Source organism: Lissotriton vulgaris, chromosome 1_1 (assembly GCF_964263255.1).
Source record: "Lissotriton vulgaris chromosome 1_1, aLisVul1.2, whole genome shotgun sequence".
NCBI lineage: Eukaryota > Metazoa > Chordata > Amphibia > Caudata > Salamandridae > Lissotriton > Lissotriton vulgaris.
This window is the reverse complement of record NC_141685.1, coordinates 291,999,449-292,142,832: the sequence shown is the minus strand read 5'-3', so window position 1 is coordinate 292,142,832 and position 143,384 is coordinate 291,999,449. Positions and strand designations below refer to the sequence as shown.

At 45.7% G+C, this 143,384-nt stretch overlaps 1 protein-coding gene and 2 pseudogenes across 1 annotated transcript; 1 reads left to right on the top strand and 2 right to left on the bottom strand.

The window, feature by feature from the left end:
- Window positions 1-10,582: 10,582 nt before the first annotated feature.
- On the bottom strand, window positions 10,583-11,160 carry LOC147747069 (cerberus-like; annotated as a pseudogene).
- Window positions 11,161-17,019: 5,859 nt separating this feature from the next.
- LOC147747068 (DNA-directed RNA polymerase III subunit RPC10-like) lies at window positions 17,020-18,205 on the top strand (annotated as a pseudogene).
- A 7,060-nt stretch (window positions 18,206-25,265) lies between these two features.
- On the bottom strand, window positions 25,266-99,012 carry LOC147747067 (von Willebrand factor C domain-containing protein 2-like). Its single transcript, XM_086936134.1, has 5 exons — window positions 97,665-99,012; window positions 95,182-95,521; window positions 30,178-30,307; window positions 25,911-26,472; window positions 25,266-25,527 (listed from the first exon to the last, which is right to left on the bottom strand). The coding sequence occupies exons 2-4, from the start codon at window positions 95,512-95,514 to the stop codon at window positions 26,285-26,287; spliced, it is 651 nt and encodes a 216-aa protein (XP_086792260.1). The 5' UTR covers window positions 95,515-95,521; window positions 97,665-99,012; the 3' UTR covers window positions 25,266-25,527; window positions 25,911-26,284.
- Between the last annotated feature and the right edge of the window lie 44,372 nt (window positions 99,013-143,384).

The window sequence follows — 143,384 nt, the reverse complement described above, 5'->3', positions numbered from 1 at the left end:
TTTTGTTTTAAGTTTGTCTTAAGTCTGTCTTAAATCTGTCTTAAGTTTGTCTTAAGACAAACTTAAGACAAAATCCTAACTTCTGTGAATACCAAAAGTAGTAAGTTCATTCTGTGAATGCCAAAAGTAGTAAGTGCATTCTGTGAATGCCAAAAGTAGTAAGTGCATTCTGTGAATACCAAAATAGTAGTAAGTTTAGGATTGAGTCCTAAGTTCATTCTGTGAATCAGGCCCTTTGTTACCAGAAACTTTTGCTAACCCTCAATTCAAAGAGGCTTTTGCTTACCCCAACCCCCAGCCCCCCACCCCCTAAGCGTCACCTCCCCTAACAGCTTTTACTCTAATATCTGGACTAAAGTGTGTACGGTCAGCAGCAGAAAGAGAGCTGAAGGGTGTTGTTTGGGTTTAGGGCTGCAGATAAGGGCTCGCTGCTCCCAGACTTCATGGGGCCGATTCACAGAACTAACTTAAGACAAAATCCTAAACTTACTACTTTTGGTATTCACAGAAGTTAGGATTTTGTCTTACGTTTATCTAAAGACAGATTTAAGTTAGGATTTTGTCTTAAGTCTGTCTTAAGACAAACTTAAGACAAAATCCTAACTTCTGTGAATACCAAAAGTAGTAAGTTTAAGATTTTGTCTTAAGTTAGTTCTGTGAATCGGGCCCCATCTCTCCATCGCCTGCCTGATCCCTCATGCATTTAGAATCAACTCAAAAACATATTAAGACTTTTTGGATATCAAATGAGAAGAAATGCATGTAATAGCAGTTTATGAATTCAAGATAAGTAAAATAAGGTACTGACAGGTTCAAACAGTGCTGTGTAACACAAGAGGGCACATACCCAGATGCTGTTACTGCTTCTATGAGTGTGAAACAGAGGTGTGGGAACCAGAGGGACTCACCTGTGTGTGCATGCTAAGAACGGAGTAAAATAATAATTGAACTTGGAAAGCCTGATTGCATTTAGAGTGGGAAAATATTGACTATCACCTTAGAGGGTTCTAAATTCAAAAGTACACTGCTTCCACCTTACTATAAGCAGCCTACTCACCATAAGACCTCAGCTAATAGCAGCCCACCTCCTGCAGCGCTAGTGATGATCCATTAAACACCTTCAATCAATCAATCAGGGATTTGTAGATTGCACTACTCACCCATAAGGGTCTCAAGGTGCTGGGGGGGGGGGGGAATGTGGGCAGCTTCAGTCATCCGAAAAGCCAGGTCTTGAGACTCTTCCTAAATGCTTGCAGTGTGGGGCTTCTTCTGATACTGAGGGGGAGTTCATTCCAGGTCTTGACCTCGATGTAGTAGAAGTGTCAGTATGTGTCTTAGGGAGAACACAACTCAAAATGTCCGGTTTTTGTATGTCCTTGTTTCGAACCCAATACTTTCAAGTCATCATGGGGCTGATTCACAGAACTAACTTAAGACAAAATCCTAAACTTGCTATTTTTGCTATTCACAGAAGTTAGGATTTTGTCTTAAGACAGACTTAAGACTGAATCCTAACTTAAGACAAACTTAAGACAGACTTGAGACAGACTTAAGACAAACTTAAGACAGACTTGTCTTAAGTCTGTCTTAAGTTTGTCTTAAGACAAACTTAAGACAAAATCCTATCTTCTGTGAATACCATAAGTAGTATGTTTAGGATTTTGTCTTAAGTTAGTTCTGTGAATCGGGCCCGTAGTTCCTGCAGGAGTACTTGCAGAGAGTGCAACCAATGAAAATATCCAGGTGTTACAGAACATTGTTAGTAGGCTGCTCCATATAATGTGTGACACCTCCACTGGTAGAAGAAAGTGAAACTATATACCCCAGAATAGCATTCGCTGTTGGTTAAAAAACACAGACTTATAGAATCTGACCAATCAGTGTCTCTTGACAGCACTTTATGGTAAGAGTGTTGATTATCCTTCCGAGAACTTCAATGTTAACAGCTTAAAGAAACTCACATGCTGTGTTTTGCCCATTGTTCAATCATATATTTTACCCAGTATAATCACTGTTCCTTAGGAAATGGGGATTTAAAAAGGCAAAGAGATTCCCATCTCTAGCACAGGGCTGGTGTGTAAGTACACTGCAAGGTTTTGGGATTAATACACACCTGTTCTGTTAAGTCGTTCTAATTGTGCTCTTCATCTCAGTGCAGGGGGACCTCTCCCATCCCCCCTTTGCACTACAAAGTCTGCACAAATGATGGACAGGCCGCTGGACAAAAGTAGGCCTGGGCGGAAGTGACCCAAAAACTTAGACTAGCTACGCGGAGTTCCGCAAGCGGTGGAGTGCGTTACGTCTCACCGTTCGTGCTGATTTTTAGCACTGGATGTTTGTCCTGCGCTGTAAAATCAGCACAAACTGCATCACAAGCAGCAAGAAGGCGCTGCTTCTTTCTGTTCGAGTAGATTTTCTACTCGAGCGGCAGCTTCTTCAACGTGAACCGAAGGTTTCTCAATGCGAGCGGTAGCGACAATCCGCAACCTCCCTTGTTGAGAAATCTCACTGGGAGGTGGTGTTGGAGTAAAATTTTCCTTGCTGAAGCTCACCAACTTAACGTTGGTGAGCTGGAGCAAGAAAAAAACGTCACTCCGCTGAGTTTTTCGGAACTCTGCGCTCTAGATGGAGTGTGAAAATCTGCGAGTGGACCGGAATTTCACGCCTAGGACGAGACAAAACAGAACCCTCTCAATGTTGCCCATCAAGAAGTAAGTGCGACCTCTGCAGATCAAAGAAGCATCATCCGAGGCAAAACCTTTCTGTCATGACCAAAGTCTGGATGGGGCAGGAGGAGGCATGAAGCATGCTGTGCCGACCCAGGCTGGGCCACTGTTGTTCTGTATGTGATAATGGGTTGTATGAAAGTCTGTGCTAGCTTTGGAAGGACCTACTGTGGCTTCTCTAGGATAGATGAGCAGTGGCAGCCGACCCTGCCCTTGCAAAAGAATGGGGAAAAAAATAGCCCACATCTGGATTCAGCCACCGGGCCTCTGGCACCTGCCAAATGCCCATCTTCCCAATCCAACCCTGTTTGTAGAGCGTGGACTGGTGCACTCTGGGGGAGCTCCTCTTTTCCTGCATCTCTTATGAACAGCATTGGGATGGCTCATAAAATGTCCCAAGGGAAGAACACAATACTTTGGGCAGCGTTAACCCTAATAAGGAGCATCTCTTGTTCTGAGTAAGCGGTGCGATAATCTGTGTTACTATAAAGAGAGAGACTAACTTGTTCCCACATGGGTGGTGCTGACATAACATGTGTATTTGTAAAAAGCATGTTCACCCAGAAGGGTATATTGGTGGTACATAACAGATGTTTATTGTTACCCAACCCAATGTTTCGCATTTTATCGACCTCAGAAGGATGAAAGGCTGATTGGACCTGCCAAGATTTGAACCTTTGACCATGAGATCGAACCCAGGCCCCTACAATGGACTTATTTGTCCACTAAGCCTCTTGCATTCTGAAACTTGGAGTTTGCATTTTCTCGGTCTTGACACATTGGTTGAAAGCACAAGAAATTAAAACAAATACAAGCAAGCATTGGAAAAGCCAAAAGATCTCATCTATATGAAATCTTCTGGTTTTGTCAATTTTGTTTTTTTACCCATGTTGTACAGCAGTGCATCAGGGAAAAACATGAAGGGGTGTTCCCTTGCTAAACAGAAATCAAAATTCAACTCACATCAGCAGCTCACCCACACGCAATAATACAGATAAATTTATTCAAAAAAGTTTTTAATTTTCATTTTTTATACATATAGATATCAACATACTTTTCTTAGATAAATAATTCCATTTGGACAGTAAAAAGCATAAGAAAAAATTGACATAATCATGAATGAACAGAGACAGTCTAAAAACTAGGACACGCAATAACAATTCAAAAAAAGGCACCAAATACATCCATTCATACATTCAAACATCACTTTTATACAGTCAGTTTCACACACAAGCATTCACATCCATATCACTACACACAAGGACAAGAAAAGCGCCTCTTCTGTGCAGCATGGCTAAAAGTAAACAAAAGGTGGTATGATGCAGTCACTGCTGGTCACTGTATAGTACTTTTTGGATTTTGCCTGCACAGCACTTGCACTGTGCTTGGGAAATTTCTTTTATTTATTATATCTTAAAAGGAGGCTCTTATCAGTTCCCAGTGCTGATGTATTGTGTTAATTCACTTTTGTGAGGAACTTTGTTTTGTTAATTTCTCCTCGCTGCAAGCATTTACGATACTTCTACTAAAGCAGTTCACACTGTTTAAGCCCCATTCTCTGTCAAGATAAGATCTCTTACCACGGAAAAGGCAGACAGCTTCTAACAGTATGCTGGCATGCTTGCTTTTTATTACACTGTTGTGTAAAGCAGATGCTTTACTCTTAGATCGTTTGTGGCATTTTCTATTCATGCCCCAGTACCTTTCTTTGCACTTTGTAGGCATTATTGGATTGAATTTTTTCAACTTAATCTATTAGGTCATCATGATCTAATTCTACATTTTGTGATAAACATTGCACATTTAAAATAAAATTAATATACAAGAGCTATGCTATATTTTACTACTAAACAGGCAGCTTGGCGCAGTTACCTTGCAGACAACAGGGTCATGATTTGAAAGGTGCAGCAAGTGTAAAAGCACCTGGCCCAAACGTTGTCAGAACTCCCCCAAACACATAGGGCCTTATTTATGAAGGCCTTGCGTCAGTTTTGCGCCGCAGGTGCGTCACTTTTTGTGACGCACCAGCGGTGTAAAAAAGGCGCCTCGTTGCGCCATATTAAAAAAGTGACGCATCTAGGTAGATGCGTCACTTTTTAAACCCCTGCGCCACATTATACCTGCGTCGGGTATAATGTATGCAGAGGGGGCGTTCCACCGCAAAAGCCTCGTAATAGTGACGCAGTGAAATCTATGAGATTTCGCTGCGTCACTTTTAGGACGCTGTTGCGTCAAAATCTTGCACCTGCCTCACAGCAGGCGTAAGACCGACGCAAGCCCTTTCACATGGGGCTTTCCCCACGTGAAAGGACGCATTGCTGGAGTTGCGTCACTTTTGTGACACACTCCAACAATGCGTCACTTTTGCGCTTACAGATACGTCAGACATACTGACGTATCTGTAACTCCTTGCGACATGATGCGTCATACATTAAATATGACGCATCAGGAATGTCGTAAGGAGTGCGCAGTGAAAAGTAACGCATCGCTGTTTTCACGCAGCGATGCGTCACTTTTCATAAATGAGGCCCATAATATTGCTCTATTTAACTACTAGACAGGCAGTCACAATTTCAGTTACCTTACAGTTGAAAGGGGCTTGATTTAATGTGTAGCAGGTGCAGTGACACTGGGTCAAAAGTTGTCATAACTCCACTAAACACCAAAAACTGCTATCTTTTGCTACTAAACAGGCAGTCACAAGTGCAGTTAGCTTGCAGATACAGGGTCATTATTTGAATGGTGCAGCAGGTGCAGTGGCACCGTGCCAACGTGTTATCAGAACTCCTCTAAACACTTAGGGGCAGATTTGCAAGCCCCTTGCGCCACTTTTGCGTCACTTTTCCCATGTTAAAAGTGTCGCAAAAGTTGCACAAGGGGCTTGTATATCTGCCCCTTAATATTGCTATATTTTACAACGAAAAAGGCAGTCACAAGCACAGTTATCTAGCAAGAGATAAGGTCATTATTTCAATAGTGCAGCAGGTGAAATGGCACTGAGACCAAAAACTTCAGGCACCCCACTGAACACCTAACATGGCTACATTTAACAACTAAACAGGTAGTCACAAGTGCAGCTATCTTTCAGGCAAGGGGCAGAAGGTGCAGTGGAACCAGGCACCAAAAGTAGTCAGAACTCCTCTAGACAGAATATGCCTCCTTATCCCGCAGTCTTTTTGTCCGCAGGGAATTATACGTTGTTGTTACAACGACTGCGTTGTGATTCCGCATACCATTACCACGCAAGTCGTAACAACGACTTGCAGAGGGGGCGCTGGATGTTGGAATAGTATAATTTACTATTCCAACTCCAGTCTGTGAGGACAGAAGGGAAGGTGTTGTATTTTAAATCCAACACCTCCCCCCTCCCCTCTGTGAGCTGTTGTTCCGAATTGCAGAGTAATGGTATGCAAAATCACAACGCGGTCGTTGTAACGACCGCATTGTGATTCCCTGCGGACAAAAAGTTTTGTCATAAACGCTGTTTACCGTACCCTCTAAACATAATATTGCTATATTTGACTACTAAACAGGCAGTCACAATTGCAGTTATCTTATTTACAAGACCCTTGCTCTGCCAGTGCATCACTTTTGATATGGGAAAAAGTGACATACCGGTGGCGCAAGGGGCTTGCAAATAAACCCCATAGCATTGATATTACATCAATCAATTCTATTATTTATCTCTTTCATTTAATTTTTCAAAATGTTGCTGTTGTGGAGGATGAAATAGGTCTCAGGGGTGAATATATCTCGTGTCTCGGTGACAGAAGATCACAGTCAACTTGAAATTCCACCAGTCACATTTCAAAACCTGAAATGTGCTTTAGACAAATTAATGCCCTTCCTTCACATCTGTATTTAAATTCATTTCATTTAGTTTTGACAGAATTCTTCAACATGTCCACACGGTGGCGGCATTGTCACACATTGTAAGTGAGTGTTTTATATAGGACTGAGAGAACGATCGTATTAAATTATCCTCTGATGAACAGTGGCAAAATAATGCCCCCCCGAAGTGTAATTCACACAAGAGGTGCCTCCTTCGAAGCGATCATCATTACAATGTTGTGGTGATTCTTCCGCCAGAGAATCGGGCAGTAGAAAGTCGAATTGTACTAATAATAATAACGTGTTAGATATAGCGCTTCATGCCACATTTCTACTTTTTCAAAGATCTATAACTAACGGATGTTACCAGGGCACAAGTCGGTGATGTAACGAACCTTGAGGGGGCTCCAATGCAAACTATATGGAGGGGGGAGAGGGGGCACACGCGGAACACAGTCAGCCTCCCCCCTGCCCCCGGGCTCGGTGCCCCCCTCCACCACTAGGATTGCGGGGGCTATTGTTATGTCACTCACACAAGTCCTAAACAAGCATTTACAATGCAATGGTCTCGGCATTATTAAAGGTAGAGCTATTGGCATTGCTCATGAAATTTTATTTTTTTAACCCCTTCGATGCTTGTGACGGAATCAGCTGTGCTGATGACAGAATGGTTCTGTCACGACCACACCCAGTTATGGAATGTCCAGCACCAGGGGGGGGGGGGAGGGGGGGGGGGGAGTGGGGAATCGGGGAAGCAAATGGCATTGTTATTTACATTGCCAATAGCTTAATCCTTAAATAAATGGCATTGTCATTTACAATGCCAATAGCTTAATCGCTCACAAATGCATGACCTATTGCATTTACACCCACACAGAGCCACATACACACATACAGAGCCACCCACACAGAGTCATTCACATAGAGCCACCCACACACACAGAGCCACCTACACAGAGCCACCTTCACACAGACAGAGCCACCCACACATAGAGCCACCTACAAAAAAAGCTATCCACACAGAGCCACACACACACAGCATATGTAGAAACCATGGGCCTCATTTATGAGGCTGTGCGTCACTTTTACGCCGCCGGTGCGTCACTTTTTGTGACGCACCAGTGGCGTAAAAAATGCACCTTGTTGTGCCATATTTACAAAGTGACGCATCTAGGTAGATGCGTCACTTTGTAAACCCCTGCGCCACATTATACCTGCGCCAGGTATAATGTATGCAAGGGGGGCGAATTGACGCAAGGAAGGGTCGTAGAAGTCATGCAGTGAAATCTATGGGATTTCACTGCGTCACTTTTAGGACGCCGTTGTGTCAAAATCCTGCGCCTGCCTCACAGCAGGCGTAAGACTGACGCAGGCCCTTTCACATGGCCCCATGTGAAAGGATGTGAATTTAGAGAAAGAGGAAATTCTACTTGCAAGTGGGGGTGTGCACATTTATACTTGGACCTGCACGGTCTTAATCCAACTCATTTCAGTTCAAAGAATGAATCTTTCAAAATTCAACTTGATTTCAAACGAAAATTTATTTGTTTCATTATATTCAGTTCTTCATAAATGCAAATCTATTATCTGTGGCGACTTCAAACTTTTACATTCAGCATCTACCCAATGCATTTCGGGTCCTATTAGACCCTTCCTCGGGGGTCTGTGCAGGAAAAACAAGGAAATACAATGAGCCACTCAGCTAATGTTCAAACATCTGTCATAGCTATTACAATATTTACTTAACAAGGCTGTATCGTTCTGTGTTCTAGTAATTCAATATACACTATCCAACTAAACATCCCAAGATTGACATATTCTCTACCAAATTCCATCATGGCGTTTCGACTTTTTCATGTCTAAACGGAAAACTAGTTGTGTTTAAAATTAAAAAAGTTCCTCAAGCATCAAACTGTGCTCCATTGCAACACAATACACCATGGCCTCACAAACAAACGGAGCCCGTTTTGTTAAATAAACTTTGTTCAAGCACGCATAATCTCATATTTGAATGCCTCCTTACAAATGTTTTACCAAACCGTTGTAAACCACATAATTAGCAGATTCCTAGAGTATTAACATATTTAAAAGCTGCCCTGTTAGTAAATAAACCTAAAAACAAAATAGTAAAGTGTTTGTTATTAACTAAAGCTGCGATAATGGCCTTGATAATATGCTCTATGAATTCCAATCGAAGCCCATGTTAGATGTGTTTTTATCGGCAGCTTCCTGCCGATAAAAGCGGTGATAATGTATCGCCTGTCCTTGATAATATGCCCCTTAGTTTTTGTCCCAATCCGACCCCTGGCTATTTCCAGGGAGAGGCCAAATATACTGTGCATTGCCCCATGCACACAAACCGCAGCAGGCCTCATAAAGTCAAATAGACATTAGTTAAGCGTCTTAGCCCAACCTGCTGAAAACATTTCAGTACAATCAGTCCTACATAACATGTATGAAGCGCACGTCCACCCAAATGTATCTTGGCGCTGAATAACAGATGTTTATTGTTAGCCAACTCAATGGTACTCATTTTATTGACCTCGGAAGGATGAACGGCTGAGTGGACTCACCGGGATTTAACCTGTGACCTACACACACTTCCAATCAACTGCTGAGCAACTACCCCTCAGAAAACGAATTGCTTTACACAATTCTGAGGTTTAAGAGTTGCCTTGATATGCAATTACATAAGTGCAAATTCAATTTTTGCTGGTGCTAATATTTGGAAAATCTTGCCTCGCGTCTGTCAGTAACGGGCAGTAAGTAACCATAGCTTGTAGTGTGCACTTTGGAGAAACACGCGGTAACTGTATTTAGTGTTCTTGAAAAGAGCCCACACTGCCCTGTGCCTGCTTCACGGCTCTGGTAACACAGGAGGATTTACAGATGGCGCGAATGAAAAGCAAGGCATTGACGTGGCTGTAGTCCCCCGTTCGGTCAGTACTAGCCGGGCCCGTAATTTGAACACATGCCTCTGACAGGTCGTGTTTTGAAGTTGCACCTTTCTTGTTTTCAGAAGGAGGCGGGTTATGGCAAAAGTGTGTATCTGAAGAACTCGAATACGTTAAATGTCTTTGATCCTGCTGTTTCAAATAGAAGGTTAGATTCCACGTAAAAATTTGAAAGCAACATTATAAGGATATGAACTTTTTGTAGCAATCAGGCCACTTTGATAGAGCCGCCTTAATGGATCCCTTTGTTTACGTCATAAACATGTCATGTATGGGTTAGTCTGATGCTGAATGGAATTGCGTGCTATGTATGCTACTCTGCACCATAAAGTGCCAAGGGCCTCATTTATGAAAAGTGACGCATTGCTGCATGAAAACAGCGATGCGTCACTTTTCACTGCGCACTCCTTACGACATTCCTGATGCGTCATATTTAATGTATGACACATCATGTCGCAAGGAGTTACAGATACGTCAGTATTTCTGACGTATCTGTAAGCGCAAAAGTGACGCATTGCTGGAGTGTGTCACAAAAGTGACGCAACTCCAGCAACGCGTCCTTTCACATGGGGAAAGCCCCGTGTGAAAGGGCTTACGCCTGCTGTGAGGCAGGCGCAAGATTTTGACGCAACAGCGTCCTAAAAGTGACGCAGTGAAATCTCATAGATTTCACTGCGTCACTATTATGAGGCTTTTTGCGGGGGAACGCCCCCTCTGCATACATTATACCTGACACAGGTATAATGTGGCGCAGGGGTTTAAAAAGTGACGCATCTACCTAGATGCGTCACTTTTTAAATATGGCGCAACGAGGCGCATTTTTTACACCGCTGGTGGGTCACAAAAAGTGACGCACCGGCGGCGCAAAACTGACGCAAGGCCTCATAAATAAGGGCCCAAGTGTTTCTGTGTGTTATGTGGCTCTGTTCTGCTTTTGTATCATGTTATAATATATTATTGTGCTGTGGTACCATTGTTGATTTATAGATTGCTACGGGCAGTTAGAAGTCTGCTTCAGTGCACTAAGACGCCAGGGAGAGAAGTGGTAAAGGAAGGTTATACATACAGCCATCACCAGTAGATGCCTCTTACCTGGGAGAAGGGCAGCGTGCGGCAGTTTTCCTGCTGCATCCCCTCAGTCTTCATGGGCAGAGCCAGCTCCTCCGAGGCCGAGTTTCTCCTAAGCAGGAAGAGGTTCCAAAACTTCTTGGTGTTCTTCATGCCTGTGGGCTCCTTGTTTCTACTCTCGGGGGGAGGCGGCGGGAAAGCATGGCTCAGAGACTCTAGCGGAATGTTCTCGGTGTCTGGCAGCCCCCATGTTCCCATGCTGCCTCCCAAATGAAGCTCGATGGGGGTAGGCTCAGCCGGGCCTGCTTCCTCTCTCCCGCCATCTTGCTTCCTGCTGGGTGTAAGGCCTCGACAAGGTCTGGGTCAGCAGCTGGGCCAGGCCCACCGGGCCTGCGTATGTCTTTGAAGGCGTTGGGCTCGACCTCCAACATCTCCACGCCTTGGGCCTCGCTCCCGAGTCCGACCTGGTCTTGGTAGGACAGCAGTCGCGCTTGCCGCCTATTTTTGTTCTGCTGCCCTCTCGCTAGCCTGCCCTCTGTGAGACAGGTCATCACCAAAAGCTGAAACAGCAACAGAAGCATCCTGGTTCTCCTCTGTCTCTTCAAGTCCTCGGCCTATGTGTACAGAGGTGCCCTCGGGCCCTGTCTCTTTATACCGGAAGCAGCGTCATGGCTGACTCAGGGGGTCTCTAGGGCAGCAGCTTTGACACATTTACACAGGGCAGAAATGGCTGCCGCAAAGCTCTGAAATTTTCGGAATCGGGGGCGTGTTTTTGGGTGAGTGACGGATGGCATCACAGATAGAAAGAACCTAAAAAACACGCCCCCAAATCCAAAAAAAGACAGAGCTTAAAGGGAGTGAAGCCCCTCTCCTCCAATGGCTGGCCAGCATTTACGAGGCCAGCCAATGGAGAAGAGGGGCGGGGTCAAGCCCCCTACATTAAGAAACATAAAATCTCGGAGCTCTGCCCACTGCTTATGCAGTGCGACAGAGTCCTCGACCTAAAAAAGAAGTAGGAGGACTAACCAAGTTAGGCAGTATGCAAGTGACATCACAGGAAGTGGCATCATTGCCCATGACCGCACAGGAAGTGACATCACAAAAAGTGGCATCAGATCTTAAGACCTCACACATATGTTTAGCAGGTCTAGCATGAGTACATTGGAGCACATTACAATATTTAACTAATGAGATTTTGAATTGGGTTGTTTAAAAAAAGTAACAACCAAGACGCAAAATCTGGGCCTCAACTTATAATTTTTTTTTTTAACCTCTTTCACATGTAAATAAGCAGCAAGGAGAAACATAGCAGAAAATCTGTTCTGCTTAATTGGTTGCAAAGTCTGCAGTGTAAAATATCTTATGAGGTTAAGGCACCTGCTGCATTGATCTTTGCCAGAGATAAATAACAAGTCACTGAATTCAGTGCAGCAGCCAAACATTCTGTGCTGCGTTGCGTGACAGCGAGGTAGAAGGAGAGTGACATATCTACTGAGTTATGGCTGTCTCCTCCCTTCTCTGTAGTGCTGGCACTGTTTTCAGCTGCTTTGCGCCAGGCACACACCTTAGCGCCAGAGTATGTGCCTGAGTATACCATAGGGTTTGTACCGGAAGAGTACCCTTCCATTACAAAATACTATAGATAGACACAATTTAAAACTTTTCCTACTTTGCATGTGTGCTGCACAGTTATTAGCATACATGCAAAATCAGAAAAGAAGGAAGAAGTAAAAACATTTCTCCTCTTAACACCTCCTTTTATCACCATGGCTGCTTGAGACATTCATCTGCTGTGCTGGGCCATAATAGAAATGGGTGTGCTCGTCATGAGCACATGAGAGGTGTACCGCATGACGAGCTGAGCTTGTCATGAGCACCGAAGGGGTTAAATAGCGCTAACGTTTGTTGCTAAACCCTGTCTATTATTGTTTTTAGTTAGGGTTTTGCATCAAAAGGCATGGGTGGTACCATGAGAACACACATGTACCACCCATCTAGCACCCCCTCGCTGCTAAGTAATGCAAAACAGGGCTTTGCGCTGCTTTGCGTTACTTTCATGGTACTTTCACTTTCCAGCGGAAAACAGGTTGTGCACTGGAAAGTAAATCAGGAAAAACACATTTTGTGCTGGTTGGTGTCACTTTTTTATAAACCTAGTGCAAATTGTTAGTAAATCTGCCCCTTACGGTGATCAGCAAATCTCAGGGAATAATAATAATGGTAAGTTAACTCTGGCGGTTAATGCACTTGATGGAGAGATCTGTGTTTTATCTAGTCACAGTTTTGAATCACAGTAGCAGGGAGGGTTAATATGTCTCCTGCAGAGCACATTATGTAACAGGCAGATGACTGATTTTTATTTTATGTAGATGGGTAAGTGGGTTAGTGCTTTTAACACAGAGATCCTTTTGTTACCTGTAGTTCATACATTTTAATTCTTCTAATATATCACAGTGAGCTATGAAGGACATGTGAGTCCAACACCTTGTAACACCCACTGGCTTGCAGTAGCGGCTTCTCCAATATGGCAGAGGAGCTTCGGCCCACTGCTTTCAAGCAGTGGGAGAAGAGAAAGCATAAAATTATAATAACTTTTAGTTATTATCATTTTGTGTTTGTGCTGCTTTGCAGGTGGGTGGGTGGGCGGGAGGGGCTGCTCTGCTCTTGGAGCAGGGCAGGGAAGGAGTGGTTTGCCCACTCCTAAATGCGCAATGACTGTTTGGTCGGCCCTCTGGGGCCGCCAAAAACAAGTCACACGCACTTTCCCCATTCTCCATGCAGGCTGCATTACAGGATGCCTGGAGAACATGACAAGGCACCCATTCCCTAATTGAGCGCTGAACCAGGACGCTCAAAACCAATCACAACGCTGCATTGCAGCTTAGTGATTGGCCAGAGGAGCCTGGGTGCCTACCATTCACACTGCTGCATTGCAATGCTGGGATTAGTCAGTGAGTCTTGCTGTTCCTCGAGGAGAGCAGGAGCACAGACATAGGACCTGACATAGGACCTGGCGGGAAAATAAGTTAATTTGAAAAAAACAATTATTATGTGCATCCTCGCCCCACCCTGCGCCACCTCGCCACCCATGAGCCAGGCTGGCCGCCACTGCTGTCTTATGTAACGTTTGGTACATTGATTTGGCACACATATGATTTATTGTCATCGTGTACGTGTGATGTAAAGCTCTCCACAACGCTAGATTGGGAGGAGTAGTGCTATAAAATAAATAAAACAAAAAAAGTGGTATTTAAATTGTCATTTGTGTAAAAATGGGACAGAACAACACATCTGACATTCTTACAAGGTATGCATATCTCCTATATAGAGGAATTGAAAAAAGTCAAAAGCATGCCTCCCTTCAGTACCCGTAATTAAATATCAGGCAGTGTGCCTTTGTTTCCCCTCCATTGCATGTGCAGGTAGGTGTGAGGATCCGGATAGCTCCCAGCCTTCGTACTCCAACAAAACGAAACCTGATGGCCCCATAACGACGGCCTTTGTTTTGGGCCCAGTTGGAATTCAAAATAACAAAGCCGCCTCGCTTGCACGTTGCTGTTTGGAACAAAAGCAGGAATGTAGACAACGTGCAAACGCTGTTGAATGCGTCCCAGTGTTTGACAATTACACTGGGATGAGTTTAGCATATTTCTGTGGGGCCCAGATTCCTGGCAGTGTGAATGGTGAGAAAAGAGTGGATAGATGCAGTCTACCCGCGTCTACCCTCGACTTGTGCCTTGGATGTCACCACCCTTTTCTAAATCAGACCTTAGGAATATCACTGGTTACTAAGGTTTTAAAGATCACACCAATTAGCAGCCACACTTTAATGTGAGCCTTACTGTCTTAGTCGGGAGCTGGCCTCTATTACTGCAGCGCTGTTTTGATTCTAGCAGTAACTCCTAATATGATAGGGCCCGATTCATAGAACTAACTTAAGACAAAATCTTAAACTTACTACTTTGGTATTCACAGAAGTTAGGATTTTGTCTTAAGTTTGCCTTAAGACAAACTTAAGACAAACTTAAGACAAACTTAAGACAGACTTGTCTTAAGTCTGTCTTAAGTTTGTCTTAAGACAAACTTTAGACAAAATCTTAACTTCTGTGAATACCATAAGTAGTAAGTTAGTAAGTTTAGGATTTTGTCTTAAGTTAATTCTGTGAATCGGGCCCCTACACACTACATACACTGTTGGAGGCTAACCAAACAAGCATTAGCCTAGCATGTAGTTCTAGCTTCAATGTGCTGCCGTAGGCAAAGAAAGTCACACGTAAATGTGCATGGACTCTCTGTGCTGAATATAGCATGCTACAATGCATGCAATTATATAGCGTTCTGTAACAACGTGATGCCATTACTACGCAAGTCATTACATCGACTTGCAGTAGATGGCGCTGTAACATTAGGAATGTATAATTTACTATTCCAACTCCAGCCTATGCAACAGTAGGGAAGGTGTTGGAATAGTAAATTACAATATTCCTTATGTTAGAGCGCCATCTACTGCAAGTCGATGTAATGACTTGTGTAGTAATGGCATTGCATTGTAACAATGTGGTTGTTGTAACCACCTCGTTGTAAAGGCATCACGGTCTAATGACTGCGATGTAAAGGTTGCTTCCCATCTGTGCTATGTCATTGTATAACCTGCTGCAAGCAGGACTTGAGCTGTACTTCAATGATGAGGCTCAAGTAGGCGTTGTTGCTTGCGCTCCCATTTAAATGGAAGGTCAGGCTGGACAGCCCTAATGGAGTTAGACTAAATCTAATTTAAATGTGGTTGGTCCCTGTCTGTGGTGACACAGTGAAAACAATCCTTTTTAGGTCTCGCTGAGCTAGCGCATGCGCTGCTCTGGGAGAAATTTAGTGTATGGGTTTTCAAAGTGCTGCCACAGGCTTTTGGTGGCCTACCGCTTGCGTTCACGCGAGCAGCCGCCATCTGCCTTCCTTCCAGCATGATTACTGCAGCACGCGCACCACTCGCGTGCTTCACACAGAGCGCGTCCTCGCGATCACTTTCGCCACAATCACTATTGCTTTCATGGCCGAGCGGCCGTTACTTTTATGGCAGCGCTGTCAATGCGGCACACAGCTATTAACTTCCATGAGGCTAGATTAAGAGCCCTTCAGAGTGAGTGCTAGCGCTATGGCAGGGTGAAATCCAGCCACGTTGGTGCTGCACTTATTGAAAGTACGGATTGGCAGTATTAATGTTTGGCTCCTTTAATTAGCTGCCATTTTAGTTAAGTCCGTGTTAGTACAGCAGCAGCAAACGCTGTGTAATCTCATATATTAGGGCACAATTTGAGATCCCCAGCAAGGCGACATAGATTTGAAGCGCTTTCTATCTGAATTAGCGCAATTGCAGGTTATATAAACGACGCATTGGTAACCTTCATTTACACCGTCAATGGACAACTGCCCTTTCATAAGGCAAACAATGACGCTTTGTGGCGGCGAACAGTTAAGGCTACTTGTGGAAGGTTCCGCTTAAGCTCCAGTTGGATATCTCTCACTAATCTGACTGCTGCTGCACCTCGCACGTACAACAAAATTTAAATATTGAGCAATAACAGTGATTTTAATTGTTACATTTCCAATTTCGTTTGTCAAAATTTTTTAAAATACACCAGAACTGCCGACTTCTAACTGTGGAACCAGATTGCAGACTCCGCGTTGGCTTAACATCCTGTGAATCTGGGAAAAATACCGAATCCCCCTGTGCATAAAATAGATAATTAAATGTGTCCTTGAGTATTGTAACTAGTGCTCAAGCAAAGCACTCCAATACTTTCAGGGCTAGTTTGCACTATATAAAACAGCAACGGCTTCCAAGTGAAGGACGTGCAGGATGGTAGCATAGCAGGCAACCGCGCTCTGCGTTCCTTGTGCTTCAAGTCCCGCTCTCTCCAAGCACCAAGCACGGAGGGGTGGTTGAAAACCTGAGAGCCAGAGAGCCTTTGACGGCAGCCAGCCACCATCTGCCAAAAGTGTTCATATGGTAACGAGGAGCGCTGCAGAGCCCGTGACAGCAGCCAGAAACCAGCAGTAAGCATATGGCAATGAGGAGTAGCCGAGAGCCGGAGAGCCATAGCAGCTTGCAGACAGCAGCAATTGCAAGGCTGGCTAGCTCTTCAAAGGAAGGTGGGATGTTCTTTCTTTGACACTTCTAAGTCCCTACGGATGCCAACAACTGCTTAATTCACGCGGCTTGGTGTATTGTGTACATTTTCTGCATTTCTCTGTGAGCAAGCTATCCTATCCAATATGACTACCGATTTTGCACATAGTATTTCTCTGTACACATAAATGTACTTATCTCTGGCTTGAATTGTTAGCTTCTTCTCAGCAGTTTTAACTGCGTATGTTGACCAAGAAACGTGTAGCCGCAAATAAAAGCCTCACCCCTTCCCTGTCACTTTTGGGGAGCCGTAAGCATGCTGCTGTTTTGTCCCACTTGTGGAAGCGTGTTGATCGTAGAGGAGGGGCAGAAGTGGTATTGATTCACTTGCAACACTTGCCCTTATGTACACAACGTCATTCGGAAGGTCACCAGTAGAAAAATATCCAAAACTTAAAGAGGTCGATGATGTGTTGGGAGGAGCTGCAGCCTGGGAGAATGCAAGGCCCGATTCACAGAATGAACTTAAGACTCAATCCTAAACTTACTACTATTTTGGTATTCACAGAATGCACTTACTACTTTTGGCATTCAGTGGGCCCGATTCACAGAATGAACTTAAGACTCAATCCTAAACGTACTACTATTTTGGTATTCACAGAATGCACTTACTACTTTTGGCATTCACAGAAGTTAGGATTTTGTCTTAAGTTTGTCTTAAGACAAACTTAAGACAGACTTAAGACAGACTTAAGACAAACTTAAGACAGACTTAAGACAGAATCCTAACTTAAGTCTGTCTAAAGTCTGTCATAAGTCTGTCTTAAGACAAACTTAAGACAAAATCCTAACTTCTGTGAATACCAAAAGTAGTAAGTGCATTCTGTGAATACCAAAATAGTAGTACAGGTAGGATTGAGTCTTAAGTTCATTCTGTGAATGCCAAAAGTAGTAAGTGCATTCTGTGAATACCAAAATAGTAGTAAGTTTAGAATTGAGTCTTAAGTTCATTCAGTGAATCAGGCCCACAGAAGTTAGGATTTTGTCTTAAGTTTGTCTTAAGACAAACTTAAGACAGACGTAAGACAAAATCCTAACTTAAGTCTGTCTTAAGTTTGTCTTAAGTCTGTCTTAAGTTTGCCTTAAGTCTGTCTTAAGTCTGTCTTAAGTTTGTCTTAAGACAAACTTAAGACAAAATCCTAACTTTTGTGAATGCCAAAATTAGTAAGTTCATTCTGTGAATACCAAAATTAGTAAGTGCATTCTGTGAATGCCAAAAGTATTAAATGCATTCTGTGAATACCAAAATAGTAGTAAGTTTAGGATTGAGTCTTAAGTTCATTCTCTGAATCGGGCCCATTGATTCCACTGCAGAGACCTGTCCTAAATGTGAGCACCCACAAGCCTATTTTATGCAGCTTCAGACCCGATCAGCAGATGAACCCATGACAACATTCTATAAGTGCTGCAATGCACAATGTGGACACCAGTGGAAAGACTGAAATTACTTGACGTCTGCAATGAGATAGTTAAGTCAAGCTGTTCATAGTTTCTTCTTGACATGCCAAATCATTTAATAAAAATTGTGTAGTTTGTGCCTCTCATTGATAATTGTCTGTATATTGAGATCATTGGCTCTCGAAGTTTTGTTGTCCAGGACAAATGGTACGAATGCCCGATGTGAGAAGCCGCTGTATGGTTAGTGTCTTTCTCTTGTTTTCCTATCTTAGTTATAACTCTAGGTCATAAGGGGTGAGGTGATCTTTCCTCGACTGTGAGCTCAGGGCTTAGGGAGGTGCGATTCCCCTCCTATAGCTAAGCCGCGCCCTATGATCACGGAGGAATTCCTTTGATCTATTTCTATGTCTCTAAACTCCATTAGCGAGAAAATTCAAAGGCAGAGAGTAGGTGGCAAAAGATATATGAAACAGAAGTTTGCCCAATAAGCAATAAAAAGCAGCACAAGACAGAAGACTGGTGGTTCGTATGCAGTAGTCATATTAGATCGTGCCTTTCTCTCCTCCAATTTAAAACGGTTGTCAATTGCTAAGCCGATATGATAGGCAGGCACCCAAAACCGAATTAAGAATGACGTTTGTGACAGGTATATAGGGGCATATTATCAAGGGGGTTTATCTCCGCTTTTTTAGCTTTAAAAGCCAAGAAAGCGGAGATAAAATTATCTCCCTATTACCTAGCTGTCGCTAACACGAGTTAGCGACAGCTAGTAGGAGATAGCGACCATCTTGAACCCCGCTTTGCATGTCAGTGATATTTATCACTAATGACATGCAAAGTGGGCGTGCCAAGATGTTAGCGACTGGAAACAGTCGCTAACATCGCTATCTCCTATTACCAACTTTTGGAGATATTCGCGCTAAGCGCGAATATCTCCAAAAGCTAACACCTGCCCCTGAGCAGTTCTTAGCCATGTTATCCAATGGGAGGTGGATAACATGGCTAAGAGCATTAGCTCGGTAATGCATGAATATCGCTGACTTTTCACCGATATTCATGCATTTTGGCCGATTTTTATCGCTTAGGAGATAAACCTTGATAATAGCAAGGTTCCTAAGCGATAAAAATCGCCGCAGCTCGGCGATAAAAATATTGCCGCTAAACCAACATAGCGATAATTATCGCTAGTTGTTGGTAATATGCCCCATAGTGTTTACATATCTTCGGAAGTGATCTCGTATTTTGTATTAAAAAATGATCCAAAGCCTGGGGTACGACCTTAACCACTTTTTTGCGTAAATTCATATCTGTGAAAAAGGTTTCAAAATGTGTCCATTGATTTGCGTATTCAAACAAAACCTTAGACCATAGCAACTTCAGCATCGGGCATTGGATAAATGGTGTCACTTTAGCTCCCTTTCGATAACCATGAGTTATGACGGGGAAGCAAATGGATTCTCCTTCGCAGAGCACCAGTGGCTTCATCTAGGTAGTAATCTCTTGCGACCTCAATTTTCAGACGGGAAGCGCAGTGTTAGCACCTGTCAAGGCTCGGCAAGCTCACATCAGCTGTTCTCGTTTCCTTTCTGTTTAAGCTGTGCATGGGCGTGCATGTCTTTTAAGCCGTCTCCCTGGTGTATTTGTCTCTCTCACTCAGGGCTTGATTCACAGAACGAATGTAAGACAAAATCCTAGGGCCCGATTCATAGAATGAATTTAAGACTCAATCCTACTATTTTGGTATTCACAGAATGCACTTACTACTTTTGGCATTCACAGAATGCACTTACTACTTTTGTCGTTCACAGAATGAACTTACTACTTTTGGTATTCACAGAAGTAAGAATTTTGTCTTAAGTCTGTCTTAAGTCTGTCTTAGGTCTGTCTTAAGTCTGTCTTAAGTTTGTCTTAAGTCTGTCTTAAGTTTGTCTTAAAACAAACTTAAGACAAAATCCTAACTTCTTGAATACCAAAAGTAGTAAATTCATTCTGTGAATGCCAAAAGTAGTAAGTGCATTCCGTGAATACCAAAATAGTAGTAAGTTTAGGATTGAGTCTTAAGTTCATTCTGTGAATCGGGCCCCTAAACTTACTTCCATTTCGGTATTCACAGAAGGCACTTACTCATTTTGGTACTCACAAAAGGCACTTACTCATTTCGGTATTCACAGAAGTTAAGAGTCCTACCTTTAGGACTCCTAAATGCCTTCTGTGAATACCAAAAGTCTTAAAATTAGTGGTGTATAAGAAACAATTCCCAACAGGTATCAATTTAAGGCAGTTCAATGATGTCTGGAGTCAGCATTACATAAGAAAGAAACAAGGAGACTCGTGTGGTTTAAGAGCTTGTAATTCAACTGTTCTTAAGGGGCGTTCCACATGGAAATACAGTTAAGCAGCACTGTACAGAGGGAATCATGCGACAACCCAAAGGCACTTGGTCAATAGTGATATATACAGTTGGTGAAAGTTGATGATGCAAGTGCTGAACGTGAACAGTGTGAACGGCGCAAAGTGAAAGAGATATATACAGTGTTGGCTCAGCAGGAATTAGTTTTAGTCACTTTAGTCATAATTTCCACATTTTTCAGGAGCCAAAAAACGTTAGATGCGCCATAGAGTTGCGCTGTAATGTCGACGGCGTTTCGATCCCCGTGAGTCGGGATCGTCTTCAGGACAGGGTTGTCGGGTAGAGGTGGTGCTGTGTGGAGAGAGGGTCAGGTTAGCGAGGGTAGGGAGGGGCGCGGGGGGGGCTGGGGCAGCGGTCTAGCAGGGTAGCAGGTAGGTGTAGCCTGAGTCTAGCATGCATCCATGCCGGGAGTGAAGTGGCATGTAGGAAGTGCCATTAGAGACAGGGGGAACATGCTCCGGTAAGTGTGAAGCTGGTGAGTGGCGGGCCAGGAGGCCAGGAGTCCACATAATGGGTGTCAGCGTTTACTATCAAGCAATCAGTCGGTGAGCTTGTGGAAGACATGCAATCTGGGTCTCCAGCGGGGATGTGAACACGTGGGCGCATGGTGAGCCGGGCAGGGCTGGTAAGGCTGTGGCGCGGGGGGCTGTGACAGAGGCCTGAGAGTCGTGGCGCGTTGTGGATGCGGAGGTCACTATATTCGCTCGCGCCTGTGTCAATTGGAATTCCATAGATTATATTATCAAGCCCATTATCGCCGTTTTAGCAGCAGTTTTCTGCTGCTAAAGCGGCAATAATTTTATCGCCTGTCTTGATAATATGCCCCCTCGTGCTTACAGAGTAAACAAGACATCCCGTGTAACATCCGAAGTAAAAGGGCCAGTTTGAGATTCCTGGTTGACTGGTGAAAGGTCACACATTGGTCGAGGTACGTGGGTCCTTCATTGTATAGCGTCTTGTATACGTAAGTGAGTAGCTTCGACTGGCATCTTGTCATGACTGGAAGCCAGTGGAGTTTTTGAAGCCCCATCTGTCACAATTGCTGCCATGTCTGACGCTACTCATTTGGAAAATTACGCCTGTTCATGTTGTCACCCCTTTCCTTTATTGTCTCTAATCTCCCCTTCCTCATTTCTCTACCTATGATCTTTCACATGATCCCACTTCACACTCTTATAATTCATGCATACACACATGTACAAAAGCACAGACATGGCAAGTTTTAAAAGAATGTCTTTATTTTTTATAGTTTTCTATAACTTCCCCCCAGAAATGATGCATGTTTCTCTCTGGTAGAGCTCACAAGACCTTTAGTGGTACAGGCAGTCCTTTCAGCAGGAGGATTGCTACGCCATCTTCTAATGTGCCTGGACCATGTGCTATATTTGAAATGGCAAACTCTGTGGCACGTGATCATGTTCTCTCAATAAACAACCCGCATGAAATTAACTAGACATACTGGTTACGATTGACTAATTTATTTATTGGCTGCGTCTAATAAAGAAACAAGGGGCATATTAGCAAAGGCGATATCGCCGCTTTAGCGGGATCTTTTCCCGCTGAAGCGGCGATATTTTTGTTGCCCTATTAGCAAGCTGTCGCTAACAGCAGTTAACAACAGTTTGTAGGCGATAGCTACAGGTTTGGGGCCCTCTTTGCATGTCAGCGATATTTATCGCTAATGACATGCAAAGTGGGCGTACCCAACCTGTTAACGACTGAAAGCAGTCGCTAACCCAGCTATTAACAAGGCAGGCGAAGCGATAAAAAAAATTGCGCTAAACTAGATTATCGCTAGAACCTAACGCCTGCTCAGACCATGAATTAATCTGTATGTGCAATGGGAGGTGGATATTCAGGTTAAGTCCCTTTTAGCCTTAATGCCTGAATATCGCTGGATTTCCAGCGATATTCACACATTAAGCCGCTATCGCCGGATATTTTATCGCTTTAGAGATAAACGTTGTTAATAGTACGTTATCTCTGCGATAATATCCGGCGATAGGTAGCGATAAAAAAATGCGCTAAGGGCATTTAGCGATAATTATCACTATTTGTTGCTAATATGCCCCCAAATTTTTACAGGCATTCTATACAGGAACAATGAATCCCTGACATCAGAAATGGACTGATATAGACGTGTCTACGATCAACTAGAGAACCCAGATAAATGCCTTTATATAAATCAGTGTTAGCAGAACAGAGGTAAAGGGAACCAAAGATCATGTTAATGAGAACAGTCAGTCATGTCCAGGTGAAGATGTCCCTCAACATGAGTTCAAGAACAGGATGCTTCCTGGCTGATCTCATCACTGCAGGAATGAGATGCTCTTTCCTTGTACAGGAGCCTCTTTTTCTGAAGAACATCAACAGAACTGTTGGTATGTTTGCATCCCTCATGAAGTGGTACATGGTGCATCTTTTTTTAAATCCGCTCCTGATTCACCGGTATAGCTTTTAAGTACCATCCTCAACAATAAGTCATGGACCATATCTTGACTCCTATATCTAAAGCTCTTACCTTTAGTATGTTGGCCTTTCTGAGACAGGATGTCTTGCAAACCTTGGTGGAACAGAGATGCTTAATAAGGGACTCTTTCAATAGTAATTCCAATATTTTCGGAAAGATTCAGGAATAAACTCAGAGAGAAAACATGCCTCCCCTTTCTGCATCTCTGTGCATCCTGACCCTTACCCTGGAAGTGATTCCACCTACTACAGTGCATCCCAGATAAGAGGTTCCTCGTCCAATAGCACAAACTCTGTGATACAACTCCTGCTCTCAAAAGACACCAATGATTGGGTCTTCTCTTTGACTGAAAACAGGTACTCTTAACCTAGAAATACAAAGCCAAAATTGTTTAGGGTTACCATCAATGCTGTGAGAAAGGAGGCTTCTCTCACAGAATAGCTGGACTACAAATACTTACAAAAGATGCTCCAGCCTTCCTGTTTCTTCTAGAATCAGAGAGTTGAAGTAGCCACATGTGCAATCCATCCCACTTAAGATTTTTGGTCATATGGCTCACTAACTCAACAATGTTTTGAGATGGGGTTCTAAGAAGTACAGTTGTTTTCTGTAAAGTAAGATGTCCCATGGCCCTGTTGCTGACCAGGCAAACAGGTTACCTGAGTGTTAATCTTAGCTACCTCACTTGAGCAAATTGTGTGAAAAATCTACAGTGCAAAGGAACATGCTAAATGTCATTATTAAAATATATAAAATGTGTACATTCTGTTACAGCTCTGTCATATTAGTTGAATGGACTAATGTGTGCGCAGGTTTGTGGTGGATACATAGAGGAATGTTACTAGGTAGATCTTACACAGTTAACAACATTTGGGATAAGTGTGATGGAGGGTGCCCTAGAGAGGCCAGGTGCTGCAGCCAGTGTGATACGGAGAGAACCAGAAAGACTAAGCTCTGCAGCCAGAGGGATGACAAGAGATCAAGGACCCGATTCACAGAATGAACTTAAGACTCACTCCTAAACTTACTACTTTTGGTATTCACAGAATGAACTTACTGCTTTTGGCATTCACTGAACGCACTTACAACTTTTGGTATTCACAGAATGAACTTACTACTTTTGGTATTCACAGAAGTTAGGATTTTGTCTTAAGACAGACTTAAGACAGACTTAAGTTAGGATTTTGTCTTAAGTCTGTCTTAAGACAAACTTAAGACAAAATCCTAACTTCTGTGAAAACCAAAAGTAGTAAATTCATTCTGTGAATACCAAAAGTAGTAAGTTCATTCTGTGAATACCAAAATAGTAGTACGTTTAGGATTGAGTCTTAAGTTCATTCTGTGAATCGGGCCCTATGTGAGGTCATGTCCAGCAGTCAGAATGACGAGGAGAGATCCAGAGGGACAGGCTCTGCTGCAAGTGTGATGAGAGGGATCCAGCAAACTAGACTATGCAGTCAGTGTGGTATATTTACAATGCCCCAGAAGCACTTTTATGCTGCCGGAGCATCACTTTTGTGATGCTGCGGAGCCGCAGTGTGCTGGCCCATATTTACAAGGCCACGCAAAGCCACCCTGCCTTGCTTTTCCTGGCGTTCAAAATATGGAGTAAGGCAGTTTCACACTCTGTGTAAAAGCGGTGTTCCATGGGTGTTGCTGTGGGTGTCCCCAAACAAAACATATGGTTTTGACAATGTGCCATATTTACAACATAGTATAAATCTGGGGCAGTGCCAACACTAATGCATTACTAAAGCTGACATAACAAATAGAAATGTTTAATTGAAGGTGTCCTTCCTGCACAAAAACAATCATGTCAACAACACAGACAACCTTGCACCACAGTGCCTGCATTGGTGCTTGGCTGCAGTTTGTGTACCAGAGTTGGCATAAAGGACAGGAATGCACGCAACTTGTAGATACAGTGCATTCCTGTCCTTTTCTTTTGACATTGGGCAGCAGAACTAGAAGGCTTGCGGTGCTGCCCTATGCCAAAATATTGTAAATATGCACCAGGCTCTGCAACCAGTGTGACAGAGAAAGTCCCAGAAAAGGCAGGATCTGCATCCACTGTGATAGCGGTAAGACCTATCGAGGTAGGACCTTGCTGACAGTATAAATAGTTAGAAAGGCAGATGGGCCAGTCCTCTGCACTTTGTGTCATGAACGAAAATTGAGCGAACAGGATCCCTTTTTTTGGAGATGTGGAGGAAATAAGACAACATTTTGGTATTTAACATTTTGTTTAACAATAAAAAACAGAGAGAAAAACAGTTACAAGGGCAATGAGAAATCATAGAAACATAAACAAAAATGAGCCACAGGGCATTCCATTTAGCTGCAAACAAATTTACACAGAAGACAACATTTCCCGATTGGGATTCATGTGGTATAATACATGAAATCTGGGACTTCAACCTATTTCTATACCCACACTATTTTGTTAGAGACACTATTCTACAAGACTCTGGGCCAGATTCACAGAACTAACTTAAGACAAAATCCTAAACTTACTACCATTTTGGTATTCACAGAAGGCACTTACTCATTTCGGTATTCACAGAAGTTTGGACTCCTAACTTTAGGACTCCTAAATACAGTCTGTGAATACCGAAAGTCTTAAAATTAGGATTTTTCTCAGTTTAGGAGTCCTAAAGTTAGGAGTCCTAACTTTACTACTACTAAATTGAGAAAAATCCTGATTTTAAGACTTTCGGTATTCACAGAAGGCATTTAGGAGTCCTAAAGTTAGGACTCCTAACTTCTGTGAATACTGAAATGAGTAAGTGCTTTCTGTGAATATCAAAATGGTAGTAAGTTTAGGATTTTGTCTTAAGTTAGTTCTGTGAATCTGGCCCTCTGCAGCCACATTTCCATTCTCCGACTTATCTTATAAGTACAAAGTTAAAAGGATTTCTGGTCACTACATACATGGAACTACCAGAACAGCAGTTGTACCATCAGCTTCCACCTCACACTTCAAAACTCTCACTAGAAGGCACACTAATAGGAGAGTAACAGATCAAAAAAAGTAAAGTCCAATAATCAAAGTCTTGGCCACGGACAGGGATAAAACTTTGGAAGAAAAATATATATAGTAGAGCAAGGCAGAAAGAACATGTCCTCTAGTGGTAATGTTGTCCTAAGTCTCCTCTGCTCAGACCTTCCTTTGTGTTTCTTGCTTCCATATACATCCCAGTCCTCCGGGCCAGTTGCCAGTGGCAGCGGAGAGCTAACCTCCTCCTACGAGTTGTGCCCTCCCTGGTCAACTTGGCAGTTCCGCATCCGCTCACACTTGGCCACGCGGTTTCCTTCCCAGTAGCCAACATCCTGCCCATCGTGACAACGACACTTGGTGCAAGAATCCACCCAAACGTACTCTCCGCCGGGAATGACCTGGGCCTGGGAGGCATCGGCGTAGCAGTTGGGACCTAGGTGAAGTGTGAAAGAAAGAGAAAAAAGTCAGCAAGTGAAATATTTTCAGACACCTTTTTTCCTAGGTAAGATAATTCCACTTGTATTGGCTAGATAATATGGTTTGAAGAGGTTTGCACTGTTTCTATGGTTGTGTCTAGGTTCATTACTGTTAAATGGGCTTTGAGAGTGGGGATGGGATCTTAAAATGCAATTACAGAGAAGATGGAGCAGAGGGGCTGAAGACTTTAAGTAAAACATCCCCAAAAACATATACAATATAAAGTTTTGTTAATTACTTGAATTTGAACGTACATTTTCTACAATGTCTTCAGGATACAAATGGAAGTTGGGATTGTAGGGAATGGAGAAGCACCAATATTTCAGAGAACCTACTTCAGATTAACTGTTGTTGACTGGGCAGTCCCTCTACAGAACTTATACTACAGCACTAAGGGGCAGATTTACGAGCCCCGGCGCCACTTTCGTGCCGCCGTTGCATCACTTCTGTGACGTAGTGGCGGTGTAAACCATGCGCCACATTGCGCCCTATTTACAACGTGACGCATCTATGGAGATGCGTCACATTGTAAAAACCTGCGTCAGGTTTCATGTGGGCATTCTGGCGCCGTGGGGGGGGGGGGGGCATTCCAACACAGGAACGCCTCGGAAAAGTGCCTGAGTGAAATCTACAAGATTTTACTCAGTCACTTTTCCAACGCTGTGTCAAAACCTTGCGCCTGCTTGAAGCAGGCGTAAGGTGTAATGCACCATGTTGAGGATTGGCCAGGTTGGAACAGTGCTGGAGTTGCGTTGCGCCTGAGACACAACTCCAGCACTGCGCCAACCTTAAGCCGGCAGATGTGACACGCATCTGTTTATCCTTGCACCATGATGTGCCGCATTGTAAATGCGGTGCATCTGTGGTGGCGCAAGGGTAAACTTGTGTCACGCATCTTTCCTGGCGCACACCTGCTGATTTGCGGGGATATGCCGGGAAACGTAAATCTGCACCCCTGTGTCTTTCTTGGAGACAACTCATCTCTTTCTTTCTGGGACAATAGCTGTGTGTTTGTACCTGGGAGAGATCGATCTTCTTACTTGTAAACTAGGAAACACCTTGACTCACCCGTCACAGAGACTCTCTCAATATGTTTTACATACTGCCTTTGAGACACCTTGGGGCATAATATCAAGGGCATTATCGCTGCTTTAGCGGGACTTTTTCCCGCTAAAGCGGCAATAATTTTATCGCCCTATTAGCAAGCTGTCGCTAAAAGCAGTTAGCGACAGCTTGTAGGCGATAGCGGCCGGTTTGGGGCCTGCTTTGCATGTCAGCAATATTTATTGCTTATGACATGCAAAGTGGGAGTACCCAACCTGTTAGCGACTGAAAGCAGTCGCTAACATCGCTATCGCCTATTATCAACGCAGGCGAAGCGATAAAAAAAATTGCACTAAGCGTGAATATCGCCAAACCCTAACGCCTGCTCAGACCACTTCTTAGCCTGTATATCCAATGGGAGGTGGATATTCAGGTTACGACCCTATTGGCGATGTTGCCTGAATATCGCTGGATTTCCAGCGATATTCAGGCATTGAGCCGCTATCGCCGGATATTTTATCCCATTTGAGATAAACATTGCTAATAGCATGTTATCTCAGCAATAAAATCCGGCGATGCGCAGCGATAAAAAAATAATCGCTAAGCTCATTTAGGGATAATTATCGCTATTTGTTGCTAATATGCCGCTGTCACTTTTCCTTCTAAGGAAAAACATAACCATAGAAACCTGAGGCGGGAGAGCCAATCAACCTATTCATCTCTTCAACACTGACTTCGTCCCTCCTTTAAGTTTGGGTTATATCTGTTCTATCAACAAAATTCACTTAGGCATGGAACATAAAATATTTTTATGAACTGTCTTAGGACCTCATAGTGTCTCCGAACAGAAACCCATCTGATTTCTGTAGGAAATTTTCAATCTGAAGCAAAATGTTGTGCTATCCTCAAAATGGAAAAAAAGTCCATTACCATCCAGTTTTATCTCAGAACGTTAGTATTTCCTAGTGATCATCACCTCAGTATTCCATACACAAGATCCAAAGAGGGTAATCATGCACTGAGAAATTAAGGAAGCAAAAACCATAGGGATACATGATCCTAAAAGTCAAGAACTGAGACAGTTTGTGAAGGGCCTCAGATAAGCTGTTCCACAAGATAGCTACATTGCAGAGTTTCTTCTTAACCACATAATAGCTACACATAGATACCAGACTCATGGGGAAGAATGTGTACATGGAGCAAAGACATCTGATAAAATGGGATCTTACATGTTAGGTATCGTAGAGTATTTTCATATTCCGACTGAGAAAGCACCTTGTATTCATTTACCAAAGACAATGGGCCTGATTCACAGAACTAACTTAAGACAAAATCCTAAACGTACTACTTTTGGTATTCACAGAATCTAGGATTTTGTCTTAAGTTTGTCTTAAGCCAAACTTAAGACAGACTAAAGACAGACTTAAGTTAGGATTTTGTCTTAAGTCTGTCTTAAGTTTGTCTTAAGACAAACTTAAGACAAAATTCTAACTTATGTGAATACCAAAAGTAGTAAGTTTAGGATTTTGTCTTAAGCTAGTTCTGTGAATCGGCCCCATACACTCCCTGCATCCTTTCTAAAGAACCACTCCTCCGTTCACCACTAGCAGGCTGATTCCGGGTGAGTCGGTATTCCTGTTCACAGTGGAAACCTATTCTTGCAATATAAAAGGGATTACAAGTGCCCCAATAATTCCAGGCACATTTTCATGAGCTAGGAGCAGATGGAAATATGCCTGGACGCTACTAACAAACTGAGGGAGATTAGATAGCTTTGATTCCTTTTGGCAAGGTTCACTCTATACGAAAACCATAAACATACATATATACATACATGAAGAATTGTTGTGGTCTTAAATACTATCCTCCAGCCTCCAACACTTGGGAAGGACTTCCATGGGCGTTGGGTGGGTGTTTCCATGCAACTCCCATGGATTTTTTACACATTCCAGATTTACCAAAACTGGTAGACCTGTGAATGCTCCAAAAAGATACACCTTCTCAGGTGATGAGTAACAAGGAGAAATATCTTTATTTCTTCTTGTTACTTCCTCTTTCTGTATATATACCCTGCATTCTGCAGCACACATAGAAAGAGGAATATGCCTCAGGGGATTGTTTATGTTGAGGAAGGTGCCCCTTCCTGCACAAAAACAGCAAAGCATACAATGCAGGCACTCTTGCACCATGGTGCAAAGCTGCCAATGGGGCGCCAGCGCAAGGCAAAAGGCAGGAATTCCCAGTTTTGCCTTACATATGGCACATTCCTGCCATTTTCCTGTCAAGCAGTGAAGCTCAGCAACTCACCTTGCTGCCCTGCACTGATTGACATTCTGGTAAACAGGCCCGCAAGCTTCTCACCTAGTTTGAATCCCAATAAACTGGGATATTTAATCTTTGCTCCATTTTACACATCTCACCTTTTTCAGCGAATCGGGCTGTTTGCGACTGAAAAAAAAAGCATCTTACATCTGGCCCCACAAGAAGAACCATTAACCCACATCAAAGGCGAGCCTACTGCATATTTCTTCAACCTACTCACAGTTGCATAATACATGCAGATATGATAAAGCTGCTATGCTGCTCAGGAGAGGGGACCAGGTCCATGTGCACTCACCATCCTTGCACTTGGGGCAGCATTCTCCCTTCTCGTACACTGGATTCACGCACGGTGGTGGGGCGCAGTCGGCAACGAGGCACCGCGCAATTCCATCCAGGTCACAGGAACACTGCTCGCACTCGGACGGCTGAAAAGGTAAGCAGAATGGTGAGCAGGAGGGGAGTGTTCAACAACTAGCACAAGAGCACTCACTTTTCTGGGTAAGGATCAAGAAAATCTGTCTTACAACAAAAAATATAAATCAACCTAGGAGATTGTGTGATGTACAACAGGCTCATGAATGAAGCAGTAGAAGCAGGTAACGTCTGAGGTCATTCGCTCTTTAATATGCTCTCCTTATAAGTCTTTAAATCTTAAAAATACTGATATTAATAAAATGTATTTATTGGTTATTGTACATATAATCTATGCTTCAAATGACACACTGTTGCACGTGTCTGCAAAAAACATGTAGTTTCGTTTGTTCTCCATTTTCCTGCAAATTTAACAAGTGCCAGGAAAAAGTACATATGAAAAGAACAAACAACTGCCTGGATTTATTGTTAACATAAAATTGAAAATTCTAAAAACTAAACTTATTTTCCCCAGGAGGTTAAGTAAATCTCAAAAGAGAGGTGACCAGAGAGACATAAGGACAGATAAAAACATTTTATTGTGAAGATCTTGCCTGGTCCTCAATACATATCCTGTTGAAAGTCTAGTCTTTTGAACAAAGGTCCAAACGTGGATATGCCCCACCTGGTTCAAGGACAATAAATTAAATCAATGAGTTGTTGTATCTCATCCTATGGCCACATTTTGTACACAAAATATGAGGATTGTGTATGCCTTATTTCTATCATCATCCATACTAATATAATAAAGAGAGAGCCCAAACCTTTGAGGCGGGTAATCTCCGGAACCACAGCACCAATCACAACACCCAGTACAGCGTTGGAAAGGGCAGTTGCAGCAGAAGGACATAGGCTATGCAGACGCCCACCATATATATTTAAAAGGTAAAAGAAACGTGCCAGCAAAGTAGTCCCTTGTGGGCGTGTCTGCGTTGTGCTGTGGGCGTGCCGAACGCTGGGGGCGTGTGGTACGTTCCGCCCTTCGTGCCATGTCTCATATCGTGTGCTAATCCGACCCTGCTCCCTTTAAATACCCCTGCACCCCATAATCATAACGCACCCTTACTCCTTAAAATACCCCAACACCCTTAAACACTAACCCATCTTAACCCTATAAATATACCCTGTACCCCAAAACCCAAACCTATCCCTAAACCCTAAAAATACCCCTGGACCCCAAAACCCAAACCTAGCCCTGAACCCTATAAATACCCCTGTACCTCAAAACCCAAACCTATCCCTGAACCCTAAAAATACCACTGTACCCCAAAACCCAAACCTACCCCTGAACCCTAAAATACCCCTGTACCCCAAAACCAAAACCTAGCCCTGAACCCTTAAAATACCCCTCTACCCCAAACCCAAACCTACCCCTGAACCCTAAAAATACCCCTGTACCCCAAAACCCAAACCTAGCCCTTAACCCTAAAAATAACCCTGTACCCCAAAACCCAAACCTACCCCTGAACCCTAAAATACCCCTGTACCCCAAAACCCAAACCTAACCCTGAACCCTAAAAATACCCCGATACCCCAAAACCCAAACCTAGCCCTGAACCCTAAAAATACCCCTGTACCCCAAAACCCATACCTATCCCTAAACCCTAAAACGACCCCTGTACCCCATAACCCAAAACTATATCTGAACCCTTAAAATACCCAAACACCCCAAAACATATACCTCAGTACCCCAAAACATATACCCCTACACCAATACTTACCTTATCCAAACATTTTAAAAAAACATGCTTTTACGAATTTTGTTGTAAATGTATGCGTGGTAAAAGCATATAAAATGTAATGCCATGCGTTATAATGGCATTGCGGAGGGATGTATGTCGTTACTACGCATGCTTTTACAACGCATGCCTTTACCACGCAACTTTTACAACGCAAGTCGTTACAACGACTTGCGTTAGGGGGCGCTGGATAGTGAATAGTTTAATTTACTATTCCAACTCCAGTCCCCGTGGATAGTAGGGAAGGTTTTGGATAGTAAATTAAACCATTCCCTATCCTACAGCGCCCCTCAGCGCAAGTCGTTGTAACGACTTGCGCTGTAAAAGTTGTGTGGTAAAGGTAGTGCGTGGTAAAAGTTGCGTTGTAAACGCTGTTCCCCATTGCGAAGTCATGGTACTTTCGTAATGAAAGTATGCAGAGTCATGGTATGCGGAAAGAAAGTTGCGGAATAATGGGTGTTTACCCTCTCCCGGTAAGTACATTGGCGGCACGGCGGCCCACATCTCCAGCAACATATTCATATTTTTTCACCACCCATTTGAAAAATGCACAGGTCTCTCTCATTGATGGCCAGCACCCACATACACTTTTAGACACACCTCCCGCCACAAGTTCTAGAATTGCGAACTTTAGAGCTGGGGAGCTACGTTCGAATCTCAGCATCAGCTCAACATCCTGTGATTCCAGGCAAATCGCTTTGTCTCCCCCATGCCTACCACAAATTAATGTGATCTTCTGTAATGTAAATTGTGCTCATGCCATGTTGTCGAGTTCGCGCTATATAATATTGCAAGGAAAAATAAAGTTGCATCGCAAGCGCGACACAGCTCCAGCAAGGCTCGGGGGTGCCCTATCTCTAACATGCTTCGTCAATCCTTACGCCTGCTTCAAGCAGGTGCAGGATTTTGACGCAGCATGGACCTAAAAGTGACTAAGTGAAATCTTGTAGATTTCACTCAGCCCCTTTTAGGAGGCGTTCCTGCACCGGAAGGCCCCCCCCCCCCTGCGCCGGAACGCCTTCTTGTGGCGCAGGGCTTTACTACGTGACGCATCTCCCAGATGCGTCACGTTGTGAGTACCTTGCACCATGGCGCTGGATATGCGCCGCCGCTGCGTCACAACGACGGCGTTAAGGAGGCGCAAGGGGCTTGTAAATCTGCCCCCCCAGTATTTAGGAAAGCAAAAATTAAGCATATTTTGTAATTTTGAAGTGAGATGAAAACAAAGATTTTAATAGTATCAAAACAAATTAAGACACTTAAATTGGTGGCAAACAAATGATAAATGATTACTGAAACTCGATTTCTACACATCATTTTTGTGCAAAATAGTTTTATCAGTAAAACTGAATGTATGCTTTGTTTACACTGAAAAATGTCTCCCACCTCATTTTCATTAAAGCCACGTGGGTCGCAAAAATTGGGTTGTGGTTCTAAAACGTTTGAAAACGACTGAACTAAAGAATAAAAAACGTCAATGATGGAATGCTTGAATTGATCTGAGCCACTGGAAATTACTTTGGGCCGTATCTCTGTCCATCATCATTTTGCTCACCATGCTAACTCGGGGCCTCATTAGGATGGCGGTGAATCCGCGTCCTCCGGAAGCCACCGCCGGCCCAGAGGATGCGGATTCACCGCCGCGGTCACAGCACCCTCTGCAATGTAAAAAATGCAGGGTTTGCATTTTCCTGCACTACGTGGCGGGCACCATGTGGTGCCTGTCACCTGCTGTGGGGAAATGGAGGGGGGGCACCATAAAACGAAAGTGCCCCAAAACAGTGGGGGCCCGCAACGTGCTCCCGAAGTCAATCCCCGCCAGCCTTTAAATGGCGGGGGAACAGCCATGGAAAGACTGGCGAGAATTCAACATCCAAATCTTGCGGGCGGTGCCTGCTAGGCACCACCACCATTCTGTGGATGCGGGCGGGTCCGACAGCCAATCGTAATGGTTGCCTCTTTTGAACCCGTGGCGGATGGACTTCATCTGCCAGGCACACCTCCCGACATCCTGATGTGTTAGGCAGAAAAAGGCCTTACAATGGCGGTGAACCCACCACCACCAGCCTGCCGGTGGCGGGTTTAACACCATCGTAATCAGCCCCTGAGTTCTTTTTCTCAGCCTGTCTGCTGCCTTAGCACTGGTATATAGAGAGATAATTTCTAATGTGCCCACTTCTGTGACCCAATTAGGCATAACAATTCATTAACTAATCAGAGTTTATTTAAAAAGTAACTCTATTGTTTCAAGACCGTCGCGTCTGACTTCAATATGGTAGCGTCCCATGGTACTTGAACAGCCATGTTACTACATTGTCTAGGTAAAATAGAGCCCAGAAGTGTATCCCGTTACTAGGCGACGTCAGGGAGCAGCACCAACACCATGGAGCATAAAAAATGCTGCAGCAAATGTAGACATATGGATTCTGCTTGTGAGGAAGATGCCCTGCAGCTCTCTATAACAAAATCAGAGTAGACCTCCTGTAGAACTATTGCCAGCAGTGATAAGTTAAGAAGTGGGAGCTGCCTTCCAAGCCAGAGGGGGTCTACAACACCGAAGAGAGTAGGCAAGATTCTCACCCTGACCCGGGCATAGACACCTGTGAGAAAGAAGTAGAACAAAGGGGGAGGTATGTGCAAGGAACTGAGCATGAAGTGGTACATCATCTGTGAAACACTTTAGGCATCATTGTTTCACCGGTACAAGAGGAAAAGTGTGATTTCCTATTACAATATCCAAGGAAAGAACCTGGATCTTTGCCCATGCATGAAGTGATTAAGAAAGTTCTTTCTAGGGAAATAGAGGGTGACATGCTGCTACCCCTTTGTTAGTTCCTTGGGTGTATCTTAACCTATATGCCTTAGTGAACCATCTGTTGTCTCTGTGGGGCCCAAAGTCAGAGAACTATGGTCCGGGGGTGGTTAGATCCGGCTCGTGTATTCTGGGTGGTTCTCCGGCTCTTAGGGCCCGATTCACAGAACTAACTTAAGACTAAATCCTAAACTTACTACTTTTGGTATTCACAGAATGGATTTACGACTACTAAGTTTACGTCAGCACCCGGGCTGTAAATTCCGGCCCATGGGCGGAGCTTCAGGGTCGGAGGCGGAGCTCCCGGCCCAGAGGTGGAGATTTCAGCCATGGCTAAATCCCAACCTCCGTGCCAGAAGCTCCGCCTCCAAGCCGTAAGCTCCGTCTCCGGGCCGCAAGCTCTGCCACCGAGCCAGAAACTCCACCCCCGGGCTGGAATTTACGGCCCGAGTGCGGACGTAAAGTTAGTAGTCGTAAATCCACTCTGTGAATACCAAAAGTAGTAAGGGCATTCTGTGAATACCAAAAGTAGTAAGTTTAGGATTTTGTCTTAAGTGAATTCTGTGAATCGGGCCCCTAGTCAACATCTGGTCCTGAAGACCGATGCCAGATACAAAGGGTGGAGAGTCACTCTAGGGAAACAGATGGTTGAGGGTCACTGCACAAGGAAAGTGTGGCAGTTACAAAGCTCTTCCGTCATTTGCTGCTCAGATACCCAAACCAAGCTCTGTGGATCATGTCTCTTGCAACAATATAAACCAATAAACTATCTGCGAAGTTCCAGAATTCTGAGATCAGGCCATCTGGAGAAGTTGACAGGGACTTGGGCAGAACAGAATCGCCTTTCTTTATCAGCGGTCTATCTTACGGGGATAGAGAATGGGTATGTAGCCAGTTTGAGTTGAATGTTCCTGTGGTCATTGTCTCTGTGTCTTTGCCCATGTTTGTCTGAAGCAATTTAAGAGAAGTTCAGAACACCATGGCTTGACCTCTTTGCCTTCCTCCAGAATTCTCGTCTGCCCAGTCTCTGCTCTCGCCTTTCATCTTCAGAAGCTTGGGGGAAAATGTGATGAGTATTTAGTGGTCTGGGGGCTGCTATGTGCATTTTCTCATCTGCAAAGTTATTTGAAAAATCAGAGAAAATCATTTGGACAACTTGATGATTGCTCCAATGTAGGGTCAAAGACCACAGTTCCCACTCCTTTACAAGTGGCGGCTCAAACGCCTTGAATTTTTCCAGTTTGCCCATTTCTTCTCAGGTCCCCAAAACTGTCAGAGACACCTCACTGAGAAGTAGCTCTGTGGGTCTGGAAATTGAATGGTTAAGTTAGTCTCTAGGTTGTTCTGCAGAAGTGGCACGTCCCATATAAAAGTCCAAGAGAAAGAATACTTTCGAATTGTATGTGAGGCACGGAAACATTTTGGTTGTGTTTGTGTTTCCAGCGTGTTTCGGGCCATTTCTTTGGTTGTGGATAAGATTCTGTTTTAAAGAGATGGTTTTCTTTTGGGTCTCGCGGTTTCGATTTTACGAGCCAGTGGGCAGCCATCAGATTTAATAGATAGTATAATCTTTCTTTTTATGATGCTTTGGCTTTCCATCTTTTGAAAACTTTTCCCCCAAGATGTCCAGTATTGCGTACCCTAGTTCCTTCTTCTGCCATTCCAATGAGTCTTAACATCCTTCAGGAAGACACCTTGAAACCTTTGCAGTCTAATTCTTTGAGACTGCTGATCTTAAAGGTTGTCTTTTTAGTGGCCACCACCTTCAGGTGATAGGTCGGGGGAGATCGGTGACTTGTTCTCATGGTCCTTTTAGAAGAATGTTTCCTGACAGATTGGTTTTGAGACCAGAAGCCTCCTTACTGTCCATGGACGCTTCTTCTTTCTGAAGATCTTGCGTTTCAGTCTATCCTTCTCTGGCAGAGCTGGACGCTCTACGGCATACCCTTGACCTCCATGGGGCATTGTCCATATACCTGGATAGGACTTCTTCATGTTGCCACATAGATTAGCTTTTAATTTGGCCATGAAGAGCTATTGCTCTCCTAGGGCTACTTTAAGTAGACGGATTAGGTGGTCTTAAGCCTTGGTTTATGAGACGACAGGAGTGCCGCTTACATCCCTAGACAATAGTCATGTTATTCAGTGTCTCCTCTTCCTGGGCTGTTAGAAAAGCGTCCATTATAGACATTTGCATGGCAGTCACTTGGGCGTCCCCTCATACAGTCATCTCTCATTATAGGTGGCGCATGGAGGGAATAGCAATATCATCCTTTGGCTCTTCCGTGTGGTCCTCTGTACAATGATGTTGGACAAGCTGTCAATGTATGTCAATGCATTCATCGCTAGGTGTTGTATAGTGTCCTGTCGTGTCATTTTCTTTTTGCATATTTGCATGAATTTTGCTTGCATCTTGGGTATGGTCTTGTGACGTAAGGACTGGGAATGAGGAAGACGGATGAGGAAGTATATCTTGGTTTACTCACCAAGAACTCTTCAGTACAGTGAGTCCTAGTCTTTATTGTCATAGCCATATCACAAGGGAAGATGAATCCTGCCAGGTATGGCGCCAAAGTAAAATTGCCTAAGTTAACGATTTCTTATTGCTTCTTGGCTATCAGGAAGATGTACGGCAAACCCCCACTCCCCCCCTTATTAGAACAAGATAGAGAGGTTATAGAGGTTCAGCCCTGTTGGATTGGGTGTTTAAGTTTGTATAGTATAGGTGAAAGCGGTACCCCTGTCGGGACAGAGCTCATGACAGAAGGACGGTGTCGAGGAAGACTAGGACCTGAAGTAACACAGGTTACTGGTTAGCAATCTGTGCAATCTCCATTACAAATAAGATATAGGACGCCCTTGGAACTGGATTGGCACTTAGTACTGTGGTCGGCAAAATAAGGCTGTCGTACTGTTTAGGACTTAAACAAGCAAAAGCAGGGACTTTACTCTACCACTTAAAGGAAGACCTTGGAAATCCGGGAAACATTGTTTATGGTGCAACTTTTACCACGCAGTGCCTTTACAATGCAGGTTTTTCAACGCAAGTCATTACAACGAATTGCGCTGGGGGGCGCTCTCGGATAGGTAATAGTTTAATTTACTATCCAACATCTTCCCTATTATCCACGGGGACTGGAGTTGGAATAGTAAATTAAACTATTCACTATCCAGCACACCTCAACGCAAGTCGTTGTAACAACTTGCGTTGAAAAACCAACGTTGTAAAAGCATGCCTGGTAAAAGCATGCGTTGTAACAACGTACATCCAAAAATCCCAGTGGTCTTGCATACGCACGAGGTTCATATAAACATAGGTCCATATTTATGAAGCCTTTGCGTTGTCCTTGTGTCATACAAGGAGATGCAGGAACAAAGTAAAGCCTTCAGTAATATAAGGCCTTCTAAGCGTGGTCTTGTGTGGCTTAGTAAATAAATGTAGCGCAGGGCAGCTGCTTGCGCTTCAGTATATTACATTTGAACTTGGGCGGCGTTCCATGGGTGGAGCATGGGCCTTTCCAAGCACCCACCCACGGATTTTGGTGCGTTCCCAGATTTACAAAGATTTATAAATCTGAGAATGTATCAAAATACTACGCTTTTCCAAGTAAAGCGTAATGAGAAGAAATATAATTATTTCTCCTCGTTATTTCCTCATTCCACGTGTGCTGCGTTCTGCAGCACGCATAGAAGGAAGAAAATGCCTCGAAGGATTGTTTTTGTGCAGGAAGGTGTCCCTTTCTTCACAAACCAAATCCTGCCTGTCACGCTGACATCCTCGCACTTTGCTGCAAGGTTGCCTGCGTTGGCGCCAGGCAGTGCATAGTCACCAGCGCAAGGAGAGAGTAGAAATGCTCCATACCTTTGTAAAAATGGCGCATTTCTGCTCTCTCCCTTTCACACCATGCAGTGCAGCAACTTTGCTTGCGGCCCCGCTGTGTGTCAAAGGGTGGTAAATGTGCCCCTTAATCCATTAAATTTCTACTTTTGCCCCTCCTCCAGCTCTCTAGTTTTTCCATCATGTGAGCTGTTTCTTGCCTTGGCGCGGAGATACTCCTTCGGGAGTCGATTCCAGCGCGGTACAAACCCATAAATAAATAAATAAATAAAAAAAATAAGTACAACTTACTTCAGTTTTGTAAGGACAGTAATATGTTATTGAGTTGTATTGCCGATGCGGGTTGGACTTGTAACCTTGAAGCTGATAGGCCTGCACTATTAACAATAAAGTATGCCATGTAAGCTTGGCGCTATGTGGATTAGAAACCAGAGGGGTACACCCATGTCCCCTCACTATCAAGAACTCACAGCACTTTTATCAGATTCAAATATAGGCAGCTTAAGATTTGTGAAATAACTAAAAGGTGAAAAAGTACAAGTCACCTCGTGGGGTCTGTAGGCTCAGTGGGTTAGACCCACAAATAGTCGAACCTTTGTATGGAAGGGTCCATATTTGCAATATGTAAGAATACATTTTTGAAAACTGAAAGGCTAAATCATTGGATCGGTGTACAAGCTGAACAGAGTAGGCAAAAAGTCTTCAAGGGCAGAAGAAGACGTAAGTGGGACGCTTTGAAAGTTTGGTAAACTCGGGTGAGCAAAGTGCTCCTGCTGAAGGGGGTTGGTTCACCAGTTATCTTTTACCTTGTTGTCCTGTGTGCTCGAGCACTGGGGCAGATTTACAAGCCCCATGTGCCACATTTACGCTGCCTTTGCATCACTTCTGTGATGCAGAGGTGGCGTTAACCATGCGCCACATTGCGCCTTATTTACAATGTCACAAATCTTGGGAGATACGTCAGGTTGTAAAGCCCTGCACCACATGAAACCTGCGTTAGGTTTCATGTGGGCATTCCGGCGCAGGGTAGGCGTTCCGTTGCAGGAAAGCCTCGTAAAAGTGGCGCAGTGAAATCTACAGGATTTCACTGAGTCACTTTTACGTCCATGCTGCCTCAAAACCCTGCGCCTACTTGAAGCAGGCGTAAGGAGTGACGCAGCATGTTAGGCTTAGGGCGTCCCTGAGCATTGCTGGAGCCGCGTCACGCATGCAACACGACTCCAGCAAAGCGCCGTCCTTACGCCACAGGATGCAAGAAGCATCACCCTATCTTTGAGCCACGGTACGCAGCATTGTAAATGCGACGCATTCGTGGTGGCGCAGGGAGGGAATCGCGTGTCGCATCTGTTCTAGCGCATCCCTGCTGATTTGCAGAGATGCGCCAGAAGTCGTAAATCTGCCCGCTGTGTTTTACAGTATTGTTTAATGAGATGTAAATGTTGATTTTAAGGTTCGTGATGCTGATTTTATTGGTAAAATTCCACTGACACCCTCCGATTGCTGCACTCCATCAACCAAGGCTCTGCCCTTCAAAGAACACCTCTTCTAGAAGAAACCTCTTCGACTGCTTCCTGTCATGGATGCCAGCGAGAGACCCACGCATTTGTAAGCCCAACCCACCACTTGTGCCCATTTACTTATACTGCGACCGCTGCTTTGTAGCCAGCTTGGCACTTCTCTAAATACCCAGAGGTACATCACATGCAGAAACACGTGAATAATGTCTGCGGTTTGGCTCCATCTTGTTAGTTTCTTGTTTTTAAGTGTTGTCGAGAGACTTAAAATCTGGCACATAAACCACATGAGATTTAAACGCATATGTGGTATTTCTGCAGCAGTTATAATATCCAGACGCTTTCCCAATTTTGCAGAGCTTTACAATTAGCACCATGCACTAGAAAAGCATTTTTTACATTTTTTTTTTAAAAATGTGACACCACCTGTCACTGTCTTGCATCCACCGTCACAGCCTCACCGAAAGTAACTTGCAGTTGCGATGCGGCCAAGAACATATATATATAACCACCAGATGGCGCCATTCTACCACAGTAGTTATTCATGCATTCCGAGAGTTGGGACTTCGAAATTGGACTGATAGCACTCTGTAGGCGGGGCCAAGTGTACTATGCCGGTCAGTAGGGATGAAAATGCAACAATCCTCTCGCCTATCTGAGGTATTAGGAAGGTAACTCAGGGGCATATTATCAAGACAGGCGATAAAATTATCGCCGTTTTAGCAGCAGAAAACTGCCGCTAAAACGGCGATAATGGGCTTGATAATATGCTCTATGGAATTCCATTCTAGCAATGGGTCATTACACTTGGGCAAGTACCATGTGAAATGTGCCTGCGTCAGTCTTACACCTGCCATGAGGCAGGCGTAAGATATTGATGCATTTGCGTCCTAGAAGTGGCGCCGTGAAATCTCATAGATTTCCCAGCGTCACTTCTACGACCCTTTCTTGCCTGGGAACACCCACCCTGCATACATTATACCTGGTGCAGGTATAATGTGGCGCAGGAGTTTACAAAGTGATGCATCTCCCTAGATGCGTCACTTTGTAAAAATAGCGCACCATGGTGCATTTGTTACACCACTGGTGCGTCACAAAAAGTGACGCACCGGCGGCGCAAAAGTGACGCAAGGCCTCGTAAATAAGGCCCTGGGGGGCTTATTTATGAGCCCTTGCATCACTTTTACGCCGCCAGTGCATCACTTTTACGCCGCCAGTGCGTCACTTTTTGTGACGCACCAGTGGCGTAAAAAATTCAGCATGTTGCATCATATTTACAAAGTGACACATCTAGGTAGATGCGTCACTTTGTAAATCCCTGCGCCAGGTATAATGTATGTAGGGTGGGCGTTTTGACGCAAGTAAGCCTCGTAGAAGTGGCGCAGTGAAATCTATGAGATTTCACTGCGCCACTTCTAGGATGCAAGGCGCCAATATCTCACGCCTGCTTCACAGCAGGCGTAAGACTGACACAGGCACATTGAAATGGGACTTGCCAACATTAAATGACCCATTGCTGATTTTGCATCACTTTTGTAACACACTCCAGCAATGAGTCATTTTTGCATCGATACGTCAGAAACACTGACGTATCTGTAACTCCTTGCGACATGATGTGTCATATTGTAAATTTGAGGCCTCCAGCATGTCGCAAGGAGGGCGCACTGAAAAGTGATGCATTGCTGTTTTCACGCAGCGATGCGTCCCTTTTCATAAATGGGGCCCAGGGTTTCTACCAACCTGCTGCCGGGCAATGGAGGAAGATACTTCTTGTACTCTCATGGCCCCCGTGACTTCAGGAAGTCACATTGTGAAATCTCAGGAAGGGACCGCCTTGGAAGAAGCTCCATCTCAGAGTCATCAGACTGAACCTGAGAGGAGGACAAGCCACACTAATGTGTACTGACCACTGCCAGTGTGTCTTTATCGCTCTTCAACAGCCCTCTCCAAACTCAAGCACTTTTTCCAGCTACTCATTCTCTCAACTATTTTACCATCCTTCTTGCAATGTTCACAAACCCTTCTCTGAGTGCCAAGGGAGTGCTGCTCGGTCATACCTGTAGCTGGGGTTTCATATTCAGCCCTCAGGGAGAAGCGGGGAGAAGAGCAGTGCTCTGAAACTACCATGCTACAGAGGAGAGCTGGGTAGGTCTTTCAGCAGTGCTCTGAAGCTACCATGCTACAGAGGAGAGCTGGGTAGGTCTTTCAGCAGTGCTCTGAAGCTACCATGCTACAGATGAGAGCTGGGTAGGTCTTTAAGCAGTGCTCTGACACGATCATGCTACAGATGAGAGCTGGGTAGGTCTTAGGGCAGTGCTATGAAGCTACCATGCAACAGATGAGAGCTGGGTAGGTCTTTCAGCAGTGCTCTGAAGCTACCATGCTACAGATGAGAGCTGGGTAGGTCTTTAAGCAGTGCTCTGAAGCTACCATGCTACAGATGAGAGCTGGGTAGGTCTTTAAGCAGTGCTCTGAAGCTACCATGCTACAGATGAGAGCTGGGTAGGTCTTTAAGCAGTGCTCTGAAACTAACATGCTACAGATGAGAGCTGGGTAGGTCTTTAAGCAGTGCTCTGAAGCTACCATGCTACAGATGAGAGCTGGGTAGGTCTTGAGCAGTGCTCTGAAGCTAACATGCAACAGATGAGAGCTGGGTAGGTCTTTGAGCAGTGCTCTGAAGCTACCATGCAACAGATGAGAGCTGGGTAGGTCTTTGAGCAGTGCTCTGACACTATCATGCTACAGATGAGAGCTGGGTAGGTGTTTGAGCAGTGCTCTGAAACTACCATGCTACAGAGGAGAGCTGGGTAGGTCTTTCAGCAGTGCTCTGAAGCTACCATGCTACAGAGGAGAGCTGGGTAGGTCTTTCAGCAGTGCTCTGAAGCTACCATGCTACAGATGAGAGCTGGGTAGGTCTTTGAGCAATGCTCTGACACGATCATGCTACAGATGAGAGCTGGGTAGGTCTTAGGGCAGTGCTATGAAGCTACCATGCAGCAGATGAGAGCTGGGTAGGTCTTTCAGCAGTGCTCTGAAGCTACCATGCTACAGATGTCAGATGGGTAGGTCTTTGAGCAGTGCTCTGAAACTACCATGCTACAGATGAGAGCTGGGTAGGTCTTTAAGCAGTGCTCTGAAGCTACCATGCTACAGATGAGAGCTGGGTAGGTCTTGAGCAGTGCTCTGAAGCTAACATGCAACAGATGAGAGCTGGGTAGGTCTTTGAGCAGTGCTCTGAAGCTACCATGCAACAGATGAGAGCTGGGTAGGTCTTTGAGCAGTGCTCTGACACTATCATGCTACAGATGAGAGCTGGGTAGGTGTTTGAGCAGTGCTCTGAAACTACCATGCTACAGAGGAGAGCTGGGTAGGTCTTTCAGCAGTGCTCTGAAGCTACCATGCTACAGAGGAGAGCTGGGTAGGTCTTTCAGCAGTGCTCTGAAGCTACCATGCTACAGATGAGAGCTGGGTAGGTCTTAGGGCAGTGCTATGAAGCTACCATGCAACAGATGAGAGCTGGGTAGGTCTTTCAGCAGTGCTCTGAAGCTACCATGCTACAGATGTCAGATGGGTAGGTCTTTGAGCAGTGCTCTGAAACTACCATGCTACAGATGAGAGCTGGGTAGGTCTTTAAGCAGTGCTCTGAAGCTACCATGCTACAGATGAGAGCTGGGTAGGTCTTGAGCAGTGCTCTGAAGCTAACATGCAACAGATGAGAGCTGGGTAGGTCTTTGAGCAGTGCTCTGAAGCTACCATGCAACAGATGAGAGCTGGGTAGGTCTTTGAGCAGTGCTCTGACACTATCATGCTACAGATGAGAGCTGGGTAGGTCTTAGAGCAGTGCCCTGAAGCTACCAGGCTACAGATGAGAGCTGGGTAGGTCTTTCAGCAGTACCCTGAAGCTACCATGCTACAGAGGAGAGCTGGGTAGGTCTTTCAGCAGTGCTCTAGAGCTACCATGCTACGGAGGAGAGCTGGGTAGGTCTTTCAGCAGTGCTCTGAAGCTACCATGCTACAGGTGGGAGCTGGGTAGGCCTTTCAGCAGTGCTCTGAAGCTACCATGCAACAGATGAGAGCTGGGTAGGTCTTTGAGCAGTGCCCTGAAGCTACCAGGCTACAGATGAGAGCTGGGTAGGTCTTACAGCAGTGTCCTGAAGCTACCAGGCTACAGATGAGAGCTGGGTAGGTCTTAGAGCAGTGCCCTGAAGCTACCAGGCTACAGATGAGAGCTGGGTAGGTCTTTGAGCAGTGCCCTGAAGCTACCATGCTACAGATGAAAGCTGGGTAGGTCTTAGAGCAGTGCCCTGAAGCTACCAGGCTACAGATGAGAGCTGGGTAGGTCTTAGAGCAGTGCCCTGAAGCTACCAGGCTACAGAGGAGCGCTGGGTAGGTCTTAGAGCAGTGCCCTGAAGCTACCAGGCTACAGAGGAGAGCTGGGTAGGTCTTCCAGCAGTGCTCAGAAGCTACCATGCTACAGATGAGAGCGGGGTAGGTGTTTGAGCAGTGCCCTGAAGCTACCATGCTACAGATGAGAGCTGGGTAGGTCTTCCAGCAGTGCCCTGAAGCTACCATGCTACAGATGAGAGCTGAGTAGGTCTTTCAGCAGTGCTCTGAAGCTACCATGCTACACATGAGAGCTGGGTAGGTCTTTCAGCAGTGCTCTGAAGCTAACATGCTACAGATGAGAGCTGGGTAGGTCTTTCAGCAGTGCTCTGAAGCTACCTTGCCACAGGTGAGAGCTGGGTAGGTCTTTGAGCAGTGCTCTGAAGCTACCATGCTACAGATGAGAGCTGGGTAGGTGTTTGAGCAGTGCTCTGAAGCTAACATGCTACAGATGAGAGCTGGGTAGGTCTTTGAGCAGTGCTCTGAAGCTACCATGCCACAGGTGAGAGCTGGGTAGGTCTTTGAGCAGTGCCCTGAAGCTACCATGCCACAGGTGAGAGCTGGGTAGGTCTTTGAGCAGTGCTCTGAAGCTACCATGCCACAAGTGAGAGCTGGGTAGGTCTTTCAGCAGTGCCCTGAAGCTACCATGCCACAGGTGAGAGCTAGGTAGGTGTTTGAGCAGTGCCCTGAAGCTACCATGCCACAGGTGAGAGCTGGGTAGGTCTTTCAGCAGTGCCCTGAAGCTACTATGCCACAGGTGAGAGCTGGGTAGGTCTTTCAGCAGTGCCCTGAGGCTACCATGCCACAGGTGAGAGCTGGGTAGGTGTTTGAGCAGTGCCCTGAAGCTACCATGCTACAGAGGAGAGCTGGGTAGGTCTTTGAGCAGTGCTCTGAAGCTACCATGCCACAGAGGAGAGCTGGGTAGGTCTTTCAGCAGTGCCCTGAAGCTACCATGCTACAGATGTCAGCTGGGTAGGTCTTTCAGCGGGGCTCTGAAGCTACCATGCCACAGGTGAGAGCTGGGTAGGTCTTTCAGCAGTGCCCTGAAGCTACCATGCTACAGATGAGAGCTGGGTAGGTCTTAGAGCATTGCCCTGAAGCTACCAGGCTACAGATGAAAGCTGGGTAGGTCTTTCAGCAGTGCCCTGAAGCTACGAGGCTACAGATGAGAGCTGGGTAGGTCTTTCAGCAGTGCCCTGAAGCTACCATGCTACACATGAGAGCTGGGTAGGTCTTCCAGCAGTGCCCTGAAGTTACCATGCTACACATGAGAGCTGGGTAGGTCTTTCAGCAGTGCCCTGAAGCTACCATGCTACAGATGAGAGCTGGGTAGGTCTTTGAGCAGTGCCTTGAAGCTACCAGGCTACAGATGAGAGCTGGGTAGGTCTTTGAGCAGTGCCTTGAAGCTACCAGGCTACAGATGAGAGCTCGGTAGGTCTTGAGCAGTGCCCTGAAGCTACCATGCTACAGATGAGAGCTCGGTAGGTCTTTGAGCAGTGCCCTGAAGCTACCAGGCTACAGATGAGAGCTGGGTAGGTCTTTGAGCAGTGCCTTGAAGCTACCAGGCTACAGATGAGAGCTGGGTAGGTCTTTCAGCAGTGCCCTGAAGCTACCATGCTACAGATGAGAGCTGGGTAGGTCTTTGAGCAGTGCCTTGAAGCTACCATGCTACTGATTAGAGCTGGGTAGGGCCTTCAGCAGTGCCCTGAAGCTACTATGTACAGATGGGAGCTGGGTAGGTCTTTGAGTAGTGCTCTGAAGCTACCATGCTACAGATGAGAGCTGGGTAGGTCTTCCCGCAGTGCCCTGAAGCTACCATGCTACAGATGGGAGCTGGGGAGGTCTTTCAGCAGTGCCCTGGAGCTACCAGGCTACAGATCAGAACTGGGTAGGTCTTTGAGCAGTGCTCTGAAGCTACCATGCTACAGATGAGAGCTGGGTAGGTCTTTCATCAGTGCCCTGAAGCTACCAGGCTACAGATCAGAGCTGGGTAGGTCTTTCAGCAGTGCTCTGAAGCTACCATGCTACAGATGAGAGCTGGATAGGGCCTTCAGCAGTGCCCTGAAGCTACTATGCTACAGATGAGAGCTGGGTAGGTCTTTGAGCAGTGCTCTGAGGCTACCGTGCTACAGATGAGAGCTGGGTAGGTCTTTGAGCAGTGCCCTGAAGCTACTATGCTACAAATGAGAGCTGGGTAGGTCTTTGAGCAGTGCTCTGAGGCTACCATGCTACAGATGAGAGCTGGGTAGGTCTTTCAGCAGTGCCCTGAAGCTACTATGCTACAAATGAGAGCTGGGTAGGTCTTTGAGCAGTGCCCTGAAGCAACCAGGCTACAGATCAGAGCTGGGTAGGTCTTTCAGCAGTGCCCTGAAGCTACCAGGCTACAGATGAGAGCTGGGTAGGTCTTTGAGCAGTGCCCTGAAGCTACCATGATACAGATGAAAGCTGGGTAGGTCTTTGAGCAGTGCTCTGAAGCTACCATGCTACAGGTGGGAGCTGGGTAGGCCTTTCAGCAGGGCTCCGAAGCTACCAGGCTACAGATGAGAGCTGGGTAGGTCTTTGAGCAGTGCCCTGAAGCTACCAGGCTACAGATGAGAGCTGGGTAGGTCTTTCAGCAGTGCCCTGAAGTTACCATGCTACACATGAGAGCTGGGTAGGTCTTTCAGCAGTGCCCTGAAGTTACCATGCTACACATGAGAGCTGGGTAGGTCTTTCAGCAGTGCCCTGAAGCTACCATGCTACAGATGAGAGCTAGGTAGGTCTTCCAGCAGTGCCCTGAAGTTACCATCCTACACATGAGAGCTGGGTAAGTCTTTCAGCAGTGCCCTGAAGCTACCATGCTACAGATGAGAGCTGGGTAGGTCTTTCAGCAGTGCCCTGAAGCTACCATGCTACAGATGAGAGCTGGGTAGGTCTTTGAGCAGTGCTCTGAAGCTACCATGCTACAGATGAAAGCTGGGTAGGTCTTTCAGCAGTGCCCTGAAGCTACCATGCTACAGATGAGAGCTGAGTAGGTCTTTCAGCAGTGCCATGAAGCTACCATGCTACACATGAGAGCTGGGTAGGTCTTTCAGCAGTGCCCTGAAGCTACCATGCTACAGATGAGAGCTAGGTAGGTCTTTTAGCAGTGCCCTGAAGCTACCATGCTACAGATCAGAGCTGGGTAGGTCTTTGAGCAGTGCTCTGAAGCTACCATGCTACAGATGAAAGCTGGGTAGGTCTTTCAGCAGTGCCCTGAAGATACCATGCTGCAGATGAGAGCTGGCTAGGTTTTAGAGCAGTGCCCTGAAGCTACCATGCTACAGATGAGAGCTGAGTAGGTCTTTCAGCAGTGCCCTGAAGCTCCCATGCTACACATGAGAGCGGGGTAGGTGTTTGAGCAGTGCTCTGAAGCTACCATGCTACAGATGAGAGCTGAGTAGGTCTTTCAGCAGTGCTCTGAAGCTACCATGCTACAGATGAGAGCGGGGTAGGTGTTTGAGCAGTGCTCTGAAGCTAACATGCAACAGATGAGAGCTGGGTAGGTCTTCCAGCAGTGCCCTGAAGCTACCATGCTACAGATGAGAGCTGGGTAGGTCTTCCAGCAGTGCCCTGAAGCTACCATGCTACAGATGAGAGCTGAGTAGGTCTTTCAGCAGTGCTCAGAAGCTACCATGCTACAGAGGAGAGCTGGGTAGGTCTTTCAGCAGTGCTCCGAAGCTAAAAATGCTACAGATGATAGCTGGGTAGGTCTTAGAGCAGTGCTCTGAAGCTACCATGCTACAGATGGTAGCTGGGTAGGTCTTAGAGCAGTGCCCTGAAGTTACCATGCTACAGATGATAGCTGGGTAGGTCTTAGAGCAGTGCCCTGAAGTTACCATGCTACAGATGAGAGCTGGGTAGGTCTTAGAGCAGTGCCCTGAAGTTACCATGCTACAGATGAGAGCTAGGTAGGTCTTTCAGCAGTGCACTGAAGCTACCAGGCTACAGATGAGAGCTGGGTAGGTCTTTGAGCAGTGCCCTGAAGCTACCATGCTACAGATGAGAGCTGGGTAGGCTACAGGCTACAGGGGATTGCCGGAGAGGAGGTCTCTGAGTGGTGCTATATCATACTGCAGGGGATTGCAGAAGAGCAGGGCTCTGGGATTGCCAGAGAGGAGGTCTCTGGACAGTGCTATAGAGGATTGCCGGAGAGGAGGTCTCTGGGCTATGCTATATCATGCTACAAGGGGTTGCCTGGAGAGGAGGGCACGGAGATTTGGTAGCTGCGCATTTCATTGAAAACACGGAACTCATTTAAGAATATCCACTCCGATACACAATGGAGTTACCTACTGTACCCTCAACCCTTTGGTAAATCAACTTTCCCTTTGCATGCTAAAACCATATAATCCATTCACAAAAGTGACCTTTGAAAAACATCAGGCAATGAGAGAGGTGATGATTTGAGGTCACCCCTTACCGAGGGGGACGGCCAAGCAGGTGCCTTGAACACAAAGAGCATATCACGCTGAATGATTCGGTGGTGGTCCCATGCTCCTAGGATCACCCCAAGCAAAGTTATGGGCAAAAATACCATGCCAACCACAGGCCCAGCAAAGCATTATGGGGCAAGATTCTAGAGTTTAGTGAATATTATAGTATTAGCTCTCAGCTGAGCCCGAGAGCCTGCCCCTTGAGGAATGTTTTGATATTGGATACTATAATATTCACTGCACGCTAGAATATCCTCCCATAATGCTTTGCAGGGCCTTTAGTTGGGATTGTTGTTTTTGCCCATACCTGTGCTTGGGGTGGTCCAAGGAGGAAAGGACCACCACCGAATAATATCAGCATGATGTGCCATTTGTGTTGAAGGCATCTGCTTGGTCCTCTCCCTGGGATAGGAATGACCCCAAAAAAATCTGGGCAGTGCAACAGGGGATTGCCAGAGAGTTCTCAGGGTGGCGCTATATAATGCCACAGGGGATTGCCAGAGAGGAGGTTTCTGGGTGGTGCTATATCATGCTACAAGGGATTACTCAAGGGGAGATCTCTAGGCAATGCTATATCATGCTACAGGGATTGCCGGAGAGCAGATCTCTGGGTGGTGCTATATCATACTACAGGGGATTGCCAGAGAGGAGGTCTCTGGGCGGTGCTATATCATACTAGAAGGGATTGCCGGAGAGCAGGTCTCTGGGTGGTGCTACATCATGCTACAGGGAATTGCTGGAGAGGAGGTCTTTGGGCGGTGCTATATTGTTACAGGGTATTGTCGGAGAGGAGGTCTCTTGTCGGTGCTATATCATGCTACAGGGGATTCCCAGAGAGGAGGTCTCTGGGCAGTGCTATATAATGCTACAGGGGATTGTGGGAGAGGAGGTCTCTAGTCGGTGCAACAGGGGATTGCCAGAGAGGAGGTGTCCGGGCGGTGCTATATAATGCCACAGGGGATTGCCGGGGAGGAGGTTGATGGGTGGTGCTATATCATGCTACAAGGGATTGCAGGAGAGGAGGTCTCTGGGCAGTGCTATATCATGCTACAGGGGAGTGTCGGAGAGGAGGTCTCTGGGCAGTGCTATATAATGCTACAGGGGATTGTGGGAGAGGAGGTCTCTAGTCGGTGCAACAGAGGATTGCCAGAGAGGAGGTCTCCGGGCGGTGCTATATCATGCCACAGGGCATTGCCGGAGAGGAGGTTGATGGGTGGTGCTATATCATGCTACAAGGGATTGCAGGAGAGGAGGTCTCTGGGCAGTGCTATATCATGCTACAGGGGATTCCCAGAGAGGAGGTCTCTGGGCAGTGCTATATAATGCTACAGGGGATTGTGGGAGAGGAGGTCTCTAGTCGGTGCAACAGGGGATTGCCAGAGAGGAGGTCTCCGGGCGGTGCTATATCATGCCACAGGGGATTGCAGGAGAGGAGGTCTCTGGGCAGTGCTATATCATGCTACAGGGGAGTGTCGGAGAGGAGGTCTCTGGGTGGTGAAACAAGGGATTGCCGGAGAAGAGGTCTAGGGGCGATGCTATATCATGCTACAGGGGAGTGCAGGAGAGGAGGTCGCTGGGCGGTGCTATATTATATTGCAGGGGATCGTCGGAGAGGAGGTCTCTGGGCGATGCTATATCATGCTACAAGGGATTGTCGGAGGGGCGGTCTCCGGGTGGTGCAATAGGGGATTGCCAGAGAGTTCTCAGGGTGGTGCTATATAATGCCACAGGGGATTGCCAGAGAGGAGGTCGATGGGTGGTGCTATATCATGCTACAGGGGATTGCCGGAGAGGAGATCTCTGGGCGGTGCTATATCATGTTACAACGGATTGTTGGAGGGGCGGTCTCTGGGCGGTGCAACAGGGGATTGCCAGAGAGTTCTCAGGGGTGTGCTATATCCTGCCACAGGGGATTGTCGGAGAGGAGGTCGATGGGTGGAGCTATATCATGCTACAGGGGATTGTCGGAGAGGCAGTCTCTGGGCGGTGCAACAGGGGATTGCCAGAGAGTTCTCAGGGTGGTGCTATATCATGCCACAGGGTATGGCCAGAGAGGAGGTCGATGGGTGGTGCTATATCATGCTACAGGGGATTGCCAGAGAGGAGATTTCTGGGCGGTGCTATATCATGTTACAGCGGATTGTTGGAGGGGCGGTCTCTGGGCGGTGCAACAGGGGATTGCCAGAGAGTTCTCAGGGTGGTGCTATATCATGCCACAGGGGATTGTCGGAGAGGAGGTCGATGGGTGGTGCTATATCATGCTACAGGGTATTGTCGGAGAGGCGGTCTCTGGGCGGTCCGATATCATGTTACAGGGGATTGTCAGAGAAGAGGTCTCTGGGCAATGCTATATCATGCTACAGGGTATTGCTGGAGAGGAGGTCTCTGGGCAGTGCTATATCATCCTACAGGGGATTGCCGGAGAGGAGGTCTCCGGGCGATGCTATATCATGCTATAGGGGATTGCCAGAGATGATATCACTGGAAGGTGCAATATCATCCTACAGGGGATTGCCAGATAGAAGGGCTCCGGACGGTGCTATATCATGCTATAGGGGATTGTCGGAGAGGAGGTCTCTGGGTGGTGCTGTGTTGAGCTACATAAAATAGGTAGGTAAGTTGTGTCCATGGCCGGTGCTGGATCTTGTTAACCCCTTCGCTGCGGGGGTTATTCCCCCGCTGTGCTGGGGGGGAGGGGGCGCGCACAGTGCTCGCATGCTCATGACGAGCTGAGCTCGTCATGAGCTACGGTGCTCCTGTGCTCATGACGAGCTCAGCTCGTCACAGGTGCATTGGCTCCGTGGAACGTTCAGCACAGCGGGGGAATTCTCTCCGCACCTGAGCGTTCCATGGGACATGACGAGGTGAGCTCGTCATGAGCACCGGAGCGCCGTGGCTCATGACAAGCTCAGCTCGTCATTAGCGTCGAAGGCGTTAAAGACAAAAAGGTTGCCCCGGATCATGGCTTTGTTATGCAGCAGGAGGGATCTGGAAAGGACTCTGTGAGGCGTGCTTAGGGTCAGGACTAAAGAGAGTCTTTCTTGGCAGTAAAACACAACATCTGGTATTTATAGCACACTGAATCCACAAACACGGCTTGACTACTTCAGCAGCTGGGACACTGAGACACAGATAGACTGAACCCGGACCAAGTGGCCTTGTGCCTTGCTCGACACCTTCAGCCAGTACAGGCCCTTTAGCCAGAAGCACTTTGAATTCTGGGATTGGTGGGCCCATACTTAGAAAAGTAAAGCTCTGAGTCCCAATAAGCAGTTGGCAATCAACGCCAGCAGCAGACGATTTTCGCATATAAATAATAAACCTATTTTACAGACATGGCTTCTCATCAATGCATCTTTATTCACTCTTAACAATATTATGTGAAGGATTCACAACAAAACTCACAGCCCAGAGAAGACAGTGTAGGCGCTTTGGGCTCTTGTCCGCCTTCTGGTGCTGGCTTGAGGACTCATTTTATAAAGCTGCTGGGTGACCTCATGCCACGTGTCACCGCTTCAGCCAGTCCTAGCATTTAGATGTGGCACTTTGGTCCTAAAATGGTCAAACTGAACCTTCGAATCCCAGAATGGAATACAATGTTGGCTAAATATCTGCCAACAACAGGATCGGACTGACCTATAAGGCAATCAGGCAGTGCCCATTGGGCTGGTCTAACAGATCAGTGTGTGGGCCGGTTTGTTAGCAGTTTCTGGGCCTGTTTTAGGGCAAGCTGGGACGGTTTTTACTTTTGATTTCCCAGATATTACCACAAGCATTGCCTGCAGCAAACACAAATCCGTAAACATACAGCATGTGTTTCAAAGTTCAAAATGCACCTGATTTCCAAACGTGGGTCATTTTTTTAGCTATCTGTTTTGATAACGGTGGCCACTTTTATTTTAGTTCCTGGGCCTATTTGTTGTCCAAGTTCAGCCCTGGCCAACAGGAACTTTTCATACCATTAGCAAAACTCCTGTCTCATCAGGAAGACTATCTCCAGTCACACACTTTCAATCAACAACCTAATGCATTCTGGGTGTTGCAGTTTTGCCTGTCTTCAATAAAACTAATTATACTTAAAAACTTGACAATAATGGTTTGTAGGGTAAAAGCGGACTCCCACTGCATGAGGACACGGAGAAAGGTAGCCAAAGCGTGACAAGAAAGCCCCATGTCACCAGGACACCACGGGGCATATTACCAAGGGCATTATCGCCGCATTAGCAGGTTTTTTTCCGCTAATGCGGCGATAATTTTATCGCCCTAATACCAAGCTGTCGCTAACACCAGTTGGCGACAGCTTGTAGGCGATAGCGGGCATTTAGGGGCCCACTTTGCATGTCAGCGATAATTATCGCTAATGACATGCAAAGTGGGCGTGCCAAGATGTTAGCGACTGAAAACAGTCACTAACATCTCTAACTCCTATTAGCAACTTTTGGAAATATTCGCGCTAAGCGTGAATATCTCCAAAAGCTAACGCCTGCTAAAAGCAGTTCTTAGCCATGTTATCCAATGGAAGGTGGATAACATGGCTAAGAGCATTGTCACGATAATGCATGAATATCGCTGATTTTTCAGCGATATTCATGCATTTCGCAGGATTTTTACCGCTTTTGAGATAAACCTTGATAATATCAAGGTATCTCAGCGGTAAAAATCCTCGGTGTTCCGCGATATTTGTTTCCCGCTAACCAAGCAATAGCGATAATTATCGATATTGCTTGGTAATATGCCCCCGCGTTTCCTTAAATTGACTTTGCTTTTTACATATCATTGCTATCAGTGTGTTGGTCTAATTGGCTCCATTAAAATGAACCACGACTACACCCCCCATAATGCACTTCTGTGTAAAAGAAAAGTCAAGGAATAGTAAAGTGGTGTCTGGTGACTTGGAGCCATCTGATCACCATAGATGATTACACAATTCCTGATTGAACATGGTGCTGGACTAGAGCAGAGGTGATTTCACTCGGGGGTGATCTTAATTAACAATAATAATTAGACGATTTATAAAGCGCCTAGCTACGTCACCTCACATGTCTCAGCGCTAAGGTTTCATCCCTTGGATGAAGAGCAACATGTGCTAAAATACTGGAATTAAAACTATCTAAAAAATAAAAAAAACACGTTTCAACTTTTATATAGATTTATAACATTTTGTCTCCATGCACCACAAAATAAACGTTGATTTGTAACCTTTAGCACAACACAAATAACTCGGGATGTAAATCTCAAATGAAATAGAAACTGAAAGGACATAGGGGCATATTATCAAGGGGGTTCATCTCTGCTTTTTTGGCTTTAGGAGCCAAGAAAGCAGAGATAAAATTATCTCCCTATTACCTAGCTGTCGCTAACACCAGTTAGCGACAGCTAGTAGGAGATAGCCACCATCTAGGTCCCGCTTTGCATGTCAGTGATATTTATCACTAATGACATGCAAAGTGGGCGTGCCAAGATGTTAGCGACTGGAAACAGTCGCTAACATCGCTATCTCCTATTACCAACTTTTGGAGATATTCGCGATAAGCACGAATATCTCCAAAAGCTAACACCTGCCCTGAGGAGTTCTCAGCCATGTTATCCAATGGGAGGTGGATAACATGGCTAAGAGCATTAGCTCGGTAATGCCTGAATACCGCGGAATTTTCAGCGATATTCATGCATTGCAGCCGATTTTTATCTCATTTGCAATAAACCTCGGTAATACCAAGGTTTATCTGCGATAAAAAATCGCCGCAGGTCGGCGATGCATTTTTGTCTCTAACCAAGCAATAGCGATAATTATCGCTATTGCTTGGTAATATTCCCCATAGACCCCCCTCAAAGCCATGTCAAGCTTGACATTTCCAGTCGACCCTCACTAGTTAGCCAGTAGAACTTTGCACTCTGGGACTTGTAGTTTCTGTTTCTCCATTCTATGAGGTACCAGCAAGTCTCATCATAAAGGGCCTGATTCACAGAATGAACTTAAGACTCAATCCTAAACTTACTACTATTTTGGCATTCACAGAATGCACTTACTACTTTTGGTATTCACAGAATGAACTTACTACTTTTGGTATTCACAGAAGTTAGGATTTTGTCTTAAGTTTGTCTTAAGACAAACTTAAGACAGATTTAAGACAAAATCCTAACTTCTGTGAATGCCAAAAGTAGTAAATTCATTCTGTGAATGCCAAAAGTAGTAAGTTCATTCTGTGAATGCCAAAAGTAGTAAATGCATTCTGTGAATACCAAAATAGTAGTAAGTTTAGGATTGAGTCTTCAGTTCATTCTGTGAATCGGGTCCAAAGAGACTAGCTGAAGGTATCAGCAGTCCTGGCATATCAGCCTGTCAGCCTTTTAGTTGAAAATAATGCCCCATAAACAATCATGCCAGGTTTCTCAGATCCTTGCAGGTTTAACTTTTCCAGTTCAGTTTTTTTCTTTACAATCTGAGATTGGCAGTCTTGTTGCTCTATTATAAAACCAAGACTACAAATCCCATAGTTCAATGAAAAAACCTGGATAGGAGTAGCTAGTCACTCATGGACAGGGGAAACATGGCAGCTATAAATGAGGGCACATGCACACATGCACGTGCCCAGATCCACCATTCCTCGTGCCACAGCATGGATCTGAAAACCTCCTTGCAAAAGGCGGAGGGTGAGTACATGGTGGTCTTTTATTAACTAGCATTGACAAAGCCAATAGTTTTCACCTTTGGGAACTTTTAGCTTTGCCAATGGATTCAGCATGGCTAAACAATTAAAATAAAATTTAAAAAAATTAAAACTTGACACGGACAGCCACATTATTAAGTAGGTATGAACACCTAATAAATTACATGGGTGTTTTTTTTTATAGTTACTAATTTGAGTTCGATTGGTAAGTAAAAAAAGGAAGAGGCACAGATGCAAAACACACGATGAGGGTGGGCTGGAAAGCAAAACGAAGGAAACGGAGGGGAAGCTACATGAGGGGTGGAAACAACGTGAGGGGGGAAGAGAGGCATAAGGTGAGACAAAGCAACATGGGGGAGCTCAGAAGCACATGGCGAGACACATCAACACGGAGATGGGGTTAGCATAGAAGCACACAGTGAGAGAGAGCAACATAGAGATGGGAAGCAACACTGATAACAGAAACAAAATGGGAGGGGCAGAGAAACACACAGCAAGAAAGATCACCACAGAGGTTTGGGGGAGGGGTCAGAGAAACACACATGGGAGGTATCTGGAAAACAGAAGCACTCTCGTAGTGTGCCTAACTAAAAAAGAAAAAAGTAGCACCAAAAAAATAAAAAGAGCTGTGTAAGGACACAGTAATGCATCCATGCTCCAAGGGAGGGACAAGCTCATGATGGGAAAGTGAAGCCCACACAAGCCATTCAATAGGAAGTAAACAAATGACAGTGACAATGAGGCCAGCCAATAGTAAATAATGGGTAGGCTCTAAGGGCTAGATGTAGGTAATTGTAAATTACAGATTCGAAAATATCGAATTTTACCGATTCGGTATTTTCGAATCAGTAATTGCAATGTAGATAATGATTCGGTAAAAAATACTGAATCGGTAAGATTCGGTATTTACCGAATCGGTATTTACCGATTCAGTATTTGCCATTGATTCCTATGGGCCAATTCGGTAAAGAGGGAAAAAGTCAAGGGTGGCAGGGTGTCACTTTGACACCCTGTTGCACCCCTGATTAGTGCTGGGGTGCGCATTTGACATACATACATGCCCTAAGGGCATGTATATCTGTCACATGGCACAGGTGTAAATGTACATTTATGCATTTACATAGGAATTCCTTATTTACCACCAAATAATAGTTGGTGGTAAATAACGAATTCTTAAAGCCCAGAAGCACTCTTTTAAGTGCTTCCTACATCTCATTTACCGATTCGGTAAATACCGAATCGATAAATGTTATTCGGTAAATACTGAATCGGTAAATACCGATTCGTTATTTTATCGAATCGGTAAAATAGCCTCCTACATAGGAAAAGGCTTTTACCGGTCGGTAACGGCCGAAATCGGCTGTTACCGACTGGTAAAAGCCTACCTACATCTGGCTCTAAGCCCACTATAAACTAACAAAATGTCTCGCAGCATGCAGCGCTACCCTGTCTTAGGCGAGACCTAAAACCGCCAGAGATGCTTTTCTAATCTTGCCTAGGCAATCTATTCTATCTTGAACCCCTATCCTTGAATGCCTGTGAGATAGCTTGTTTTAAACTCACACTACTTCCTACATTTACATTAACTGGCCTACTGGTATACCGCCCACCCGGTTCAGCAACAACTTGGACATCTCAGTTCTCTGACTTAGTAGGCTCTCTTCTGATTGACACTAGCACCTTCCTGATTATAGGTGACCTAAATATTCATTTAAACGACCCTCAAAATGTGGCTGCCAATAACCTGATCAATGATTTGGCGGCCATGCATATTTTGCTTCATAATCAGGGGGCCACCCATCGAGATGGCCACTTACTTGATCCTATATTTGGCAATCTTCCTCAGATCCAATGCCTTCCTGCCTTACCCCTTCAATGGTCAGATCACTTTCTCACATATTTTACTATCCCTGGTGGAGAAACCTCGTCCCCTCCCTACATATCATCCCTCTATGGTCACAGAAACTGGAAGAAACTTAATATGACTCTACTGAATTCAGCGTTAGACTCTGTCCCTGAGGATCTTCTGAGTGATGAAACTAACATGGAGGCCATAGCTGCTTCAACGGACAGGTGGCTCCTGGGAGCCATTGACATCTGCCTGCCGCTTAATAAAAAGAGAATTAAACCTCATAACACCCCAGCACCTTGGTTTAATGACGCACTAAAGGCAGCTAAATCCAAATGTAAACGCTACGAGCGTCTCTGGAGAAAAGACTACTCTCATATTTCTGGGGAAACCTACAAAAAGGAACTCAAGCAATATCATAGGGAGTGTGCTGCAGCTCGTGCAGCCTATGTCACCCAGACTATTTCAGCTGCATCAAACAAATCAAAGACATTATTTAACTTAGTTAGAGAATTGGCAGGATCCAAGTCTACTGCTGAACCTCCCTCTTTGAACAATGTTCAATGTGACGAACTGGCTCAGTTTTTCACAAACAAAATTGAAAGAATCTATGACGATATTTCTAAGCAGCAGTCGGAAGAAACAAATAATAATATTGCCAATAAAAATCAGCAAACACAATCTGAGCAAACATATCTCCCTCTAATTTGCTGGCCTGAAATTACTATTAAAAATCTACAAGAAATTGTTAGGAAACTAAAATCGGGCTCCCCGGTAGATCCTCTCCCTGTGTCAATACTTAAGAAACTTGACACTAGGCATTTGTCTTTCATTTGTAAAATCTTAAACCAGTCCCTCGTCTCTGCCACTGTCCCTATATCATGGAAACATGCTAAGGTCACACCTTTGTTGAAGAAACCTACGGCTGACCCGAAAGTTCTGGGTAACTTTCGCCCGATCTCTTTGTTACCTGCATTTTCCAAACTTTTGGAAAAACATGTTCATAACCATCTGGCCCATTACTTAGAGATAAATGACATCTTCCATTCCTCTCAGTCGGGCTTCCGACCCGGTTACTCAACCGAGACTACCTTGTTGGGGGTCACAGAACATCTGCGGAGCCTAGTTGACAAGGGACTCACTGCTGCACTGATATTACTTGATCTCAGTGCAGCATTTGATACCATCTCACACAGTATCCTGCTCGACTCCCTTTTTAATGTTGGCATAAGGGGAACTGCTCTCGAGTGGCTAACCTCTTTTTTAGATCAGCGCTCTTTTCAAATTAACTCCAACATAGGCACCTCTGGTGTCTATCAGTCCCCTTTTGTTGTCCCCCAGGGCTCTGTGCTAAGCCCCCTTCTTTTTAACTTATACGTGGCCCCTCTTGCCCGTATCGCGGAAAATGAAGGCCTAACCATGTTTAGTTACGCTGACGACTCGCAAATAATTTTCTCTCTGTCCAGTACAAACATAGACTCTCCTTCGCCCCTGAAATCTGGCCTTGTCAAAATCGCTACCTGGATGCGGACCAATCTGTTGAAGCTCAATGGAGAAAAGACAGAGGTTCTAATCTTTGGCCCCAGCCGTGATCTATGGAACGCCTCCCACTGGCCATCCAGCATGGGTCCTCTCCCCATCCCATGTGACCAAGTCCGGAACCTAGGCATAACTATCGACAAAGGACTTACAATGCAGCCTCAAGTCGGGAAACTTACTGCCATGTGTTTTGTAATCCTGAGATGGCTCCGTAAGATTATATGGATGCTCCCGGAAGACACCAAAAAATCTGTAGTCAACGCCCTAATCACCTCTAGGCTTGACTACGGGAATGTCCTTTATCTCGGGGCAACCCAAGCTGTAATGAAACGACTGCAGCGTGTACAATATGCCGCGGCCCGTCTGTTACACAAGTGCCACAGAAGAGAACACATGTCGGAACATCTAAAAAACTTGCATTGGCTTAAAATTGAGAGCAGAGTAAAATTTAAGACTCTCTGCTTCATGCATAAGATAAAATTTGGTTCTGCCCCTAGATACTTAAAATCCCTAGTTCATGTCTATCTTCCCACTCGGCATCTGAGATCTTCTTCTCAGGCCTTTTTAATGTGCCTAAGGTCCGGCTTTCCAGAATGGGAGGCAGGTCCTTTTCCTACCTAGGTCCTAAATTATGGAATTCCCTCCCCTTAAAAATGCGCACTGAAACTAATCTTGGTACTTTCCGTAGATCTCTGAAACCCTGGCTGTTCAACCAGTGATCCTGTCCTGGCTATTATCTCCGTCCCCTCCTTTTTCCGCACTCAATCTCTCTACCAGCGCCGGGAAACCCTTTTTGGGTAGCTGTAGCGCTTTACAAATCAAATAAATAAAAATAAATAAATAGGCTCCTGTGGCTTCTTTTGCAGCTGGAAGCATTTGACCTCGATGACTCGCAGGTTTGGAACAGAGCTCTGGGAACTTTCCCATCAGCTTCAGGAAAAGACATTAAATGATTATTCACTTTCCCTTCCCTCATCAAAGTGGGCACGTGAGCAGAGCACGAGATCAGCCCTGGAATTACTGCAGTGCTGGAAAGAGGAAAAGCGTAAGCTTTGTACTGGTAGTAGGGTCGTAGCTAATATTAGTGCAGCTAGTGCAGTGGCACCAGGCCCAAGGTGTGCGAGGGGCGCACTGCACCCTTTGATGTTTGTTTTTACTATCCAGCCGGGGAAGCAGAGGAGTCTTCCTTGCTTGCATTAGGGCCTGTGAGCGGTACAGCTGTTTGCCATTAGTCATGTGCTCTTGTCTAAGTTTACCAGAGGATTCCATGTCACCAAGGTCACAAGGCTACAGTACAGGCCTTTTAGTTACTTCAACTGGAGCGACTGAATTACGACTAGAACTCACAGAATGCCTTTTGATGCTAAACAAACACCCTTGCCTGGAGCACAGCATCCTTGATGGTATGGAGTTTTCTGCTAGATTTACTTCTGGCTGCCCCAATGGTAGGACTGACACCTGCCCTACAGGTGGCATACAGACCCATCATGGCCAAAGAGCATTCACATTTCCATTCTCTGTGCATGAGAAGATCAGCCAATCCAAGACACGTTTATTTTCCTTGTATGTGGGCTTTGGTAGTCTAGGGGCCTCATTTATGAGAAATGACGCATCGCTGCGTGAAAGCAGCGATGCGTCACTTCTCAGTGCGCACTCCTTGCGACACGATTGATGCGCCATATTTATAATATGACGCATCATGTCGCAAGGAGTTACAGATACGTCAGTATTTCTGACGTATCTATAGGCGCAAAAGTGACGCATTACTGGAGTGTGTCACAAAAGGGACGCAACTCCAGCAATGCGTCCTTTCACATGGGGCAAGACCCATGTGAAAGGGCCTGCGTCAGTCTTACGCCTGCTGTGAGGCAGGCGCAAGATTTTGACGCAACATAGATTTCACTGAGTCACTTCTACGAGGCTTTTTGCGGGGGAACATGATACATTATACCGGACGCAGGTATAATGTAGCGCAGGGGTTTACAAAGTGACGCATCTGTTTAGATGCCTCACTTTGTAAATAGTGCACAATAGGAGGCATGTTTTACGCTGCCGATGCGTCACAAAAAGTGAAGCATCGGAAGCGCAAAACTAATGCAAGGCCTCATAAATGAGGCCCTAGGTTTTTAGAACTGGAGAAACTGGACTATAAGTCCCAGAATGCAAAGCAAAATCTGGAACGAATGTTCTGCTAGTGCATGCAATTTTGAAATCTGCAGATCTGCAAATGCTGCGGGGCTACTGCATGTAATATGCGGGGGTGAAGTTTAGTTTTGCAAATATATCTATGTAAAGCTGGGACAACATTCCCTGTAGCGTCCTCTGGCAGTGTCTGGGGACAACCGGCCCAGGGTTTACCTGTAGCATGATACAGGACCTTTAAGGTAAAACTGTGACATCTGTAAAGGCTAAGAGCACTCCATGGATCCAGGCTGGGTTTTCCTTTCATAAATCGATCCGCTCTTGCAGATTGCATCATCGTTACCACTATGAACCACAAGTAAATCTTCACCTTCATCAAAGATTTCACCACTCCTCCTGCCACCTCCAGTTATATCACCCCCTCACAAGACCTTGGCAACAAGCTCCAAGAATTCTTCTGTAAGAAAATCATCTTTGAAGTCACTTAACTGTCTAACAGGTCCCATTTCCGTTGCAACTCAACTACCCATCGCAGACGAAGAATGGAACCTGACCTCATAGCCCATTGTCGCCACCGTCTAAATGTCTGCTGCCATGAAGACCATCCACTCGGGGGGCCCAATCTGACCCTTGCCCTCATCACGCATTCACCAAAGGACTCCTACTGATCAGCGAAGCACTAACACCCATCCTCAATGCCTCCATAGAATCAGCCACATTTCCGGGCAGCTGGAACATGCTCAGCCACCATCATGCCCCTGCTCCAGAAATCATTCATTACCCAACCACTCTTTCCAACTACAGACCCATCTCCCTCCTACCATACCCGGCAAAGGTCTCAAGAAACGAATTAACCAATGCCTCACTGACCACTTTAGCAAACACCAGCATGCACTCCAGATTCAGGCCCAACCAGAGTACAGTAACAGCTCTCATCACTGCCACAGACGATATCAGCATGATCCTTGACAAATGAAACATGACAGCTCTCATTCGCCTTGTCCTCTTTGCACCATTTATTCTGGTCTCACACCCCATCCTCATCAGGCGCCTGCATAATACGGACATCCAAGGACCTGGTGTCCTCTGGATCAGCTCCTTCTCAACGGAGAAAACCCCAGCCATCAGCCTGGCACCTTACTTCTCGAGAGCCGGAAATCCACCTGCCGAGTGCCTCAAGGTCCATCTCTCAGCCACACCCTCTTCAGCGCATACACAATCCCTCTGGCCAACGTCAGCCACACACACAACATCCTCTCCTAAGCTGATAGCACGTAACTCAAACACTCCCTCTCGGACAAGACCCCAAACAGAAGAAGGAAGTTTAATACCTACAAGACCAAAGTCACTAACGGGATGTAAGCCAACTGTCTCAAGCTCAGACAAGACAGAAGTAGTGATTTTTGGAAAGAGCACCTCACCATGGGACTGCAACTGGTGGCTGGCAGAACTCAGACCCACACCCAGCACCAGTGACAAGAACCTTGGAATAATCATGGACCGCAAACGGGACATGACTGCCCAAGTCAGCACTGTCACTGCATCCAGCTTCCACATCCTGAAGATGCCGAGGAAGATCTTCAAATGGCTCCAGAGCAACACAAGTAAAACTGTTACTCACACCCTCGTCACCAGCACGTTGGACTATGCTAGCACCCTCTACGAGGGGATCACCAAGTAACTCACTAAAAGACTACAAACCATGCGGACTGCAGCAACCAGACTCATCCTTGACTTCCCACACATAACCCACGCCACACCACACCTCCACTGGCTCCCGATATACACTCATTTAAAACTCCTCAAACACACACATACAAGGCACTACACAACTTTGACCCCACCTCCTAGAACAGTTGCAGCTCTTTCTATCAACCACCAGATACCCCAGCTTTGCAGGACTCCCACATATTCCATACATACACAGAACGAGATCAGGAGGATGGGCGTTTCCTTACATATCTTACCTATCAAAAGGCAGGGCTGGACACACAGACACCTGGTAAGTACCATGATATCCTTGTGGGTGATAGCGCACTTTACAAAATAACAACACAACGTAACACATGTTCAGCAATTTGAAGTTTTTATTTGCTTCCTTTTTACCACCAGGACAAACAAACCTGGTAATGATTTTACAAGGACAATCTAGCCCTGAATAAATGCATAAACCTTTCCTGCAAGAGGACACAGCATCCCTCCCAGACTTCCAGTCCTCACCTGTAGCCTAAAGCCTTAGGCATCCCTTCCAAATAACAACTTTCCAGTTCGTCTGCTGTATATCACATCACTGCTCAATGGTAACTTACCAGACCTTGCCTGTAGCCTGAGACCAACATGATCAATGAATACCTCTCTGTCCCTCATCCATCTATAGAACTTTAGTGGCAATTTGTGAACAGTGGAGCCCGGCTGCCCTTTTTTGTGTTTTTTCCCTTGATCTTCCTAGCGGTTTTCCTCTCAATGACCTGTACAAACTGCACGTATACTGATGGTGCTCTATATTTGTACCCACTTGCGCCCTTTATGTATGCCCTGACTGCTCAGCTTCGCTATCCTTGGTATGACCAGCATATAAAGGGAGGTAATTTAGCTATGCAATTGGACTGCAATATTGACAGAGGCCCGAAGTCACCAGTAAATTACAATACCAACCACGTACACTTCCCAGTAACCACTTACTAGCCAGAACCTTGAGAAAAAGGCCTCATATTAACACTGCTTGGATCTAGCTTCTTCAGCACAAGCCAGAAAAAGTATATAGCACTCAATCAATCTATCAAATAGTACTTATCAAGCGTGGCCCTAAGGGTATCCAGGCGCTGTGCTGCAGACATTAGTCGAACAGCCGGGTCCTAAATCCCTTCCTGAATTGTGTCAGCGAGGGTGACATATGGAGGTGGAGTGGAGGAGCGCCATGATTTAGTGGTGAAGTGGGAGAAGGAGTGTCCTCCGATGCGGCATCAGCAGATGCACGGTATGCGTGACAGGTCGAGGTTAGCGAAGATTCCTGATTGGTAGGTGAAAATGTAGGTGGTGGTTCACATAGGCAGGTCCTTGGTTGTGGAGGGCTTTGTAAGCATGGGTAGGTAGCTTGAATTATCATCTTTTCTGGATGGTGAGTCAGTGGAGGACTTTCAAGTGCCGAGCGATGCGTGTTCTCTTTGGCAAGTTGAGGATCAGTCTGGCTGCTGTGTTCTTGACCATCTGGAGTCTTCTCACGAGTTTTGTGGTGGTGCCTGCATATAGTGTGTTGCTCTAGTCCAGCCGGCTGGTAATGAGGGCTTGTGTCCCTTTTTTATGGTGTGGGTGGATCGCCACTTGAAGATTCTGTGGAGTATGTAGAGAGTGAGGAAGCAGGCTGAGGAGACAGGGTTGACCTGATGTGGAGTCATTCCAGAGGGACGTGTGACTGCCGAAAACCTGTACTTCGGTTTTGTCAGTGTTGAGCTTCAGGCAATTGCTTTTCATTCAGTCTGAGACGTTCTTCATACAGTTGTGGAACTTTTTCTTTGTTGTGGTGGGGTGTGCTGAGGGGATGAGTTGCATGTCATCGACGTAGGCAAGGATGTTGATGTTGTGGGTTCTGATGAGGTCTGCGAGTGGTGTCATGTAGATGTTGAAGAGAGTTGGTCTGAGGGATGATCCTTGAAGGAGGCCGCAGGAGGTGTGCTTGAGTGCGGAGGTGAAGGGGGGAGACAAATCCTCAGGGTACTCCCCGTGAGAAAATAAGCCATCCATCTGAGCACGCCGTCTCTGATTCCGATCTGGTGTAGCCTACAGTGAGTGTTTGGTTGGAGACGGTGGCGAAAGCTGCGGAGAGGTCAAGTAGGATCAGGGTGGCTGGTTCCCCTCTGTCGTGTAGGGTGCAGATGTCATCTGTTGCAGCGATCAGAGCTGTCTCTGTGCTGTGAACTGGTCTTCAATTTCCTCTCCAACTCTTATCAACAGCAAGACAGCACTACTCTGAGAGACAATATCTCCAGCCCTAAATAATGAGTCCACTACTTGAACATACTGGGGCACATTTACTATTACTTCACCCAAGGGAAGTTACTGTGCTACATTGCGTGAAAGGAAGAGAGACGAAATCCATACAGCACAAGAACAATCCTTAGATGCATATTTCTCTTTTAATGTGAAAAGAGGAAGTGAGGAAAAGAAATAAAAATTCTACTTTTTGAGCATCTGTGGGGCAGGCGCATGATTGGCGCAAACCCAGCTTTACCAGGCTTTGTAAATCTGGGTTTGAGTCAAAGTACTTGGGTGGATGCATGGGAACGCCCATGCTCCATCGCCCATGCTGGATGTACCATGTTACTCCGCATACTTTTACTCTGCATACCGTTACAACGCGACTTTTACAACGCATACCATTACAACGCATAGCGCTTTGGGGTGCTGGATAGTGGTAAGTATAATTTACTATTCTAACTCCAGTCCCCGTGGACCCTAGGGAAGGTGTTTGATAGTAAATTATACTTATTCCCTATCCTAGAGCGCCCCCCAGCGCAATGCGTTGTAATGGTATGCGGAGTAAAAGTCGCGTTGTAATGGTAGTGCGGAGTAAAAGATGCGTTGTAACGGGTGTATACCCCCATGCTCCATCCATGCAACACCAACCCGATGCAAAATAACACAAGGCATTACTTCAACATCTTTTTGTAGTAAAGGTTACATAAATTAAAAGCAATTTAAATGTAGTATTTACTAAACTACGCATAGCTATACAAAGTAGATTTGCATGGCTTAGAAAATGCAAAAAATTATTTTGAGTAGTGGCTGGACCACAAAAATGACACACCCAACACAAAATTGTGAAATTGTGGTGAATGTGGGCTGCCATCTATAACAATCACCTGTAGCATGATGTAAACCAGCCCTGAGATAATCTCACCAACCCTCAGCAGGAGCATGCTATCACCACTGGAGATAGCCTCGCCAGTCTTTGCCTATAGCATCTGTTAGAAATGGGGTCTCTAGTTGGCTGAGGTAGGTACCGTTGTCCAAATAGGGACCTTTGCTTCTAGTCAGGGTAATGGGGATACACACTTTAGATAACACCTGCTCATCACCTTAGTAGCTTGGCACGAGCAGTCAGGCTTATCCCAAAGGCAATGTGTAATGTATTTGTACCAACACTCACAGTAACACAGTGATAACACCACAAATGGACACCACACTACTTTAGAAAAATAAAGTATCTTTAGCTAAACTTAAGACCATAACGACAAAATCCAACATACAAGTATTAAGGAAAATGACTTTCAAAAGGCTTTAGCAACTCAGTCCATAGAGCACTATTGACGCATGATTTCTTGCAAAGTACTTGTCATTGCAACAAAAATCACCAAGCCAAACAGCCGCAGCGATGGGAAGCCTTGAAAAACAAAGAAATGTGTCGATTCCTGAGACCTTCGTGGATGCAATGCGAAAGTCCAGCTGGACACAGGGGAGCAGTGCATCGGGTTCGGTCTGTAGGGGGAAGCAATGCGTCGATTCTGAGACAACTCTGATCCGCGGGTGATGCGTCAGGGAAAACTTGCCACACAGGGACGATACATGGAAATCTGAGATGCGTTGGCGAATGATGTGGTGACATCGAGCGGCGCTGCTCAACCTTTTTAGCCATGATCCCTCGATGTGTCGATTCTTGCTGCGGCGACAAGCACAGCGTTGGTTTTGGCAGCGGCGTGGCAATGCAGGGAGATTCTTCTCGCACCACGGCGTTGCGTTGCATTGGAAAAACTGTTGCAAGAAGAGAGATGCAGCAATTTCCTTGTAGTTGTGCTGCTTTTCCAGCTCCCAACAGCAGATACAACCTCCAGAAGTCCAAGACAGTCACAGGCCCCTCTTGGTAGGTCAGAACTGGGGCAAGCAAGTTCAGGGGAGCTGAGGGTGAAGTCTTTGTGTTCCTGAGACTTCAAAACAGGAGGCAATCTCTACTTAAACCCTTGGAGACTTTCCTCAAGCAGGGGATACAGCACACAGCAAAGTCCTTCTCCTTTCCTTGGCAGAAACAGCAACTGTAGGCCAACCCCAGACACAAAGCAAGGGCACTACTTCTCCTCAGTTTCTCCAGCTCTTCTCCTTGGCAAAGGTTTCTCTTGATTCAAGAAATAGTCTAAAGTTCAGGGGTTTTAGTTCAAATACTTATACCCCAAAATGACTTTGTTCTCTTTGTGCAAGGGTCTCTGAGCCCAGTCCAAATCAGTTATGTCCTCTCTGGTACAGCTGCCCAGCAGGAGGTGGAGACAGCATTGTGTAAAGCAGACAGGCCCTATTCAGGTGCAAGGGAAATCTCCTCTCACCACTCTAAATGTAGACTGGGCCTATTCAGGTGCTGGTGGGAACTCCTCCTCCTACTCTGAATGCCGCCCAGGTCTATTCAGCCCAGCCTTGACTCATTCAGGAAAGGCAGGACACACATCAGCCCCCCACACCACGGTGTTGCTCTGAGAGAAAGAACCTCCCCCGCCTCCGTCACTCCGAAACAGTCAATAGATAAACAGGCAGAGGCAGACAGAATGGTTAAACAAGAAAATGCCTACTTTCTAAAGTCGCAGTGCGACAGTGAGAGCGCGAGAGGAGTGCTCTTATTTTAATACTTTCTAAAAGTGGCATTTTCAAACACACAATTTGAAAACTATCTTTAGTAGAAGATGTGTTATTAAATTCTGAGTTCATAGAGCCTAAACTTTATTTTTCGATCTTATCCCTATGGGAATATATGCTTGTAAAATGTTACAAAACATTCCCTATTCTGTCCTATGGGGCAAGATAGCCTTTCAATAGTGAAAAACTAAATTGGCAGTATTTCACTATCAGGATATGTTACATACATCAGTACATTTCCTACCTTTCACATACTCTGCACCCTTCCCAGAGGGGTACCTTGGGCATACCGTAAGGGTGTCCTATATGTAAGAAAAGGGAAGGTTAGGGCCTGGCAAGTGGGTGCACTTGCCAAGTCGACATGGCAGTAGAGACTGTGCGCAGACACTGCAGTGGCAGGTCTGAGAACACTTTGAAAGAGTGCTTCTGTGGGCGGCACAATCACTGCTACAGGCCCACAAGCAGTATTTGATTTACCAGCCCGGCACACCCAGTGCACTTTACTAGAGACTGACCAGTAAATCAAAATATGCCAATCAGGGAGAACCAATCATAATAACAATTTACACAGACAGCATATGCACTTTAGCACTGATCAGCAGTGGTAAAGTGCCCAGAGTCCTAAAGCCAACAACAGCAGGGCATGAAAAAATAAGAGGAAGAAGCAAAAAGTTTGGGGATAGCCCTGCAAAAGGGCCAAGTCAAACAGCATCATAAACACCCATTGGCATAGCAAGGGTACCAGGGGCCCTAGCAAAAGCCAAGGTGCAAGGATGTCTGCGTTGAAATCAGGTTTTTTGTGGAGGAAGGGACACCTTTATTCACAAAAACAACCCTTACACCGCCCCTGGGGAGGCGCAGGGTTCTGACACATTCCCAGATGTATGCTTTGTTGCAAATGTGGGAACGTGTCAAATACCATGGATGCTGAATGGGTCCACCCATCACAACGCCAATGGCACACCTATCCGGGGCAGTGTGAGGCAACGCAGCGACTTATGCTGCGCTGCTGTACAACATATCTATGAGGCCATGAAAAGACACGTAAAGATGGCTTTCTGTGGCCTCGTAGCTATGGCAAAGCCTGGTACGCTAGCGGAACGTCAAAAAGAGTGCCGTTCCGGCAGCGCACTAGGCTTGTAAAAAAGCCCCAAAGTCACATTAGAGGGATTTAAGTGAGTATTGCCAGCTGTGCAAGAAAGGAACAGTGCATGCACATGTCGTTATAGTGTTGTTAAGAGAAGGTTATGATTACTCTTGAAGAACAGTTGGGCATTTGAAGGCCAGACAATACTATGAGATTAAATGAAGTACATATTAGGTTATAACTTGTTTTAAGGAGAGCCCAAGGGAAACTGCTTCCCTTCCAAGTATTCGCCCCCTTCCAATCACTCAAGTAACATTCTACAGGCTTTATCTATTTTGAGGGCCTACGAATGGAATTCATACCTTAGAAAAAGTTCTGAACTGTTACTGGATGCTGCGAACTTGAAATGTGCTATTTCTTGAAGGATAGGGTATGGACTTTATATCAGAGCTTGATTTTGATTTTTGATTTTATATTTGTTAAGCGCACAAATCATCCCCAAGGGGATCTCTCGGCCCCAGAGCAGTCCGAAGCAGATTATAGTTCCAGAAAAAGATTACAGATTAAACAACCAGGTTTTCAAGGATTTCTTAAAAAGGATTATGTTTGGGCTAGAGCGGAGGGGCAAAGGTAGCTGGTTCCAGTATTTGGGGGCCAAAAATGAAAAAGATCAGCCACCAAATCTAGTTCTATGGATACGTTTTGGGTATTGTAGTAGACGCTCGTTGGACCTGAGCCGACGTGTCGGGATATAGGGCTGTAATTTATTTTTGAGATAATATGGTCCCTTCCCATGTATTTATTTAAAAACCAGGTGCAAAAGTTGTTTGAAAATTGCACATTTTTTATGGAGAGCCAGAGAAGGGAGCGCAATAGTTGTGCATATGAGGACCGTGGAGGAAAATTAAAGACAAGGCGAGCTGCCGTGTTCTGTATAACCTGAAGTCTGGAGAACAGACCTTCATCTATTCCAACCATCAGGGAATTCCCATAGTTTAGGCGACTTACTATTAGTGCCTGAACCAGGGCTTTCCTGCCATTTAGGGGGACCCAATGAAAAGCCTTTCTAAGCATGCGCAATAGACCAAAACACGTTCCAGAAATTGCTTTGACATATTCACTCATTGGGAGACTGTTATCCAGAATAATGCCCACATTTTTGACAAATTATTTGGGCATTGGGGGTAGTCCAAGTTCAGTTGGCAACTATTCGTTGGACCAGGTTAAATGAGCCTTACCGAAAAGGAGGACCTCTGTCTTACTCGAGTTACGCTGTAAGAAGTAGACAGCAATCCATGATGCAATTTTTAAAATACAATGTTTGAATTTAACTTTAGTGGGTTCTGGATTTGAATCCATAGTGATGATCAATTGAGTGTCATCAGCATATGAGATTGTGTTAAAGCCGCAAGACCTGATACTTCTGGCCAGGAGAGCCACATATATGTTAAAAAGAGTAGGGCTCGGGATCGATCCCTGTGGCACCCCTTTATCCAGAGCCATGGATTTAGAACAGTAAGAATCCAAGTGTACACTATGAGTTTGATCTAATAAAAAGTTTTCCACCCATTTCAGAGCTTTGCCTCCGATAACAATCTCCTTCAATCTGTAAATGAGATTTGGGTGGGATATGGTACCAATAGCAGCTGATAGATCAAGGAGAATCCGCATAGCCAAATTCCCTTGATCTAGCATGAGTCTGATCGTGTTGGTGATCTCAGCTAACGGAGACTCTGTGCTATGAGAGTTACTGTAACCTCACTGTGAGGGTTCAAACAAAGAGTTGGATTTCACATAAAACACCTTTAAAACATCCCTAGACTCTCTCCAACTGGTAGTGCTTTGGAGATTCTCCACTGGCTCCCTGTTGAGAAGAGGATCACCTTCAAAGCCCTATGCTATGACCACAGAATACTTCAGGGAAAGGGCCCAAAATGTCTGTGTCCCATGATACACTCCTACCACCCCATGTGCTGCCTGAGATCAGCCGGGACAGGCCTGGTTTGCATCCCTAAATTTATTAGGAAACGTTTCGGAGGTACCTCTTCCAGGTATGTGGCAGCGAAGAGGTGGAACTCTCCACCCGTTTACCTCAGACAGGAGCCATCCGAAGCAGCATTTAGGAAGCAACTCAAACCTTGGTGATTTAGGAAAGGTTTAGCTCCCTAGAGTCTAATTATCCACTTGTGCTCAACCAGAATCTTAGCGTCTGAATGGAATTTAGCGTGGGACACTCTGTAATGGAGTAACCATGGTGCTATACAAACTGCCATACATACATACCAGTTGCTGGTTTACCAGTGATTCTGAAACTTTGGCAAAATGAGGAAGCAATGATATGGATATATATAGATCTGCATATCTGTGGAGTCTGCCATAGTTTTTTTTAGAATGGGTCTGATCCATGCATTTTTCCATTTTGATGGGAGAGTTGTCAGCTTCAACGAAAGATTGCACAGATCTGTGATAGAGGCAAGAATCGTTGGAGCCAGAGAAGTAATTACATAGGAAGAGGCAGGATTCAAAGGAGACCCGGATTTAATTCTATTTAATCTATCCAAAATGTAATCAGGAGTAACAGAAAAAGACTCAAGAGTGGAGGACTGAGAGTCAACACAAACATTGGGAGGGATTAATTTTGTTGATGCCCCATTATTTAAAAGAGATAGATAAATATTATTAATCTTCTGTTCAAAATGAGCAGCCAGATCATAGCAAAATGCCTGTGATGCCGGGATAGTGGAACAACATGTGGATGGATCCGTAAATTCTTTTAAAATTTAAAAAAACTCTTTTGAGGAGTTTTTTTTGCAGAATATGTTCACTTCAGGTAAGTCTATCCTCCGCAAATGTAGACTTTCTCCATTTGCGCTCATGCTTCCTACATATAGATTTTTTCTTTTTTAGGGATTCAGTGGATCATGGAGAGGGGTGGTTATTTGTTTTGGTTTTATTCAATTTCAGAGGGGCAATAGTATCTAAAGCCTGCATGAAGGCTCAAAAGTTTTTAATGCAAGATGCATATCTTCATAGTCTCTCAGAGGAGAGGGGTGAACACAGGGGAGAAAGCCAAAGGAATTACCTTCCGCCAGCATCTGCTATGTGTGGAGCCTTTGGAATCGTCAGTGCAGGGTTTCTGAGCTACTAAATAAAAGTTTAAAGAAAAGTGGTCAGTCCACATCAAGGCAGATGGGAGATCAACTATCAAGTCGAGGGCGTTGGTAAACACAACGTCCAGAGTATGTCCAGCAATATGGGTGGGCCAATTAACTTTTGATAAAGACCAAGTGATTCTAAATCTGCAAGAAGACGAGTAGAACCCACATCAGATTGGTTATCCACATGATAGTTAAAATCCCCTCAGAGCATGAGCCTATCTACTGCTAAAACATGGGGTGCTAACCATTTGATGAGCTTAGCACTAAAATTGGTCTTGTCGCCCGGATGGCGATAGACCAGGGCCCCTTCCAAGTTACATTTAGGGTGGCTGCAAGTTGAAAATGTATTATTTCCAGCCAGGTAGTGGAACAGAAGTCTAAGCATTTTGGGGCAGATTTACAAGCCCCTTGCGCCTCTTTTACGCCGCCGTTGCGTCACTTTTGTGACTCAGCGGCGGCGCAAAAGATGCGCCATGCTGCGGGGTATTTACAACGTGACGCATCTGGGAGATGCATCACGTTGTAAAGCCCTGTGCCATAAGGAGGCGTTCTGGTCCGGGGGGGGCGTTCCTGCGCAGGAACGCCTCCTAAAAGTGGCTGAGTGAAATCTACAAGATTTTACTCAGTCACTTTTAGGGAAATGCTGCATCAAAACCCTGCGCCTGCTTGAAGCAGGTGTAAGGATTGACTCAGCATTGGACAGATAGGGCACCCCCAAACCTTGCTGGAGCTGTGTCGCGCTTGCGACACAACTCCAGCAAAGCGCCGTCTTTACAGCACAGATGCGTCACGCATCTGTGCCGTTTTTGCCTCATGGTGCGCTGCATTGTAAATGCTGCACACAATAACTGGCGCATCCCTGGGGATGCGCCAGTTATTGTAAATCTGCCCCTTTATTTTTAGAGGGCTACGTACGACATGGCCACACCTCTTTTGGAAAGCTTATCCAATCTAATTAAATTGTATTCAGCAGGAAATGCTACTCCAATGGATGGCGAGGCAGCTGAATGAAGCCATGTTACCATAATGAAACATAAGCCAGGTTTAGTGGTGTCTAAATGATACCAGAGCTCGAGAGAGTGTTTTGGTATGGAACGCGCGTTGAAATATAGGGCGTGTAGTGGAGTACAGGTGCTCCTATCAGTGCCGGAGGTCCGGGACTGCCTGCTGTCACTCGGGTCTGGGACTGCCTGCTGTGTCTCGGGTCTGAGACTGCCTGCTGTCACCCGGGTCCGGCACTGCCTGCTGCCACTCGGGTCTGGGACTTCCTGCTGTCACTCTGGTCTGGGAATGCCTGATGTCACTCTGGTCTGGGACTGCCTGCTGTCACCCGGGTCCGGGACTGCCTGCTGTCACTCGGGTCTGAGACTGCCTGCTGTCACTCTGGTCTGGGAATGCCTGATGTCACTCTGGTCTGGGACTGCTTGCTGTCACTCGGGTCTGGGATTGCCTGTTGTCACTCGGGTCCGGGCCTGCCTGCTGTCACTCACGTCTGGGACTGCCTGCTGTCACTCGGGTCTGGGACTGCCTGCTGTCACTCGGGTCTGGGACTGCCTGCTGTCACTCGGGTCCAGGGCTGCCTGCTGTCACTCGGGTCCAGGGCTGCCTACTGTCACTTGGGTCTGGGGCAGCCTGCTCTCATTAGGATCCAGGGCTGCCAGCTGTCAGTCGGACTGGGGCTGCCAGCTGTCACTCGGGTATTGCACTGTGTGCTGTCACTCAGGTCCCGGACTGCCTGCTGTCACTCGGGTATGGCACTGTGTGCTGTCACTCAGGTCCTGGACTGCCTGCTGTCACTCGGGTATGGCACTGTGTGATGTCACTCAGGTCCCGGACTGCCTGCTGTCACTCGGGTACGGCAGTGTGTGTTGTCGCTCAGGTCCCGGACTGACTTCTGTCACTCGGGTCCGGGACTGAGTGACGTTACTTGGGTCCGGGACTGTGTGCTGTTCCTTCGGGTTCAGGACTGTGTGCTGTCCCTCGGGTTCAGGACTGCCTGCTGTCACTCATGTATGGCACTGTGTGCTGTCACTCAGGTCCCGGACTGCCTGCTGTCACTCGGGTATTGCAAAAAACACAGTTGATGGACAGAATGCAGAACAATGTCTTACATTCACCCCAGTACAAAGGTCTGGGCTTAAATCCATCGTTTTTTTGCACTCCACACCACCCTAGGTCCGACAATGGCTATATGCAAATCAGCCTTGACCCTGTGCCTCATGGGAACAGTCCAGCCCGAACTACCAAGCCATGTCTTTCCTAGACCGGAATCAAGCATCCAAGGACCAGTTTCTGTCTATCAGCCTTCTTCAGCCTGGATAGCTTGACTCCAGTGATGTGGAGAGCCTGGGACTCACGTATGAGCATACCCAGCCCACTCGGGTGAAAATTGCAAAAAACACAGTTGATGGACAGAATGCAGAACAATGTCTTACAATCACCCCAGTACAAAGATCTGGGCTAAATCCATCTTTCCTAGACCGGAATCAAGCATCCAAGGACCGGTTTCTGGCTATCAGCCTTCTTCAGCCTGGATAGCTTGACTCCAGTGATGTGAAGAGCCTGGGACTCATGTCTGAGCACACCCAGCCCACTCAGGGTAAAAATTTGCAACAAACACAGTTGATGGACAGAATGCAGAACAATGTCTTACATTCACCCCAGTACAAAGATCTGGGTCTAAATCCATCGTTTTTTTGCACTCCACACCACCCTAGGTCCGACAATGGCTATATGCAAATCAGCCTTGACCCTGTGCCTCATGGGAACAGTCCAGCCCGAACTACCAAGCCATGTCTTTCCTAGACTGGAATCAAGCATCCAGGGACCGGATTCTGGCTATCAGCCTTCTTCAGCCTGGATAGCTTGACGCCAGTGATGTGGAGAGCCTGGGACTCACATCTGAGCATACCCAGCCCACTCGGGGTGAAAATTGCAAAAAACACAGTTGATGGACAGAATGCAGAACCCCGGTACAAAGATCTGGGCCTAAATCCATCGTTTTTTTGAACTCCACACCACCCTAGGTCCGACAATGGCTATATGCAAATCAGCCATGACCCTGTGCCTCATGGGAACAGTCCACCCCGAACTGGCTAGGCCGGAATCAAGCATCCAAGAACCGGTTTCTGGCTATCAGTCTTCTTCAGCCTGGATAGCTTGACTCTAGTGATGTGGAGAGCCTGGGACTCACGTCTGAGCATACCCAGCCCACTCGGGGTGAAAATTTGCAACAAACACAGTTGATGGACAGAATGCAGAACAATGTCTTACATTCACCCCGGTACAAAGATCTGGGCCTAAATCCATCGTTTTTTTGAACTCCACACCACCCTAGGTCCGACAATGGCTATATGCAAATCAGCCATGACCCTGTGCCTCATGGGAACAGTCCAGCCCGAACTGGCTAGGCCGGAATCAAGCATCCAAGAACCGGTTTCTGGCTATCAGTCTTCTTCAGCCTGGATAGCTTGACTCTAGTGATGTGGAGAGCCTGGGACTCACGTCTGAGCTTACCCAGCCCACTCTGGGTGAAAATGGCAAAAAACACAGTTGATGGACAGAATGCAGAACCCCGGTACAAAGATCTGGGCCTAAATCCATCGTTTTTTTGAACTCCACACCACCCTAGGTCCGACAATGGCTATATGCAAATCAGCCATGACCCTGTGCCTCATGGGAACAGTCCAGTCCGAACTGGCTAGGCCGGAATCAAGCATCCAAGAACCGGTTTCTGGCTTTCAGTCTTCTTCAGCCTGGATAGCTTGACTCTAGTGATGTGGAGAGCCTGGGACTCACGTCTGAGCATACCCAGCCCACTCGGGGTGAAAATTGCAAACAACACAGTTGATGGACAGAATGCAGAACAATGTCTTACATTCACCCCAGTACAAAGATCTGGGCCTAAATCCATCGTTTGTTTACACTCCACACCACCCTAGGTCCAACAATGGCTATATGCAAATCAGCCTTGACCCTGTGCCTCATGGGAACAGTCCAGCCCGAACTACCAAGCCATGTCTTTCCTAGACCGGAATCAAGCATCCAAGGACCAGTTTCTGTCTATCAGCCTTCTTCAGCCTGGATAGCTTGACTCCAGTGATGTGGAGAGCCTGGGACTCACGTATGAGCATACCCAGCCCACTCGGGGTGAAAATTGCAAAAAACACAGTTGATGGACAGAATGCAGAACAATGTCTTACAATCACCCCAGTACAAAGATCTGGGCTAAATCCATCTTTCCTAGACCGGAATCAAGCATCCAAGGACTGGTTTCTGGCTATCAGCCTTCTTCAGCCTGGATAGCTTGACTCCAGTGATGTGAAGAGCCTGGGACTCACGTCTGAGCACACCCAGCCCACTCGGGGTAAAAATTTGCAACAAACACAGTTGATGGACAGAATGCAGAACAATGTCTTACATTCACCCCAGTACAAAGATCTGGGCCTAAATCCATCGTTTTTTTGCACTCCACACCACCCTAGGTCCGACAATGGCTATATGCAAATCAGCCTTGACCCTGTGCCTCATGGGAACAGTCTAGCCCGAACTACCAAGCCATGTCTTTCCTAGACTGGAATCAAGCATCCAGGGACCGGATTCTGGCTATCAGCCTTCTTCAGCCTGGATAGCTTGGCGCCAGTGATGTGGAGAGCCTGGGACTCACATCTGAGCATACCCAGCCCACTCGGGGTGAAAATTGCAAAAAACACAGTTGATGGACAGAATGCAGAACCTCAGGTACAAAGATCTGGGCCTAAATCCATCGTTTTTTTGAACTCCACACCACCCTAGGTCCGACAATGGCTATATGCAAATCAGCCATGACCCTGTGCCTCATGGGAACAGTCCAGCCCGAACTGGCTAGGCCGGAATCAAGCATCCAAGAACCGGTTTCTGGCTATCAGTCTTCTTCAGCCTGGATAGCTTGACTCTAGTGATGTGGAGAGCCTGGGACTCACGTCTGAGCATACCCAGCCCACTCGGGGTGAAAATTTGCAACAAACACAGTTGATGGACAGAATGCAGAACAATGTCTTACATTCACCCCGGTACAAAGATCCGGGCCTAAATCCATCGTTTTTTTGAACTCCACACCACCCTAGGTCCGACAATGGCTATATGCAAATCAGCCATGACCCTGTGCCTCATGGGAACAGTCCAGCCCGAACTGGCTAGGCCGGAATCAAGCATCCAAGAACCGGTTTCTGGCTATCAGTCTTCTTCAGCCTGGATAGCTTGACTCTAGTGATGTGGAGAGCCTGGGACTCACGTCTGAGCATACCCAGCCCACTCTGGGTGAAAATGGCAAAAAACACAGTTGATGGACAGAATGCAGAACCCCGGTACAAAGATCTGGGCCTAAATCCATCGTTTTTTTGAACTCCACACCACCCTAGGTCCGACAATGGCTATATGCAAATCAGCCATGACCCTGTGCCTCATGGGAACAGTCCAGCCCGAACTGGTTATGCCAGAATCAAGCATCCAAGAACCGGTTTCTGGCTATCAGTCTTCTTCAGCCTGGATAGCTTGACTCTAGTGATGTGGAGAGCCTGGGACTCACGTCTGAGCATACCCAGCCCACTCGGGGTGAAAATTGCAAACAACACAGTTGATGGACAGAATGCAGAACAATGTCTTACATTCACCCCAGTACAAAGATCTGGGCCTAAATCCATCGTTTTTTTACACTCCACACCACCCTAGGTCCAACAATGGCTATATGCAAATCAACCTTGACCCTGTGCCTCATGGGAACAGTCCAGCCCGAACTACCAAGCCATGTCTTTCCTAGGCCGGAATCAAGCATCCAAGGACCAGTTTCTGTCTATCAGCCTTCTTCAGCCTGGATAGCTTGACTCCAGTGATGTGGAGAGCCTGGGACTCACGTATGAGCATACCCAGCCCACTCGGGGTGAAAATTGCAAAAAACACAGTTGATGGACAGAATGCAGAACAATGTCTTACAATCACCCCAGTACAAAGATCTGGGCTAAATCCATCTTTCCTAGACCGGAATCAAGCATCCAAGGACCGGTTTCTGGCTATCAGCCTTCTTCAGCCTGGATAGCTTGACTCCAGTGATGTGAAGAGCCTGGGACTCACGTCTGAGCACACCCAGCCCACTCGGGGTAAAAATTTGCAACAAACACAGTTGATGGACAGAATGCAGAACAATGTCTTACATTCACCCCAGTACAAAGATCTGGGCCTAAATCCATCGTTTTTTTGCACTCCACACCACCCGAGGTCCGACAATGGCTATATGCAAATCAGCCTTGACCCTGTGCCTCATGGGAACAGTCTAGCCCGAACTACCAAGCCATGTCTTTCCTAGACTGGAATTAAGCATCCAGGGACCGGATTCTGGCTATCAGCCTTCTTCAGCCTGGATAGCTTGACGCCAGTGATGTGGAGAGCCTGGGACTCACATCTGAGCATACCCAGCCCACTCGGGGTGAAAATTGCAAAAAACACAGTTGATGGACAGAATGCAGAACCCCAGGTACAAAGATCTGGGCCTAAATCCATCGTTTTTTTGAACTCCACACCACCCTAGGTCCGACAATGGCTATATGCAAATCAGCCATGACCCTGTGCCTCATGAGAACAGTCCAGCCCGAACTGGCTAGGCCGGAATCAAGCATCCAAGAACCGGTTTCTGGCTATCAGTCTTCTTCAGCCTGGATAGCTTGACTCTAGTGATGTGGAGAGCCTGGGACTCACGTCTGAGCATACCCAGCCCACTCGGGGTGAAAATTTGCAACAAACACAGTTGATGGACAGAATGCAGAACAATGTCTTACATTCACCCCAGTACAAAGATCTGGGCCTAAATCCATCGTTTTTTTGCACTCCACACCACCCTAGGTCCGACAATGGCTATATGCAAATCAGCCTTGACCCTGTGCCTCATGGGAACAGTCTAGCCCGAACTACCAAGCCATGTCTTTCCTAGACTGGAATCAAGCATCCAGGGACCGGATTCTGGCTATCAGCCTTCTTCAGCTTGGATAGCTTGACGCCAGTGATGTGGAGAGCCTGGGACTCACATCTGAGCATACCCAGCCCACTCGGGGTGAAAATTGCAAAAAACACAGTTGATGGACAGAATGCAGAACCCCAGGTACAAAGATCTGGGCCTAAATCCATCGTTTTTTTGAACTCCACACCACCCTAGGTCCGACAATGGCTATATGCAAATCAGCCATGACCCTGTGCCTCATGGGAACAGTCCAGCCCGAACTGGCTAGGCCGGAATCAAGCATCCAAGAACCGGTTTCTGGCTATCAGTCTTCTTCAGCCTGGATAGCTTGACTCTAGTGATGTGGAGAGCCTGGGACTCACGTCTGAGCATACCCAGCCCACTCGGGGTGAAAATTGCAAACAACACAGTTGATGGACAGAATGCAGAACAATGTCTTACATTCACCCCAGTACAAAGATCTGGGCCTAAATCCATCCTTTTTTTACACTCCACACCACCCTAGGTCCAACAATGGCTATATGCAAATCAGCCTTGACCCTGTGCCTCATGGGAACAGTCCAGCCCGAACTACCAAGCCATGTCTTTCCTAGACCGGCATCAAGCATCCAAGGACTGGTTTCTGGCTATCAGCCGTCTTCAATGTAGTCAAAAAGGGAATCCCTGGGTGTACACTGAGATCGGTGTGTTATGTTTACTGCATGGGTTCTAACCAATCATACAGACATTCCTACTCAGGGTATTAAGAATAAGGTTTATGGTAAAATTAAAACATTAGATAAGAGAAGAACGCGGCAGAGGTGCAGATAAACTCACGACCAGAACATATCCAGTTTGCGGGTCAAGAAAAATTGAAAATTGGAATTGACATTGACATATGCCCGTTCAGAAGAGCGTTTTAATTACATGGAGGTATTTGGCAATTGTTGAACCAAAAACAACCCCAAAGAGAGAGAAAAATGATAGTCTACCTGTACATACAACAGGTGAAAGATCCTGTTACCTTGAGAAAGTCCATTACCCCAAAGGCACAATACAAAACTCACAGAGGTCGTATATAGGAGGCACCCTGATGACTGTGTCCCCGGGGAATCTTCCAAGACTTAAAGGAAATTCATTAATATAAGTGTAGAAGCCGGTGACCCCAAAGAGACGGCATGTTCTGATGAAGGTGTTACAAGACCAAGTACAATAACACCGAAACGCGTCAACGCATTTTTGTGGCTAGAATCCCAACAAGGTCAAGGAGGTAGCAGATATCCATAAATTATAGATACTGTCTACTGTACCACCAGCATTACAGAAAAGACCAGTGGATCTATAGGAGTAGTGGCAAAAAATATCAAGGCCACAATAAGGGGTTTGTGAAAAGGATCCAATTGTTGTTTTGTGTGGAATTGCGTTGATTAATTTTTTCTCCTTTGTCGTATAATTCTGATGATTGTGACATTATGTTTTTTATGTACCATGAATTGTTTTTAATTGTCTTTTGATAAATTTTACTGTACTTGTCCAAAGGGATGTACTTTGGATTTTTAATTTACTTTTCTGTGATAAGAGACTTTATTTTTACAAAACATTAAAGAGATTGTGAACGTTTACTTCTAGTGTGGAACTCCTTATCTAATGTTTTAATTTTACCATAAACCTTATTCTTAATACCCTGAGTAGGAATGTCTGTATGATTGGTTAGAACCCATGCAGTAAACATAACACACCGATCTCAGTGTACACCCATGGATTCCCTTTTTGACTACATTGTCACTGTACCCTGTTCCCTGTGGATAGTGGGGTACTCTCTCTTGTGTTTACTATCAGCCGTCTTCAGCCCAGTTTGCTTGAATCCAGTGATGTGGAGAGCATGGGACTCACGTCTGAGCATACCCATCCCACTCGGGGTGACAAATGCAAAATTACCGAGTGTTATAGAGATGAAAGGACAGTCCAGAACTAGCTCATGTTACCAAGGCTACATATATGTAGTTCTGGCTTTTTAGCATAGAGCAGTTTGCATGCAAGGCCTGAATGCCTATGTTTACAGTGGAAAAGTAAGACTACATGTCCCAGCATGCAATGTGCTGTGGCACAAAATGTCAGTAGAGACAAAGGTGCACGTCTTTACGTGGGGTTAGTGGCAAGCCTGGATATTTTGACTCTGCTCGTGAATACTGGTACTGACTGGCCTTCTGCACCCCTGCTGTCCAGTATCCGATTCTGAATTCCCGGTTCAGGTAAACTTCAGTCCACGCGACAGCATCAGGTTTAGTCATTTCTTGGAAGGTTCGCGTGAGGCTCGGTCATATTTCACTATTTCTGAAGGCCTGTTGGCCCCGCTGATTAATGAGCGAGGTGCCCTGGGACCCCAGCATCTGCCAGCAAAGGCCGGGGTTGGGGGCAACCACGTTAAACAGGCCCACGGGCACTGGAATGAAACGACAGGGCCACAGCTCACAGCACAGAACAGCTGTTCACGTTTAGAGATAAACCTTACCGGAAAACCACCATTATTTATGGGCCAAAACAGGGATAATTGCTAACATACTGGACCATCAGCACTGCAGGCCCTTGATACTGGTGCGCGTGAGCCATGCACGAGCAGAGCCACGAATTTCTCAGAACCTTGTATGAGGCCAAATTCCACGTGCACTTGGGAGGTGGGGGTTACCTGCTGCAAGAGGGCATCTGCGGTTGTATTTATTTCCCGCAAACTTCGTGCTCTGTTTGACAGCGTCGTGGTTCAGTAAGGGCACATGGTAGCCAGAGGGGCTGGAGCAGATAGCGACCAGTGCCTGTCCTTACATGCTCTCACTGGTTTTTCCAACCAAACGGAAGATTTTGATTGGACGCCGCAGCTGGTGCTCTCCGCCTCTTCCGGGGTGGGAGCAGAAGGGATTGGAGCAGGTGCACTCCTCCATTTTCCGATGGTGACAGGAAGGGCAGGTGCTAGTGCATTTCACCACTACTGGAGTGCAAGGGAAGGGGAAAGAGCTAGTGCACGCCCCCATCACCAGAGTGTGAATGGAGGGACAGGAACCGGTGCCCTTCGCTGAGTGAGACCTGAGAGGCAGACCCCCACCACTGCCAAGGGGGTGTGACTGGAAGGGCATAAAATGGTGCACGCTACCAAGTCTGTGACACTGGGGCCTATAACTCAGTTCAAGGCATTTAGCAACTCGTATACCCCTCAACAGCGGGTCATAAGCCTATAATATTATTTTAAATATAAATTATAATTACTTTTAATGCAATTAAATGTATTTTTTAACAGTGTAAACTCATTTCAACTAATTTTAAACTATCCACCCCTAAACCCTAAAAACTCCCCTCTATCCTTATACACTACCCAGACTCCTAGTACCCATCCCTAAACACCCAAGCTCCTTATTTCCCTATACAATACCCATCCCAGAACCCTAAAATACTCCCCTCCTCCCCTATACACTACCCATCACTGTAACCCCAAAACTCATCACTACCCCCAAAATACTACTCACCCCTGAATCCTAACAAACTCCTCACTCCTTCAAGAATATTCCATTCTTAGAATAGTCTGGTAATATTGCTGTGTTTCTGTAGGCCATGAGGCAACTGAGCATTGCGGATGGAAGAAGGCCAATATAGTGATGGAAAAATAGCAATTTTGATTCAAGTGCACAAAAAGAGGATGAGACAATTGAAGCTTCTGTGTCTACCCTGAGAGCATTAGCAGCCTTGTGTGAATTTCGGATCATTTCCTACGTTCCTTTTGAGGGATCAAGTAATGATGAAAACTAAGAGCAAAAAATGTCAAATGAGGGGGACAAGGAAATGACCTTTAGGGCCACTTTCAATATTGCCAAAGGAATTGAACATTCTGAAAGAGTTGTTCACGAGATCAGAGGATTCGCAGATGCTAGCAATTCAAGAGAATGGAAACATCATGTTAGTTAATGCAGTAAGAAACCCTTTAAGGTAAAAATCCAACCAGAAAGAAGAAAGGGGGGAAGAGGGCTTCAGCTACATGCTATAAATGAGGCAGTTTTTTCATTGGGAAAACTTAAGGGGTGCCATGTAATGAACCCAACTTGTAACCAATATAAGAAACAACGTCACTTTGGGAGAATATGTAAAGCCTCTCCAAGAGCCAAAGTCAACTGTGTTACAAACTATGATAATGATTATAGCCTTAATCCCAATGTGGTGTTGTGTATTTATACAAATCAGACTACAGGGGTTCCCAAGTTTGTGGTGCAAGTTTGGTGTAGTGCAGAAATCTTTAGTTATGGAAACAAGGGGAGAAAGAGAATTGCTGCTGTGGATGTTTGGCCTGGTGGTTACAATTCCATAAAATTACCTTGTGTGCAGCGCATTTAGAGTTTTCAGAAAGAGCAACCAATGAGATGCCATTGAGAAAGATGAACCTATCATTGGGTGACCTCATCAACAAGAGATAGGGATTTTTATGGATCCAAATGAAAATTCTCTGGTGTGTGCAGTTGATGAGAATGTTGATAGTTAACAGAACCTATAGAGTTTTTTTCCTCTTGGGTTTCTCTTGTGGTGATACCATTAAAGAACACCGGTAAATACAGATTGTGCGTGGAGTTTTGCAGTCTTAAAAATTTAATTTGGATTAACAGGCATCCCCGTCATAAACTTCACAAAGCGGTGTCCACATTTGCTGGAGTCAGAGTAGTCTCCACACTTGATCTCAGAAGTGTATATCACCAAGTGGAGTTGAAGGAAGGGTCTAAAAACCTAAGAGCATTACCAGCATTTGTAACACCAAATGAAATGTTTCAATTCTGTAGAATGCCTGTTGGCCTGGCATGCGCCGCATCAGTCTTTCAGGGCCTAAAGAAAGAACGTTTAAAAGTGTAACTGATGCCCTGGCCTTCCAGGATGTCGTTTTGGTGTTTTGGATGCAAGAGTATGATCAGAATTTGTTTTCAGCATCGAGTGAGTTGAAATTAAAGGATTGACTTTGTAGTTAAGAAAATGCAAATTGAGGTGTGGTGAGGTGGAATACTTATGACATAAGATCACTAAAGAGGGAATTAAACCTAAGCAGAAACATGTCCTTGCTTTTTTGAAAGAGACAGTTCCTCAAACAAAGGAACAATTGCTAGTATTCCTAAGGCTCAAGGAGCTTAATGCTAAGTTTATTGAAAATTATATCGCCAAAATTGAGCTTTATCAAAGTAAAAACAGCATTGTGTGTGTGGTGTGGAGCAGCAGCAAGTTTTAAGGCATTGAAGCGTGAGATGGGAATGCTCCTTTTCTGAAGTAATCTGAGTTGGATATAAAGTGTATTGTGGCAGTTGAGGCAAGCTGTTGTGGTTTAAAGGCTAAATGGTCATAGCTGGATGGTAAGAGCGAGTGGGTGGTGTCCTGTGCCTCCCAGACTTTGAGGGTATATGGATGGAATTATTTCGTAATTGAGCAAGAATTGTTGGCATGCTCACAGGCATCTCCGCACTTTAGGCAATTTTTGTAGGGCACACGATATGTGCTCAGGATGGACCAGAAACCTGTAGTTCACATACTGTCTCCAGTTGACGGACGATCTCTGATGGCTCGTTTGACACGTTCAGCTGCTCAGTTACAATCTTATCAATTTGTTGTGGAGAATGTACCTGGCAGGAGCAGCATGCATGCAGACTATATGTGTTGATTGGCACTTGACCCTGGCCATGGTTTTGAGGATAATGTTGAGGAGTGTGAGGTGGCTTCTACAATTGAAGATCTGAGGGGCATATTAGCAACAACCTCGTTAAAATTATCACCGTTTTAGCGTCAGGAAACTGCCTCTAAAAGAGCAATATTGGGCTTGCTAATATGCGTTATAGAATTCCCATAGAAGTCCAGGTTAGATGTCCTGCATATCTGCAAAGGACAAAGGAAGTTTGGAAGAGTCAGATGGGTGAGGATGTGCAGATGTGTTTTGCGTTTAATTATCTGCTTAAGAGTTGGCCGGAGGAACACAAGCTCAAGATTGACTTCGACCTTAATGACAGGACAAATGAATGAGGCATGATGGCACGTTGATGAGGGGAGATAAAATTATTCAGGGGTGTGGATTCGAGGGGCAGAATTTCCGCATTGGGACATGAAGAACATTTAGGTATGTCCCCTACAAAAAGGCAGCTTAGGGGTATTACGGATGGCCAGGAATTGACAAGCTAGTGGACAAATGGGTACATGGATGTAAAGGTCAGGTTGAAAGATTTAACAGAGTGGTGTGCGAGGGTTTACAGTTTATGGTGAAAGGGCGATTACCATGCAGACAAGCTGTTCAACCTACTTTGCTGACTTATAGAAAGGGCCACTGGAATTATGCAGCAGTGGAGTGCCAAATTATGCGACAGACTTGACTAAATTATGCAGTAATAAAAGGCAAATTATGCAGCATTATGTGGTACTTTCTATGATAGAATTACTTTCTTATTTTGTCAATTTTAAACTTGTTAACACTGTCTGGGCATTATTTGCACCTCTATTTTTACTTTAAGACCCAAGTATAGCAATAAGCACCAGAAAGGTGACTAGTCCAACTTTGCAAAGGGTCTTCCACTGTGCTGCAACATGTGTTACTGTGTTTATTGTAATCTTTGAACCGTTTGAGCTCGAAACTTTTTTCTGTTAAAATCTGCAGATTATGCAACAGACGATGGATTATGTGGCAAATGTGGCAAATCGATGATTATGCGAAATATTTGTCCTTTGTACCTACCACACGGCAAGACAAGTTTCAACTACACACTGAATTGGCTGAATTCCCCCGTAAATTTAAATTGAGAGCATTCTTTGAAAAGCAATCAGCCACAGAACCTACCATTAACACCAGCAATAATGAAACGGGCCTGAAACTTAATTCGATGTTCTTACCACCACCAACTAGCATTCCAGTGGAACTTACCATGTTTGAGCAAGCAGTCTACAACGCAGTCGAGAGGATGCAACAACCCAAGACCTACAATAACCTTTACAAGGAAGAAAGTGAAATAGTTCACAAGCTACAAGACAACCCAAACTGAACCATAAAACCAGCCCACAAAGGGGTCGGAATTGTAATTCAGAACAAGAAGGACTACACTGAGGAGTGCAGAAGGTTACTTAGTGACTTTCCCAATTACAGACGCCTGAGAGATGATCCCACAAATGACCTACAACCAACTATCAAATCTCTAATTGAAAATGCAGAAGAAAATCAACACATCTCCAAACAGGAGGCAGACTACCTTTGCATTGCCAAGGTACCATACTTCTACACCGTCTATAAGATACACAAAGAGACCAGACCACCACCCGATAGGCCTACCGTTCCGGAGATTGGTTGCCTCCCTGAACCCCTCTCCTGGTACTGCCATTTCTTCTTAAATACACTGGTACAAAAAGCATCCACATATATAAGAGATACCAAACATCTTCTCAATGTCATAAAAGACCAAGAGTTTGACCCCACTTCACAAATCTTAGTGGGGCTAGTTATAGAGAGCCTCTATATTAGTCTACCACAAGATGCCACCTTACAAGTGCTCAACAACATCCTGATGGAGACCCAGTGGGAGTATACCACCCCTAGGGCCTTTATCCTGGAATGTGCCACATTGGCGCTAAAAGATAACTATTTTGAGTTTGAGGGTGAATTTTACCTTCAGACCAATGGTACGTCAATGGTCAGAGTCTTCGCCCCCAGTGTAGCAGGTCTGTACGTCCACCATTTTGAACAAACACACATACTAACAACTGTCAACCCTCACTCTCACAACATCAATCTGTGAGGTCGATATATCGACTCTCATGATCTGGTCTGGGTCACATGACACCTTTCTCACCTGGCTCAATGACTGAGATCCATACTTACGATTTACCAGCACAGCAAGCCCCACAAACGTTGCTTTTCTGGACCTCAACATTGAGGCAGAGTCAGGTAGGCTAAAAACCACAACATGCAAAATGAACTATTGATGGACAGAATGCAGAACAATGTCATACATTCACCATCTTTTTATGCTCACCATGCCATTCCAGTTTGGACCCAGCCATATGCAAATCAGTCTTAACTCTGCGACCAATGGGAACAGTTTAACCTGAACTGCCAGGACAGGTCCTCCCTGGACTGGAAACAAGCATCCTAGGCCCGGGTTAGGGCTTTCAGCCCTCATCAGCCAGGATATCTTGACTCCAGTGGCATGGTGAGCACAGGACCCACGTCTAGGCATACCCGTCCCACTCGGGGTGACAAATGCAAAAAGAACAATTGATGGACAGAATGCAGAACAATGTCATACATTCACCCCAGTACAGAGATCTGGGCCTAAATCCATTGTTTTTTTACTCACCATGCCATTCCAGTTTGGACCCAGCCATATGCAAATCAGTCTTAACCCTGCGCTCAATGGGAACAGTTCAGCCCGAACTGCCAGGCCAGGTCCTCCCTGGACTGGAAACAAGCATCCTAGGACCGGTTTCTGGCTTTCAGCCCTCATCAGCCAGGATAGCTTGACTCCAGTGACATGGTGAGCACGGGACCCACGTCTAGGCATATCCGTCCTACTCAGGGTGACAAATGCAAAAAGAACAATTGATGAACAGAATGCAGAACAATGTCATACATTCACCCCGGTACAGAGATCTGGGCCTAAACCATCGTTTTTTTTCTCACCGTGCCATTCCAGTTTGGACCCAGCCATATGCAAATCAGTCTTAACCCTGCGCCAAATGGGAATAGTCCAGCCCAAACTGCCAGGCCGTTTCCTCCCTGGACTGGAAACAAGCATCCTAGGACCGGTTTCGGGTTCTCAGCCCTCATCAGCCAGGATAGCTTGACTCCAGTGGCATGGTGAGCACAAGACCCACGTCTAGGCATACCCGTCCCACTCGGGGTGACAAATGCAAAAAGAACAATTGATGGACAGAATGCAGAACACTGTCATACATTCACCTCAGTACAGAGATCTGGGTCTAAATCCATCGTTTTTTTTCTTCCCTGAGCTCACTGTGCCACTGGAAACAAGCTATCCTGGCTGAAGAGGGGTGAAACCCAGACACTGGTCCTAGGATGCTTGTTTTTGGTCCAGGGAGGACCTGGGTTGGCAGTTCAGGCTGGACTGTTTCCAAGAGGCACAGGGTCAAGACTGATTTGCATATGGCCAGGTCTAAACTGGGGTGGCATGGTGAGCAAAAGAATGATGGATTTAACCCGGATCTCTTGACTGGGGGTGAATGTTTTGATATGTTCTGCATTCCGTCCAGCAATTGTGTGTCTTTTGCATTCCTTTCCTAAAAACCACAACATACTACAAACCCACGGCCAGAAATTCACTGCTACAATTCGGGAGCTTCCATCCCCGGGCCCTCAAGGAGAGCCTCCCTTTGGCCAATTTCTACATATACGTAGAAATTGTAGCAATGTATCAAACTAACAAAATTAATCAATGCAGCTGGCCACAAAATTACGTGAGCGGGTATATCCCGACAAAATATTCCAAAACACCAGAAACCGGGCCGGTAATCAGAATAGAGATGCTGTCCTGGAAGATAACACACGGGAGGAAACCGCTTCCTTGACATGTGCCACCACTTATAATGAGGCATCGAACATGGTGTCTAAAATAATCAGAAAGAACTGACGAATCCTAAATACTGGGAAAAGGAGCTGGGACCAACAGCTTTTTGCGTACAAAAAAGCCAGCAGCCTCAAATACTGATTAGTCTCCACGAGACCCAAAGTGACCAAAAAAATCACTACAAATTTGGTACTCAATGCCTGGGGCCTCCCTGAGGCGGCCGGGCACTACCCATGTGGCGATTGTAGCATCTGCCACTTGACACGCCCCACAAAGACTCTTGATCTGGAACCCCGAAAAATATGGCGACAAATAAAACATACGAATTGCAACTCATCCAATGTAGTTTACCTGATCGAATATCCATGTGGACTACACTATATTGGTATGACTACGCGTAAAGTCAGTGGAGCACCGTAGTACCATCAGGTGCAAAAAAAAATTTGCAAACCAACGGACCATTACCTCCAAATATGACATACAGCTAATGACATGTCCTGGACTGTAGTGGAGTATATTGAGTGTCATAGCATTAACAACAGCAAATTCTTGCAAAAAAAAAGAACAACGTTGGATTTTCTGCCTGTCCACCCACCTACAGGGGTTGAACGACAATATCCCCTGGCACAGTCTGAATTCTTGTGCCCAAATATACTAATGACTGAGGTTCTCACCAGGTCGTGCTGAACACAGTTTACCTGGATGGTACGATACCTGTTGCCCACGCGCTGCTCTAATCCCTAAATTTGACAGATCCTAATACACTGTGAAGTGCGCAGCATAGTCTCAGTAAAAAGTGACAAATCTTTTTTTTAACAAATACCCATTTTCTGTGCGATTTGGGCATATATATCATTTACCCGGCTCCCAATATACAGGTGCACGCTCCCCAATTATATTATCATAATCTGAAGCGATAATTTCTACCTTTTACATTCATAACCCAATCTTTATTGTTCCTGAACTGAAGAAAATAGCACTGCACATAGTGAGGTATTTTCTCTATGTCTACCTACACAGTGAGGGCCTAGTCTTTCCTCTATGTCTATGTGCTACACACAGAGAAGTCTTTCCTCTATGTCTACCTACACAGTGAGGGCCTAGTCTTTCCTCTGTGTCTACCCCTCTTGTCCCACTGCAGACGCTACTCACACAATTGAGGAAGTGGTTCCAGCTAGCACATGGTGGGGAGTATTTCAGCCTGAGCACACAGAGGGTGAACATCCACAGAGATCTGATGCATACCAAGGAGGTGCTGACGCGGGGACCGAGCTTCACCCAAGTAAGTAGGGACTGTAAGGACTTGCTGACTCTCGAGGCCACGGGAGATCCTCTATTTGATCTCTAGTCGACTTCACTCACCTTTTTGTATGTCTCCTCAGTAACTTAATAGAAGGCGTTTCTAAGCTGACCCCAGTGCCGGATACTCATGAAGTTTTGCTCTGAAAATCTCAAGAGTAAGCATTTATAATCTTTTAACTGTCCGCCACCAATTCGGCAGCATGGCGTGATTCCGCTATTGATTATATGCACATATAACTTTTACTGCCGACCAACTACCTCGTCACAGTCCGTACCGCGCCACTATTTTAGCATTAAGTTTACTACACGGACACAACCGCATTAAAGCACATAAGATACATGTTCATTCTGGGATGCTAATTTCCATTCATTATGTTTTTGTTTGTATTGTTTTATGTCCTTTCTTTTTACAGGTACAAAGCACAGAGGGAAGCACCCTCTTACCGATATTGCACCTTAGCAAGTGCAACACATTGAGTGTCACTTACACTCAATTCCTGACCCTGCCTTTTTTTTAAATCACTTCACGAGCACTTCGCACAATCGTAGGTCCTGAAGAAAGCCAGCTCATTAACAAGGCCTGGCTGAAACATGTTGACCACACAGGATGTGAGAGACCATAGATAACTCCACAACACATCCATTGCCTTGTTTTTAACACTTCCAAGGGCCCACTAATAAAATAATCTAGTATAGGAATTGGGACCCAAGGACAGTTTCTAATTCACACTCACACGCTGTCACTGCACACTCATTCACCACAAAACCAGCTCTGCTGTAAACAGGCGTTGAAGCACACCCGGGACACATTCGGTGTCACCGGGGGGAGCCCGATGATGAAGCATGCCACCAACTAAGTTGGTGAGTGAGGGCATTCAAAAGAAATAATATTTCTTTCTTCAGTACAAACACACTATCCCTATGCCCTTTGAGGCTAGTTCCCATTAATCATACATATATTTCAGGGGAAGTGAACTAGCCTTGCTGTTCCTCTCTCTCCCCTTGATACCTAATAAGTAGTATTTCATTGTCATGTCATTTTTTAAACTGCTTAACACTGTCTGGGCATTGGTAGCACTTCATTAGTACCAGTTTAAAACACAAATCTAGCTATAAGGCACCGCAAGGTGATCAGTCATTCTTTGCAAAGGGTCTTCCACTGAACGGCATCACGTGCCACTACATTTTTAGTAACTTTTGAACCATTAGAGCTAGAAATAAATGTTCTTGTTAAAATCTGGAGATTATGTGGCAGATGATGGATTATGAGGCAAATGTGGCAAATCTACAATTATATGAAAATCGCTGTGGCCACACAATTACATAATTCCAGTGGCCCTGATTATAAAACTGCATAGCAATGGAATACTTTGGTGCCATATAACACTGTGCCACATGCATTCTAACACGTTATCTCATGGCTTGTAATACTGCACTGCGTGCATTATAATACTGTATCATGTGCCTTATGAAACTGCCCAGCCATATAATACTGTGGAGCCATGTAATGCTGTCCCACATGTATTTTAATACTGTATCACATGCTTTGTAATAGTTTTCTGTATGCCTTGTAATAAATACTGTGTCATATGTATTGTAAAAGTGTACAATAAATACTGTGCCGCTATGTAATATTGTATGACATGCATTGTAACACTGTTCTACAGGCACTGTGAATGTTGAGGCGAGAGGTTGTCTACTCGCATTAGCAGAAAGAGGGTCACTCTATGGTCACCATGACCCATCTAAGTCAGATGCGGCCTCACCCAGTTCTTAATGTGTAAAAGAGTGACAGCCAGTGCCTAAAGCTCTGCTTAGAAGTCTTCAGCCTGCGCTATTGGATGCTAGCTTGCTGCATACCAAGGGTGCGTTGTCCTGACTTAACCTTAGGTTGCTTCGATCCACTCTCAGACACTCCCCATGCCTTTATCTTACTCCTGCAAGTCTCTGCTTCATCTTCTTGCTCTCCCTAATTTCACCTTTGTGTGTTTTTAGGTTTTGGCTCTAGACGGCGTGCATGCCCTGTCGAGAAACAAGATATGCTGTATCTACATCGTGGGTTACAACCCGCCCAGTGGCTTCCCATTTGCTGGCACCATCGTCGCTCCATTTTGCCTTCCCCCTCTTTGTCACGGGCATGCATACGTCATGCCTCTTCCGTGTTTAGCCCTGCCCGAGCGATCTGCCCAACTGTCAGTGTACGCAGCGGAAATTGTAGGGCATTGCTTTGGGACTACTTTTTTTGTTTATCTTAGTTCCTCTGCCAGTTAAGCTGTTTTATTTTCTTAAAAAGACGTGTTGACTGCCTCATTTCACCATGCATCCTCCCAAATGGAATGTGTTGGTAACTCTGCCCATCCTGAACCTCCTACTGCAAGGGCTCGGGTCAAAGTCTGCAGTACACTAAGTATCGCTGTTAATTTAAAATACAGTTTTGTATAGCGCAAACACCACCCGAATGCATTAGAGTGCTTTACATGAGCGCCAGCTACTTCACACAAGGACACGTTCCTTTTTGTAGGAACAGGGAGATTACGTGATTTGCCCAAGATCACAGGATGATGTACTGATGCCGAAACTCAAACCTGGTTTCTCAGCACCATAGTCGGCAGCTCTGGCCATAACTCCGCCCCCCCTGAACCTCCGACTGCAAGGGCTCGGGTCAAGGTACTGCAGTACACTAAGTACCTCTCTTTTTAGTTTTAGTTTTTTCCAATGCCATTTTATATAGCACAAACACCACATGAATCAAATAGAGCGCTTTATGTGCACACCAGTTGCTTTACACCAGGACACGATCCTGTTTGTTGGAACAGAGACATTAAGGGATTTGCCCAAAATCACAGGATGTTGTGCTGGCGCCAAAACTCGAACCATGTTTCTCAGTACCGTAGTCGGCAGCTCTGGCCATAACTCCGCCCATCCTGAACCCCTCAATGCAAGGGCTCAGGTCAAGGTACTGCAGTACACTAAGCATCACTTGGGCCTTTTAGTTTTATTTGTTTTTATTGTCTTTTGGTGAATTTAAGCACTAGACAAAAGAAACTTTAGACTGGTACTTCCTTCCTAACAGAAACCCAACTTACCCTCCTCAACCCAACCCTCCTCCCTCATACCCGAACACCCTCCCTCAGTGGGAGTCATTAAATCACGCAGTCATTTTAAAGTAGACAGGCGATACCGCAGTTTTTATGGGTTATCATTTCACAACTAAATCTATATTGCCTCTATATATGCCATCTCGGACTTGTTGTTTGAAAACCACACAGAAAGAATGAGCGCCAGTTCTGTGGACCAGTTGAGAGGTGGTGAGAACTGGTGACATAAATGCAGCTGAACACCCATATGTCACTTTTCCCATGTTAAAAATGACGCAAAAGTGGCACAAGGGGCTTGTAAGTAAGCCCCAGAGTGTTTATGTGCAAAAGAAATAACAGCTATTCAGGTATTGCGAAATAAAGCAACCCGTTTCCAGATACTAACAGATTCTAATCAACATTGATGCGCGATGCTCGCGTGATGTTTCCTTATAAGGATTTTAACCTGACTGCATTTCTATTAAGTGCCGCCTGCCTTTTACTATCCAGTGGTCTACAGTGCCAAAGATATTGTGATGGTTATAACCGGAAAGCTAATATTATATTCTGTGTTCCTCATAGCACAAGTCCTGTTTTGCGTTTTTGTTCCCACCAATTTGGTATGCATAGTTGATTGTTGGATGTGTTATTTATTCCGTTACACCACTTAGGTTTTTTTCTCCATATAATGCATACAGTGTTTAATTTGTCAAACAATATGTGCCAGTGCCCTCAACACTGCAGCTTTAACCACCCATTGCCCCTGCCACCGCTGCCAATGACCATACCTTCCCATACCACACCTACAAGTGTGATAGTTCATGCTACTCCAGGCCCCCAAAGCTATGCTTAGGTGGTAGGAATTTACGCTCTAAATGTATATTGCATTAATAAACAGCAGTTGTTCTAATCATCTCTAAATTACACTGAGCACCACCATGTGGCAGACTGTCATAAGTATTAGTGTTTACAATTAAATGCCTGTGCCGAGCACCTTAAGCCACAGACTCAAATTAAGCATCGAATGCATATGTAACTCATGGCTCATCTAGTCAGCTCTGATTGCAATATTTGTATAACCCAGTTATCTATCTGTGTACAAACTAGGATGTCACCAGAAACTTGCACCTGCATGGAAAATGTGATGAAAATTGCATCAGACTGCTTGTGTTGTTAACATTTTCATCTATGGGATTCTGTAGACTTGAACAGTTGCACCATCGGTGAGGCATCACCAACTATGGTCACGTTTTGAGACAAGGATTTGGAATGTAGTTCAGATTGATATAGAAAGCATTGTACCACAATTCCTTTTTTTAGGGCTCAGCTAGACAGACGAGACGTGTCATGTTCAATCTGTGGGCTTCAGCCCACCCATAGGTGGGCTGAAGCCCACAGATTGAACATTCCAACGTCTCGTCTCATGTTTGAGAGCTACATCGTTGCTCTCAAAAGACACATAATACCACTCCACATAATTCCAGTACACACAATAGCACATAATTACTATCCAAATATTTCCACTGCACACCATGCCACATAATTCCACTCAGGCGTGTAATGCCCATAGGGCTCAAAGGGCTAATCCCCCACCCCCCCACCCCCCCGGTGACCCAATCCCCCCTATCGTGTATGTAAGCCTGGGCTGAGACAGCTTTCCAGGCACACACACAAACTGTTTTTGTGATTATCACAGCTGCACCTGTACTTCACACATCTCTAAAAAAAGACCATTTACATGTTAACGAGGCTTTGCTGTTTTGCCACCCCTTCATCTCCACTCTGCCTATTGCTGGAAGAATTAGCCCCCCCCTGGAATTTTTAGTAGTCCCTCCACCGAAACTAGGTTCTAGTTGCGCCTGTGATTCCATTACACATAACTCCACTCAACACTACACAATTCCACAAACCATTCCAATCCAACCCACATAATTCCACTGCGCACCACATACATCCACTCCACTCCATAACACATCGCTAAAATACATTGCCATTAACAACACCAATAGCTCCTGGATTGCCGAGCCTATTGGCTTTGTCAATGCTTGTTCTTTATCTTGTTCTTGATAAACGTTCAAAGAGGCAAACTAAGTGCTGTGCTGGTCCCCAACAATGAGTGCAGGTGGCCCCAACCGGCAACCACCGCCTCAATTTAAGCACTGCGGGCCTTACCTGGAAGTGCTCGCCCAGCTCGTAGACTTCGCCCCGGTACTCGCAGCCGATCTTCTCGCAGCGGGGGCAGCAGTCAGAAGGGTAGTGGCTGACGTGCATGCAGGCCGGGGGCAGGGCGGTGCACTCGGTGCGCGCGCAGGCCGCTCCCTCGACGGTGCACTCGCACTGGGTGCAGTGGTCCGAGTCCAGGAAGTACCACTCGCCCACGTAGTAAATGCTGCCGTTGGCCTCACAGGTGTTCACCTGGGCGACCAGCGAGAGGCCGTGCAGGCCCCTGGTCAGTAGACTCAGCAGAGCGGCCAGCACCCAGACGCCCCGCGCTGAAGAGCTCATGTTGGGCCTGAAAAACGAAGGGACAATGAATCATTGGCTGCTGAGTGATGCGTGTAACACATGTAAAGGATGTAAGCAACTGGGCTTGAAGGAACACACTGTACTTGTACTTCTGACATGCCAGTTAAAACAAATGGCTCCCAATGAAACGTCTCTGGCAAACTTTCTGCAGTTCTCCACATTACCACTGCTAGTCAGTGCTTGCTTTAGATCTGGTGGTGCCCGGTGCAACAACCAGGAGCGGCTCCGTCACGAGCATGCGAGCACTGCTCGACCCCCCCCGCCCCCTTAGCGCTGCCGCGGAATTCCCGCCGCAGCAAAGGGGTTAAAGCACTGGTAAAGGCTGACTTTACTAATAAGAATGTGTATCGACCCAAACCAACACTTATTAGCAACATTAGGAATAGATAATGAAAGACTGGGGAAAAAACCTGAATATTTTCACTATTTTATGCAATTTGCATGTAGCTCTTTGATGTCAGTTTGTAACAGTCCCTGTTCTATATTACAAATGTATCTTGTGTACTGTAGTAACACAAGAATCTCTGTGACAAAAGCAGTAACCCACTCAGCTAGCCATACAAAGTGCACATCTGTGATCTGCACAGTATGATTTCAACTTCTTTACAGCAAAAAAAAGAACTTGCCACCAAGCTTTCTCGGGATCTGCTCCTAAAATCTGGAACTCTCTTCCACCCGAAATTCAGAGGATCTCTTCCAAGGCTGCTTTCAAATTGGAAGCAAAAAAAATCCTTATGAAGAAGTTCTTACTAATAGGAGGGACAATGTATATACCTTTCTTGTACTTTATTTTCTACCCGAAAGGCATCGGACATTGTATAGTATGATTCATCCATGTATATGATTATTTGGTAGTGTTTATTCTCCTGTGCATGATTTTTGTGTTTTGCTCCCCTCAAATTATTATGTTACATCTTCTTCCCCTTTGCGCGCTCACCCAGGATTGTAAATGTTTCATTAGTCGCCTACCACTTGATTCAATGCTTAGCAGAAGCCCCATATAATTCATGTTTAGATTTTACTATAGTATTGACTATTATTCCTGTTTACGATCATTCACTTACTACCCTTATATCACCACGCTACATCATATAGCTCCCTCCTTGTCCTCTCTGGACTTATAATTGAAGTGTTATGCGTGAACTATTTGATCTTATAATTTTTTTACTACCCATGTTTGACTCATGATCTGATTGTTACCTTTCCCTATAACTATAAAGCGCTCTGATATCCTTCGGGATCTAGTCGGTGCTAAATAAAAATGTATAAATAAAAATAAATAAATATTAACCCTTCGTGCTACTTTATGTCATTAGACACTACTCTGATCTCTATTTCTAACAGGAACATTAATCACAAGGGTTTACTTGACAGCTCTATAGCTGCCTGAAGGCTGGATGTACAAGGAACACAGCAGATGGTGTTTTTTAATTGTGAGTTATTGCTAAGCACATATATGTGAGTAGAGAGGGTGTGATCCCTCATGTATATGCATGGAATAGGAAATGGCATATAGGAATGTATGGAATGCATGTGCATATATAGACATATGGAACTAGTAACCCTGAAACGCAGGCCAGTTCCTACAGGAATGTTTCATACATTGGAATGGGCAAATCCTTGAAAATGCATGGGAGTGAAGGGTGTTGCTTGATATATGTGGAACATATGTTTTTAACGCGGGTCCAAAGTGTATGTACAGAATGGACGTGTGTAACGCCAAGAACGGTTGTCTCACATAAATATTTACATGAAATGACCAAGCCCTAACACATGTATGCATAAAATATATGATCACATGTAATCACATGTATTGAACTACCAGCCCATGCGTGCCTCTTGGTATGATCGCTGGTCCCCGCCCGCTTACATTGGAATGGGTAACCCCAGATATGTTCTGTATGGTCTGTCACAATAGTGGTACGTGTGGAATGGGCGGGCCCACACATACCTTGCTTCAAAATGATCTATCCATGATGCATGCGTACATGGAACATGTGTGCCAGAAATGGGCCACCCCAGCGCATGCGCGGTGTATTCTAAGGCCATGCCATGGCATGTTTTATGGCCAGACAGAAGATACAGATGGCTCGTGGAGAGGTTGTAGGGTGGGGGGAGCGTATACTCACAGTAGAGGAAGTGGCCAAAGCGAGGCGGGTTCACTCACGCTCTTGTGGTTCTCGACGGCCAGTGACGCATTCAAAGTGCCAAAATGACGCAAAGTCCGCGCGCTATGGAGTGACGAAACACTTGTAGCTCAGGGCGGACTCAAGCCTGTCAACCTGTTCTCAAGTTCTTGAGGGCGCCCCCGAGTGCGTCAAATCCTCCAGGAGTCACCAAAGGTGCGGGAAATATTCAGTAGTGATCAAAAGGATGGCAGCTCTTCAGGCGGGCCCCCTGGAGTGGCCAAACGGGCGGTAATTCAAGAGTGCGTCAAATCCTCCACGGGACATCAAAGATGCGGGAATTATTGAGAAGTGATCAAGATGCTGTTATTTTCCAGGTGTGGTAAAAAGTGCGGTAATTCTTCAGGGCTGTTCGCAAGTGCTTTTAGTTTTTGGAAAGTTCACTGTGACTTAGTAGAGAAATGCTTGAGGTTGTTCGCGGTTCCATTAAGTAGTCCATACATTCGTCTCTGAGGTAAATCCTCGTGCACAGGAAACTCGGCAAATAACAAGTCTCTTCGGAGCGCAGTGGATTAAACCCGGGTTCGGACTGCTGCCTCCCCGAACCCGAGAGCAGAAGGGGTGGGTTTTTAGGGCAAAGGGGCGGAGCTCCCCCAGGTGTCGGGCGCTGGCGCTGCCCCTTCTCTCTCCCTGCTCCGGTAGGTTCAATTAGGATGTTTTCCCAAGACTGACAGTGCGCGGGGGGCTGGTGCGCAGCGCACTTTGGCCAGGCTCTGGTCCAAGCGGGATGCTGTTGCGCTCTTGGCCAGGTGTGTGCGTCTGACAGGAGGTTCCGGTGCTCGGAGTACTGTAGCGCAGCGCTCTTTGCCAGGCTCTGGTGCTCGGGGTGCTGGGGCGCAGCGTCCTTGCCCGTGCGGGCTCCGGTGTGACGGGTGCTGGTGCGCAGCGCTCTTTGCCAGGCTTCGGTGCGCGGGGTGCTAGTGCTCAGCGCCCCTGGCTGGGCTCCGGTACGCGGGGTGCTGGTGCTCAGCGCCCTTGGTCGGGCTACGGTGCGCGGGGTGCTGGTGAAAAGCTACACCGGCCAGGGTGCGTGCGTCTGACAGCGGCAGAGGCTCCGGGGCTCGCAGTGCTGAAGCGCAGCGCCCTTGGCCGGGCTTCGGTGCGCAGCGCCCTTGGCCAGGATGCGTGTCTGACAGAGGCTCCGATGCGCGGGGTGCACTGCTGAGGCGCAGCGCCCTGGGCTAGGCTCCGGTGCGCGGTGTGTAGGGGCGCAGCGCCCTTGGCCAGCAGAGAGGCTCTGGTGCGCGGGGTGCTGGAGCGTAGCGCCCTTGGCCAGGCTCTGTTCTGGTGCGCGGGGTGTAGGGGCGCAGCGCCCTTGGCCAGGGTGTGTGCGTGTGTTTGTGTGTGTCTGGCTGTCTTTGACCAGAGCCCAAGTGCAGAGCTCAGCAGACGGAGCGCGCGCTGGGATCTCCTCTTACAGTCGAGGTCTCCCCTCCTCCCCTCTCTCTGTCTGCACTTCAGCATGTGATCTCTGGAGCTCGCTCCCCTCCGCCTCCCTCCAGGGCTCTAGAGAGGGACTCCCGCTCCTAAAACAGCAGAACGGGAGCCAGGCTGCGGGTTCCACTTACAGCAGTCCGTCTGGCTCACCTCCTGCACGTGCATGCCCAGGCCAGGAAGAGGGAGGACATGACCTGTTCGCGCCCACCATGGGCATGTCAGGGTCAGTCAGAGGGCATGTCCAGATCAGAAAGAGGGGCATGTTAGGGTCAGAAAGAATTGCAGCTCCTTTATTTTTAAATAAACCATTTGATCGAGTTTTTAGGCAAGAAAAGCAAACAAACAGAAAGTACATATTGCGACTCTCCTTAATATTTCATTTTAACCACCTCCTGGGTAGTGTAAATCCCCAACCATGTTACCGACCACTTTGTGTGCCAAAATCCATGGGCCCGATTCACAGAATGAACTTAAGACTCACTCCTAAACGTACTACTATTTTGGCATTCACAGAATGCACTTACTACTTTTGGCATTCACAGAATGAACTTACTACTTTTGGTATTCACGAAGTTAGGATTTTGTTGTAAGACACATTTAAGACAGACTTAAGACAGACTTAAAACAGACTTAAGTTAGGATTTTGTCTTAAGTCTGTCTTCAGACAAACTTAAGACAGAATCCTAACTTCTGTGAATGCCAAAAGTAGTAAGTACATTCTGCGAATACCAAAATAGTAGTAAGTTTAGGATTAAGTCTTAATTCATTCTGTGAATCGGGCCCCATAATTTCTCTCTCATTCATCCTGCCCAGTCCTCGGTAGGGCTCAAGAGGGATGCCTCTGCATTGGCTTCTTGGACACCCTCTGTCTGCATATATCGGCATCTCTAAGTTCATGCATCGATCTGCGCCTCTTTTCCATCCCTCCAGTGATGGGGGCTCTGCATCTTTCCATGATTTAGCAATGTGCCTTTTGGCCACGACAAGCCCGAACCACAGTAGAGCTAGCTTGCATCTATTACTGTGGATGTCCATCGTAATGTGCAAATAGACAACTTTTGGGTCTCTGGGGAGATACCAACGCAGTACCCACCCCAAGCATGCACATACCCCTTCCCGGTGGGGCCAGCCTCCCACAGGCCCAAAGAGTAGTCTCCCCGTTGAGGGAAACATTGTAGACAATCTGCGGAAGGCACCACCCTCATCTTCAGCAGCCTATCACGTGTATAGTAAATCCTACATAGGTACTTCAATTGTTACACAATCCAAGGACGCAACTAGACCTGAACTTCGGTGGGGCAAAGAATCCCAGCCAGGGCCGGTTGAGTGCTGGTGGAAGCAGTTACAACAGTCTTTTTTGGCACTCCTTCCCCCATATCCTCCTTCCCCATGAATTCCCTTACTACCACTCTCCACCATTGCATCTCATCAATCCATAGCTTCTCTCTGTCATACATTTCGTTTTTTAGGTCTCGTCTATTCCATCCCGTAGGGATGGTAGGCGATTATAGTGAGGCATCCAAAAAGTCTCCCCAAACAGCGGATTCCATACGGTTCATGTGAGCCAGGCGCGTGCACATCACATCACACACCATTTGTTATCAGCTTGTGAGCCTGGGCATCAGACTTCAAAGGGTCCGCTCTCCCGCTCCCCCATCAGACTTCAAAGGAATCCGCTCCGCTCCCCGTCCCCCCACGCAATGCCGAGAGCTTGTTTTTCACTGCTCAGAGAGGCTTCCTTGTATCAGCCTGACTGCATGCTTGTTTAATGTGGTGTATACTCACTGCCATCTAGCGGCCATGTTTTATTGTGAAAAGCTTCAGCCTCCTGCCCGTCCCCGAGCCTCGTCCTCCCCGCACGGCCTCAAGCGCTATCGCTCCAGGGCTTCCATCCAAAGTACGTCAAACAAAAAAAGGGGCATATGTTTGTTTAATCACAGTTGAAAGTGATATTATAGATACTTGTGTCTCTGCTGCTTTTCATTGTTTCATTTAATGACATTTATCTTGCGCTTTCTCCGCCTTTAACAGTAGACACACTTTATACAATTTGTTTTTCATATCACATGATTATTCGTACATTGCAGTCCCTTAATGTGCACGGAGCATCTGTGTTAATGTTTGTGTGATTGAGTGCATAATCTCACTGGCGATTTTGACACATGCAACTATACATGCGTCACATAATTTCTGATGAACTATTTCCTGTTGTAGACTTTTGTTCCTTGGGAGATTCCAGGCTTTTTTTTTTAGAACAAGAACATTGAATCACCTTTGATGGAACTATCATGGGCACCAACATTGAGAACTCCAGTATTATAACAAAATCCAAACTTACTGCTTGCAAAAAAAACAGAAAGCAGTTACAAGAAATGTTGTAACTGTCAACAGACATGAACATATCACCCAATCTGCAAAAATACACCAGCTGTATCTGCAAACTGGAAAATCTAACGTACCAGAATTCACGAAATCTTAGGTGGACATTACCCTCCTTTACACAGGAAGAATCTGATCTACTTAGTTGTTAGAACTTTGTAGTATTAAAATCAGGTGATAAGAGCAGTAAAAAGGTGCACCAGTTTATATGACAGCCAACAAGTGCTAGATGCTATAGGAATTCCAGGAAATGCCAATAACGTTCTATATGAATAAACACCTTCCTTTTACCTCATAATCACAATCAATATTAGCCGATAGTTCTGTTTTGTGTCAAGTTTAAAAGAGGAATCCTTGCTTGTCTTTTTCCTCCCAGTGGGAGTTTTAACTCCTCCCTCACCCTCACCCTCCCCCACCCTCTCACCCTCACACACCCTCTTACACCCTCTCACCCTCTCACTCTCACACAGCCACTCACCCTCACCCTCACACACCCTCACACCCTCACACACCCTCACCCCTCATCCTCACATACACACCCTCACCCTCATACCCCTCACCCTCACACCCCCTCACCCCCTCACCCCCTCACACACCTTCACTCAACCTCACACCCTCACCCTCACACCCCCTCACCCTCACACCCCTCACCCCCTTCCCCTCACACCCCTCACCCACCCTCACACCCACACCACCCTCACCCTCACAACCCTCTCACCCTCACACCCCCTCACTCCCCCTCACTCCCCCTCACTCTCACTCTCACACTCCCTCACACCCCTCACTCTCACACACCCTCACACTCCCTCACCCTCACACACCATCACACTCTCTCACCCTCACACACCCTCACTCACCCTCACACCCTCCTCACCCTCACACCCTCACACAACCTCACCCCCCTCACTCTCACACCCCTCACCCTCACACCCCCTCACCCTCACACACCCTCACACACACTCACCTTCACACACTGTCACACCCTCTCACCCTCACACCCCCTCACTCACCCTCACACCCCCTCACTCACCCTCACAACCCCTCACTCACCCTCACACCCCCTCACTCACCCTCACCCCCTCATCCTCACACCCCCTCTCCCTCACAACCCTCTCACCCTCACACCCCCTCACAACCCTCACCCTCACACAACCTCACCCTCACACACCCTCACTCACCCTCACTCACCCTCACACACCCTCACCAGCATAGCATAACAAAACATAGCATAACAAAAACAACATAGGATAGCAAAACATAGCATAGCATAACAAAACAAAGCATAGGATAGCAAAACAAAACATAGCATAACAAAACAAAACATAACGAAGCAAAACACAACAAAGCATAGCATAACAAAACACAACAAAACAAAGCATAGCATAACATAACAAAGCATAGCAAAACAAAACATAGCATAGTATACCAAAACATAGCATAGCATAGCATAACAAAACACAACAAAACATAGCAGACCAAAACATAGCATAAGATAACAAAACATAGCATAACATAACAAAACAAAGCATAGCATAACAAAACATAGCATAACAAAACATAGCCAAACACAACAAAACATAGCATAGCATAACAAAACACAACAAAATATAGCATACATAACAACACATAGCATAGCAAAGCATAGCAAAACATAGCATAGTACAACAAAACACAACAAAACATAGCATGGAATAACAAACTAAAGCATAACAAAGCATAGCATAACAAAACATAGCATAACAAAACATAGCATAGCAAAACAAAGTATAGCATAATAAAACGCAGCAAAACATAGCATAGCATAACAAAACATAGCATAGCATAATAAGCATAGCATAGCAAAACACAACAAAACATAGCATAGCATAACAAAACAAAGCATAGGATAGCAAAACTAAACATAGCATAACAAAACAAAGCATAGGATAGCAAAACAAAACATAGCATAGCATAACAAAACATAGCATAGCATAACAAAACATAGCATAACATAAAAAACCAGCATAACAAAACAACACATAGCATAACAAAACATAGCAAAACACACCAAATTATAGCATAGCTTAACAAAACACAACAAAACATAGCATAGCAAAACATATAATAGCATAGCAAAACATAGCATAGCATACCAAGCACAACAGACATAGCATAGCATAGCCATTATAAATTACAATAACTTACATTTAAGTATTAATTATTAAAAAAAATGTATATTCATTGTTATTTGTAATATCAATACATGTAAGTCACGTAAATACAACACATATTGCATTACAAATGCTATAGGTGTCACATTTGCAAAAGTTATAACTATTGGCATTGTAAATGACAAAGCTATTAATTTCGCTATTTTCAAAAACAAAACATAAATTAAAAATTTGTCATTTACAATACTAATAGCTCAAACTTTCGTAATGCGAGACCTATTGCATTGCAAATGCTTGTTTATAGTTCTACTCATTAACCATTGGTGGTACTTTACAATGAGCCAAAACTGCAACTACACAAAATTCCGAACTCTCACTAGCTGGAAAACGAATCACCAGAGTTATCTCAATATGTTTATTGTTGCCTGAAAGCTACCTGATGCACAAGGAAGTTCATGTGCTTTCGAACCAAAAATATATTTTAAACACAGCGTCCCCCAACAAAGTCAACACAAGGTGCGGCTACACCGGTCGCACTGCTCTAAAGCCACTTTGTCTCCCAGCAATGGGGCAAGACAAGTGGGATGAGAGCTAACCTCATACTCTTTATATGGGGAAAACATATATGTAAGTGGTGTGGTATGATAGTTCCCCCAAATTCCAGCAAGCAGAAACAAGTTAACAGATTTCATGTAGATGATTTAAGGGAGAGTAGACTTCTCCCCTGAGAATTTCTGGAAACTTTTGGGATTGCATTTGCTTAAACGCTGGACATTCATTAATTATTCCAGTATTTTCATATTGCCCCAGAGAAGCCTGGCTTTTCCTGGGAGTAGATCTCATGTATTTCAAATTCTTAAGTCAGAAATTACTTCCACTGTACCAAGGTCATCATTTTTTCATGAATGAACCCCTTATGCCAAGTTGTACATTCAAAATGACAGTGCCAAAAATTTACCAAGGACTCCTCAGCCACAGCCAAGGGTACCTCTAAAAATTCCCTCTAGTATACAAAGGTCAGCATTTTGCCATTGACATTTCCTAAATGAGTACAGGAAATCTTATGACAAGAGTTAACTCAAATATCAGTTTCCACACTTTGCTATGGATCTACCCCTTATGCTAAGAATTATGTGCATCATTTCAGGGCCTTTAGCCTGGTATGGTGGCCCGTGTTCTATGTCCCTGCCGCTGGGTACGACTGGGCTAGCAGCTTTTTCAGTAAGACAGTTCGAGTCCCCACAGCCAATGATGGTGTCTTAATAGACGCATGTCAGGGCCTGCAGTTTGCCTTAGGTAACACCTCCCATCCATATGCTATTATTGCTCTTGTCCATAAGGCAAGAATAACCTCCAGTATGCCAGACCAGCAGCACGCATAACACACATACACTGACACACATTCTCACACACATTCTCACTATATCTCTTGCACTCTTTCGTACACTTGTACTCTGTCACACTCACACACAGACACACTGCACTCACACTTCCATTAGTCAATCGGCTTTTATTGAGTTCGAAAAGCTTGCCCTGCTGCTTCTGCTATGCCTGCCTAATCTTTTAGTGAAGCGTAATAAAAACATATTCTATATTCCAAATAATTAATATATTGCCTTGTCTTTGTTTGTTACAGGTATGATGTGAATGAAAAATACACTTCCTTTAAGGCAGTTGTACAGGGCTGGTTTCACTTGTGGATCAAGCAGTTACAATATTAGAAATGAACGAATCCACGTTCTAACATGTATATCACAGCATCCAACTATCCTATGAAATGCCTGACTTCTTCGGCATCTAATCAACAGATGTCGCGCTGTTCCTAACGAAGGGAGAAGTAGGTACAGTCAGTGATGTTGGTGAGTTATGATAGGGTGATCAGAAATTCACCCTGGGAATCCATTTTGTTGGATTTAATGTCCTCACACGACTTCTTCGGCAACCATGGATTTTATTCAGTAACACTTTGCCTTTTGGGGGTTTTTGAGACCCAACTTACAATGTAAAAACAAAACTACAAGTCCCGGAATAAAGCATTGTGCTGAATGGAAAGCCAGGAATGGCTGAAGGTGTACTCAATCCATCACCATACCCCAGAGCCTCAGCCTTAGTCCCCCTCTTCGCACGATCCCACATTCTCAGCCCACTCTCCCCTCTTGCACCAGCCTTGTTGTTGCAGATGGAATTTAGTTGGCACCTAGAACTATGGAAAGAACAGGTATTTTGTGGGTGCCTTTGTAGAACTATGTGTATATTCATGAGAGTTGTATCATTAGGTCTCGGCTCAACGCGCGGAAGCGCGTCTCGCCGAGATCTTTTGTTAGCGAGTGTGCTTCCCAGGAGACAGTTTCGGCCACGAGCATCCTTGGAGCCGATTTGAAACGTGACCGCGCGCTGTGGCCAGGCGCTGTCTCCTGGGAAGCTCAAGCACCACACACGCACGCGCATACACACACACAAGCGCCCATGCACGCACGCACATACATACATACAGAGACACCCCCCCTGACACATACACACACACGCGCACACACACCAGTGCACCGAGGCCCCCATCCCTCCCCCGCCGTCACCGTCGCACACATACATACACACACGAGCATACACGCACACACACACACACAAGTGCACCAAGCCCCCCAGCCTTTTGGAACTTACCTGTCCAATGCTGGGGACTCTGCTCTCAGCACGCGGCGCCCAACCTCCTGCTGGCGCGGCCCCGGGGCTCCACACCGCTCACAGGAGCCCCGGGCGTGAGACGCATTTGACTCCGCCTGCCTCCTCTTCCGGTCTGGACGTGGCCTCGCCCACGTCACAGGCGACCGTGCCTGACTTCCGGGGCACAGTGTTCATTAATACAAATGTTTACAAATGTTTTTATACCACGTGTGACATTCGTTTTCTATTTTTTGCCTGTTCTGCTTTTCCATTGACGGAATATTTATACAAACGAGTAAGGGAATGCAGTATGTACTTTCACAGTGACACAATATCTGAGTCATTCGAATAGGGTCCCATGTCTGCCAAAGGGAACAATGCCGTTTCTGTAGGTTAGCTTAAACTAGTTATGACATGTTGGCCTTCGTACGCTAGGTATTTTAGTGTTAAGCCATACCCATAACAGCATAGTTATAATATGCCTCTCAGTCTAACGTGCTGTAAGCTCGGGGCTCGCTGGCTCGCCACGTGCCTGTCTGGCAGCTCTGCTGTGCCTGTATTGGCAGCGACGTAAAAGATTTTTTGAAAACTTTCACAGATGGGTGGTGGTCTAGAACATATCTTGACGAATCCATTTCGCGGCCCATCGAAAAATACTGCGCGTGCCACCCAACTGCATTCATCCAAGAGCCCCTCTCGGAGGAGCGCGTGTGCCTGGGTACTTGTTATGCTGTTTCTGGACACGGGGCACTTTTTACGGTTGACCCGACGCGCTGGAGATGATGCTGATGCGGCGGGTTGCTTTGCAGAATGTGCAGTAAAGCACTGCTGCCGCCGACCCTTTCCTGTGAGGAGACATGCGTCCCTTCCCTGTCACAGCGCCAGGCGCGCTGCCCGAAGCCCCCCTCTTAATAAGTGATGTGTTTAATCAAACGGAGAAGAGAGGATAAAAGCACAGTGCTAGTGCAATGAGTGAAACAAAACTGCTATATATGTCCTCCTACATCCAACACACAGTCTTACATCGTAGGTGCCAAGAAATATATGAGAGTACCTACATACTGCATCCGGCCGTGAAGGGCATTTACACTACAGAAGGGAGAATGCAGAGTAGTGAGTGCTGAGTAGTGTGTGCAGAGTAGTGTGTGCAGAGTAGTGAGTGCAGAGTAGTGAGTGCAGAGTAGTGAGTGCAGAGTAGTGAGTGCAGAGTAGTGAGTAGTGAGTGCAGAGTAGTGAGTAGTGAGTGCAGAGTAGTGAGTGCAGAGCAGTGAGTGCAGAGTAGTGAGTGCAGAGTAGTGAGTGCAGAGTAGTGAGTAATGAGTGCAGAGTAGTGAGTGCAGAGTAGTGAGTGCAGAGTAGTGAGTAGTGAGTGCAGAGTAGTGAGTAGTGAGTGCAGAGTAGTGAGTAGTGAGTGCAGAGTAGTGAGTGTAGAGTAGTGAGTGCAGAGTAGTGAGTGCAGAGTAGTGAGTGCAGAGTAGTGAGTGCAGAGTAGTGAGTGCAGAGTAGTGAGTAGTGAGTGCAGAGTGGTGAGTAGTGAGTAGTGAGTGCAGAGTAGTGAGTGCAGAGTAGTGAGTGCAGAGTAGTGAGTGCAGAGTAGTGAGTGAGTGCAGAGTAGTGAGTGCAGAGTGCAGAGTAGTGAGTGCAGAGTGCAGAGTAGTGAGTGCAGAGTGCAGAGTAGTGAGTGCAGAGTGCAGAATAGTGACTGCAGAGTGCAGAGTAGTGAGTGCAGAGTAGTGAGTGCAGAGTGCAGAGTAGTGAGTGCAGAGTGCAGAGTAGTGAGTGCAGAGTAGTGAGTGCAGAGTGCAGAGTAGTGAGTGCAGAGTGAGTGTGCAGAATGCAGAATAGTGAGTGCAGAGTAGTGAGTGCAGAGGGAGTGTGCAGAATGCAGAGTAGTGAGTGCAGAGTGAGTGTGCAGAATGCAGAGTAGTGAGTGCAGAGTGAGTGTGCAGAATGCAGAATAGTGAGTGCAGAGTAGTGAGTGCAGAGTGAGTGTGCAGAATGCAGAATAGTGAGTGCAGAGTAGTGAGTGCAGAGTGAGTGTGCAGAGTGAGTGTGCAGAGCAGTGAGTGCAGGTGCAGAGTGGTGTGTGCTGTTGAGTGCAGAGTGCTGTGTATTGGCAATGTAAATGACAATGCCATTTATTTATGATTTAAAGAAAAAAAAGAAATGTCATGAGCAATGCCAATAGCTCTACCTTTAATGATGCCGAGACCATTGCATTGCAAATGCTTGTTTTTATAAGTGCAGGGTAAGAGGTGTGCTCATGTAAGTGCAGGGTGATGGTGAATAGTGTGAGTGAGTGCAGCGTGAGTGGTGCAAGTGTAGGGTAAAAAATGTGCCGATTTGACTGTTGGTGAACGGCATGAATGCAATGTGAGAGGAGGGCCCATGTGAGTGTCAGGCGAGAGGAGTCCGTGCAGAGTGAGAGTAGTAAGTGCTAGTTGGCATGAGCAGCATAAATGTAGGGTGAGTGGTGTGCCTGTGTGGGGTATAGAGTGACAGCAAGAGTGAAGAGTGATCTGTGAGAGCGCTGTGACATATGATTGTGGGTGAAGGTGAAAGTGCAGAGTAGGAAAATGAAAGCATGAGGAGTGATGTGCTTGCTTGAGTAAGATTGCAGAGTGGGCAGTGAGAGTGACAGGTGGGTGAAGTATCACATGAGTACAATGTGAGTAGTGTGCTTATGTAAGTGCAGGGTGAAAAGTGTGATTGCATGGTGAGTGGTGTGAGTGCAGTGTGGTCACTGTGAGTGCAGGGTGAGCGGTGCACTCATGTGACCGAGTAAGTGGAGGGAGAACGGCATGTGTTCATGGCAAGGGGCATTAGTGCAGTGTGGTTACTGTGAGTGCATTGCGTGTGGTGTGCGCAGGGTAGGAGGAGGATGAACTATGTGAGTGCAGGGTAACAGGGTGAGTACAGTGCAATTGCTGTGAGTGTAGGGTGAGCAGTGAAAGTGACAAGTGAGTGGAGTGTCATGTGCGTGCAGATTGAGCGGTGTGCTAGTTTGAGTGCAGGGTAGGAGGAGGATGAATAAATAAATAAATAAATAAATAAATAAATAAATAAAGAAAAAGCTAGGGAGGTCTCCTTATGAGTCCAATTAGGGACAAGGAGAGGGAATATCCACAAAAGTCAAACACGTCCCTTGAAATTCCCAAGAGGGAAGAGAGGCATAAATGTCCACTAGGAGGATGAATGCCATGAATGCATGGTGAGCAGTGTTGTGAGTGCAGTGTGATTGCTGTGAGTGCAGGGTGAACATCAAAGTGAAGGTTGAGTGGTGATAATGAGGAGGGAGTCGGCTGAATGCAGAATGTATTCCCAGATAACTGGAGCATTTCATCATTTTTGTAATGACAGCTGTTGTAGCTTTTCAGATATAAGTTAAACGATTGCTATGGTGGCATCAATCAGGGCTGGAGGGTGGAGGAAATAATGTTCTGATCCTGCAAAAAACTTTCAGTCTCCTGATTAGGGTTGCTAGCTGATCGGATTTATACCAGCACCACCAGTATATTGATGTCCCAGCCAGTACAAAATAAGTAAAATCACCTACAGCTGGTATTTTTAGCACTTATGTGTGCATACTTCAAACAGCAAATATAAATAGCACCTTTAAATGTATTCTAGGGCTGCATTAATGACCCACAACTAACAATTAAATGAAACAAAGACAGAAAAGTCATGCTACAAATGAATACATACCATTTTATTTACAGCCCTATTTAGCGTTAAGGCGAGACCTTTGCAGACTCTTTAAACAACAACAAATGGCCAGTATTTTTCTCTTGGAAAGGTGGCATCCCTACTCCTGAGATGCCTTTTCACGAAGATTTGTAAATTGTATGTGGACCTTAGTTGGGTCAGACTGCTCGTAAGTGATGTGCTTCATTTACAGATACATGCAATCATTTATTTACGAAAACAAGCTCAGCAATTCAAGATATAGGTAAGACTGGGCACCCAGGTGCAATAGAACCATGGTTAAGAACTTGAGAATGTATTTGGATATTTAATAATGGACTTCACTTTGGTTTTAGCCAGAGGTGATGACCGTGACACTTCCTGACAAGCCATAATACTGCGCTTGCGCGAGGAGACTAAGTGAGTGTTGACTGAGTTGGGTCTAAATTAATTAATATCACCGCACGTGATGCAAATGAGTACAAATAGAGGAGCAGATGGACGGAGACATGGCCCTGCTATAGGTAGGGGATTTCAACTGTACCCTATGCCCTCGAGGTGATGGGGGTATTTGTGGCCTGCACGATAATAAGGAAGATGCTCCCACTCATTTTAATCATTCTAAACTGGGGGACCTTCTGAATACTCTGACTTCTCACTTCATCCTGCCATACGTCAATGAATTATGTTCTCCCACCAAACCCTTCCGGCCCACTTTTAATGGGAGAGGATGCAATTCAACCATTGATTTCACCCTCCTATCTTCAAGATACTCAGGGTCAATACTTAATTGGAATACACCGGATATCATTCTTAGCGACCATTATCCTATTTCTATCACCGTAAAATCTAATGGCACTGTATTCTACCCAATGATTAACCCTCTATATAATCCATCATTAAGGTTAGCCAGCACCAATGGGTACTGCATCAAATGGGATAAGGTGGAGCCTGTGGACTTCCTCCAAAGCCTAGTTAAAAATACTTATGAGGACATTCAAACTTGCCTCTCCAATAAGGATGAGTCTCATATAGTTATTGATTCCTTCATTAAAATTCTACCGGAAACAAAAAGACTCTTAAATGGGGTGCCTCGCCATGCCCCAAAAAATAGTCAAGGCTGGTTTGACGAGAGCTGCACTAAGGCACTTGCCGCCTTAAAGAAAGCCTTACACACCACCCCGAGATCGCAGGAAAAAAAAATCCAGAGAGCCAGGCATTCTTATTGTGCCGCTAAAAGAAGCAGGAAAAAACAACTAAAAAAAGATGCATGGTCGGCATTTCATGAAGCATCCAAGAGGAGGGATAATATAGCTTTTTGGAAGGCAGTAAATGCCCCTTTTCTGCAAAGCAAGCAGGTGCCCCAAATAGATTTAGCAGTCCCGGGTGAAACCTGGGTTACACACTTTAAAGGCCTATACGACAAAGCAGAGGCTGTGGAATCTAGATCTCCACAGGAAAATGATCTTAGCGCATCTGTGGGGCATAAATTACCCAGTGCTTTCCCCTTGGGTATTACGTATGAATGTGAGGAAGTTATCAGGGCACTGAAAGAAAGTCCCTCAGGGAAGGCACCCGGTCCGGACTGTGTCCCTATAGATGTATATAAATTGGAGATTGACCTATGGGCGCCCCTGCTTACTAACGTGCTCAACTCCTCAAATATTTCAGGATTTATCTCTACCTGGCCAGAGGCTATCGTTGTACCGATCTTTAAGAAAGAGGACAGGAATGACCCCACCTGTTACCGACCGATCTCGCTACTCGATGCCCTGATGTAGGTTGCCGTGAGAATTATCCTAAATAGGATCCAGGATTAGACGGAGGAGCACGGCGTTATTTCAAACTTACAATACGGCTTCAGAGCAGGTAAAAGCACCATAGAACAAGGCCTTAACCTGGCAGTGATAATAGCTAAATACACCCAGGCCAAAAAAGGAAATCTTTTTGTGACCTTCGTGGATTTAAGCTCCACATTTCATTGCGTGGACCATGAGATGCTCTGGGTGATACTCTCTGAGATTGGCTTAGACAAACAAATCCTCCTGTTCATCAGAGAACTTTATAGGGGGGCAGGCGTCCGAGTTAGATACGGGAGGAGGGGCGAGTGCTCCGAGAAGTTCCAGATACTTAGAGGGGTAAGACAGGGGTGCATCTTAGCACCACTGCTCTTTACCCTATACATTAATGCTGTTGGCCAACCTCTTACTGAAGTATGCCATGACTATCCAACAATAAACGGGTCCCCAATGCCTATACGCCTATATGCGGATGATGCCGCAATAATGTCTCAGACAAGGGTAGGACTGCAAAAGGCAGTAGGGAAATTTACAGATTTTATGAAAAATAGAGGTTTACGTGTAAACGTCTCCAAAACTTATACCATGTCCTGTGGAACCGGGACCAGAAGGACATCATGCCCAATCTTCCTGGACGGGAGAAAAGTTGAGAACACATACAGGTTCTCTTACCTTGGCATTAATTTTGACAGAAAGGGCACATGGCAGGCAGCTGCAACAGCAAGGCGTCTAGCATTCTCTAGGGCCACGGGTGAATTGACTAATTTTGCCCAAAAATTGGGAGGTAGACCGGTTGGAACACTTTTACAGATTTACAAAGCTAAATGCACATCTACCGGCACATATGGAGCTGGCCTCTGGGGGATTGAGCATGTAGAAAACATTCAACGTTCTGAGAATGTTTTCCTTCGTTACTTACTAGCAAACCCCAAGGGCACAGCTACATATGTTGTCCATAATGAACTAGATCTCCCATACATCTCGGACATCATACAATCTTCACCTATTTTACTGTGGCATAATGTCTGGGTAAAACCTGAGACAAATAACAAAACATTAGTAGAGGGCCTGAGGGATATTCATAGACCAGTCTAGGTAGTACCCCTCTGCAAAGTTAGATGATCAACAAGGAAACCTACAAGAAAGTATCATGGAAATTCCTATTTACTTAACCAGACGTCTAACATAGTACATCTAGTTAAAGTCAAGACTAAATAGTTCTGACAAGACACAAACAATCTAAAGCAGGGACCCACCAGTTATTGTAGATCAAAAACCTTTTATAGGATTCCCATCAAAGACTTGTGATGATCAATGTTATCATTTGGTCGTCCTTAGGGTCGTGTGTCTCTGGCTCATTGAGACAAAGATCGTACCCTATGGTGGATAAGGGTTCCGACCCGCTACTGGTGACTTTACTACATTTACCTTATTATATTTAGTTGTATCTGGTAGCTGGGAGACCATGCATCTGTTGGGCGTGACCACTCACCTCTGTCTCAGTTGACTTCTGCTCCTTACATGATTTGTGGTTGACAGTTTTTCTGTTGTACTTTTAGAGCTACTTTTATCATTGAAGTGATGCCACTTTGTAGTTCTTCAAATTGCGATGCAAAAGCCATGATTTTCAATATTATTTTGCCAAGAATTGCGGGGGACACTTCTCTGTGCAAGCCCGAGCTATCGGCTCAGTTTAGTTGTTTTCTTTTGTGCTAATGGAAATTTAACTCGGAATGCATGGGCAATATCTATGGCGTTTCCAGGTAGGGTTGCTCAGCCTAATATACTGTTCGTTTTACCACTATAACACGAGGCGTTTTTTTCTATGAGTAACCAACACTGATTGGCTACATATGGATGCTCTGGACCAGTCTTAAAGGCTGTGCCTGTCCTGTTCGTTGCCTCCCCCTGACTCAGTGCCGGCCAGAGGCAACGACGGACAGGTAAGCCACTCTCATGGTCAATTCCTCTGTTTTCCACTATGTGGTTATGAATACATCTTGTAAGCAGGTTAATCTCTCAAGTGTGTGTTTAAGGGTGTTCACTGCTGGACACTTATTAAAAAGGGCCATTTTACTAAGATCTAACTATGGCCTGTTGAATTCAGCATCACATCATAGTTGCTATACTGGAAGGGAAGTGGTCAGTGTCTTGGTGTATGATCCTTGTGTACTGGACTATGATAGGTAGTTAGCTCTGGGAGTAAGCTGCAAGATAAACCTGATCCAGGTATATACAAGACAGAGCAGGATAGGCTTATATATTCTCTCTGCTGTATTTAAGGTCAGGTTGTTTTATTTCTGCAGAGCGGGGTCTCACATGTCCTGAGCCAGGTCTAGGAGAGGTGAGGTCTGTTCCCCGGGCACACTGGGTGAGTAGATAATGTCCTTACAGTGTAATATTTTGGACATGCGATCTTTTACAATTAATCTTTACAGCGGGGTCACTGTGTGATTTTTCCATTGTAGATGCAACTAATACACCAGGTGTCACCGAGGAGAGTTAACAGACGTCGGAAATATATCCTTTGCTGTTATAGAATGACACTCATGATTGTTTTATGACATTTTTTGCTTTGGCACATTATTTGCACTATATGCAGTAGCATTACTATTTAGAACAGAGGCCCTGAAGAAAGCCTGGGTACCTTTTTCCCATTAGGCTGAAACATGTTGGCCCCCTTGCAGATATTTGTTTAAACTGCTATGATATTGCGCTGTTCTTGGTTTTAACAGGAAGAGACCTTCCCTATTAAAAATGTCCTCTCTAGGTTCTCTATCCTATTTTAATTCACCACTTTTATTTTTTGCACTGCACCAGATTCCATCAGATCAATACCACATGGTCCAGCAGTGATTGCGGGTCGGAACCCTTATCCACCATAGGGTACGATCTTTGTCTCAATGATCCAGAGACACACAACCCTAAGGAGGACCAAATGATAACATTGATCATCACAAGTCTTTGATGGGAATCCTATAAAAGGCTTTTGATCTACAATCACTGGTGGCTCCCTTCTTTAGATTTTTTGTGTCTTGTCAGAACTATTTAGTCTTGACTTTAACTAGATGTACTATGTTAGACGTCGGGTTAAGTAAATAGGAATTTCCATGACACTTTCCTGTAGAGACCCCTAGGTTTCCATGTTGATCAAAACCTGAGACAAGCCTGAACAGAGATGTTATTAACCACATCGCTGCTGTGGTTATTTTTCCCCTGTGCTGGAAATTGCCAATTTGCTGGTGTCATGACGAGCTCAGCTCGTCATCAGCACAGCTCAACTGTGCCTCATGACGAGCTCAGCTCATCATGAGCATGGAAGGGGTTAAAGATTGTCTCAGCTTAGATGGTGCTGATTACATCAAATGGTTTAAATATGTAAGAGAAATGCTTAAAGATATCGGGCACCCGGAATACTTTTCAAACCCTGCAAGCATGGAGGCTGTGTCCAGAACTACTTTGAAAAAATTGGTTCTCGATCACTTAGACAGTAAAAGATGGCTCGTAGAAAAGGGCAAAAGCACACTCATAGAGAATCAACTGACCACCATTGTAGGCGGGATCCAGCAGTATTTGCTCTTAGAACCATCCCTGTTTACACGTATGCTTTTGACCCGTTTCCGCACGGACACTTTTTTCAGATTAATCACTTTTCCGCAATGCAATGACTGGACAGGGGAAAAAGAAATCTGCCCGTGTGATAACATCTCACACCAGTCCAATATTCATTGCATATTATTTTGCAGGCTTTATCTACTCCTGAGGGAAAGATTTTTGAAACCTCTGTTAAAGGCATGGGGTTTACGAACCTGCAGAGTGGATTATAACAAACTGAAAACACTAGAAAACGCACATGTCATCAAAGTCGTATCTACCTACTTAAAATTTGTTGTCAGGCTCAGGAATTCGATGTAATCCTGGAAAAATTTGTGCATAGCCTATCAAGAAAGTGCAATCACCGTTTTTAACATAAGTGTATAAAGTTTTAATTTTTTATTTCTTAATATATATTAATCTGTATTGAGTGGAGTGCCCTTGATAAACATTTAGCCTCCCATGTATTGTACTATTTTTTGTCACTTTGTTAATGTATCTATCTTATATGTATTGGTATTTTTTATCATGTCGTTTTTAAATGAATGCTTTTATAATTTTGTTTTTTTTACAAATCGAATAAAGCTAAATTGATAGAGTACAGTCCACTTAAAAACCACAGCACAATGGGATATAGACTTGATGTTTGACACAGGGTGTCTATGAGTTCGATATGCACTCACCTACTAATATAATACCTAGTGAAACACAGCACTTTGGGATACAAGATTGAGGCTTGACACAGGGGGCCTTATTTATGAAGGCCTTGCACCGCCGGTGCGTCACTTTTAACATGGGAAAAAGTGACGCACCGGTGGCGCAAGGCTTTCATAAATGAGGCCCAGGGTGCTTTTGAGTTGAAGAATACACCAAACACCTACTAAAATACTTTGGGAACCCTTAGAGCATGCGACCAAGGTTGTAGGCCTGTCACAACTTCTAAAGTAATAAAAACTGTTTCTAATATGAATCTAATATTAGTGTTTAAATCCGAGATTATGATTTGCTGTAGAATCTTGCCCTGAGGAAGTCTGCTGTGACATCAACAGCTTGAGACGAAACACGTGTTGGCAAAAGGGCTTTCTTCATCAGAATCAAGGAATAAAAAGACTCTTGAAACCACAATCTCAATTTAACTCTGTGTGCCTGGAGAACAATAACATAAAAAATATAAGGACATCATTGGCGTAGAGCACCACTCTGTCTGAAATGCCCATTGCCCAATCAAAATCCTTAACCTGCGAGTAAATGCTTAACCATCCGGTAAGGGTCTCGAATGCCACAGGGAAGACCAGGGCCCTTATTTATGAGGCCTTGCGTCAGTTTTGCGCCGCCGGTGCGTCACTTTTTGTGACGCACCAGCGGCGTAAAATATGCGCCTTGTTGCGCCATATTTAAAAAGTGACGCATCTAGGTAGATGCGTCACTTTTTAAACCCCTGCGCCACATTATACCTGCGTCAGGTATAATGTATGCAGAGGGGGCGTTCCCCCGGCAAAAAGCCTCGTAATAGTGACGCAGTGAAATCTATTAGATTTCACTGCGCCACTTTTAGGACGCTGTTGCGTCAAAATCTTGCGCCTGCCTCACAGCAGGCGTAAGACTGACGCAAGCCCTTTCACATGGGGCTTTCCCCATGTGAAAGGACGCATTGCTGGAGTTGCGTCACTTTTGTGACACACTCCAGCAATGTGTCACTTTTGCGCTTACAGATACGTCAGAAATACTGACGTATCTGTAAGTCCTTGCGACATGATGCGTCATACATTAAATATGACGCATCATTGGTGTCGCAAGGAGTGCGCAGTGAAAAGTGACGCATCGCTGTTTTCACGCTGCGATGCGTCACTTTTCATAAATGAGGCCCCAAGGCTCACAGCTGGGCAGCCCTGACGGGTCCCCCTCTGTGCCGGTAAGATGCCTGAGAATGAGCTTCCTATTCTGACACGTGCCAAGAGGTCTGTGCACATCAGGTGCATCCAGCTATTAACCTTGAGGAAAAAGTTAATCTTTCACAGGAGGAGAAACATGTATTCCTAGCTAATCTAATCGAATGTTTTGTAGATATCTGCTAGGAAGATTATATGGGCACCTGGTAATCTGTCAACCAATGCTAGGGCATTGTTCACCCTTTTGCTGCAATGCTTTTTGGCCAGGTTTTGGGCTGACCACAATGTTGACCATTTGGAGTTCAGGACAGTCTTCCCTTCCATTGAGCCTCAAGAGAAACCTCCATGTGATTTGTAGGATGTAATAAACTCCTCAGGGAACCCGTCAGTGCCTGGTGTCTTATCCAACTTTGCTGACCAAGGGCATCTTCTAGCTCCTCATCTGTGACCTCTCTTTCTAATAGCTCTCTGTGTCTCTCATTTACGGCTAACACCAGGTTTGAGAGGTCGGCAAAAAAATTTGCTAGTGCTGTGAAGTCAAACACATCTGCGCATGAATAAAGGCCAGCATGGTAGGATACCAACCAATGGGTTATGCCAGGCTCCCCCTTCACCATGATATCATCCTCGTTCAGCAGATATTTAGTAGGCTCATGGCTGAGATGTAGTTGAGCATAGCCAGTGGAAGGTTTGCTTGTATTATCTCCCACTGATAAATTTGGCTTTGCATGAGTAACCAAGCGTTTTTTGCCTCTCACAACAATGTCTGTTTGAGGACAGTTTGGGTGTGCAGAGAATCCCTGAGATGTCTTGGTGAAAACAAGCCTGTGAGCTGCCCTACCAATTCTAATATATGTGTTATATGTGCTTTCAAGGTTGCTGCTTCTTAATATTTCTGTTGGTTTCACCCTGTATGATAGCTGGTAGCCTCCCTCCACAGCATGGGCTTACAGGCTTCCCAAGGTCTTATGTGAGAATCACCGGCATCTTTGTTGATGCTGAAATAATGGTCCATGGCATCACGTAAGTATTGATAGCATTTCGAGTCGGTCAGCCAGTGTGTGCTAAAACTCCACCGTAGCATATAATTCCTTGGCCCTCGTCCCAGACTGAGTGCCACTGGTGAGTGATCGGACAAACCCCTCACACGTATAGCTACTTCGGGCACACAATGTGTCTCAGTATGGGACATAAGGAAGTAGTCAAGATGGGAGAAGGTCCCATGAGCCACAGAGTAATAAGTATAGCATTTCTTTGGGGATGTAGGACCCTCCACACACCTGACAACCTCAACACATTTAGGGATTTGTCTGAGGAGTTTGACCAACAGTCATCTCCGACCACCCCCTCGATGTGTTAGCTGACCAATCAATACTCCATTGAAATCTCCGCCTGCTCCCTAGGGTCGCAGATGAGTTTGGCCTTCAAAGCCCCTATGGTTTTTTAAGTCTACTGAAAATAGGGGAGGAGCAGGGATGCTGAGCAGAGATAGAGGCTCTATGTTGAAAAGCTCAAATACAGCTACAGACGTGCCTGTGTTGTCATGCCAGATCTGTGTCATCGTAAAAGGGGGAAACAGCATTTACAACGCTGTCATTGCATCGCGCTACATTTACAACGCGGTCGTTACAACGACCGCGTTAGTACGCAATGCAATTGCATCGCAAGTCATTACAACAACTTGCATCAAGGGGCGCTCAGGTATTTGAAATACATTCCAACACCTTCCCTACTGTTGCGCAAACTGGAGTAGGAATAGTAATTAATACTATTCCTAAGTCCAGCGCGCCCCCTAGTGCAAGTCGTTGTAAGGACTTGCGATGTGAATGCACCGTTTACTAACAACGCGGTCGTTGTAACAACCGCTCTGTATTAGTAGGTGATGTTATAGCATGCATTGTAACATGCTATATTCCGTAAAAGGTACTTTTAAGGAATATAGCATATGGCCCGCCCTATGATCCCTTTGAGAATGCAGCGTGAAATACCTGGAAAAACCCCTTGTCTGGCAAGGAAGGGACATCCAGTACGCACTAAGTGGGTCTCCTATAGACAAGAATGTGCACAGCTAAGCATTTGGCATCTTTTAGTATTGCACCTATCTTAACTCTTGTCTAATAAACCGCTGATGTTTCATGTGAGGATCTTTATCTGGCTTCTTGTTGCTGTGTATGTTAGGTCAGACATAGGGAGGCACATATGTATCATCTGGTTAGTCAACGTGAATTAGTGTGTTTGGCGGGTCCATGAAATAATATTGTAAGAACTTGTCTAGCACATGTCTACTATCAGTAAACAAGTATCACCCACTCTTGTCCCTCCCTGTACTTTGGAAACAGTAAGTATCTTTTGAGCAATAAATTTGGGACACTTTCCAACAGGGCAAACTAACTACAATAGTATCCCTTTGCACCTGAGTTCCCATACTTTCTCCACAAAATAAACCCTACAAATCAAAAGTTACTGAGTCAAAGTGTGGCTATAGAGTAGACCATGCATCTCAACGGAGATCAGGGAACACAGCCAACCTGAGCAGCCAAGGAGTCATGGGCCTCGTCTCCACTGAATTGTCTCCCTCTGACAATGGGCATTGGTGTTTTGGAGTGTCAAAAAGCATCTCATCAGAATGCTGGTGTTTCCTAGATCTCCAACTGCACAGTGATGTAGTGTAGTTCCTATTTTCCCCATAGGCTCTGTGCATTGGAATAACATAAACAGCAGTGTAGACGTAGGACTGAGGTCATCTAGGTCTCTACTGACTATGTTAGACTTAATTAGTTTTTGCCAGCTACCTCAGAGGTCACTAGAAACTTTCTCGAATGTTCAGGAAAGGGTTAACCGTCCTGATTTAGACAAGAAGGGATTAGTTTCTGACAACCGCATAAACATGACAACTTTGCTCCCTCAGAATAAAGAGTGTATCTCTAGAGTCGTGTAAAAACAATAGGCAGCTATTTCACTCAGTCAATCGTGCATGCTTAATTTCACCAGAGTGCAGAGAAATAGAGAGACGGGCGTTTTTAATAAAAGGTGTTATTTTATTGAGCAGTCTTCTTTCTCATGCAAGAGAAATGAATTGCCACAATTGCAATACTCATTATAAAGTAAAGTGCGTACAGTAAAAGTAGTATTATGAAATAATACTGTAAAAGCATTGATATGGTTTCTTAGCCATATAATACTTTAAAATGGATAAAATATATACATACATAAAAACATTGACTAACAAACTCAACTGATGCTTCTAAGATACGCCTACCCCGGTGAACCTGACCTAAGCCTAAAACGTGGGAAGGAGTAAGTAAGTAGCAGTTTTAAGTTAAGTTAGGTTTTTGCCAAGTATCGGAATCAAGAATTCTCTCTAAGGTTTTAATCAGCTCCGTACCTTGGTTATAGAATGAAGGAGGTCTGGTATCTCGTTTCTCAGGACTCGATCTCCCAGCAACCCGCGAGGGTGACTTGGGAACACCGGAGCTGGATTTCTCGGCGCGAGAAAAGGGCAGCTTCTCCGGCGCGTCAAAAAAGGGAGGGGCGGCTTCCTTCGGCTCTGGCAACAGCTGGGCTCTCGGACAAGTAGAACGTCGCTCTGCTCCCCACCACCGTGTGTTTGCTTAAGGCAACGTTGGTATATTTATACCTGAAAGGTACCGGGTTTGACGTAAGGTTGGACATAAGATGTCACTAAGAACTAACAGTTCTTCCTGGACTCCAGGAGTTCTTGTGCAAATCAAAACAAAAGCAGGGGGAATTCCCGGGCTGCTGGAGGCTTGGTTTGTTTAAAGAACGTGTTGTGCTTTCTAGGAGTCTATGGGAGTAGCCTTGCCGTGCTTTGGACTGCATGGGCTATTACTAAATATGGATATGATTCTTATGCCTTTATAAGGATACTAGTTATTATAACCACATAAGGGCATGAATCGGGAATATCGAATTAGGGTCCTAGATAGAAATACAACACCCACTCCACGTATTAATGTCCATCATTACTAAAAATAAGCAAGATTAAACATACGATGCATGTGTGTTTTCCAACCCACCCCAACATACATAATTGCATTTGAAATGGTGTATGGTTTATACACGAAGAATGAGTATTGGTACTGTACGTTTTTCAAGCAAGGTTATCATTCAGTTAAATGCATATATATCAGCTGAACGTATTGCGAAAATACACATGAAATGGCTCTGTATACAGAAGAGAAGGTCGAGACCATTTCATCACATATTATTTATACGATAATGTACATGTGCAAGAGGTTGAGGTAAAATATTGTCTCTAAAAATAGAAGCTCTGTTCTCTAAGAATAGTTCTACTTTAAGCAAAGTACCATGTGCCGGAAAAAATGGAAAATATTTTGATTTGGAGGAAAAAATTATTTCGCTTTCAGAGGAAAAATAGATCCAAATGTTTTCAGTTGCTTTGTTTAACAGAAGTGAAGGTCAAATTCAGAGTTTAGGGAACGCTGTGTGCTTGTTGTTTTTAAAAGTTATTCTCGTTGTTCAGGGGAGAACAACATATCAGACAGGCTTGCAAAAAATTGGTCTACAACATCAGGTGAAAGTTCGACCAAGTTTGAAAACACTGCAACTGTGCAGTTCTCTGCGTGATTGCTATCATCGATGTTTGGATCAGCAATGCTCACAGAAGGTTGTACCTGTTTGGTGCTGCTTTCCTCTCGTACTTCACCGCCACCTACTCGTAATGGTGAAGTCTCAACGAAAGCCGTCATCAGAATAGGTAGCCGCTGGGGACAACACGTTGCATGAGTCGTTACCGGACCTAGCAAAGTATCGATATCCATTGGTACTGCTGATGGTAGTGTAAGACAGACATCCAACACGCATTCTTCTCCGCATAGCAGACATCGAAGCACAGGTAAGATGCAATCTTGTCAGATTGGTCTGAATGAAAGAAACCAAGTTGCACTCAGATCTCTTAGCCGGGCCAATCCGAGGACTCTAGTGATTTTGTCCCGGTAGCGTATTGCTAGGATCGTTTCTTCCATCGTTGCTGGAATCTTGTCTGTGGATTGGCTTGCCATATCGGAGCAGAAGGAACAAAAATAAAATTCCTGCTATGAGTCCCAAAATTAAAGGTATGCTGCCAAAGACAGAATTGACAAAATTTGGGAAGATGCCCAGAACTGTTTCAAATGGTGTTAACAGTCCCGAAAAAATTGTCTTAAATACATGTGCGATGCCACTGGTATCAGACATGTTTAAAATTTGAATTAACATTTCTACGAAATGCACGGGCAATTTGTCGATAAAAGGGTATGTATCTCTGCTGCTGTCCTTGCAACTTGCAGATCATACATTTCTTTGGATGAGGTCAAAGGCACAGTTGTCTGTAAAAGAATAGACTTCATTCTGCTTAAAGTATCAATTCGAATAGAAGAGATATTCACATAAGGCCATATTGCTGCCTCCATGTCTGGATTGCTGTTTGGATACAATACTTGTATACAGCATACGACCCTGGAAGTAACAGTTACGAGATAGCATTCTCCTGGCACCATTCCACAACAGCTGTGGTCAGTTATTACAACGTAGCTACCGTTGGAGTGTTGTCTGAAGAATGGTTCTATCTGTGTTGCAGGAGTGCCTTGCAGGTGACATGAAAGGTTATTTGAAGACCCTTCGCAGGCTCCATGCAAGTTAATACCTTGACACAGAAGTGTACCGCTTAGTGATTTTTTAACAATTATTGCAACTAAGGAATACCTCCTTTTTCCCTTCACTATAACATGTGTGTGTGTAAGGTAAATCCCAGGTTGATTTGATGTATCCTTTATCCAACCTTTCATACTGGCCTGCTGGTATATATTTTTGGCAATATTTAAACTGGAAAGTTGTTATCGGAATTGTGATTGTTCAGTGTATTATCCATTCAATGACAGGTCTCTCTGACATTGTCAATGGTAATCTCTCAAGTTTTTCAATGCTCAGAATCGTATAGTCTGCTCCTTTATGTGCCAAACTGATTTGTTTATCAGTAAGGTTAAAGATAGAAAATAATGACGTTATGTTGATTAGACGCCATGGCACGTAGCCTGAACGTAGGTTTTGCAACGTCCAGCCAAGCTGTACAATAGAACGCAATTGGGACTGCCCATGTTGTAACATTAGCAAGTCTTGCTCTATTATATCAAAGGCAAATGATACAATACTGTCCAGTGAATATATTCTGGAAGACAGAGTCATTAACCCATTGTCCACAACAGAAAGTGATTTTTCCAAATTTATACGATCAATTTCTCGTATTTTTTCTGCTGTTTCAATTTGCATTACTTTCCAAGCTTCGTTGTATGCAGCGTATATACCGGCCGCTATGAAACGTTTTTGACGCTGTTTGCGAGGTCCCATTATGAAATCTCGCAAGTCAGCACCTTCTTTAAGTAAAGTCAACTGTTGCTTAATTTCAGCCAGTGTGGATTTCTGTACCCACTCAAGGCATAATTTCCCTACACTGTATGTTGTAACTATCCCTGGATGTTGTCTCTGGGAGTATCTTGGCTCTGGCCTGGTCATTTTGAACCCCTGTCTTTTGTTCAGGAATCTATCTTGACAGTTGTTTGTGTCTGTGGGCCAGATCAACCATTTTTTCCAATCATGATTTGCTCTGTTTTGGTGAAAAATATGGGATACGTCTATTTCCACATCCGTAGTACTATTGCTTTCAGTTATGGGCTTTGGAATAGACGGTTTATTTAAGTCTTTTATCTTAGCTAAACCAAGACAAGTAGTTTGTTGAATGGTATCATTCAGGAATATTATTTGTTCTGGGATCTTGCAGGCTCTAAATAATGCTTCTAGTCCTTGTACCTGCCAGTCTTTTGTACCCCAGATGGTTTTTGTTTCAATGTTATTTTTCCAAAATTCAAAACCAAATGTAGACATTTTGTCATAAAAATTTTCAGAATAAATCAATTTAGTATTTGTTAACATTGTTTTCATTCCTGTCTTGTTTAACATTTTAAAATAAAACATTTCTGGATCACTGTTGTTGAACCCTGAGAAGTATGGACATTTCTCATAAAATGTCTTTGAACTTCCTTTTGGAGGAGTTGGACAATGTTCCCATTGATTATAAGTAAAAACATTTCTAGGTTGTACAGATTTATGCAAATATTGATGACCATAGTGATTGTAACAGTATAATTCTTCATAATTTGATGAACCCTGTAAATAATCATGTTCTGTAAATTTAGCTGACATTACTAAATCTGACATCATTTTATTAATATTTTCAAAGTCCCAATCATCAGAAAAAGAACTTGGTATCACAGAGTCACTTAAGGAAACCTTAAACTGGTGTGGATACTTCAAGAGCTCAATCGGGCCATAAATATCATAGTCAGTTCTGTCCCATGCAATACCCCCAGGTATTGGGTTGGCTGTGATGTTTACTGATGATAGTTCTCTTTTCTCAATGTGAGAGGTTCTGTGAGACTTTAGGACCGAGTTGATGTTCTGACTTGCTGTGTCCATTGTACTATATTTTCCATCAATGAATCTACCCAAACATAAAACCATGATGAGCCAGAGCAGGAGGAAAAGTACACCTAACACAATCCAAAATTCAATCCATGGTGAAATCAGATATGTTTTTTTTAGTCGGTGAAAAAGCTTGGTCATTTTTTCTTTCAAAGTTTTTGTTGCTGGCTTGTCTCCGTGTTCACTTGGATCATCGGAAAAGTCACCAAAGTTGATAAAAAAGCCAGATGCAGTTCTATCAATTGGTGGGATCGCTTCCGGATTTCCATTGATCTTTGCATTTTCTTTTGTTACATTTGTACATTCTGATGCTACATCGTTGTAGATTGGTGTATCATCACAAATTGTTGCAATTTGGGATTCGAGAGGCACAAGTTCCATGGCTTTGTTGCATAGTCCTTTTTTATTTACTGTTGGTTTATCGAATGTGATTAGTCTCTCAGTTTGAACCTCTTGGATTGTAGCAAAGTTTGGTCTTCTGCTATTTCTTGGTAGTCCACTGGGCCTGCTATTTCTTATCGGCCACATGTTTGTGGTTTCACCAGATCGATAGAAACAATTCTGTTTTCATTTTTATCAGCAAGTGGCGGTAGTACTACTGATCTTGTTCCGCTGACCGCTAAGACAGGTACTGTTTTTCTGTAAGAAGGCCCAAATTCCTTCTTTACCACGATCTTTTCTCTGACCAGATCCCCAATCTTTGGAATCCACACATGTCTTGCTGGGACAGGTGGTTCTTCAGTAGTTGTTGGCTTACTCTTTATGTTACTTAGACTCTTTCTTATTTTATTCAAGTCCTGTAAAACAGCCAAACGATCTTTGATATCAAAAGTTTTTTCTTCTACCACTGAAGTTTGACGATCCAGATCCTGGATAATCATTCTAGTACCAAACAAAAGTTCGTACGGACTGATACCTCCTAGAGAATTTCTTGGCATGTTATTAAGACTACGTTGGACACTTATTAGATGTTTGACCCACCCATCACCCGAACCTAATACCCTCGCCGGTATAGATTGCTTTATGTCACGTTTTTTTCTTTCCACTACCACATTTCCCTCAGGATGGAAGGGAGAAGAGTACTGCAATGCAATGCCCATGCTGGTCATGACCTCTTTTTAAGCTCGAGAGCTAAACGCAGGACCCTGGTCAGAATGTAGCATGCCAATTGCGTATGTGCCGATAAAGACTCGCAAATCATTTATAACAGTTCTGGCATCAGCCGAGCGCTGGGGTCTACATTTTTAAGTGAATTCAGTCTTAATAATTATGGGGACGCATTTCTCCGGCTGGATTTATGCGTATAGATCGCCTGATGCTTTCTAATAAAGGTGTCCTGGCAATAGTCTGGTCCGGTTCACAACTGCAATCTCTGTTGCAGTCTGTACAATCCATTGCAAATTTGTAAATTTGCAAGCTCATCCCCGGCCACCAGAATTCTGATTGTAATTCTATTAGAGATTTCAAGATCTCTTGTTGCCTTGGACCCAGTCCCATGTGTGCGTCTTCAATCAAGAAAACCCTCCGGTTCGTGTTTGGAATGAATCTATCCCCCACTGCAGGTATTTGAGAAAAAGGAACGGAGTTTGCATCAATTATGTATGTATTACTGAGTGGACAGTTGAGAGGTAATGCTGCATAATCGCCTTTTAACGATGCTTTTTCTGCCAGCATGGTTTCTCCATCTATTTGTTTTTCTGAACGCCTTTTAGTGGCTACGGAAGCCGGTTGCCGCTGTGGCCCTGCAACGTGAACGCCATCACGTCGATGACTCAGTGCGTGTATCACGTGAGTCTTTTGTAGTTCTTTCTGCAAAAGAACTACTTGTTCCCAAAGCTTTTTATGCTTTATTGTGGCACCTGTGTCATCTTTGTAACCGTTGTTGCTCCATGTCTGCATGTCACTGTTGTATGACCTGACACAGTAATGTGAATCGCACACTTTTAGTGTGGGGAATTCACGATCGGCATTTTCAAGCGCCATCTTTAAAGATCTTATTTCAGCTCGCAGAGCTGAACAGTTTCTGAGTGACTCAGTTTTGGTAATCATTGGTTTGAATTTACCAGAGCGCCTGCGACCTTTAACAATTGCGCACGCTGCATTGTAGGATTTCTTCTCTACATCGTAATGGTGTGCAAATCTGTCCATGTAGATCACACAGGTATATTGTTCGAGAGGCAGAATTTCGATTGGCAGAGGATATTCTTGTTCGTATTCTAGATCATCTAGTTTTTTCAGTTTCGGGTCAAAATAGTATTTCACATCTTCTGCAGCAAGAGAATTTTCCCATTGTATCCATTTTGGATTTAATGCCACTGCATTCAGATTGCATGGACTTGTTAATGCCTCAAGGGCTGATTCTGCTGTATAGACAGTTATTCTCTTGCCTTGGGCTAGGGCTCTTTGTCTTGCTACAGCAGTTTGAACCGCTGTCAGAATTTTTTCTGTAGAACTGAATTTCATTTCAGCTTCAGTGTACAAATGTGATTTGTAAGCTATAGGTACCGTTTCTCCCTCATTAGAGGTCAAGTATGTGAATCCGCATCTTCCTGGGATGACTCGGATTACAAGGTTGCGTACGTTTTCGCGAGTTTGCAGTTTTGTTTTAGCTAACATGTCTGTCTGTAATGATCTCAAAATTTCTGTGTGTTTTTGAGTCCAATGTATTGGTTTGAAATCAGGTTTTATTAATTCATAGAGAGGTTTAACCCTCTCTGCATAATTTAGAATGTATGTTCTCCCGAAATTCAGGAAGCCTAGTATTGATTGTAAATTTTTCTGCGTTTTTGGTGCTTGGAGTACTGCACACTTCTCGAAGAAGTTGTCTGTCAGGCTTTTGCCTTCACTTGATAATTCATATCCTAAAAATAGGACAGTTAGATGGGCAATTTTTGACTTTTTAAAGTTGAATTTGCAACCCTCTCTCTGATGCGAACCCAAGAATTATGGTGTTCACTCTTTTTAAGTGAGTCTCCAGGTCATCGTCTATAAGATAGATGTCATCAACATATGATAATGCCTCATCATCATATATTTGTAGTAATTCTGTTACCCTTGCTGAGAATAATCCTGGGCTATTCTTGAATCCCTGTGGGAGTCGGCAAAATTGTTTTTGCGACCCCATTATTGAGAAAGCGGTCAAGCACCTGCTTTCAGGTGCAATGTTTTGATAGAAGAATCCATTAGAGATATCTAATGTTGTTTTATATTTTTTGCGCACAATGTTGTTCATCAGTGCTGCACTGTGTGAGTTTTGTACTGCAAAAGTTATGCAGCAGGAGTTTAAATGTCTGTAGTGCAAAACTAGGCGATATGAATAATCTGGCTTGGAGACAGGAAACAAAGGATTGTTCATTTGTGAGGTGCATGTTTCAATCACCCCTTGATATTCAAGTTGATCTAAGATCTTCCTGACTTGTTTTTTTGCTTCTTGTTTAACTGGGTACTGCCTTTTTGCAGTCGGTTGATTTTTTAACTTGATTTTGTGGGGAGGAGAGTCCTCATCCCATCCTACATGATTTTTGTATAATGCAGGGGCTTGGGCCACTGACCATTTTCTTGTAAATGTGTATTTTTTATGAATCGGAATATGATTTGAGAAGGCAGGCATAATCATTTCTTCGCCATGATGGCACTCCCTGGCAAATTCTGGTGGCCAGTCCTTTTCAGCTAACAGGATGTCATAGCCTTTTGAAAGATTCTCCCAAAAGAGACCTTTTATTTTCCTAGTTTTATCCCCCTCTATACGTAATGTTATTTCATATAGTTTATGGGGCACGCTAACTCGTGTGTCTGCAGTTTCCACCTGAATGTATTCATTCGTGTCCACTGTCTCCAGAAGATTCATCAGGATCTTGCGAGCAATGGTCACTTCTGCTGCGCTGTCTAGCATTGTCTGGGCCCACTCTCCATTTTTCAGTTGTGGCCTCAGAATCCTCGGCATGTTTAATTTTAATACTTTCTATCTTCTTTATGGGAAATTGTGATTTTTTACTTTGATGAGCAGGTTCTTTGTCTTTGGACTTGACGTGCTCTTCCTTGTGTTCTGACCATCTTCTTCTTGCCGATTTCTGTGAGGAAGTCTGAAAAGATCGAGAGGGACGTGCATTAATATCTTGATATCTATCAGGTTTTCTCAATTTATCCCTATCTCTGAGATTATATCTTTTTTCAGAGGGTTCCCTTTGGGGAGACTCGCCTCCTTGGCCAGGAGATCTTTCTTTCCGTTGAAGAGATCTTCCTCTGGACTGGAATCGTTTTTCCTTGGGAGTGGATTGTTTATTACCATCCCAACTCTTTTTTGGATTATTTAGATTATTTTTAATAAATGTTTTTTGAGGATTTTCAGTTAGTTGGGGTTTTATTGGTTTCCCACCCAAACTATCTCTTCCTAGTTCTTCATAGGATTTTTCTATGATTCTGGCAAGTTCAAATGGTTGGTCTGTAATATCTGTCTCCTTCAATTTCTGGAGGTATTTTATATCGTCCCTTGCCAATTGAACTAATTCTCTATATGCCTTTGTTAATTCTTTTAGTTTAACTAGGAGTTCTTCGCTTGACATTGTTTCAATGTCTGGGTGTGGTGTGTAGCTGGCTAGAACCGGCCACGTGGCTCCTGGTCTACCTATGGACCATGCCTGGTGATGTGATTTTGATGTTTTAGGGCGCCTTTAAACCAGAGCAGGTGCTCTTGGTAAGTTAGTGGGATTTCAACGTCCTCGAAAGGAGTGTATATATCCAGAGGTTCCTCTATTTTGTAATAGTGGAAATCTTTTGTCACAGCGTGTGCTGCTGGAAAATGTATCCATGAATAGAATACCTCTGTCTGCCGAAACTCATGTGCCTCTATCACAAATATGACCGTACTACCTCTTGGTGATAGTCCATTTTCTATAAGTTTAAGAGTTATAGTTTTTCTTATATTGACCAGAATGATTATAGCATTTGGGTCACCTTGCTGGAGACTTGTGTCTTCCTCTAAGAGTTGAGTTGCTAATGCTTCTTTATCTCTTTCTTCTTCACTTTCCGTCATTTTATTGACTAAAAATGTTTTTGTTGCAGATCAAGTTTCAAGGAAACAAAGATTAGGTGCACAATATTTTGGAACCCTGTATCATTCAACTTTGACTAAACCAAAAACTAATACTTAGGATTCTCATCCTACTAAGTTACGGCGGATATTAACCTTTCACCCACTCCAGACGTCTATTGGAGTTTTTATGGGAATAAAGGGGTCTGTGTGAAAAGCACGACTGAGTTACTCTAGTGTCTTGCGTTAGATTATCGCCTTACCAAACGTTGGGCGCCATGTAGTGTAGTTCCTATATTCCCAATAAGCTCTGCGCATTGGAATAACATAAACAGTAGTGTAGACGTAGGACTGAGGTCATCTAGGTCTCTACTGACTATGTTAGACTTAATTCGTTTTTGCCAGCTACCTCAGAGGTCACTAGAAACTTTCTCGAATGTTCAGGGAAGGGTTAACCGTCCTGATTTAGACAAGAAGGGATTAGTTTCTGACAACCGTATAAACATGACAACTTTGCTCCCTCAGAATACAGAGTGTATCTCTAGAGTCGTGTGAAAACAATAGGCAGCTATTTCACTCAGTCAATCGTGCATGCTTAATTTCACCAGAGTGCAGAGAAATAGAGAGACGGGCGTTTTCAATAAAAGGTGGTATTTTATTGAGCAGTCTTCTTTCTCATGCAAGAGAAATGAATTGCCACAATTGCAATACTCATTGTAAAGTGCGTACAGTAAAAGTAGTATTATGAAATAATACTGTAAAAGCATTGATACGGTTTTTTAGCCATATGATACTTTAAAATGGATAAAATATATACATGAATTTGAATTTTGAATTTAAAAGTACTTTTAGAGCGCACGTATACCAGCGGTTTCTTGGCGCATATATAAAAACATTGACTAACAAACTCAACTGATGCTTCTAAGATACGCCTACCCGGGTGTACCTGACCTAAGCTTAATACGTGGGAAGGGGTAAGTAAGTAGCAGTTTTAAGTTAAGTTAGGTTTTTCCCAAGTATCGGAATCAAGAATTCTCTCTAAGGTTTTAATCAGCTCCGTACCTTGGTTATAGAATGAAGGAGGTCTTGCATCTCATTTCTCAGGACTCGATCTCCCAGCAACCCGCGAGGGTGACTTGGGAACACCGGAGCTGGATTTCTCGGCGTGAGAAAAGGGCAGCTTCTCCAGCGCATCAAAAAAGGGAGGGGCGGCTTCCTTCGGCTTTGGCAACAGCTAGGCTCTCGGACAAGTAGAACGTTGCTCTGCTCCCCACCACCGTGTGTTTGCTTAAGGTAATGTTGGTATATTTATACCTGAAAGGTGCCCGGTTTGACGTAAGGTTGGACATAAGACGTCACGAAGAACTAACAGTTCTTCCTGGACTCCAGGAGTTCTTGTGCAAATCAAAACAAAAGCAGGGGGAATTCCCAGGCTGCTGGAGGCTTGGCTTGTTTAAAGAACGCGTTGTGCTTTCTAGGAGTCTATGGGAGTAGCCTTGCCGTGCTTTGGACTGCATGGGCTATTACTAAATATGGATATGATTCTTATGCCTTTAAAAGGATACTAGTTATTATAACCACATAAGGGCTTGAATCGGGAATATCAAATTAGGGTCCTAGATAGAAATACAACAGTGGCAGCTGTCTCCAAGACTGGTTGACATTTCGTCCGAGTTCTCAACCTGTGAGGGTCCGTCCCGGATGAAGTTCGGTCTCTCCTCCACCCAGGACCATGCACTCTTCAGGGTATTGAAGAAGAGAGCCTTTTCCCCAAAGATGGTTTTAAGGCAGACCAGGAAGAGCAGCATGTATTGGATCTGCACAGCACAATCCTTTTGTTTTACCTCCAGGAAAGTGCATCATTGATGTTGCACCTTCAATGTATAGTCTAGAAACACCATGATCCGACAGGAGTCATATCACAGGTAGTCCTGGTGTCGGGAGGCTCTCCGGATGGCATCCCAGTCATCAAAGTTAAATATGTGGGACATAATGGACTTTGGCGGGTACGGAGTGAGCGATCTGTGATCCCTCTCAACCGCAAAGTATGTCTTCAGTTCCTGCCTGGGGACCTAGTCTTCAACCACTGTGTGACAAACAGAATTGGGGAGGATCTTTCCGCTCCTTTAGGGATGCCAACAATTTGGATGTTCTTCCAACAGGAGTGTCTCTCAACGGCCTCCTCAAGCTGCTGCAAAGTTCTTTGCAGCCCGCAGATTGTTGACTGGAATCCCTGGATGGAATCCTTATCCTCTGAAATCCTTTTCTCTGTAACAGTGACCCTGTCCACAGACTTGTGCAAATCTTAACATAGCAGTGTAAGGTCGACCCTGAGCTCGACAATTTCCCCTCCAGGGATGAAGGAGAGTCCTGGATGGCTTGTAGGATCGAAGCCACCTGTCCTTCGGGGTATTGCAGGGCAACGCAGGTGATTCACTCTCTTGGACTGAAGTAGGCATGGTGAATTTCTAAATTTGTTTCCTTGTACGGAGTGTGCCCCATGATGTTTACCCTTCCGCATTGCAGCTGATGGTGTACCAGCATGAACAAGGTTCAACGGGGCTTATGTTATTGTTGCAATGATGTCCCCCCTCACCTGTCAAGATGAGTCAGGGGAGGCACTATAACTTAATTGTGGCCCCCACAAGAGGAGACGGCAGCAGAGTCTCTTTCCGGGGACTCCAGTAGTCCTCATGCTTATGCTACATTTTATAGTTCAATCAGGATTCTCTCAAGGGGGTTGCCTGCACTGCCACCGCCAGCCCACCCTCATCGCAGGCACCACCCTAGTTAGCAATCTCTTGTGGGTCACCTGGGACTCTCACAGCTTCAAGCATCAATAGGGAGAGAGGTTTGAATGTGGAGACCCCCATTTCTCCGATCCAGGAATGCATCTCAAGCATGCAAGCATGCGGGTCTTTCCCCAGGATAAGGAGTCATCAGAGACTGCAAAGAAAGAGGGCGTGGAGTATGCCCCTGGCTGAACCTGCCCAGAAATTCCACTGTCCAGAGCCGAACTAACTCAGCGCTGTAAACACTTGCAGCGGTCCTAAGTGGAAGACGTTATGGGTAGACGAGGCCCGATTAGATAAGTCACAGGTCAAAAGACATCAATCCGCCAGCAGGTCTTGATCTTCTTAGCGGAAGGCAAACCTCATGACCCAGGGTCCACTGCACTCCAGGAGCCCACTTCTATCCTCGTCCATTGCACCACACCTGTCTTTTTGCCAGTCCACTTCAGGTGGCCCAACCAGGCACTGGCCAAAAATGAATGCCAAAAAAGTTTTATATAGTACGAACTCTCTATGAACTTATTGGAGCGCTTTACATGAGCACCAATTACATTACACAAGGACACATTTGTTTTTTGTAGGTACAGGGAGATTAAGTGATTTGACAAGATTCACAGGATAGTGAGCCGACGCCGAGACTCGAACACGTTTCCCCAGTTCCAAAGTTAGCAGCTCTGGCCATTATGCCACACCATCTCCCCAAGCTTGTTGCTTTTGGGTCCTCACCCGTGTTCGGCCATCAACCGGGATGGTCTGCGAGCCTGCACCCCACACCCCTCCTCTTCAACAGCGAGAGGGACCCCCTCCGGTCAGGATCGAATTGGTAAGGTGGGCACTCGGGCAATGGCCGAGGGGCTGTATTTGAGTTCCATCTGTGAGCTACTTTTTTTGGGCAACCTCGGGGTTGATTTGGACAGTGTCTGTTCTGTTCAGATGCTGCCAGCAGCCCATTGGGTGCCTGAGTGGCTTTTCTAGAGGCAGATGGGTCTCTATTTCCTCCCTTTTACCCACAGGTGGAGGTGTCACTTCCTTTCTCTCACTAGGCTGGCCCATTAGTGTATGCAGATTGAGCAGGGGTGGGCCTGAGCTGAAGTGGCCTCACTTATGTTGAGGTGTGGTTCACCAGTGTGAACTAATCTGTGCCTTTTTTTATCTAAGTGAATTTATCAAAACATGCCTCTGTCAGAGACCTCCTCCCTTCTTTTCATAAAACTTCCTAGAAGCAGTGTTTTGCGGAAAGGCAATCCGCAAATGTGGGCCACTTTTTTTTAGCGTGCTTGGGCCTATTTTTGATCCAATCGAACCTTGCCTCCTATGGAGTTGGATGGGTGCACAGTGACCGGTTTGGTGCCTCCTATTAAAGACCCATCAGTCTTGCTCCGCTCCACCTCAGCAAGGAACGGCAATCGGGCCTTTGCTAGCCGCCTAGGAAACCACACAGGGGGGCCTCACTCTTCCAAGGCCACCATGAGGAGCAGTATTCGGATCTCCGCAGGCCACCAATGTAACTTGCACGATGTGCGCCGGCATAAACAATCAGCCATGTCTCAACACCCTCATGTTAGGTCTCAAGTGTGCTATAGTTCGTGTTTCAGCTGCTTTTCGGGCTGTGCCTCGATAATAGACGGATATCCGCATGGTTTGTGTCGGAGCTCCGTCAAAGAAGACCGAACGCCACGTTTGACGTCTCGGCCACCACCCCGAAAGAATAGCCGTTCTTGGTCAGAAAGAGGGTCAGATGCAGGGACAGGAAAAAGCTAACTGTGAGGTTCAAAAGGAGCACAAACTGCAGATAAGAGGGGAGGATTATATCAGGGCAGTAGTGTAGTGGGGATTGCCAGCACCCGGTGCAAGGCAGGTATTGCGCCCCCTATTTTGTGCCGCTAGGAATTTTACACCCATGGCAACCGGCCCTGTGGCCCACACTATACTACTGTCAGGGTCAGAAAGAGGGAAAAGAAAAGTCCAGGAAGTCCGATAGAGGGACATCTCCCATTTATAAAAAGAGACAAATGGATGTCGAAGAGAGGTGATGTGGTGGTGTCCCCGAGTGATGTGGTGGTATCCCTGAGTGATGTGGTGGTGGCCCTGAGTGATGTGGTGGTGTTTCCCTGAGTGATGTGGTGGTGTCCCTGTGTCCCTGAGTGATGTGGTGGTGTTCCTGAGTGATGTGGTGGTGTCCCTGAGTGATGTGGTGGAGCCCCTGAGTGATTCGGTGGTGTCCCTGAGTTATGTGGTGGTGTTCCTGAGTGATGTGGTGGTGTCCCTGAGTGATGTGGGGGTGTTCCTGAGTGATGTGGTGGTGTCCCAGAGTGATGTGGTGGTGTCCCCGAGTGATGTGGTGGTGTCCCAGAGTGAGGTGGTGGTGTCCCAGAGTGAGGTGGTGGTGTCCCAGAGTTATGTGGTGGTGTCCCTGAGTGATGTGGTGGTGTCCCCAAGTGATTTGGTGGTGTCCCTGAGTTATGTGGTGGTGTTCCGGAGTGATGTGGTGGTGTCCCCGAGTGATGTGGTGGTGTCCCCGAGTTATGTGGTGGTGTTCCTGAGTGATGTGGAGGTGTCCCTGAGGGTTGTGGTGGTGTCCCTGAGTGGTGTGGTGGTGTCCCTGAGTGATGTGGTGGTGTCTCAGAGTGATGTGGTGGTGTCCCCGAGTGATGTGGTGGTGTCCCCGAGTGATGTGGTGGTGTTCCCCGAGTGATGTGGTGGTGCCCCAGAGTGATGTGGTGGTGTCCCTGAGTGATGTGGTGGTGTCCCCGAGTGATGTGGTGGTGTCCCTGAGTTATGTGGTGGTGTTCCTGAGTGATGTGGTGGTGTCCCCGAGTGGTGTGGTGGTGTCCTCGAGTGATGTGGTGGTGTCCCTGAGTGATGTGGTGGTGTCCCCGAGTGATGTGGTGGTGTCCCCGAGTGATGTGGTGGTGTCCCCGAGTGATGCGGTGGTGTTCCTGAGTGATGTGGTGGTGTCCCCGAGTATGTATGTATGTATGTATGTGTGTTCTTATATAGCGCTCGACTTACCCTAGGGCATCTCGGCGCTTGCATTGGGAACCCGTCCTGGCTTTTCCCTGTGAGATAAACCGTACTGGGCATCCCCAAGGTGAAAGCCAGGCATCCCGCCACGGGGGGCTGTTGTGGAGATTAAGCAAGCTTAATGCTCAGAGTTGCAAAGTGTGAACCCGTGATTAGAGTGGGCACCGAAGAGAGAATTATCGAGTCCGTGGACAATTGGGCTCGAGTGATGTGGTGGTGTCCCTGAATGATGTGGTGGTGTCCCAGAGTGATGTGGTGGTGCCCCCGAGTGATGTGGTGGTGCCCCTGAGTGATGTGGTGGTGTCCCTGAGTGATGTGGTGGTGCTCCTGAGTGATGTGGTGCTGTCCCAGAGTGATGAGGTGGTGTCCCTGAGTGATGTGGTGGTGTCCCCGAGTGATGTGGTGGTGTCCCAGAGTGATGCGGTGGTGTCCCTGAGTGATGTGGTAGTGTCCCTGAGTGATGTGGTGGTGCCTCTGAGTGATGTGGTGGTGCCCCTGAGTGATGTGGTGGTGCCCCTGAGTGATGTGGTGGTGTTCCTGAGTGATGTGGTGGTGTCCCTGAGTGATGTGGTGGTGTCCCTGAGTTATGTGGTGGTGTTCCTGAGTGATGTGGTGGTGTCCCCGAGTGATGTGGTGGTGTCCCTGAGTGATGTGGTGGTGTTCCTGAGTGATGTGCTAGTGTCCCTGAGTGATGTGGTGGTGCCCCTGAGTGATGTGGTGGTGCCCCTGAGTGATGTGGTGGTGTTCCTGAGTGATGTTGTGGTGTCCCTGAGTGATGTGGTGGTGTCCCTGAGTTATGTGGTGGTGTTCCTGAGTGATGTGGTGGTGTCCCCGAGTGATGTGGCGGTGCCCCTGAGTGATGTGGTGGTGTCCATGAGTGATGTGGTGGTGTCCCTGAGTGATGTGGTGGTGTTCCTGAGTGATGTGGTGTTGTTTCTGAGTGATGTTGTAGTGTCCCTGAGTGATTTGGTGGTGCCCCTGAGTGATGTGGTGGTGCCACTGAGTGATGTGGTGGTGTCCCCGAGTGATGTGGTGGTGTCCCCGAGTGATGTGCTGGTGTTCCTGATTGATGTGGTGGTGTCCCTGAGTGATGTGGTGATGTCCCTGAGTGATGTGGTAGTGCCCCTGAGTGATGTGGTGATGTCCCTGAGTGATGTGGTAGTGCCCCTGAGTGATGTGGTGGTGTTCCTGAGTGATGTGCTGGTGTCCCTGAGTGATGTGGTGGTGTTCCTGAGTGATGTGGTGGTGACCCTGAGTGATGTGATGGTGTCCCCGAGTGATGTGGTGGTGTTCCTGAGTGATGTGGTGGTGTCCCTGAGTGATGTGGTGGTGTTCCTGAGTGATGTGGTGGTGTCCCTGAGTGATGTGGTGGTGTCCCCGAGTGATGTGGTGGTGTCCCTGAGTTATGTGGTGGTGTTCCTGAGTGATGTGGTGGTGTCTCAGAGTGATGTGGTGGTGTCCCCGAGTGATGTGGTGGTGTCCCCGAGTGATGTGGTGGTGTTCCCCGAGTGATGTGGTGGTGTCCCCGAGTGATGTGGTGGTGTTCCCCGAGTGATGTGGTGGTGCCCCAGAGTGATGTGGTGGTGTCCCTGAGTGATGTGGTGGTGTTCCCGAGTAATGTGGTGGTGTCCCTGAGTTATGTGGTGGTGTTCCTGAGTGAAGTGGTGGTGTCCCCGAGTGGTGTGGTGGTGTCCTCGAGTGATGTGGTGGTGTCCCTGAGTGATGTGGTGGTGTCCCCGAGTGATGTGGTGGTGTCCCCGAGTGATGTGGTGGTGTCCCCGAGTGATGTGGTGGTGTCCCCGAGTGATGCGGTGGTGTTCCTGAGTGATGTGGTGGTGTCCCCGAGTATGTATGTATGTATGTATGTGTGTTCTTATATAGCGCTCGACTTACCCTAGGGCATCTCGGCGCTTGCATTGGGAACCCGTCCTGGCTTTTCCCTGTGAGATAACCCGTACTGGGCATCCCCAAGGTGAAAGCCAGGCATCCCGCCACGGGGGGCCGTTGTGGGGATTAAGCAAGCTTAATGCTCAGAGGTGCATAGTGTGAACCCGTGATTAGAGTGGGCACCGAAGAGAGAATTATCGAGTCCGTGGACAATTGGGCTCGAGTGATGTGGTGGTGTCCCTGAATGATGTGGTGGTGTCCCAGAGTGATGTGCTGGTGCCCCAAGTTATGTGGTGGTGCCCCTGAGTGATGTGGTGGTGTCCCTGAGTGATGTGGTGGTGCTCCTGAGTGATGTGGTGCTGTCCCAGAGTGATGAGGTGGTGTCCCTGAGTGATGTGGTGGTGTCCCCGAGTGATGTGGTGGTGTCCCAGAGTGATGCAGTGGTGTCCCTGAGTGATGTGGTAGTGTCCCTGAGTGATGTGGTGGTGCCTCTGAGTGTTGTGGTGGTGCCCCTGAGTGATGTGGTGGTGTCCCTGAGTGATGTTGTGGTGTCCCCGAGTGATGTGGTGGTGTTCCTGAGTGATGTGGTGGTGTCCCTGAGGGATGTAGTGGTGGCCCTGAGTGATGTGGTGTTTCCCCTGAGTGATGTGGTGGTGCACCTGAGTGATGTGTTGGTGTCCCTGAGTGATGTGGTGGTGTCCCTGAGTGATGTGGTGGTGTTCCTGAGTGATGTGCTAGTGTCCCTGAGTGATGTGGTGGTGCCCCTGAGTGATGTGGTGGTGCACCTGAGTGATGTGGTGGTGTTCCTGAGTGATGTGCTGGTGTCCCGAGTGATGTGGTGGTGTCCCTAAGTGATGTGGTGGTGTCCCTGAGTGATGTGGTGGTGTCCCTGAGTGATGTGGTGGTGTCCCTGAGTGATGTGGTGGCGTCCCTGAGTGATGCTGTGGTGTCCCTGAGTAATGTGGTGGTGCCCCTGAGTGGTGCCCCTGAGTGATGTGGTGGTGCCCTTGTGTGATGTAGTGGTGTCCCTGAGTGATGCAGTGGTGTCCCTGAGTGATGTAGTGGTGTTCCTGAGTGATGTGGTGATGTCCCTGAGTGATGTGGTGGTGCCCCCGAGTGATGTGGTGGTGCCCCTGAGTGATGTGATGGTGTCCCCGAGTGATGTGGTGGTGTTCCTGAGTGATGTGGTGGTGTCCCTGAGTGATGTGGTGGTGTTCCTGAGTGATGTGGTGGTGTCCCTGAGTGATGTGGTGGTGTCCCCGAGTAATGTGGTGGTGTTCCTGAGTGATGTGGTGATTTTCCTGAGTGATGTGGTGGTGTCCCTGAGTGATGTGGTCCTCGAGTGATGTGGTGGTGTCCCTGAGTGATGTGGTGATGTTCCTGAGTGTTGTGGTGGTGTCCCTGAGTGATGTGGTGTTTCCCCTGAGTGATGTGGTGGTGCACCTGAGTGATGTGTTGGTGTCCCTGAGTGATGTGGTGGTGTCCCTGAGTGATGTGGTGGTGTTCCTGAGTGATGTGCTAGTGTCCCTGAGTGATGTGGTGGTGCCCCTGAGTGATGTGGTGGTGTTCCTGAGTGATGTGGTGGTGTCCCTGAGTGATGTGGTGGTGTCCCTGAGTTATGTGGTGGTGTTCCTGAGTGATGTGGTGGTGTCCCCGAGTGATGTGGCGGTGCCCCTGAGTGATGTGGTGGTGTCCATGAGTGATGTGGTGGTGTCCCTGAGTGATGTGGTGATGTTCCTGAGTGATGTGGTGTTGTTTCTGAGTGATGTGGTAGTGTCCCTCAGTGATTTGGTGGTGCCCCTGAGTGATGTGGTGGTGCCACTGAGTGATGTGGTGGTGTCCCCGAGTGATGTGGTGGTGTCCCCGAGTGATGTGCTGGTGTTCCTGATTGATGTGGTGGTGTCCCTGAGTGATGTGGTGATGTCCCTGAGTGATGTGGTAGTGCCCCTGAGTGATGTGATGATGTCCCTGAGTGATGTGGTAGTGCCCCTGAGTGATGTGGTGGTGTCCCTAAGTGATGTGGTGGTGTCCGTGAGTGATGTGGTGGTGTCCCTGAGTGATGTGGTGGTGTCCCTGAGTGATGTGGTGGCGTCCCTGAGTGATGCTGTGGTGTCCCTGAGTAATGTGGTGGTGCCCCTGAGTGGTGCCCCTGAGTGATGTGGTGGTGCCCTTGTGTGATGTAGTGGTGTCCCTGAGTGATGCAGTGGTGTCCCTGAGTGATGTGGTGGTGTTCCTGAGTGATGTGGTGATGTCCCTGAGTGATGTGGTGGTGCCCCTGAGTGATGTGGTGGTGACCCTGAGTGATGTGATGGTGTCCCCGAGTGATGTGGTGGTGTTCCTGAGTGATGTGGTGGTGTCCCTGAGTGATGTGGTGGTGTTCCTGAGTGATGTGGTGGTGTCCCTGAGTGATGTGGTGGTGTCCCCGAGTGATGTGGTGGTGTCCCTGAGTTATGTGGTGGTGTCTCAGAGTGATGTGGTGGTGTCCCCGAGTGATGTGGTAGTGTCCCCGAGTGATGTGGTGGTGTTCCCCGAGTGATGTGGGGGGCCGTTGTGGAGATTAAGCAAGCTTAATGCTCAGAGTTGCATAGTGTGAACCCGTGATTAGAGTGGGCACCGAAGAGAGAATTATCGAGTCCGTGGACAATTGGGCTCGAGTGATGTGGTGGTGTCCCTGAATGATGTGGTGGTGTCCCGGAGTGATGTGCTGGTGCCCCCAAGTTATGTGGTGGTGCCCCTGAGTGATGTGGTGGTGTCCCTGAGTGATGTGGTGGTGCTCCTGAGTGATGTGGTGCTGTCCCAGAGTGATGAGGTGGTGTCCCTGAGTGATGTGGTGGTGTCCCCGAGTGATGTGGTGGTGTCCCAGAGTGATGCGGTGGTGTCCCTGAGTGATGTGGTAGTGTCCCTGAGTGATGTGGTGGTGCCTCTGAGTGTTGTGGTGGTGCCCCTGAGTGATGTGGTGGTGTCCCTGAGTGATGTTGTGGTGTCCCCGAGTGATGTGGTGGTGTTCCTGAGTGATGTGGTGGTGTCCCTGAGGGATGTAGTGGTGTCCCTGAGTGATGTGGTGTTTCCCCTGAGTGATGTGGTGGTGCACCTGAGTGATGTGTTGGTGTCCCTGAGTGATGTGGTGGTGTCCCTGAGTGATGTGGTGGTGTTCCTGAGTGATGTGCTAGTGTCCCTGAGTGATGTGGTGGTGCCCCTGAGTGATGTGGTGGTGCACCTGAGTGATGTGGTAGTGTCCCTGAGTGATTTGGTGGTGCCCCTGAGTGATGTGGTGGTGCCACTGAGTGATGTGGTGGTGTCCCCGAGTGATGTGGTGGTGTCCCCGAGTGATGTGCTGGTGTTCCTGATTGATGTGGTGGTGTCCCTGAGTGATGTGGTAATGTCCCTGAGTGATGTGGTAGTGCCCCTGAGTGATGTGGTGGTGTTCCTGAGTGATGTGCTGGTGTCCCGAGTGATGTGGTGGTGTCCCTAAGTGATGTGGTGGTGTCCCTGAGTGATGTGGTGGTGTCCCTGAGTGATGTGGTGGTGTCCCTGAGTGATGTGGTGGTGTCCCTGAGTGATGTGGTGGTGCCCTTGTGTGATGTAGTGGTGTCCCTGAGTGATGCAGTGGTGTCCCTGAGTGATGTGGTGGTGTCCCTGAGTGATGTGGTGATGTCCCTGAGTGATGTGGTAGTGCCCCTGAGTGATGTGGTGATGTCCCTGAGTGATGTGGTAGTGCCCCTGAGTGATGTGGTGGTGTTCCTGAGTGATGTGCTGGTGTCCCGAGTGATGTGGTGGTGTCCCTAAGTGATGTGGTGGTGTCCCTGAGTGATGTGGTGGTGTCCCTGAGTGATGTGGTGGTGTCCCTGAGTGATGTGGTGGTGCCCCTGAGTGATGTGGTGGTGCCCTTGTGTGATGTAGTGGTGTCCCTGAGTGATGCAGTGGTGTCCCTGAGTGATGTGGTGGTGTTCCTGAGTGACGTGGTGATGTCCCTGAGTGATGTGGTGGTGCCCCTGAGTGATGTGGTGGTGCCCCTGAGTGATGTGATGGTGTCCCCGAGTGATGTGGTGGTGTTCCTGAGTGATGTGGTGGTGTCCCTGAGTGATGTGGTGGTGTTCCTGAGTGATGTGGTGGTGTCCCTGAGTGATGTGGTGGTGTCCCCGAGTAATGTGGTGGTGTTCCTGAGTGATGTGATGATTTTCCTGAGTGATGTGGTGGTGTCCCTGAGTGATGTGGTCCTCGAGTGATGTGGTGGTGTCCCTGAGTGATGTGGTGATGTTCCTGAGTGTTGTGGTGGTGTCCCTGAGTGATGTGGTGGTGTCTTCGAGTGATGTGGTGGTGTCCCAGAGTGAAGTATCCTCTTAATAGACCTGTAAACAAAACCCTCATTATGTATATGACATTGATTAACAAAGCATGGGATGTGTTATGAAGAGAGACGAGTAGGCACAGATCAATACTGCAATGATTTTCTTAGCCAAGAATGGAAGTATGTCTGCGAGATGAAGGGATGGTGGTAAATTGGATGAGGAAGATGAATGAATAGGAGACAGGAACAGTAAGCGCGGGAGAGAGGAAAGAGGAGGAGGGGGCCGAGATCCAAGATCAGAGAGGGAGGAGGTTGGAGATAGTCCAAAATTCATAGTAGCAAAAGTAGCGAGCAACAGAAGTGAGCCTGTATGGAAGAGAAGAGCCAGGGCAAACAATATCAAACAACAAGGTTCCAAGCGAGAGAGAGTGGAAGAAACAGAGGTAAGGAGAGAGAGAGCTCGATGAAGAACAGACCATGAACACAAGTAAATAAAGGCTCACGAGAGCGAGGCCAGCAAGTTCGGGAGCACATTCCTTTGAAGCCTGATGGGGGGGGCGGGGGAGCGGGGGAGCGGCTTCCTTTGAAGTCTGATGCCGAGGCACAGACAAATGGTGGTGTGTTATGTGGCTGGCGATGGTGTGCACGCGCATAGATCACATGAACTGTATGCGATCCGCAGCCGTTTTGGTAGACTTTTCTTTTCCGCTTACTATAATCTTGCCGGAGCAATGCGCAAGCGCATTGGCTCAGGCGCGACCTAAAAAACAGGGGTATATCCTGGTCATGAAGAGCTACACATCCGGGTCAGTGTGAGGCATGTTTCCAGAGCAGAAAGAAGGACAACCAAGGCCAAAATGAGGCACATTTTCTGATCAGGGTCATTTAGAAGGATATATCAGTCTGGATCAAAAAGAAGACATGTCAGGCCAGAAAGAGGGCCATGTCCAGAACACAAAGAGGGACAAGTCAGGGTTAGAAAGAGTTGCATTTCTGTGTGAGAAAGAGGGAGATTTGCAGAGGCAGAAACAGTTACTTTTCGTAGTGAACACGAGGGACATAAACAGGTTAGAAAGGGGCAGCCATCACTGTCAGAACAAGCATTTGCAATACAATAGGTCTCGTATTACTAATAGTTTGAGGTATTGGCATTGCAAATAATAATGCAACACCAATAGCTCATACTTTCAGTAATGCGAGACCTAGTGTGTTGCAAATGTTCGTAGTGAGCCAGGAACCAGCATTGTATGTCTCAGTGCAGTACCGCAAGCTGCTCCTAGAGGTCCCTAGCCAGCAAGGTACCAGCACTGCATGTCTTGGTGCAGTACTGCAAGCTGCTCCCAGAGGTCCCTAGTGAGCAAGGCCCCAGTACTGCATGTTTAGGTGAAGTACTGCAAGCTGCTCCTAGAGGTCCCTAGTGACCAAGGTACCAGCACTGCATGTCTAGGTGCAGTACTGCAAGCTGCTCCTAGAGGTCCTTAGTGAGCAAGGCAACAGCACTGCATGTCTAGGTGCAATACCGCAAGCTGCTCCTAGGGGTCCCTAGTGAGCAAAGA

Excerpts from the sequence above, each read along its gene's own strand:
- LOC147747067 (XM_086936134.1), bottom strand. The coding sequence starts at position 95,514 with ATGAGCTCTTCAGCGCGGGGCGTCTGGGTGCTGGCCGCTCTGCTGAGT. Across the intron at positions 30,308-95,181 it reads AGCTGGGCGAGCACTTCCAG|CCGTCCGAGTGCGAGCAGTG; the intron begins GTAAGGCCCGCA and ends TTACCTTTTCAG. Across the intron at positions 26,473-30,177 it reads CTGCCCCAAGTGCAAGGATG|GTCCCAACTGCTACGCCGAT; the intron begins GTGAGTGCACAT and ends CACTTCACCTAG.